This window comes from Chaetodon trifascialis, chromosome 21, assembly GCF_039877785.1.
Source record: "Chaetodon trifascialis isolate fChaTrf1 chromosome 21, fChaTrf1.hap1, whole genome shotgun sequence".
Classification (NCBI taxonomy): domain Eukaryota; kingdom Metazoa; phylum Chordata; class Actinopteri; order Chaetodontiformes; family Chaetodontidae; genus Chaetodon; species Chaetodon trifascialis.
In genome coordinates, this window is record NC_092076.1 from 18040811 (window position 1) to 18157300 (window position 116490).

Genomic DNA, 116490 nt, shown 5'->3' on the forward strand with positions numbered 1-116490 from the left:
AACTCGAAATATGTTTTTACACGGTTGAGAGTGCGTGAGAGAAAAGAGGGAACGGCGTGTGGTATCGTCTCACGCTAACATGTCTGTGTAAATCCTTCAATCACAGCGCTATTCTGTCTCACAAGCAACTCTCTCCACGTGCACCTGTGTTCACCACTGACACACGTCAGCCTAGTCGACACCCTGCCCCCATCTCTCTTTTCTCGAGTGCAAAACAAAGAAACATTTGTAGTAATCGCTCAACATGGAGCAGGAGATTCTGCGTCATCAGAGATGACGAGCTCTCCTGCATGATGACCTCTTGAATGAGCCGGCCTGCAGAGACACATAAGCACAGTGGATTCTGAGAAATATATAGAAAATGATGCTCCCTTGCAGAGAAAACAGTGCTTCAAGACAATGTGCTGCTTATCACTTTCTGACTGAAGCAGTTTGATAATACAACCCAGTGCAATGCATTCTGTGTTCCACTCAGGTGTCCACTGTTTAGCACTGTGGACGTGGCCGGGGTGCTGCGGCAGTGTTGCTGCTGGAGGCGTGTTATGAATATCCCAAAGACAGTGGCATGGTTTGTGAAGTGCCGCACCACGTGCAACAGACAACTGGCAAACAAATCCCCTCCCTTTTATTTGAACAGGATGCTCGGACGAGGATATGACAGAAAAACAAAATCCAAATCCTTTTGGCTTTAGAATTGCATTGCTAAAAAAAAAACAAAAAAAAAAAACATCCCGAGCTTACTGTGGAGTTGTGCAGAGAGTGTGATACTATAAAGGACATGATGAAGAAGGAAAGCAGATGAAATTGTAGAAACGTAAGAAAAGTGATTTTTGAAATCAAATCCTGTGGAATTTTCCTATAAACTATCAAGTTTTGTGTATTTTCAGTGTTTCTCACAAAACACATTATGTACATCCTTGTGGGCGCAAATGCTAGCAGAATGTTTTTCTGATTCTGTGTTCACGTGTGCTAGCTTTCCATCTCCTCCCTCATTGCTTCTGTGTGCATAGTGCTATCCGTCCCGCTGCTTTAAAACCACCAACTGTCAATCAGTGGAATGGCATGAAACAGGCAGCGGTACTGTTTTTCCATCACCGGCACGCTCCTCATGTGGGTGCATGATACAAACAAAACAGGTACTGACTCATAAAAACAGCGCTCCATAGTGCTACTCAGTCAAAAACTCCACAGGGTACCTTTAATGTCCTCAAGCAACAATATGAGAGTGAACAGCGTGGCAGGACAGAGAGTTTCTAAAAGGTGTATTTGGCATTTCTGCATTAAAAATGTCTAAAAATGACTAGATCTATATTCTATATTTTGCTCAGTTGTATTTCGACAGTGTCCCAAATGTTTCCAACAGTGTTCAAGCCCAGAGAAATCCCTAATTTTATGCAAGCTGACAGTGCTGTTCACTTTGTCACGTCAGCGGTGACACAGGAACCACCAGAGGCTATTTCAGAGGATGAGGAAGGAAGTCGACAAAGGTGATTAACATGAATAAAACTTGAATTCATTTCCCCGTCCATGAATAAAAACCAATTAAGCCAACAACTCCCATGATCCCACGTTACTTCAGTCATTAAACTACGTCTTTTGTTTTGATTGAGAGACCCTCAGCAGCAAATATTACACACTGTGCTTGTAATTGTAAGCTACGTTTCCATGTTTAACTTTCTTACGTTTCTTACGTCTGTCCTAACACCCACACAGGTCACACTGCAGAGTGTGGATGTTATCAAAGCTTACTCAGACATGCTTGATCAATCAGGTCATCCCGTGGCTCTCAAATACAAATACATGGCTCATCTGAGCTCAGGTGCTGTTTTCTTTATTCAATCTCCACCTGATGAATACATAAATTGCATCAATCACACAGTTATACACGTACATACATATATTACATTCAACTGGTAATCCAGAAACATGTAGCTGTACATAAACTGTACATAAGAGACTATTAATATTATTTTGAATAGCTTTTTATCAGATAAGATTAATGAGGACAAAGTATTTCTCAAAATTATTGCTAAATGCATATATTTCATATGTATGTTGACAACGTCAGATATGCTGTATTATTCTTAAACCTCCTTAAGAAGAATAGTTTGTTTATATTAAGCTGTAACAGTGGAGGCTCTGCCATAACGTTGCAGCATGTGGACATAAATAATAATATTCATGCTGAAACATAAACTTCAACATCTTCGTGCTTACAGGCGCACCACCGTCAGCAACTTCACTGTGGTACAGTAGACTGTGGTGAATTGAACTGTGGGATATGTATTCTGCTTTGGAGCAGTGCTGGGAGAAGTGTGGATAAAGTAGTGTATGTTGTGCTCCTCTACATATTTGGTAAAACCCACTCAATCTGTTTGTTTTTTTTGTCCTGACTGAATCTCTTCTTTGGTATTTATTTGACCTTGTTTGGTTCCCCATGTGGTGATGACGTGGTTGTTTTCACTGATAAAAACCGCTAAACTATGTTGTGCTGTCTTTAGATGAATCTCATCTTTTGCTTTGGAATGAAACTCCCCAGAGACATCATCGCTGTGATGAGCTGTTGGAAAACAGCCGACTACCATGCATTGAGGAGCTGTCGGGGTATGCATGCCGTGTGTTTGTTCACAGCAGCGCTCACCATCTATTGGCTTTGGCATTAACATAACAAACATGTGACACGTGGTGGATGATTTTATGAAGCATATCCTAGTCTGTGACGCCAGCACCCACTGCTGCTTGCACAGTTCCCAATGACCATCTTAAACTGCAAAATCATTTCAATGGATCTTTTCAGGAAGGGATGTCTGCAAACCCCAAAGAGATTTGTATTTTTAAAGAACTGCTTTAGTTACCCAAGTGGAAAAGACACACTTCAGCTTCAAGATTAATCGACCAATGATGGCAGTCCTGCATTGTGAAGAGGGTTTTTATTGTTGGTTCCTCTGAATTTCTGTGTGATGAACCCTGAGCTGAACCTTTCTCTGGTCTGATGGTCATAGTTGTCCTTTGTATCTGCTCAAAGAGATCATCACAAATTCTGTGGAAGGCTTTCATGAATGTGCATCAAAGCCAGTGAGTTCCTGGCTGGTGTCCTTCTGAGCGCAGGCACCAAGTGTTCAGCTTTTGGCTGTGATGTCGACACATCTGGACTGACAGCACAGTTAAAGGACAGAGCGTCTCGTGAGGACACACGGCTTTTTCTTAATCAGTGTCTCAATTTCAAATGTAATCTGGCATTTACACCTATTTCAGTTTCAGTTTAAAAGGGACTGTTTTGGACACAGCTGTAATCAAGGAAACCAGACCTGTTGTTTAAATCACATTTAAGAAATCAGACACACAAAGTCCTTCCATATGTGGAGATGAGCCATAAACTATAACTATACTATAATGAATATGAGATCAGAAGAATAAAAGTCAAAAAATAATGCAACCAATAATCAGAACTATAGTAAAATATTATGGCTCTGTCAGAGGATCTCTTGCACCAGATTCAACTATAAAAAAAAAAAAAAAGGAAACACCACAGGAGTGCACAACAGTGCATTTGATATGGATTAATATTTTTCTGGGGACATCTGCAGTTGCCACTGTCATGTATTTATCAGAGAAAATCACGTCATTTGTTTAAGGAGCTGAAATAATGAATACGGTGTCAGTGTGAACGTGATGTGTCATTTCATCCTTCTGGAAGACATGCCTCATTTCTCATGTTCTACCCAAGACAAGAAGAAAATAGTCATTTGAGTATGTGTATAATGAAGATTTACTGGCACTTAAATTTCTTAAATTGTAAATCTCTAATTGAGACATCTTGTAAGGGACTGTATGATAATTCAGTGTATTGGGCCTTGTTTTACACTTCCCAGTAAACTGGCTTGTAGAACCATAAAGTCAGTTTGTAGAGACAGTAGGTATGGCTCCTAAGTAGAAACTGAGCTCTTTAAGGAGCCTGCCATTTTTAGACTAGCCGACAGTCACCTTCATCACCCTGCATCATAATAGAACTATGGTTAAGTTAAATGTATCATAAGAAGTTAACCGCTAATACAAAGCAAGATCAGCTCAGCCCAACCCTTCCCAGTGGGTGAAGTAAAAATCTTAAAGCTTCATCGCTGTAGGATTGTGGGCGGTACTTACGTCTCACACGCAGGAGGCCAGGGTTCGCCTCCCCGTAGCCCATGAAGTCCCCAGGGACTGGCGACTAAAATAAAAACTTGTTTGGTGGCACGGTGAAACAGTGGTAACACTGTCGCCTCACAGCTAGAAGGACCTGGGTTTGATTCCCGCCTGGGGCGCTGCGGGCGCTGTGGGCGTGTCCTCCACCATGCTGCTGGCCTTTATTTCGAGGAAAGGGGCCTTTCTGTGTGGAGTTTGCATGTTCTCCCTGTGCTCACTTGGAGTATCCTCCATAAAAAACAAACAAACAAAAAAACACTAAAAACATGCAAGAAGATCACCACCTGACCGAACGTGACAAGAAGGAACTGGGTCCCTGGGCGCTGCTGTCACCTGGCAGCCCACCACTCCTGGTCTCCCGCGAGGGAAGGACTTACCAGGATGGGTCAAATGTGGAAGAACAATTTCACCAAAGCATGGCATGTGCATGTAGTGTTGTGTGATTAATAAATTATGTCTTAATAAAGTGCCCCTCTTACTTATTCACTGTAAGTGTTACTTTAGTGGCTTTATGCTTAGTAAACAGGATGCAGCATTTCTTGTGTTTTCCATAATTTTGCCAATTGCTAATTCCACCTCTGATGTGCAATTTGGGTTATCAACAATAATTTTTCCATTAACATTAATCCTGAAATCAGGGATGAGTTGAGATATGAGGGTGGATGTTGCAAGTCAAGGGGAGGGTTCAAAGTCTATCTTAATACCCTGTTTTCAGTTTCAGCCCCCTCCCCACCCCAATAATTTTCACACAGTCCCTAACTGATGGGTTCATATGTATGATTTTAAGATAAAGCAAGGCAAGATAATGCTTTATTAATCCTATAGCAGAGAAATTTGTAGTGTTATAGCAGCAAGGGGATTGTGTAATAGCAAGAAGCATCAGGATAGCATACATAAATAAGCAATGTGATAAGTAAAACATGGCAATAAGTGACATGAATGAAAGGTCATGAAATCTTGAAAATCTGTTTTAATAAATGTTGAAATTAAGAGCTGTAGACGGTGGAATGTGTTCCTACATACAGGATATGTGTGCGTGTGGATGCCTTTACATTGGTGATTAAAGGTCATAGTCTTTATCTGCGTAACCCAGCTCATCCAGGCACAGAACACTCCCTCCCAACATCCTCCATCTCAGCCGTGACCTTCCCACAGTGTTCAACTTTTCACAGCTGCACTACTCACACACTCACTCACACAATCACACTGGCAAGCATTTTTTTTTAATACCATATGGTAATAATCGATTATATTACCGCTCATATCACATTAACCACACATGCAGTATTTGTATTCACAGCCACTACTGTATGTAAACTCGTGACCAGAGATGAAAGTTAATGAGTCATCTTGTACGCTCCCAGCTTATAAATCTTTCCTATTGCTGGAGAAAGAGACGTAGTGTCACTTCTTTGTAGAACAAGCAATCTCGATGCAGACACTGAACAAACTAATCATGAAATTGCATTGACAGCTTTGTATGTTCCTTCTCTTGCTGGCTGTCATTTTTTTCTGTACACCTTGCAGCAGGTGAGTGGGTGGCAACAAAAGCAAACATGACAGGTGTTATTGTACAGCCTGGAGCAAGGTTGGTGTCAAAAGGATTCATTTGCAGGATCATAATCCTGCCCACGAGGAAAATGGCTGAATAGATCCCAGGCCTACATAAGACCAGCAGCACAGAGCAGCATTCACTGCTCAGAGGCAACATGGTCCATGCAGAGAGCAGCTGAGATGCTCTACTGGAAGCATCGGACTAGAGCAAGGACTTGTGTCTCGTGCAAAGCTTGTCATGTGTTTCAAAAAAAACAATGCCATGTGAAAGGAACAGGAGGCGTTGAACAATGAGATAAGAAAGCATGCAGAGCAAAGTAATAAACATACTTTATTACACACACTTTATTCACTCAGTTGAATCTGTGTAATTTGTCCTCAACAGCAGCCATACAACTGAATTTCCCTTTATTTTGCAGTATGGAAAGAAGTCAGCTTCTTATTTTACTTTTAAAACAATTGCGATGATCATTTGTAGCATGCTAAAATGTAGTGCAACTTAAGCACAGGCAGAGAACGGTTAAGCATTTTCATAAACTAATTTGTAAATTTGTAAAATTTACACAGTGATAGTATGCAGTGAAAATTTACTCACATTAGCCAGCTTTATGGCTAGCTAATTTTGACTTATTTTTGTCAAAATTAGCTAACATGGTGGCGATAGTCAGCTAACGTTGCCTCTTGTTTGTCAAAGTTAGCTAACATTATGGTGGTAACTGAAAGCTAATGTTGCCTTATGTTTTTAGTTCACAATAGCCACCATGACACTGTAATAACAGTAATGACACTGGAAATTTGCCAAATGTAATAGTCGCACAAGTGGCTTTGTTACTCGACACTGACTTAATAATGTCAGTTACACAGCAAATAAATCCCTAAATTGCCTGCTTATGTATGCTAACATTAGCCACTGATTCCAAATAAAGCTGCAGCAAAATCCCTGAGTGTACTGAAATGCTGAACTGAACTAGCTCCTGCATGCCAACCTGCCTACTAGAGTCTGATGGCTCAAGTGGCTCAGTTAAGACTGTATTAACTCATTTTTTTTGCAGACAAACCATTATCAAAGCCAGAGCTGGTTGAAGGTTGCATGCCAATGAGACATAAAAAGCATTATATCTGAGAGTTCCCTTAAATGTCGACAATTTGGCAGGAAGAGGCTGGAGCAGAGTAGACAAGGAAGTTTCTATCAGGCTGATCTATAGTGGCTATAAAAAGTTTTCATTCCCTGAGGACATGTTTTACAGCATGGAATCACACTCGTTTTGGATACTGATAAACACAAGGGACTTTGTGATGTCAAAGAAGCAACACATTTCTACAAATGTCTATTTCTAAGTGGAGTACAAATAAAAAAAGCTGAGGTGATTTATTGCATAATTGTCACACACTTCAGTATTTACAGTTATAGCCTTCAGATGCGTGAATAGTTTTCTGTGTCTGCACTGTACATCAGAGCGTTATGACTTGCCCTCATTCTTTTTGGTAAGTAGACCAAGCTCGTTAAATTTTCATAGTTGGGTGGCAGACTCTTGGCAGATGTAAACCTGTCCCAATGACCCTTTCATTTATTTATTTAGAATATTTAATGGACCTGTGTTTAAACCTTGTGTTTGGCTGGCATTGGCTTTAAATTGTTTGGTGTCCCATAGACCCCAACCCTGTACAGTATGTGTACAAATGAGCACTGATTACATATTCATTTATTTCCTAAAAATATTATTCAACCCAATATGTAAAAAATATTGAACAGATAATTCTTCTCATTGTCACACAGAGGGCTTGTGGATTTGACGAAGGTGACAGAGTTTCCACACATTTCACTGTGAACTCAGCATCATGGTGGCGCTAGAGGAGAAGCCAGAGGTACCAAATGTGTGCTAAGATGTTGACATCATGCAGATGTTGACATATTTCACTGTACAGTACAAGTGACCTGCTTTTGGTGCCAGAAACAAACTCAATGAAGTCTTTAGGAGTCATCCTCTGAGCATCAAAGCTATCTGTACCAAATATGGGAACAGTCTGTAAGACATCAACGGATCGTCGGAGAGTCCAACATCACAGTTGCAATGAGAAGAAGAGAGAGAGAGAAGAGACATACTTTATTTATCACAACACAATGCACACAACATGCACACGCCATGCTTAAGTGAAATTGTTCCTCTGCATTTGACCCATCCTTGGTCAGTCCCCCCTCTGTGGCAGACCAGGAGTGGTGGGCTGCCAGCCAACAGCGGCGCCCAGTTCTTTTTGTCACCGTTGGTCAGGTGGTGATCTTCTTGCATGTTTTTAGTGGGGTTTTTTAAGGAGGATACCCCAGGTGAGCACAGGGAAAACACGCAAACTCCACACAGAAAGGCCCCTTTCATCGCGATACGGGGCTGCAGGGGCAGAAGGCATGGTGGAGGACACGCTCCCAGCGCCCACAGCATCCCAGGAATCGAACCCGGGACCTTCTAGCTGTGAGGCGACAGTGTACCACCATTCCACCCAACCACCCATGATGATCCTGGAGCCACATTAATTATGATGTATACGGCAAGCACAGCGACATCAGATAAACCCTTGATTATGGTAATATGTGCAGTCTGTAGATGAGTCAAATCCATTACACCAGCTCATGGGCCACGAACCACACAACAACTTGGACCCACACACACACGCAACATCAGCAGACCATCATTTCTGCCCAAACACAGCCCCAGACAGTGCTGTACCAGAACAAAACCACTATCAACATGCCGCAGAGGTAGGCAGATGTGTTAGTACAGCACAGCATCGACAGCTGAGTAACATTAAAGGCACAGATCACCAAATTATTTAAATCTGTCAGTTGTTCTCTTACTTTGAAAATAGTTTAATGGAAAAAAATAAGTCAGCATTCCTCTATGTAGATCCTTTACCAGTTATTCAGAAGTGAGACACACATGGTTTCTATGGCAAAAATCCTGGACAGAAAAAAATCTTGTGACATTGTAGAAGCTTATCGAAACAATGCCATAGCGAATGCGTGCCGTGATCAAGGCCGTCCAATGAGTGTGTGACCTTTTTCTTTGGTGGCGACTTTTTTTTTTTGGGCCAGGCAGTGTGTGTATTTTGGAGCAGCTTGTAATTCAAAGGTATGATACAATTAAAGTTTATTATGTGAGATGGTGTTATTTCAAGTACACTACATCTACCAAACTGATACAACTGTCACACAGGAGGCCACTGATATAGTTTTTAAATGACGTAGGTAATTGAGCTATCCACCGACAGGAGATGGGAAAAACAGACGGCGTAAAATATCCTCACCACGCTTGAGAAAATTCCTGTTAGCAAAGTGTTGAGGTGAGAGATTGAGATGTCAGACTGAACGACACTACAGCTTCCTCAACCCAGCCATCCATTTAACTGGAGCTCCTGTTGACTTAGCTTTGCTTGAAAAGAGGGACTTAACGTCAGCACAGACTGCAGCATGAGACTACATAATCACACATCTCACTGACATCACGGCGACCTTCATGCTTCATCCCAGCAGCTGGAGAGACAAACATTGGTTTTATAACACCACTGCTGTTTAAGATGAGGCTGGTGGGTCCTTCAGTGACCGCAGCCTGTTTGATAAACACAGATTTAGTGCCATGGAAAATCCTAAGTATCATATTTTTACTCTTTGGAGTCAAAATCCCCTTGATTTAATTGTCCTGGTTGGATGATGATCTCTGTTAGATGCTGAGTCACAGTTCATCAGACGCAAACACAGACAATCTTCTGGTCAGTGTGATTACATAAAGTTGAATTACCTAACTCATAGCATTTTATTTTTGCCTGCTTGCGCTATCAAAAACAGAATCATTGTTTCTTTATGTTGTGCTCAGTTCAACCCAGTGGGTAAGATAAGGCCGTTTGGTAAAGCCCCATGGTTTGTTTCCTTTGGGTTTGAAATATAGATATATTTGCTGATCTGATTTCTTTTGCATGACTTGATCTTAAGCTCCTTTTTCCGGCCTTTTTCTCTTGTTCAGTGCTGCTTTTTGGAAATCTGATATTGATAAGCGCTGCACAATAAGTTATTTTTCATGTTATGATAATATACAAGAGCCACATGCTGTATCTCTTTCCTAATTTTAGACTTCCTGTTGCTTCCTCAGTCTAGTTTATTTTTTGGGCCATTGGTGGCAAGCATAACAACCTTAAGATTAAGATATTATCATATTATATATCCAGAGAAACAGGTACATTGTTGATGTGGGTTTCATCAAATATTATTTCTCAGTGTTATGAGTTCACACAAACAAAACTGAGCAAATGAATCTTTCTGTATCTCTATACATGAGTGTTAAGTGAAATAACAAGTATATATGTAATTTGGAAGAAGCATTTAACAGTTGCTATACCTCTGGAGTTATGGATAATAACTTTCCATAAGTGTAAGTCAACTATAATGGCCAATCTATGAACTGAGACGCAGCACCAAGAGGAGGCATTATTTCCGGGAATATGAAACTCTCACTGTGAGAGATGCTCGTAGACTTATCTCCATCAACAATAACAATGAGTCAAGTTGAATCTTCAGATCAGGGACCTGTGTTCTTGCGTGTGTGCACGTTTCAACAGTCATTAGGTAGGAGTCGAGTAAATGGACTGACGCAAGCTCGGCACACAAGCGTGGGTCGACATCTGAGAGATGAGAGAGTGCAGAGTGTGTGGTTTTAGCCCACAAGCCCCGTGGATCACTTAAAGGCCTCTCTCTCATCTGTTTCCAGACAACCTTGTATGAAAGTGCCATGCGCTTCATTCAAACACGTCCTCATACCTGAATGAGAAAACAGGATGTTTGGCAGTGCCATGATAGAAACAGTCGGGTTAGCAGTTTCAGGTTAGCACGGCAGTGATCAGATGAAAACAGGGTCGTGATGGAGTCTTTTTAGCTGAGGAGGGTTTTTAAACCATTCACACCATGCACCAAGAACGTTTTAGCTGGATGATGTTTTTAAATCAACATGGCTGAATGAAGAGTGATGATATGTACAGCAGCAGATTTGTAGGCCTGTTTGCTCAGCTTGCATAGATTTAACAAGTTTCATGCAATCATTCTAATTAGAGAGCGCTTTACCTTACAGCAGACTGCTAACTTGAACACCAAACATACCCTGCGGGCTGTGACCCACGACCGGTTTATCTTAGTTTGTAACAATGCAGCAATGCACGGCGAGGATGCACACATTTCATGCAGGAAAGAAGCAAAGCCTCAGCGTGGATCTGTCTGTCTGTTCGTCAGTGTAAACAGAGACTCCAGTCTGCAGCGGAGTTCGTGCACTGCACTGATAAGACTTGTAGGTAACAGGAGGCTTCGTGATCAAACAAAGTTTTTATATTCACACTTCTGCTCATATTCTCACGCTCCCTGTCTCTCTCTTTCTCTCTGTCTCTCTGCTGTGAGTCACACCTTTTTTTTTTATATCAGTTGTTGCTTCATCAGTGCCTGCTTTTGGGGGATGCTGCAGCTCCCTCAGCATCCGACGTCCCACATCCACACCTGTGTTCCTTTTGCTTGAGGAGTGGAATTTTAAAGATGTGGGCATTTGCCAGACAGGGAGAACCTAATAAAAGATGATGTCGGTTGCATGATGGGAAACATAGGATCTGGAGGATTTGGAGCAAGGCCCATTCTGGGGACTAAATGTCAGGATATCTCAGCCTCTGCTGCTTCACTTTGGACAATTCAGAGACAGAGCCACATCCAGTAGACATGAGGTCACAGAAATGGGGTGTGTGTAGAGAAGAGCTGCACAAATCAAATATTGTGGCAGAAAATGCTTTCAAAATGTAGTGTGAATATAACATACAGTAATTTTACTCTGTTTTTTTATTCACACTGTGTTTTTTATTACTTTGATTGAGGCACAAATGAGGTTTCACCAGCTAACAGCACACATGGGATCCATAAAATAACTGTCAACACCTTGTGGGGCATGTTTCACTGTGGAGTAAGTGGCTGCAGTGAGGCTCTAGCTCAGTAACAAACATGACGGGGGGTCGATCGTTCAGATTAAATAGAATTGCATTAGGGTTCAAAACAGGCAGTATTTGCTCACAGCCTAGCATGTCATCCATACATACACACACACACAGTATGTGTTGTGGGACAAGCCAGGCACCCCAGTGCCTGATGACGACACACAGCGTCAGTCTGGGTCTAAAAACAACAAAACACCAGGGGAGAGGAGGGAATGCCATGTAAGGATTAACATACTGACTGAGGGGTGGCGCGTGGATACACACACACATATACACACAAGCGCATTGTGAGTGACAGCTTGGCATGAATGCACGGCATCACACTGTGAGCATTCCTCTGTGTGGCAGCCTCAGTCTGTTGAGCAAAGACGTCAATGTGTGAAGTTTCCTGGCACAGCAGATGTAGTCAGAGAGGAGGATGCTCGTCACTCTCTCTCTCTCTCTCTCTCACACACACACACACACACACACACACACACACACACACACACACACACACACACTTACAGTAAGCAAATATACACATGAAATACAGGCAGATACATAGGAGAGTCGAAATGGGTCAGCTGTAAAGCTCTGAAGGTCAGATGAAACGAGGATAAAGAGTGAGATATTCACCACTTTGAATAATTCCACAGCAGATTTTGGACCATCAACACAAACCTTCAGAGCCACCATTAGAACATTAGAAGTTATTTTGGTCTGGCATCAGCTCTCCTGAGCTTTCAAACCCACAGGACGTCCCTGTGAAATACATCGCTTTAGCTCCAGCTTGGATGAGACGCTCACACCAAACGTGATTCATCTCTTAGAGAGAAAAAAAAAAGCCATTGTTGTCTTTTTATTTTATTCCTTTTTTTTCACTTCTTCTAATTTTAGCACTTTTACCTCACTTCAGAGGTGGATGATTCAAGATTTGTGGTGGCGGCTCTCCCTCTCTCACTTTCATGTCCATACACACACAAACTGCACACTCACCACACACCGGGGACTTGGTGAGTCAGTGTGTTCAGTGCGCTGGCACAGAGCCCTCTTTCTTCACCCTCTTTCTTCTCCGGCCACTCGCACATATGGACACAAAGACACAAACATGTACCGTGTCATTTGCGTCATCCTCCACTTCCCAGCTCCTGCGCTGATATTATCTGAATCTCCTTTGCCTCCAAGCTCGCCGCGTCATTTATCATCTTTTATTCAGTGAAAAACTTCCCTGCTTTGAACTCTTGGGCCACATGACCACATGATGGAAATCCAAATCTCCTTTTATTAAAAAATCACAACAAACTATTTAGTCACACATTATGAAACTTATCAGCACCTCAATAATCACATCATATATCCAGAATAGTGAAATATTCATAGCATCACGTAGTGTAACCTCGATGTGAGGATCCCAAAGGTTGAAACAAATAGGAAATACATGGATCATACATGGATGTCAGCTGCTACTCGGCATCTTAACATTGTATACCAGGTGGGACTTTTACTGTTTTATGGTACCAAACAGGAACCCCTATTTGTCTTGACTGTCCCCATTCTTCACAAGTAATGCTTCTTTAAATTGCAGTTTCAAAGACACCCACTGACTTGTTTTGCTTATCATATTCTTGTGATATCTTGCTTTTTAACTGATTCTATTTGCTGCTGTAACACTGTAAATTTCCCCACTGTGGGATTACCAAAGGCTTATTTTATTTTACCTGCGCAGTACTGTAGTTTTTAACAGCTGACTGTTTTTAAGATCCTTTAAAGCTGCACTAATCAATATTTATATTGCTAATAGATATGTGTAATACTCACAACTCACAGAGAATTATCACCGCGCTCTGCAGTTTAATGCTAATATTCTCCTGTTTTCTGTCCATCATTACCAGTAGGAGGCTGCAAAATATTTATTTTTCCCAGTCAGCAGCTTGTGTGCTATTTTGAGAAACTCATATCTTTCCTTTTACATTTGAAAGAGACACCATGGAGGAGTACTGGTGATTGGGTGATCTGTAGGGAAAAGTTGAGGGGTTTCATGGAAAACATGGGCTTTATTTTAGGCAACAGGAGACAGACGGTGCTCAATAAGTGAGCGCATGTGATTATGTGTCAGTTTTAAATAGGTTAACATGTTCCCCAACAGAGGACCTTCAGAGAGCAAAACCTAATTAACAATAGGATGGGTTGAAATGAACACAGGCCAGTGTGTGTGTGTGTGTGTGTGTGTGTGTGTGTGTGTGTGTGTGTGTGTGACGTGAGCAGCCTAATGTGAAAATTTTCCAGTCTTGTACCTGGAAATGAAGCAGTTCTATAAAGAGATGTTACCTCTACAGCCATCAACGCGTCAACAGCCATATCTGTTCCTCTGTAAAGATAAATGGCGAAGTGATGTGGTGGTCTGGAAATTTACCAGTTTTTCTTTCCATTTTCCACACACACAAACACACACACACACACACACACACACACACACACACACACACACACACACACACACACACACACACACACAAACACATACAGTACATAAAGGCAGCCATAAACAGACACACACACAGCCTTGCTGTTCCTCCCAGAGTCACCGAACACACAGGAAATTAATGGTGATCAACTTTACGCTGCACACAGCCTTTTTCTTTTTTAATCGTCGGTGTGCACAAAGCAAAATAACAACCGAACTATGCTCCATTCCCTCTGTTACCGTGCATTCAACTCAATCTCTCGCTCACACACCCGTCTCTTTATTCCCTGCCATCTTCATTTTTATCCTTTCTGCAGAAATCATCAAGCCTTACTCGGAAGTGAATTACATTTCCACGGACGTTCAGCATGACAGGATTCACAATTAGTGATTATGTGAGGTTAGCGTGTGGCGGTGGGCACTGTTCCTTCCTTTAAAAAAGACTCTGTACTTTACACCTTGTTCCACTCAGAGATGAATGCCAATTTCATTGTCTTTGCCTGAAAAGAAAATGAACTTCCACCCTTTCTAAACCGGGCATGTGTTAATGGATTCTTGACAGCAGCTTTTCATAGAAACACTGCAAACTCTTTGCCTCCCTTATGAACCAGCACAGCGAGAGAGACAGAGAGGAGAAATATATTCATTATCCTTTGTTTCATCCCAGCCTCATTAAGTGAAAAGTCCACCTACTGATAATCAGCATTGTTAGAGGAGGGAGGAACTTCTCTTTCTTGCCTGCCCCACTTTCCTTTAACGTGCCTCATCTATTTCTACCGTGGTGTTTGCCAGCATTTCTCAGGATGTCAGCGCCCAACACTGAGAGATCAAAAGTAGTGATTTCCCACTAAGAAACAGCAAATCATGCATCAACACACAGCATGGCTGGCTGCTACATGGCATTCTGGGCTACTAAGGCTGCTGTCAGTGCAAAAAGTCTCTTCTCTGAGCGCTGAATACTGATGCAAAGTGGTATGTATGGAAATTGTACATATGACCATTCAGTAATTATGCTTTGCACTGTTTGTGAATAGCTTCACAAATAAAAGACAACCTGATTTCCAAACAGCGTAGAGTTAAAGATGATACATCTCTTGAACATTTCAAGTGAAATCATTTTTCACAGTAACACCCCCTCTGGCCACTATCACAGCTTATGAAGGTCTTCTGGAGCCAGCCAATAGTCTTTCAGTTCTTGTTTTGGGGATTTTTTTTTTTCTTTTTTCTTTGCATTCAGCAGGTTGCCTGAAACATGACTCCAAATGAATGCTAATGTTGCTCCATATCAGCTGTGTGTGTACAATAGCAAGTGTTAGCTAACAAGTTAGCCATAAAAGGTGATAATACATCAATGTTGTGTTTACAGCTTGTTTTTGCTGCCTCATATGGCAAACTAAAAATCGGTTTATGTAATGAGAATGAACGGTAAACAATATTAGATTCATAGAAAAGAGAGCTAAAAGGGCCCAAAAATGGTAATGCTGACTGTCTGGTTTATAATATGATTTGGTACCAAGCTGCCATATACTGGGTGCATCCCATGTGTTATGCAAAGCTTTCGTAATGCAGCATTCTCACCTCATAGAACAAAAAACTGAGCTGCCATGTGTATGTCTGCAGGCTACATGAAAGTGACATTATGAAGTCTACAGACCTTCAGCTGTTTTCCTGATGACAGTTCAAACATTCATCCCTCAGATCTTGCCCTCTCCCTGTCCGGCAGCCACCATGCATGGCTGGCTCGACCTTAATGAGTGTTTATTACTGAGCAGACCTGATTTTAGGTTTAGTTTCAAAGTGCAGGTTCAAAAAGGAAAAAAAAAAGAAAAGACAAAGAAGGATTACTCAGCTTAAACAGGTAAAATTAAAGTACATTCAGTAAGTACAACAGACTGAGGCCGATATCACCAGACACCATAAAATAAGCTTATCAGTGTTGCTGTACTGTAATCAGGTGCAGGTGTGTCTTTTCAGTGTTTGACTTCCACACCGCACCAGCTCAGCAAAACACAGCGTCCTGTTCCTTCAGCCACACAGACGGATGGATAGATGACTGATGCATGGTGGCAGAAATACAGATGACAATAAGCCAGAGCAACAGACTGACAGAATGCTGTCTGTGGATGAATCACTCACCATGACACGGGCAAAAACACGCAGTCTACTGACTCACATATTTCATGGCAGCATCTGCGATGTTTCTCATGTACAAACACAAGAGGACCAACGTGCACATGCACACTCAGTCACGCTTACATATGTAACAGAGAGGCAAGCACAAACACAGTAGCCGCCTTTAACAGCAAACTGCCACAATTTTTACTTCCAAATACCACTGGAGAGGCATCGAACAATACCAGTTTATCTGTGATGAGCTAAAATCTGCCTATTTATCGGTCATGCATTCAAACCCCTGGGAATGCTGTATGTTGAATCATTGCAACAAGTGTGATAATCTGTTGTCACCTTCAGTGGCATCTGGTGGTGAGGTTGCAGATTGCAACCAACCTCATGCATTTTGTTTCATAGCTTCATAAAGCCAAGGGGAGGGACACGTTCAGCGAATAATTCTTTAATTCCCTAAATATTACCCATAGTTTCCTGATTTTTCCTTAAGATTTATTGTACTACTGCTAAAACTACATAATTTTAGTCAACAAAAGTATAAATTATCAAGAGGGAGCTTTGATGTACGTGAACGCCTCTAAACCAAAGCATCCGGCAGGCTGTAAAAACAGACTTCTCATGTTGTGATTTGCAGATGATCCCTTCTGGAAATGGTTTCGCAATCCACTCAAAGCATGTCTCCTTCCTACTCAGTTGTAAAGCAATTAGACAAACGGAAGGACGGCAGTCCAAACAGACGGAGAGGATAAGAGAGTGTGAGACACAGGGGGACGTGGTCGAGGGCTGTGATGGAAAGAACAAAAACAACTCAGCAAACAGGAAGAGCTCAACCTGACCTGTTCTCTCTATTGTACGTGGTTGATCGCACTCTCCGCGCTTCCGTGTTTTTCCCTTCATACATTTGTACTGTTCTACTCCATGAAATGTGCTTTCTATAGAAATCATTGGCGCATGCACAAACACATTGGTATATGTGCCATGGACCACCGTGGAGGACCTCCATGGAATCTGCCAGCCCCTAATTATTAACCTTCAACATCAGCAGCGTGGGCTTAACCGTAAACCTTAACTCTAATCTAAACATGACGCCAATTCTCACCATAAGCGCTGACTCTGAGCGCCCTCTGTCCCAGTCAGGACACAATATCTCCTCTGCACAAACAACACAAACTGTGCTGTACAGAGTATTTCCTGAGTATGCTCAATATGAGTGCATTCCCATAAGGCCTCCGTATTTATCTTAAAGAGAAAGTCTTGCTTCTGGTTTAACTGCTCTGTTGGGATTTCCTCAGGACTCTGACGCATGTGCTCAGTAAGGACAGATGTTCACAGTGCAGTCCACTCAAGGCTGCACTCTTTATTCCAAGGCTGTTTGCAGATCTGATTAGAGCGACTCCTCAGAAGCAACCGCATTAATGTGTTTTTATTCTGCTCTAGATTAAATGGAACTTTGTATTTTGGTTTCAAGGATTTCGCGTGAAACTCTTATCCAAAGGGACTCACAGCAAGGGCAACAAGAGGACAAACGTCATGTCTGCATCACTGTTATACGCAACCAAGACTTGACAATGCTTGTCGATTATTGATGAACAATAGCATCAGTGGTATCGACCTTCATAGTGGGGTTTCCAGAAATGAACATGCATTCATTCATTAATGTTTAAAGGTGCGACGTTAGATGTGGCCAGAATTTTAGTTTAAAACATTCAAGCTTGCTATGTTTGACAAGTTTGACCTTTTTTAGGCGAATACATAAACAAAATAAACTTGCAAAATGTCAAGAAAAGAAATATTCTCACTGTATTTTTCTTATTAAACAGAAAATTACAACTGTACACCTTCTGAATTCAAGTTTCTCTCGCTGAACTAAGAGCTTAATCGGCAAGTCAACTCATTGTGGAACAAACTTTATTTCAACAGAACCAAACGAAAACTTGCAAAAACATCTTGCTTTGTCTTTCCACTGTTCCAACAATCACCAACTCTGTTTTGATCGAAATGAACCCTTAATTCAGGTTAGGTGCTGAAATATTTTGGCTCTACACGCTGCCTTTCCATGCTTTCACTCCTCTCCAGTCTCTGGCTGCCTATGTGGAGTCCTGGTCCGAGCTGCTGCAAATCACCTCCGTGCTGTATTCGTCAGCCTGGCCGTGAGTCTCGGAGGATGTGTTCAGTCTGGACATGTTGAACCTGAGCCTGGTTATGTCGCCTGTGGTGTAAACACAGACAATCCCCCAGAACTCAGAGCTCTCACAGTTAGAGCAAACAGTATTTTGAGCAGCAGTCAGCGTTTGGTGACATTCTGCCCTTTATTTGTTTGGAATAACCTTGGATGGGTGGCTAATTCTTACACATTGTACCTTTAAAGCTCCACCGGTCTAAATCATTGAACAATGGCTCAAACAGCTGTGTCTTATGAAAGAGGTCGTTCATAGTGATGAACCAGCAGTTCCCCTCAGCTTTATGTGAGTGTTTTAGCATCTTTCGGCTCATTGTTTTGTTTTATGGACCGCGACTTTTTGGTTCAGTGTCACTGCTTTCAGTCTCAGAACTGATAACACAATTAAGAATTTCATTAGTCTGGTCAGTATAGACGCAAACAGCGTTGCATGATGCTCTTAAATTAGATTCAGAGGCATGTTGGAATTTAAGAACATTGGATATAAAGAACTGAAGTCAGTCAAATCGTCAGCATTTCTGGAACTGTGAAGGAAATAAAGGTCAAGGGGAGTGACAGGTGGATGTTTTTTTGTTTTTTTTTGGGGGGGGGGGGGGGGGGGGGGGGGTGATGCAGAGAAGCCAAGCACCACCATTCCGAATCCAGCAGCACGACACACTGTTTTGCCTGCAGGTAAAATGACTCGTACAGAAGAAATAAGGCTGTCAGGAGGTCTGACTGCAGAGCCAGAGAGCAAGGGCCCAAACACAAATCATTGTTTTATACTGAGCTGGTGTTATGGGTGGAAGTGAGTCACCGTGTGGGTGTCCGGGTGATGACTGACAACTTTTTAATTTACATACAAACACAGAGAGACACGTGACCGTACACACACTCTCATTTAATTTTACAGGGCCACAGTTTGTTTAAGAGGGGAGCGTGAGGTAATGTCATCTCGGTTATTTTGGCCCCTTTCAAATCTACAGTGCCGCCTGGAGAATGTAAGACCTGAGGAAAATCTAATCCTGGTTTATGTCCATGTTGTCCTTCCTATTTCAGTTTCATGCTTTGTTGCCTTTGATGGCCCACCGTCTTGTTATTGACCATCAGGTTATATAATCTGAAGCAACTTTCCGACCTCAGCATCAATATTTGCAGGGCATATCATACCAACCAGACTGAGATCACAGCAAACAAAATGCAGTCTGGTGTTGTTTGGGCATTTGAACATTTGAAAACAACGCTCACAGCCCATATGTGCAATCAAACGGCTGTATAATTTGTCACTGTAAGCATTCCTGCTATTCATACTGGCCATTCGTACACAGTCTTCATTCTGAGCAAGTAATATATTCTGATATTGATCTGAAGCAGCTGTCAGCAGGATCATCAGTTTTTCTTAAGGACAGAATTCTCTCTTTGTGTTTCTTTGGACAGTGTTCACTTGTTGAGTTGCGGGGGGGCTGTAATACAAAGAGAGCATTTCAGACCAAAAAGACTGACTTTGGAAGATAAATGCCTGTGAACACAGCATCGACAGCAGAACAGAAAACACGTCTTCATATTTTGCATGGCAGTTCAGTGTCCAACACCGTCAGCAAGAGGTTCCCAGTTTGAGCGGCGCTGGCATGCATCCACAGCCGGACTGGAAACTCTTCCAGACAGTCATCGGAAGTTTGTTTATTGGCTCTATATCTGAGCCAAAGGGATAAGTTAGTAAGATGAGAAAGCAGATTTATGCCAAACAGATTTTTAACTTCATCGCTGTGTCAGTCTGTTTCACAGACATTCATTTTGGCAAGTGCAACATATTAAATTACAGCCATTAGTCCAAAGTACGAGAGGGAACACTCAGATGTTTTTTCAGGATTCTATTGAACTCAGCAGAGTATAGCCTTTGCTTCATAATGGCACATAATGTTGCCCACGGTGTGAAAATACAAAAATAAACTACCTGTGCTCATACTTGTCCTGCATCGGACTGTCAGCCTGCTCAGGAATCATTCAGAGGGTCTTCTGCTCTTTGCCAGTGCATGCTGGGACAGGCTCCAGCCCCTCAACACCCTGCAAAGGCTTACATTACAATTTATGAATACCATGCTGTTCAGGTTTCGTTCCATTCTATACAGCTCTACAAGTACAGCCAAGGGACGGAACTCAGCTGAGCAGCAAAACAGACCTCAGGTTCATGCTGAGGTGGAGATCTGAGTGCTAGTTTAAGGGCCAAAGGAGCAGATAGAAGACCTGAAAAGACCCAAGATCCACTGATGTGTGTTTAACTTGCTGCCCTGTTGACAAAGCATGATGGAGAATAACAGCACACGATTGGCTACGCAGCTGCACCATCTGCTGTGCAACACTGACACACACAGGTGGAAGGTTATGTTATGGTTCATGTGAGGACTTTGAGGTGATGCAAAATCTAAATGGATGGAGGACCGAACAGACAATGTCACATTAATGAAATTGTATTATTCAATCTGTTGTTTGTGCATCGCTGGTTCACATGTTGCTGCCAGGAATGATTAGCAGCGCCACAAACATGAGACACTCATTGACAAAAAAGAGAGAAGACTGACACACATGCAGTGTTTGTGCAACGGCTGACTGGCTTTTTGCTGTCATGCAGCTTCGTTCTAACAACAGCATGGCTGTCAGTTGGGTGCTCACATGGAACGGGCAGCGCTTCAGTCCAGCTCCTCCACAGATGCTTCCAGCACTTGCGAGAAACAGCTGACCTAGTTGACCAGCTAGCGGTGGTCAGAAGCATGGCCAGTAAGCAACAGTGTGACTCTGAAAGTGGACCAGGTCACATACAGGGCGTGGATTGAGGGGTTCATGCCAAAGATGATGGAGCTGCAGGGATGCATGTGCTTTTTTTTTTTTTTCATGTATCCTGACAGCAACCTTGGCCCTGCGTCTTCCAGCATGCACTTCACACTTTCCTCTTTGGGTTTGCTTCTCCAGTTTTGCTGCCCTTCATCTCAACCCGGCATGATGAGCTGATGCCAGGTTGGCTCCAGCTCCCTGCCTGACCCCGACCCCGAAAAGAGAGAAGCAGTCCTAACATGTATGCTAAGAATGAATGTACCGGAGAGTCTGGCCAGGTGAGAACAAAGCCAGTCAAACTCATCAATAAACCACTTACAAAGGCAGAGCCTGTTTTCATCGCACTGCTTATAGAGATCCTCCACTGATTTTACACGTCCAAGTCTGTTTACTGCTGTTGTCTGGGTGTTGGAGAGTACTACTGCATATGTTAAAAAAAAAGTTGTGTGAAGTCTTGTGTCTCCAGAGGGAGCTGCACAAAGATCAGATCTGCCTTTGTGTTTGAAAATGAAAACAATCTGGGGGTGTGGAGTTAGAAAGAAGCGACCTTACACGGCCTCTGCAGCCTGCTCCTCAGCTCCACTTGAGGCTACATTAGCTGCTACAAGCATAACATCCCAGAATTTCTGACTGAACTACTGGTCGAGTTTCACTGTGGGTAGAATGTGTGGAATAAAATAGGCAGCATCTCTGGTTCTGGAGGCAGATGTTGATATTAGATAACCAGCAGTTTCTCATGTGTAATGTGGGGCTATAATGTAATGGACTGAGGGGAGTCCATTACATTAGTACAGTCTAGACTAATCTTCATATTCGGCTGTTTCTGAGTTACCGACATGATCAGCGGAGAGAGGAAATTACAACACAGAGCACAGGGAGGCAAGTTCATGTTATGTTAGTTTAACAGTCCCACACTGGCAGCGTGTCGTGCCACGAGGGATGACACGTCTCCAAGCTTCTGGAAAAAGCTATTTGTGAGCGCATGTGACTCTTGGCGGCGTGGGCCGAAATGAACAAAGCATAAAAACTAAACAAACAAGAAAATGAAACGCACCTTTAATTTCACAAGAGAACCATTCAAATTTCCTGTCATTTTCTTTGAATGCATTTTCAGCCAGGTGGAATAAAACACATTTAGACAACGCGTAGACAGAAATAAGCATGTCTGAATATGCACATTAGACTGGGCACTCAGCACTCAGTCCATCTGTCCATCTGTCGTAGCACACGTTCAGCAGCCGCCGCTTCCTTTTCTAAAAACACATTAGCAGCAACAGGCAAATTTGGGACTGACCCTACCAGAAATAGCTGGATTCAGTATGACCGTGAAGCAAACAATGCAAATCTAGACAGCGATGAAGAGTTTCACCGCTCTTGGATGAAGCAGCCAAATGCATTTCTGTGACCCAACTGGATATATTGTATTTTATATATTGTATTTTCAAATCACACGACATGCTAAAATAAGCACAAACAGACTGTTCTGTGTTGTTCAGGCACTCAGCCAGTGAGGAGCTTTTTAATCTGATGTGCTCATGTTAACATGCTAAAAGGAGAAAATCAAAACAAAGTCATGATTATTGACCACTATTCACCAGGTGTGCTGACGATTCTGTTTCCAAACACACACAAGTGCTGTGTATTGGTGTTTGACAGAATGAGGCCATGTTACTTTCTCATTTTAGTGCATCTACGATGTGCGAATTGCACAATATTTTACTAACAAATGAATAAAATATGCTGTTCAAACCTCTTCGACTGGCTGCGTGAAAGTAGAGCATGTAATCAACATAAATCATCTTTTCTGAGGTTCAGCTCATTCTTCCACATGGAAATCATTCATCTTTTAAGCAACATCTTTTCTTCCGTTAATATTTTAAACACCTTCCACACACACCGTTATTCTAATATATTCAACAGTGGTGATGGTTTTGGCAACATGCATTAATCTGTGTGCAGTGTTTTTGTCCCATCAGTGTGTGAGCTGAGATGCATAGATCATTGTGAAACACAGGAAATAAGTTTAAAAAAAAAAAAAAAGAAGCACCAATATCACATAGCAATTCTTTAAAAACATGAAGAGACAACTGTGCGTGAATATCTGTCGGTGCTGCTCTGTGACCAAGACGCATCGCAGTCATCTCCCAAATGAGCATCTGCACGCCCAGGCCGCGTTCCCGTGTTCGTGTATTGCACATGCTCGCCAGTACCTTCGCCGTGTGGAAGATGTTCAGTAGATTTTTGTGCGTAGTGGAGTACCTTGTTTTGGTGAGTGACTTCCAGTCCACTAACTCATCAACACGTGGTTCAAAGGTCCACCTTTTAGACTCACTCTGAGTCCATTTTGAATTCTTTTTGTCCTCCTGCTCCACTGTTTTGTTGTCAGAGCTGTCTGAAATTGATGGAGAGGTGGTCATCAACCCCACGTCACCCTCAGTCTTAGAGTGCCCCCTTGTGGTCCAGCAAGTGAATGCCCTCAGCTAAAAGTGTCTGCTTTGTGGAAAACATCCAACCTGTATATTACTGTTAATGTGGCTGATCATTATTTTACCCTCCTTCCTTTCAGAAACGTATTGTCATTGGCTCTGCAAGGCAAACCATCCCTCTGCTCCTCTGCACCCGAGGGCAATTGATGTGGGGCCCTGAGGGTGAGTCCCTCACTGCCTTTTGCTGTCCAGGATGGCCCTCCAGTCGTCTGACCAAGACATGAGTCGTCTCTGGGAGGGGCTGGTGGACAGATGCTTGTTGTGGCAGGCGGTGAACAGGATGTGCTCCCAGGTTGGTTTGGGCTCCACGCCTGATGAGGAGGCACAAATATGATGTAACAACCACACACATTTCAGCTTTAGACTGGCCAGCAGGCCGTGCACACACTGTTATCAGGTGTCTTTAAAGGTGAAAATGAGGCGTTGCAGAAGACGTATACAAGTAATTCCGCCCACACCAACAGGATCCTCTTCCTTTCACCTTTGAACCACACGGCCATGCAGGTCAGTGCTGCTCACATTAAAGCTAATTACAGAAACATTTTGATTATGCTACATAGCTACATGTTTGTCAGTCAGGGATCGTTATAAACAGCATGTTTTTACAGTTTTTATGATCAGAGAACTTGCAATACTGTGCTTCCATTGGCTAAACCCACCCCCTGGAACCGCGACGGTCCAGTCACAGCTTAGCATCTGTGAGTAGGCATGGCAGGGTGTGTCAACTTTTGGATTTCTCCACATGCTGTAGCATTTACAAAACCAAAAACACATGGGGAAAAATTAAGAAGGGCTTTGTCTGTTTAAGATACAACAGTCAGGATTCTGCATTGTCATCAATATCAATACAATGAATACGATTCAACACAGAATGTCAATTTGTTATGTGAATCATTTACTAAATTAAAACATTAACCAGCGGCCACTTTTGTTCTTGTGTCGAGATCAACGCTGCACGTGCGCGCGCGCGCACACACACACACACACACACACACACACACACACACACACACACACACACACACACACACACACACACACACACACACACACACACACACACACACACACACACACACACACACACACACAGGTGGTGTGCAGCCCTCACCTAAAATGTCAGGCTTGTCGTCTATGAGGATGTCTCCGCTGATTAATGTCTTGTCTCTGGTCAGGATGACCTGCTCCAGAAAGTCATGGCCAAAATGCTTCTCCACCCAGGCATACTGGATGAACACGAACACACACACACACACACACACACACACACACACACACACACACACACACACACACACACACACACACACACACACACACACACACACACACACACACACACACACAAGCAGCAGATGAGATCTAATTAGAAAAAGGAAACAGTAATAATTTACAAAGGGGACAGAATAGATGTTGTTGATGGGCAGCGCGCTTACCTTCTCATAAGGGCAGTGTTTGTAATGCTTTATAGGACTGGTGCAAATAAAGACATCTGTGCTGTGGAGAGAGGAGTGGAAAGATCAAAAACACACAAACATTTCTAGATTCCAGCTGCTTAGACCCGGCAGACACATTGGCTCTTTATAACTGGAATGAACAATTATACTGGAGACAGAGGACCTTCCCTGGTAGGACAACAAAGAGGTTAAAAAAAACAAAAGGGACAAATATGAGATCGCACCATACGGCAGATAAGAAGACAGGCTGATTCATGTGCTGGCAGCAAAAGAAAGCCTTTCATTTCCACCAGCAGAGGAAATGTAAACACGCAGTTTGGTAAGTACAGCGGATATTTTTAGACGTAATTCCAGCGCGCTGTATGCTCCTGCCTGAAATGGCAATCACAGCCTCCTTCACGTTGATTCAGATTACACTACAGATGCCAGTTACAGGATGCTGTCCTCAAAGCACATACAGTGGAGTGCGTCAAAAGCACGTGGCTGGTTCTACAAGGCATCTCAGCCATAACTTGTGTGTGACAGATAGACGCTAACGCTGATAGTCAAGCGAGAGCTCTCGACTGTGTGTCTCAACATCAGAGCTCCCAAGTCTAAAAGTGCCTCATTATGTGTGTATAAACAACAAATATGATTACATGTTGGTGTTTTGATGCAGGTGTATTAAGGGAGGAACTTCATCTTAGAGCAGTGGTTCCCAACCTTTTTTCCTTGAAGCCCCCCTTGCCTGTGTCCAAGACAAGCCAGGCCCCCCCAGCCCCAACTCATACCTGCATACACGCACTAAAAGAATAAAGTGATTAATGACAAACTTTTATTTGGAAAAATAAAAGATCAGAGTAGGGCTGGGCGATAAGAACGATAGCGATATGTCTCGCGATAGACACGTCATCAATATCAATAAAAAATGCGCTCGATAAAACATTCGATAATTTTTTTTCTTCGTCGGAAGAAACCTGAAGTTGCGAAGCGAGGTTGGTTGCATGAACAAAGGCACTCGCTCTCAGGTAACTGAGCAACGTAGGGAGTAATTGCTAAACAGTGAGAGAGACACGCTAACACGCCAATCATGTAACGGTATCATGTTCGGTTGCGACATCGTTGTCTCGTGTTTGATGCTCCGTGAGGAGTGAGATGAGAAATAGAAAGTGAGCGCTGCAGCGAGCGAAGAAATCGTCTATAGAACAGGGAAAGTCGGATCGCCAGTATGGAGTTTTTTGGATTTTATAAGTCAGACCGTAGTCAGACCAATGTGGTCTGTGACTTATGCAAGACTGTCGTCCCCACCAAGACTGGTAATACCACAAACTTATTTAACCACCTTAGCCGCGCTCACTCTTTGGAGCGCAGCCGTATTCGCCAACATCCAACAACCGCAGCACCACCGCACAAGCAGCTGACCGCCATGCAGAGGTATCTGCTTCAGTGCCTGATGACAAATCATCTAAAAGGCACGAAGACGTAACAGAGGCAGCGGCATATCATATAGCTAAAGACATGCTTCACTGAGCACCGTGGAGAAGCCAGGTTACAAACATCTCTTACACGTACTTTTTTTTTTTTTCTTAAACACACTTGCAATAAAAAAAATGTATGTTTAGAGTAAGAAGAGTGACTGAAGTTGTTCATATGTCTAGGCTGGTTTTATAGTTCAGTCAAGTCTACCTCAGTTTCTGCTATGTTTCCAAAACACTGCACATATCTGAAACATTTTATTCAGCAGAGGGTGAATCAGCTTGTGAACTTTCTGCACTAAACCTGCAGAAAAAAAGTTCTCAGGTTTCTCTCTGTTTACATTTTTATACTTTTTTTTTTTAACATTTATTATTTGAGTGTTTTCCATGGTTGTGTTGACATTTCCTTTCCTTTCTGCCTTGATAGCTGAGGGGATTATAATCAGAGAAAGGTTCAATTTAAAATAAAAATGTTTAAATTGAATGTATTTTTCTCCTGATCCTTATTTTAAATAGGTCATAAAAAATATCAATAATTATCGATATCGACCGATATAAAACACTTATATCGCAAAAGAGTTTTCAGCCATATTGCCCAGCCCTAGGTCAGAGGTAATAAATAGCTTAATGAATTTAAATGTGGACCAAAAATATGTTCTAATTTGGACCATGCAGAGTTTTGATTATCCAATTGGGTGTGTTATTGGGATTTTATAAATTTAATGTGCACAAATAGAATTTTGGTAACCTCACAACCTCAGCGCAGACAAAATCGTGCGCACCCCAGGTTGGGAACCGCTGTCTTAGAGCATACATGGCACACAGCAGTGACCTGCTAATATCCAGTGTTTCACATATTTGCAATATTCATTAAACATCTGTGAATCTGTGAGCTTGTGTCTGACCTTGAAACAGCATTTGTTCCTCAGCGTTTCTGTGCAAAAACCACCTTATTAAAATCTCACCAGGTTGCTGGATGCACACTGCCTCTTCTTTTCCACCCATTACTTTTGCGATCTGTGCATTTTAAAGCACAGGATCAACTTATGGTGTTCATGTCCTCATGAGCTCTCTGACAGTCTGCTACGTTTTCTGCTCCCTGCCCGCCGATCAGCAGCAGCCCATTCACTTTATATATCTGATGTGTATGGCTGCAACAAATGATTGTCATTATTGAGTCACCTGCTGATTATTTTCTCAATTAAAGTGACTGTTTTGTGTATGAAATGTCAAAAAAATGTGAGATGTGCTGATCACAATTTCGCAGAACTTAATGCGACGTCTTCAAACTGCGTCTTGGTTGAAAAATGAGCAAAATGATTAATCAGCCAGCATTTAATATTCTTTCAATCAACCAATCGATTAATCCACTAATTGCTGCAGCTCTATAAATCAGTGAATTCAATTCAATTCAATTCAATTCAATTCAATTCAATTCAATTCAATTCAATTCAATTCAATACTGCATCTTCGAGACCTACTTATCCATCTCGGCCATCTCTTTAACAGCCTCCACTCCTCCGGGCAGCGGTTCCAGCTCCATGAAGAAATCCTTGGACTCCCAGATACTGATGGCTTTTTCCTGGAGAAAATAAAACAAAATCCGAACACACACACACACACACACACACACACACACACACACACACACACACACACACACACACACACACACACACACACACAGAGCTTGCTATCAGTGGACATTGATAAGATGTATGCATGTGTGTGTATGTGTACCCATGTGAAGGGTCCAAAAGGCAACTTTTTCAAGGTCAGCTAGACACTAGGTTGTCCTAAGGCATAAAAAAACTGCACTGTACTGATTTTTGCATTGTCATAAAAACAGATGGCTTGGCTTGAACATGCCATTGCAGTGTGAGGGATCAGAATATAGGCTAGATCTATGCCTCAGCTGCTTGTGTAATATCAGCAGACATGCACACATCAGTAACATACCAGTCTACAATGCGCTCTATTAAAATAAAAGCCTTCAATCGTCTGTTTTAATGGAGTATTCTGCCTTATCGCCACTCCAAAGACTCTGAGGAAATAAGTTCTTCCACAGAAAATAAACTGTAAATATTAGCGTGACATTTACACACTTGACTATGAAAGTAAACTTTGTGGGTCTTAACATGCTGTAAATAAAAGAGCCTCTGTAGGGCTATCTTTAACTGCAGGCCTGTGACTAACTGAAGAACACATGATGACAAATCATCATCAGGATGAAGCTGCAAAAACCAGTCAGTCCAGAACAGACCTGACAAGATGCTGAAAAAGGACAAAGGAAGGGGGTGGTCACAATATGCCTTCCATAGAAATCAATTGAACTGTAATGTTAGTCAACTGGAGCTTTTGTCCTTCAATCTGTCCTTTAGAAATGGACTGATATTTGTCAGGAGTGCTACCAGAGCTGAAGTCTGACTACCCATAACCTTAACACAAGATTGTAACAATGAGAAATGTGCTTTTATCAGTACAAAAGACACTTCTTGTGAAGGGGTGCCAATACTTTTGACCATGCAGTTTTCATTTCCTGCAGCATTTTGTGTTGAATTTGGGGAAACTGATTGTTGTTTTAGTCGTGTTTAGTTGTTGAAATGATCCTGGTTTGATTACTTTATCAAAAAACCTCCAAAAGTGTGCAACTTTTGCTAGAAAACCAACACTTTCAGACGGGGGCCAATACTTTTGTCCATGACTGTACATATACATACTGTATGTGTATATATATACATATATATATATATATATATATATATATATACCAATGAAAAAATAAACATGCTTACTTGTTTACTGGTTTGGTTTGGCAGTAGTTTATTTACTGTATCTGTTTAGAAGATGTGGTCATTATGATCGGTCTCCTCTGCACTTCAATTGTTTCATACATTGAATGAGATTCATGCACAAAACATGAGACTGTAGTTGAACTGGACAGCACTGTGCCAGTGCATGCACGGGACATTTTGAGGGGTGCACATAGGCATTGCTTTACTTCAGTGAGCCACAGGCAAAACAAGGCTGTCACCTGTTGATTAACATGCAGCCCATTTCATGATATTTCTGTCTGAGGGAGCAGCAGCACTTCCTGTTCGGTCATATCAAACTTCCTACTTCTCATTCTGACAGTCTCTAAATTATATAACTGCATTCTACACAATTAAATTCTGCTAAAATTTAAAATATTTTGCTGCAAATTTAAACATTTTTGTACAGAATCATGTCACTTACACACAGGTCACTCCTCAGCCGCCCGTACTGCGACGACACCCAAAAGCCCCTCCTGTCATCCAGGGTGATGTAGGGCTCGTCCGAGTACCTGCTCCGGTACTTCTTCAGGAACCCGCCCTCGAAGTCCGCCAGGACCCCGTCCATGTCAACCAGAACCCGCAGTCTCTTACCCGAGGCAGAAGAGGACGACGACATGTTTACAGAAATCCTCTTAAACGGATCACGGAGCAAAGTTGTCCCTCTTCCGAGTAGGCGTGTTGTGCCGGACAGCAGCCTCATAGTTGACTCTTGACTGGTTGACTGATGCAGGGGCTGTCACCGCCGCTAACCCTCTTCAAACGACGACTGGAAACAGTGGATAAAGTCCACATGGGAGTGGGAAGTTTCTAAAATACTGTGGCCCTTAAACCGTGTCGTTTCAGCACTTAGCGCTGAATGTGTTATTAGTCTTTTCGTGAAGTTCTGTTTCACTGTTAGCCGAACTTTATCATTCGGGACATCCCTCTGCTCCGACAGCTGCAGCTGAGCTAACGGTCGGTAGCCAACTTTAGCTGACAGGCTAGCCGCACAGCAGCGCACAGGTCAAATGTGACGTGCCTTTGACCACAGTGTACTGGCGGCTGTTTTGTCTGTGTGTTTGACCAACAGCCTTTCTCAGACCCCCAGAATCTGTAACAGTGGCTGCTGGAGCAACCTGAACTACCAAGTAGTCCAAATTTGACACCGCAGCAGTGAGGGGAGAAACGCTGGACAGCGAGAACAAACTGTGCTACAACCCTGCTCCCAGGAAAGATGTGTAAGGTTAGCGAGATGGCTCACTCCTTCGTTGTTGTCAACGTATGAGAGCGATGCACAGACATAATTAGCAGTTTTACAACATTGTCCATTGGAAAAACATTGTAGTACCATTTTTATTTATATTACAAATGTATTATAATTGTTATTGTTATTATTATATGGCAAATGTGGATGATTATGCATTTGAGGCATAATACTTTTTAAAATGATTCTGAATGGATAAAGTAATATTTCTGCATTTCAACTGAAATGTAACATTCTGCTTTTAACAGTGAATCTTTCAGGGATCTATCAGCTGTACATAAATTGTGTTATTTGAAAATGGTCCAAAATAAATATTATCTGTATTTGAGTGTGTGTGTGTGTGTGTGTGTGTGTGTGTGTGTACAATTTTGTCATCTTCAATGATTGCAAATCATATTTAGACATTTCCATTTACCACAAATCAAAACTACAATATAGTACACTACAATGTTGGGAGCAAGATGAAGCGGTACAGTAATGAATTAAAAATATAAAGTATTATCAGAGATAACAGAATTTAAATCAAGTGTATGAGGGTGATAAACCAATGCATAATAGACGTGTATATTGAAGGAAAAGGCATTGAGTGACACCATTAAACAGTATCATTTTGTTAAAGTTGTCTCAAAAATACACAGTCTTATCAGCCACTATTGAATTACGAGAAAATAAAGTAACTCTGAAACTATAAGGACAGCACAGTGGCTTGGAATTGACATTGTTGAATAAGGTGTGTGCTCCTCCGAAGAGCAAGTTCCCTATGACACGATAAGAGGTTTTGAGAATGAATGGGTGGATGCCAAAAGTGAAATTTACACAGTTCCTCAGTTTGCCAACATAGAAATTGAATGCTAGGTGTGTTTTGTCTTAAAAAACAAAACAAAAAACTCATAGATAAGATCATTTTCAACAGCTGTATTTCTTTTCCGAGGACAAGACACGTTGGTGAGCAGTAGATGCTTCAAACTCAGTTAGACATGAGCTCTTACATCTTTTAACATCTTTGTTGAATGCCCGGTAAATTTACGTCACTTCCTGTATTTTTTTCCCTTAAAGGGAGAACTGGCACTGCAGTCTGAAATAGACATTTGTGGTCCCTTTACACACAACACACGCACAATAAGTTACAATTTCCTAATAAAAATACTAATGAGGAAATTATGACAATTATATTACAAATTCTTTCAGCTAATCGTGTGTCTGGCCCTTTAACAATCCAATGGTCGAATCGTAAACTCGTTGCAGTCTGTTCTGTTCTTATAATCTCGCGATATCTTCACCCCAGTGGCGGCTGTGTGGCCCCCTGTCTCAGTCCGGACGGAGTTGTTTCTGACGTTTGAATGAAAAACAGTGCAAATTACCTCCACTCTGGACCCAGGAAATAATGGCTTCAGCCTTGGAGCAGTTTGTGAACAATGTGCGGCAGCTCTCCGCTCAAGGTAGGGTTGCTAAACTCATTCGAGTGGGAAGTATTAGCTAGTTAGCTAGCATATGCTATCCAGTGCCTTGCCGATAGCTAAGCAGCCAAACTGGTCAGAGCCCTCTTTTTGCTTTATCATGTAAACACACCGCAAAAATGACTTTCTTTGGCTGCGAGAGTTCTGTAAAGTATCACCACAAGATGCGTTAGTACACAGGGCCGCCAAGGATAACCGCGAACAAGTTGGCTTACCAAAGAAAATGTCTAAATCATACTTTTTGTTTTTGATCTAGAAAATTATATCTGGGGATTGCCTGCCGGTAGTCCCGCCCTAGCCCCACATGATTGGTTGGCGGTCTGAATTCACGAATATTATTGGTTCAAAGTCGTCTGTCAATCCCACTTGCATTACCTCTGTTACAAGGCCTTGACAGGACACTTGACCGGCCGCTTTACGTGGAAATTCTCAGCCATTGCTCGATGATTATAAACAGTTTTTGAAGTAATTTCGCTTTCGGCATTTATAAAGAATAGCCTCTTGGCAGTCATAGCCGATTCAATGAAATGTAATTATAAATTTGACCACTTAAACAATGAAGAAAATGCCTCAACATACTTGGAAAAAAGTACTGTCCTTTTCTCCTCTGTAGATTTTACTGATTTAACCTCACCATTTCCAATGATTGTGACAGGGGGAATGCTACAATAACATTTTCAGTTTGATAACCAGTGCATTTAACATCTTTGCGTGTGCATGTGTCCCTCTTGTGTGCCACAGCATGTAACAAGAAATTTGAAAGTTGAAATTTGATGACATTAAATGCTTGTGTAAAATTCTGATTTAATTATGAAGCAATGGGCCCGCCTGAAAGCAGGGAGTTCCAAAGATCCAAAGGGCATGCGCGAAGGTTCAAAGTGGTTTACTTTTTCCCTGTTGTCTTGCCCTCCAACCCCTCCAGGCCAGATGACTCAGCTGTGTGAGTTGATCAACAAGAGTGGGGAGCTGCTGGCCAAAAATCTGTCCCACCTGGACACGGTGCTGGGGGCCTTGGACATCCAGGAGCACTCCCTGGGCGTGCTGGCTGTGCTGTAAGTAGCCTGCATCCTAATTCTTTCCAGGTTTGCCGCCTTCAGTGTAGTTAGCAACAGCCAAGAACTCTCCCTCAGTCTCATTGACGTCAGCTGCTGTTTTTTGACTTGTTTGTGAGCAGTTCTGTCCACTCTTGTGTTCCTCTACACTCCTGCTTTTGTTGTGCTACCACCTTCCTGTCTGTCTCTTCTGAACTGGGCCAGGAGATTCTGCTACTGTTGAGTCTGCTGAATGTCACATTGTACTTTTTGTGATGAATAGGGTAAAGGTGGTGGTGCCTTTTGAGAAAGGAGAGAATGGTGCACTGCACGCAGCTTTGCTGCCAGCTCAGTTTTAGGCGAAAGATGTGAGCTGCCAAGTTGGAAATAATAATAATAAGTTGGAAATAATAATAATAATATATTCTGCTTCTCTGTCAAGTATTTTTTTATTTATTATAGGCTGCCTGTTGCATGTAGCATAGCAAATGTGATGTAGTCACAAAACAGCCAGAAGCTACCTGTTTTGTGTACAGGTAATAATGCAGACATGAACTAATCGAACTACTGTCTCACAACTAGGACACTGTGTAAAACATATACAAAACAGAGTGTGATAATTTGCTAATCCTTTTTGACATATAATCCATTGAAAAGAGTACAAAGACAATATATTAAATGTATGACCTCATCATCTTCATTGATTTTTATAAATATGTGTTTATTCTGAATTTGATGTTTCAAAGTTGGGACAGGAGCATCTAAAGACTGGGAAAGTTGTGGAATGTTTCAAAAACACCTGTTTGGAATATTTCACAGGTAAACAGGTTCACTGGTAACAGGTGATAGTATCATCATTGGGTATGAAAGGATGTAAGGATGAAGCGAAGTTCACCACTTTGGGAACACGATTGTATGTATGAAGGATATTGCTACATGGGCTCAGGGACACTTAGTTGAGCCGTTTTCACAGTTTGTTTGCAAATGATTACATCCTGTTTTTATTTACATTTTACACAGCGTCCCTAGGGGTTGGGGTTGTAGCAAAGAAAGGTTTTTTTTTGTTTTTTTTTTATTCTTGTAATGTAGTGAATCAAGAAATACCCATACTGCACTGAATATTCAAGAGTTATGAAAATGAGGTTGAGTTTGATTGCACATTATTATAAAACTCACAAGTGGGAAAACACAAAACTAAAGTAGTTTTTGTACTATAAGAAAACACTAAATGTGGTGAATTCACTTCTGCCTCATAAGTCAGACAGTGTTATTTGGATGTCATTTGGCTTGTGCAGTTTTTCATGTGGGAACACGACACATTCCTCTGCATGGAAATGACCTAAAATCTTTTTGCTAATCTCCTCTTTTGTTCCAGATTTGTGAAGTTCTCCATGCCAAACATCCCTGACTTTGAGACGCTCTTTTCCCAAGTCCAGCTCTTCATCAGTACCTGCAATGGGGAGCACATTAGATATGCAACAGACACTTGTAAGTCCACACTAACCAAACCTCTCACTCCTAGATGTTTACGAAGCATATTTGTGTCCTGCTGGTTGTTCACAGGTTTCCTTATTGAAAAAGAGCAGATTTGTACACTGCTCAGTGTCCTGTTGCTCATTGTGTTGAGGGCATGTACTCTGCTAAAATATGCACTGTTGTAAGCTATGCTAACCTACAACAGCTAAACTATGCTGCATATTATCTAACTTACACCCAGTCTTTCTTACTAAGTTTTGGCCATGTCAGATACCTGATTTTTAGTGTCTATTTACAAGCTCTGAAATTTTTTTTTTTTTAGTGTCAAAGCAAAGCAAGAGCAAGAAAAAGCACACAAAGTGTTACCATAGTATGGCATCTGTAAAATAGATTGTGTTGGTCAGCTATATTGATGTAGTTTAGCCTATTAGTAAGGTTTAGCAGTATCTGTGATTGTAAATTGCCTTCCGTTTCTGCAAATAACGTTGGAACATGAAGCAAAATGGCAACTTTGTATGTTTTGTATACGTATTCCTGGTCAATGATGTCTAAGATATATCCTGCACAAGCATGTAAGCAGTGCTTCACGCTTAACTGACCACTGAAAGAGTCAATCATCAATTTTCAAACACATTCCTTCCCTTCTGTTTCCTCTCACAGTTGCTGGTCTCTGCCACCAGTTGACAAATGCCCTTGTAGAGCGGAAACAGGTAAGACTCTTGGTTCAGACCTTAGGTGGGAGTGAAATGGCACACTATACATCATCACTGAGCTTTAAGTCAAAATTGAATCTTTTTTTAAACTCTTAATGAATCAGTGGCCTTTATAGATGTTTGATGTTCAAGTCTTTTTTTAAAAACACTGATGTAGTGTATAAAGCATAAAAACATAATGATGGATGATAATCCCAAACAAAAAACTGTGGCCTTCCCTTTATTGATTGTACAATTTATAATGCTTATTATACTTGTTTGTTTTCATTCATGGCTCACAGCAGCAGTAGTCTGGTTGCTAGTGAAGACTGAATAGTTTAAATATCAGATGAGAATACATAATGGAAATGAGCTTTATTGCTGTTTGTTTCGCTCTTTGCCCTTCATTCAGTCTTTGCTTTGCAAGACATACACCTCCAGCTTCCATCAAACATTACCTGTACAGTTGATTATTGCGTGAATAGTGTGCAGTCATTTACAGAGTGCTGTTTTACTGATGTCAGCTACCAGCTTCAAAAGCAATAAGGCCATAATCTTTATAACCCATAAGACTGATTTCATTTATAGTATGTATGTGCTGACATATGCATGTGTTGACATACACAAGTATCCTTGCAGTCACATTCAAATTCTGCAGCATTTGACAAAGTGCAAGCTACCATGCTACATCAGCTCCTCTAAACTTTAGCAGTAGGGTCACATGACTCTTGTCTATGTTGTCTGATAGAGATAACAGACAAAACATAAGCGCTTAAGTATCTTGTGAGTTGGTCAAACTGTTTTTAATGTCGTAAGAATGAGTCATCCTATCGCTTGTACTTCACTGAGTTTCAGCATCGAAGAGTAGCATGTTTTCCTTCTTCCTTCTTGATCTAAATATTTTAAAGCATTTTTAAGTGATGTACGGGCCTGGACCGTTTCCACTGTGTTTGGATGTCTCAGCAAAGCTGCAGCTGAGTAACAGAACATTTTTTTCCCTTCCCTGACAGCCATTGAGGGGTGTTGTCGTCCTAAAACAGGCAATAGACAAAATGCAGATGAACACAAACCAACTTACCTCAGTTCATGCAGACCTGTGTCAGGTGAGTCACTGGCCCTGGTGCATCATCACCACAGCTGTAATCCTAAATAATCTCATGATTTCACTTGCATGTCTAATTTTGCTCGATTTAGCTGTATTATTTGTAATCATCCTCAAAGTTAGCCCAGGATATTAGTTGCGTTCTCCTCCTTCACCTAAATGCATACTTGTTGAATATGCCGTTTAAAGGGTTGTGTTAAATAATTCAGACGTGGGCTTAGTCCCAGCACAGCTTCGTTCCAGTGTGACTGTCCAGTGAAACCCTCCTGTTCATACTCACTGCATAGTGTACCTGTCTTCTTGCAGCTGTGCTTGTTAGCAAAGTGCTTCAAGCCCGCCCTGCCCTTCTTGGAGTTGGACATGATGGACATCTGTAAGGAGAACGGAGCTTACGACGCAAAGCACTTTTTATGTTACTACTACTATGGTGGCATGATCTACACGGGCCTCAAAAACTTCGAAAGAGCACTGTATTTTTATGAACAGGTATGTTCCTGAGCTTCATGGGCACTCAAATAAGTGTACTGATATGTATACATGTAATGGGATAGCATACTGTCTTTGAAAGGTACAATAAATGTCACTTCACCTCTGTTATATATGCAGATGACCATGTATTTGTCATGTTCTCTTGTCAGGCAATAACCACTCCAGCCATGGCAGTGAGCCACATCATGTTGGAAGCCTATAAGAAATACATCCTGGTGTCACTCATTCTCCACGGCAAAGTGCAGCCGCTGCCCAAATACACCTCACAGATAGTAGGGAGGTTCATCAAGGTAAGGACAAGTAACATGGACAAAATGAATCGTATTACGGCTGTGCTCCTTTGGTACAGCCATTTCATTTACATGTACAGACATTTAAGCATTTAAGTCACCCGATTTTCAGCTGATGCAAGTAAGCTCATTAGAACTCTGTTAGACCTGTCATGTTCAGTTTTTGCATCAGACATATGTTGATTCAATTCTATGGTGATTTTAGAGGATCTATTTTGTGGTGCTGTTGAATTGTTTGAATGTGTGTACTGACAGGTGTTTCTCTGTGTTATTTTGTCCACCCACGATTTTGTCTATCAATGAGGGTACATTCCCTGTGTAATGCAGTTATGGTTCACAGCACCATAACTGCAGCATCCAAAAATGATCATACAGTTGAATCACCACCTCTGTAAAACTGGTTGAACATAAACTGAACATATTAACCTTCATGAGGGGAGGATTAGGAGCATTCAGTCCTATATAATGGGTCCACCTCCAAGGCCATATATTAGAAGTCAGTTCCTGCTCCGTTGCAGCAAGCTGTGCTATTTTTCACACTGAAGTCTTTATTTATACAGGAAAAATTCACTGAAGGTTTCCATAAGTACCTTGTTTCCACGGTTAAATAATGCAGAATGAAATGTACCAGGATTGCAACAGTATGTAGCAGTACAGTAATGCAGATGTTGATAGAGTTTTTGACTGTTAAGCCATTTGAAAAAAATAATCTAATTAACAACACGATTTGCTATTAATTAATCTAAATGACTTGCTTCTATAATCTGCCACAGGTAGTCTTACTCTGTCTGCCTCTGACCTCCGAGCTTGCTGCTAAATTGTTTAGCATTGAGATGCTATTTCAGAAGTACTCCAGTGTTAAGAGTTGTGTGTGTGTGTGTGTGTGTGTGTGTGTGTGTGTGTGTGTGTGTGTGTGTGTGTGTGTGTGTGTGTGTGTGTGTGTGTGTGTGTGTGTGTGTGTGTGTGTGTTATTACTACTTGTACTGAACATAATTCAGTGACATATGGGTTCAAGGGGCATCATGCAGTGCGATTAATCTGTGTTATTTTTTTCTAATTAATCGAAATAGACGATACAATATTTTGCCCTAGTTAATATATTAACATACAAAACTCCATCTATGAGGATGTATACAAGGATTAGTGCTACTGTCCTGCCAGATAGTGTAACTTTATAACATAATGTTGACATGACAATCTAGACCCAGTCAACAACAAGGTCGTGCCATCATGCTGTTTATCTGGCTTTCATGTAATGAAATAGGGCAGGAGTTATGTTTGTTTCCGGAATCCATTAATGTAGTTATGTAGTTAATCAGTCATTGTTGTCGCAGAGTCCAAAGTACTTCGTTAACTAGCTGGAAACAATCCTGAATGGCAGTTCCTAACTTCTCCAGTTTGCACTTAGCAGCAGAGCTATAGCTCATCAAATGAAATCACAAGAGAAATGAATAACTGCAGAAAATGAGGAAACCTCATCGCTTAGCCATTGCTTGCAGTGTGAACACATTGTAAAAACCAGTGAAGATCTACTCATCCAATTGATATTAATCTCTGTTGCTTCTCTTCTTTTTTTTCTCTTGCTGCGGCCCACAGCCCCTGAGCAACGCATACCACGAGTTAGCTCAGGTTTACACCACCAACAACCCGGCCGAGCTGCGCAGCGTGGTCAACAAACACAGTGAAACCTTCACACGAGACAACAACACAGGCCTGGTCAAACAGTGCCTCTCCTCCCTCTACAAGAAGAACATCCAGAGGTTAACAAAGGTGGGGTTCTGTATTAATGTCAAACACAGTGAAAATATGAGTGATATTTCTCCAACCGTGTACTGTCTAACTAGTGTTTAGACTTGGGTTAAAGATAAGTTCAGCTTATGGAATTCATACAGTTCATGGAAAGACCTTGGCTATGTATAATTAAGCAAAACAGTGTCTTAGCTGCAATGTGTCTCTGTCCTCCTCCACGACAGCTGTGCTGCATGTCATTAGAAGTGACAATAATCAATATGACAGGAAACATCCAGAAACATGGCTGAGTGGAGACCAATACAGGCGACTGATAGCCAGCTGTTACTCGTGCTTGGAAAACTGAGCAAAGCCGAAATGAAACAAGAGCCTGCTGTCTTCAGCTGCAGCTGGGCGACATGTCACTTTAATGTCTACATTGTGAAATTAGAGGAGATGTATTGTAGTGCTTTGGCGATCGTAACATGATTTAGCTTTGATTTGTTCTTGTTTTTTTCTGGCTCGTAGAGGCTTTGCAGCATTTAGCTGTAATATTATGAGCCATTTTGACTGCTCTGACTGAATAATAATGCCTCAACATGTTTGGTCATCATATTCACATTAAATGTTAAAATATTCCTTCCTAAAATAGATAGATATAGCCATATATCAGTATACACTGACTCTATACTGCTTACACTCATGGATTGAGCAAATCTTTTGGTCACATGAGATTCTGTTTTATCTGCCTTCCGCAGACCTTCCTGACGCTGTCTTTGCAAGACATGGCAAGTCGAGTGCAATTGTCAGGCCCGCAAGAAGCAGAGAAATACGTCTTACACATGGTGAGTCGTTCCTGAAAGGCTAAAGCATTGACAAGCTAGTCCAACACACACACAACACGAGTAGCTGTACGATATATAGGACTGTATCTGCTTTCCTTGAGACTTGTTACATTGGCCATTTATAGCCTCGCCTACAGCCTTAAGTTGAGATTGTTTTGGCCAGATCCACTCTGAATTATCTGTTTCATTTTCATCATACTCCTCCTGGTGCTTCTGTGCAGATTGAAGATGGTGAGATCTACGCTAGCATTAACCAAAAGGATGGCATGGTCTGCTTCCACGACAACCCCGAGAAATACAACAACCCAGCAATGCTCCACAAAATTGATCAAGAGGTGAGGATGCCCAGCTCTTGCTTTACAGAGTCATAATGTCATGTATGAATCCTGAGTGCAGGGTTGGTGGTTCACAATGTTTAAGGTGGAGCTGTATTGTTTTTCTCCTTTTCAGATGTTGAAATGTATAGAGCTGGATGAGAAACTAAAGTCTATGGATCAAGAAATCACAGTAAACCCACAATTTGTGCAGAAGGTGAGACATTTAACAGGATTTATTTCTGTTATTTGGATGATTTTGCATGTGCATGGGTGTGCTTCCAGATGTTTACATGTGAATGTACCTTGCTTCTCAGTGCCCGATGAACTTTATTTTATTAATTCAGATGCTTTATATATGGTAGAATGAAATGTAAAAAAAAAAAAAAAGAATAAATGATCTAAAGAATATTAACAGTACAGTACAACAGAAGTATGGGTAGCTAGTGTTGGAATTGCTAAAAAAAACCAAAAAAAACAGCCACAGTTGTACAAACGTGCTTATTGGTGTGTAGGTGTTATAAAAGCATTGCCACTGCACATAGATAATAATCAAAGCTGGAAGAAGTCAATTGTTGTGTCTTTTGGGGGGTTTGTTCCAATAGAAAGTTTATTGAGTGGGTCATTTCTCTGAGTAAACCTGAAAATGGCCCTTGGTTAGCTTCAAGAGATAGCAAAATTATAAACCATCGTCAATGGAATTGCAGTCTGAACCGGTTTTTCAACAATTTTTTTTAGGTCTATTATCTAACAGGTAACTTTCTCAACATGTGACACTTTTTTCAGAGTATGGGATCGCAGGAGGACGATGTTGGTAGCAAAACGTCAAGTTACTCCTGAGGGGCCTTGGACGGGGAGAGAACGCTGCAGCCGCCCAACACGTTCTTCCCAGGATGAGTTGGATTTTTTTAAAAGAGGAAAACAAACAAACATTCTATTGCATAAGGACATTGGTCAAGGAAAATCTAATTGTGTGGAATGATGATAAATTTGGTTATTCTTTCTTCACAGTGTCTTAAGGATAACAAAAGATCCTTACAGAAAAGGAAAAAAGATTACAGTTTTGTCAGTGTTTTATTTATCAATGTTCAGGTTGGAGCGCCACTGCTACATTAACAGAAACCACAATAATAAAAACTGGACTTATTTGTTCCAAACATATGTGTGAATAATCTCACTGTTTGTTTTGGTTCTGCTGCATGATGGCCGTTTCAAGAGGGCATTACATATGAGAAACATCTATGGCTGACGAGGAATAAATCTGATATATTCTACATTTGTAAAGACTGCAATGATCGTTTACCCTCTCACTCCCTTTGGTTAGAATGTAGATATCATCAATAGGAAACCTGTATAAATCTGTATCTGGACATGCCCTTGACCAAACTCGGCACAATGGAGAATCTGGTGCACTGTTTTGTTTTTTTGTTTTTGTCCCCCCCTTTTTTTTTGTTGTTTTTTTTTAGGCCGGATCCACTAGAGGTCGCTAGAGCACTGTACAGAAAAACCGTTCTGACAGCTTGTTATTACAGGAGGTGAAGTCAACAGATGAAACCAAACTGTCATGTCATTTGGGAGCCTGAGCTTTGCGATTGTGGATCTGTTAATAATAAATTGTTTAAGAATATAGTTCTGGGTTTCATGCCTTTGTGAAAGGAAGAGCAGTCCGTGTGCTGTGAGGTGAATTTGAATCTCCATCCACTCCTGATTGTCACTTTGTAACATTCTTGCCTGAAAACAATGAAGCTGATTTATGTCTTAGCCAATGAACGTCCTTACACAGGCGGATGTGGGTTGCAGGAAAATTACACCAATCACGACGCAGGAACCACTTCATAGAGGCGGGAGCTTACCGGGAAAAGAAAGCAGGCGCACGCCAATCATGCACAGCACTGGCTCTTCATTGGTCCACTGTTATGAATGAGGTGGGTCTTCACGATACTCACCGTGAAAGCTGCTGTTGAAATTCCAGTGCTAACCAACTTTAGCCAGCTTGCTAACATGTAATTTAGCGAATGTTAAGAAGTGCATATACAGCGCTGTTCAGGATTTAAATGCATACATAGTATTTCATGTCCAATAGAGGAATATTGGAAAAATCGTCTTGATGTTTGCTACTGCGCGTGTCTCTGTTACTGCAACCAGGACATGTCCAGTTAGCCAGAGCGCAGCAATCGGTGGTTAACGAACCTGGCAAGCTAACCAAGCCAGCCCGTTTGGACGGGGTCTGTGTTGAGGGATTTGAACAGGTTTCACCGCCCAGAGGACAGTAAAGCCGGATGCTGTGACTACCATGAGTCCCGCAGGCTGCCCCCATGTCAACAGCTTCAAAGTGGACAACTGGAAGCAGAACCTGAGGGTTATTTATCAGTGTTTCGTGTGGAGTGGCTCAGCCGAAACCAGAAAACGCAAGGTAACAAGTGACAGAGAGGAACGGGTGTTTTGGAGGGACCCTAACGTCCGACTAAGTGTGTATGTGTGTGTGAGAGAGTGAGCTGCGGTCGCGTGCGTGGACAGTTCCCCGCCCTTCTTAAACAGCACAAACATCCGACACATACACACGCACTGTCTGAATGCCAAAGTACTGTTTGCGCTTCGGCAAATACTATAAGTGCTAGCATTTCCTCGGTACCGGACTCGAACTAGCCCGCCGACCAACCTCAACACCTGACAGAGTCGCCACAGCTTCAAAACTGGCCAAACTGAAGCAAACTGGCCGCGGATCAGCCGAACATTAGCTCGCTTCAAAGCTCGAGACCGCATAAGAGATTAGAAAGCTGATGTGCATCTGTTTGCATTGGCACTGCGCCTGCAGTGGCTTCACTTCCTTCCACCAGCAGACCGCAGGACAGCGTGACACGGTGGTATTTCCTCGCTTTGGGGGGCATTAAATCGTTTAAAATCAACAAAGCAGTGATGAATCTTTTCCCCCACAGCCAGTTATCCAGCAAAACCCCAAGCCATAATAACAGAGGTTCATCACTGCCATCTTTGTACTGCATGTCAGCGGTGTCTTTCATTGAGCCATGTTGATTGGAAAGATTCACATGACGTGAGTACAGAGCAGATGTGCACAATGGAAGCATGTAGTGTTTGCATCTGCAGTGTGTTTGGCTGCATGCATCCTGCACTTGAATGTGCTCTGGGACACCCCTGTCATCTGCCTGGGATCAGTGAGAGCTAGTGGTCCAGGACGCGTGTTTACTGAAATGTATTTGCAGGGTCTTTTCCTGCTGTAGCTGCCCCTGCCCCCACCCTACACCCAAAGAGCAGACAAGGCTGGCAGGAGGGCTCACATCCCCGCTGCGTATTCCCTCCCTGTGGCACCCAGTTTTTATTGATCGTGGCATCAGTTGCACCCATCAGACAACTCTTGTGTTATCCACTCCACGCTGACCGTGTCAGCCTCAGATGGTCGCAATCAACATTCAGTCTGCATCAAACAGTCCACTGACCTTCTGACGCGGATTGAATTTTAAATCGTTCGTTCACCTTGAGGATCCAAAGGCTCCACACTTTGATTTGCTACGGTGTCAGTCACAAAGGTGTCTTAATCACGTCTGAGTGACAGGTGCATTGGGTTTTATCAGTCCACCACCACAAAACAAACTTATTTTTACCAAGACACTGCAGTGGAGAACAGTGACTGGAGCCTTGCAGCCTCGTGTATTTTCTTTTCCTCATCTTAGAACATTAAATCCACACCTTAGTCAAACAAAGATGTGAGGCGATGTCACAGTTCCACCAGTTCAGCTGCTCTCGCACTCCATCGTGACTACTTTCCATATGAAGTTTGAGCAACTGCACATGTAGGCTGCTCCAAAGAGGAACCCATGAATGTGGAGTCATTGTTCAATTGGCTGTTTTGTCACTATTTAACTTCATTCGTATCTACAGGATTTAAGATGTATGGCATTTATTCCACCATGGCTAAGAGCCCTATCTCGCAGTGAAAGTGATTGTAATTAGTGTATCTGTGCCGTGATTCGGATCCGCTCCAGAATGTAATGGGTTCCTCCACGGCCCGTCCTACACCCTCCCACCATTTTCCATGAAAACCAGCCAGCAGGTTTTCTGTTATCCTGCTGACAAACCGAACCCAACCAAAGCGTAACCTCTTTGGCGGAGGCAACGATCACACTTAATCAGCCTGGATGAGCTTCACGTGTGTGTGCTGTTGTTAGCTCCTCCATTCAGTTCAGCAGCACAGAACGCAGCCATCGTGTAAGAGGTCCAGTGGCTTATGCAGATATTAAGAAATGTGCACAGATGCTGATTTTATCGTTGCTCCTCTTGTCTTTTTGAAGTGACTTCATACCCCTTTCCCTTCAGTTGTCTTATTTTCACAAGGAATATACAGTATTCAATGTAACACCTTTGTTTTGGAGGGAATAGTCCTTTAAATCACCTCCCTAGACGTCTCCGCTCGACGCAGGGCTTTCCCTTCAGTGGATGAGACAGATGTCGCATTTGGCTGACGGTGTGATAATGTCCTCGCTTACACTTCTAACCAGCATCTTTCCAGCCCATTGCCTTCCCCCGGCTCATCACTAACATGGCAGCGCTCGGAGGAATATGACATGAACAGAGCTCGGGGTGTTCTCTGGGCGTTGGGAGGACAACGAGGCCTCTCTGAGCGTGGGGGGGCCTCTCAGTACAAGGCCAGTGTGCTATAGCAGAATTGCTGTATATCCTTAGCTTCCCCATACGTGTGCTCACACTCTTGCAGCAGAGGATGTGAGCATGCGTTAAAAGACGGGCCGACACACATTCCTACATGAACGCAAGAAAAGTCCGCATGCATACTGTACAGCTGACAGGTGGAGGAATGAGTGAGGGGAGATTGTTGCATATTGATGCCTTTTCATAATTCATGTGCTGTCTAAGCACTTATGCATGGAGCGGTGTGTGTGTGTGTGTGTGTGTGTGTGTGTGTGTGTGTGTGTGTGTGTGTGTGTGTGTGTGTGTGACTGGAATAAGAACCAGTGTTTTTGGCTTTCTTATTTTTCAGTTTTGTAACTGCTGCGTTTAAGCTGGTGTGCCAAGTATGTGCTAGAATAATAAGGTTTCACCCAAAGGCTTTTCAAGGTGGGTTAGGCCTGGGCGATATATCGATTTTTTTTTTTTTTTTTTTTTCGATTAATTCTAATTTTTTGCTGTGGACGGTTTAAAAAATAATAAATTCGAGTTTTTTCTCCTCTTGCTACGATTTGGGTTTGCAGCAACAGACGTGGAACAGGTGACTGCACGCTGCAAAGTTTGTCTGAAACCCATAGCAACAAAAGGCAGGAGCACAACGAACTTATTCCAGCATCTAAAACAGAGGCATCCCGCTGAGTGGGAGAAATGCCACTCTTTATGAGGGGAACAAGACCGCTACAACCGACCAACCTTTTTGATAACAAAACAACAGCTTGCACTTAAATTCCCAGAGGGAAATAGGGGTTACCTTAAGTTTTTGATAAAATAAAAGCAAAACTTGTTTTGAATTATCTCTGTCATTTGTACTTATTGTCTTCTTTAAAAAGTAGGCAAAAAATCGGAAAAAATCGTAATTCGAGTTTTTTGTGAAAAAATCAGAGATTTTATTTTAGGCCATATCGCTCAGCCCTAAGGTGAGTCTTCGGCAGGTGGAGACAGTCTTCAGAGTCATTACCTGAGTCTGGTTAGAGGACTTGACAATTTGAAGCCAGGTTTTCCTCCCATTTCCCGCCTTATCCTAAGCTAAGCTAAGCTAACCAGCGTCCGACTGTAGCTTCATATTTAACCGACAGACATTAAAGTGATGTTAAACTTCTCAGATACATCAGATGCCACTGTTGCACCATCTGCACCAGAACACTGAAAAGCTTTGCTCAGTCTCTTAAAATGTTCCCTCCGCTCTGTGTGTACCTCACTGAGACTTTGATGTCATTTGTTTGGGTGGTTGTCATTTACTATTGGCAGGAGTTTGACAGCTGGTACAAGTGGACTGGGATTCAGTTCAAGAGACACTACGCCCCAGTTTTGACCAGTGCAGTCCACTCTCAGACGGACCAGTAGTGTTTTTCAGTCTCTGTTAAGTAGTCTGAAATGCTCTGAAGTGAAATTTAAAGGTCCACTGCAGGATTTAGGGGGATCTACTGGCAGAAATGGAATATAATATTCACAGTGCAGGCCACCGTAGGCTCTCCGCGCTGCTTCAGTGGGGAGGGGTGGGGTATTTAGTTGGTTGCAGTTTGCAACCTCACCACTAGATGCCACAAAATCCGACACAGTGGCCCTTTAAGTCAGCAGAATATATTTGATAACCAGATCAAACATAGATTCGACATTGAAATCAGTCTTTTACAGCGGCATCAAATTAGCCTCTAAATTTGAAAAATCCATTTTCTGCTTTTGTCTTTGCTCACATCCCCTCTTCCATCTCTTTTCTTCCCTCTCCTGTCTCGTCTTATTTTCCCTCCTCTCTTCTTCCAGGCATTGCTCATTTCTTCTCACCTCCTCATATTCATACTGGCTCATTGGCACGCCAGCTCCTCATCTGCATGCTTTTGAACTGTAGCTATCGAGCCTCCATCCACAGGCGTGTCCCATTCCCTCATCTTTCCAACATGACTATCAAACAGAATATGTAGGACCGTATTAATCATTAACCAACATACATGATGTGTGTGTGTAGAAACATGTAAGAGGCCTCAGGTTTTTCTGCTTATGTTCATTAACTTAAAGTCAAAGTCTCATGTAGTGTGCAGCCACACATCTCTGACTTTTGCAGACATTTCATAGACTTACACTCATTTCCTGGAGACTTACCCTCACCATAACCATAACCATAACCATAACCATAACCATAACCACTACTTGCCTGACCCTTACACTAACCATAACCACATGAGTCTTCGCCCTGAAATTTAATGATTTGTATTCCGAGAAGTTGTGTCTTGGCCGCATAAGACAGGCGAGTCCCTACAGTGTGACCGTAAACACAGCCCATTCTCATCCCCACAGCATCAAACACTGCTGCTTTGCCACGCTCCTCGACATCTCATACAGAGATGCACAAGGTATCCTTTAAAGTCTGGATGAGCCGCGCTGGGCTGTCAGCTGTCTCCAATGCAGACCCATCCTTGCAGCCGTCCGCCACGTTCACACCTTCCTGCCACAAAGCCTTTCTAATATCTAGTTGAGGCTGTGAAACGGTTGCAGTTCGGTTGGTTTTAGGCACCAGGTCTTCTTGGATAGGCTTACATTAAATTTTTTCATTTTCGGTTTCACTATTTACTCACTGGACACACGTCTTGCTGGTTGAAATTCGTGCCTGAGTTTGGCCTTGTTGCAACAAATGCCACACATCTTAAAAGCCAGTAGATGGTAGTGAGGTTCAGCAGTGCTGACTGGTACAATTTTAACATCGCTACAGTTGTAACAAGGCTTTTTTTTTTTTTCTTTCTTTTTTTTTTTTGTCAAACTAAGGTGTGGCTGTGGAAATGGAATTTCTGGTTTTCACAATGAGTATGTGAAATATTTGTATGTATAAGTCAGTGATACATGCACAGCTGAGGTGATACCAACCATATTTCGACATAATTGTAATAGTCTGTAATATATCCAGATTTATAGCGACCATGCTTGAGATTTGCTTATCACAGAGGAGTGGACTGTTGGCCTTGGCAGAGGTCTGCGCTCTCCAAGTGCCCCTACATCAGTGGAAGTTGATGTGGACATGTCAGGTGTGGCCAGAACACCTGCTGCTGTGCTTGTACGGCCATCGCCACATCGTGCATTGGAGTACTTTAAAGAGCAATTTCTTTCTTATCACGTTTTGTGTTTGACCAACTGAGGGTGACCCTGAAAGAATGAACAAACGAAAGATTCTAAAATGTCTGAAGCTGCATTAATTGATTTTGTCGGGTCACTTTTGGGCAGCAGAACAAGCTGAAAGCGACTCATTATCCCCGTACAAGGCTGTTAGGGCGCTGTAGCAAACATTTGCCTGTTTACGTATCCAGTGGATGTGGATGCAAAATCAGCAGCAGAGTCTTATCGCTGTTCACCTGATGAATGCAAGCCCAATATTCACTTTTTTTTTCTTTTTTAGCTTTTTTTTCTCCACCAACCTCTGTGGGAAATCTCTGGCTCTTAAGCTGCTTAATGTTCCAGCTAGTAGCCTACTTTGTCTGTCCATCACACAATGGGGTTGTCAGAGCTTTTTGGCTGAACACACCTGCTGGAAAGGATGGTGAGAGCAGTGAGACACTGTGTCCTTGTGTCAGGTGTTCAGTTATGTCTTGTTCTATGCATGACAATGTTTCTCTCTGAATTTAAGGGGCTTATAAATAAATTCACCCTCGTAAATGTAACGTGGGCCGACGAGCTAACCTCACCCAAACTGACGAGCGCATGTGAGCATTTTCCATTTTATGTCTTCTGAATTTGAACTTTTAAGCAGATGTATTTCCTAAAGTTACCTTGTTGGATCCACGTCTACTGATGTTGCGAATGCGTGTCTGTTGGTGCAGCCGTTGTGCTAATCATGTCCTCTCTCATCTCTGTGTCCTCCAGGCCAAGTCATGTATCTGCCACATGTGCGGCGCCCACCTCAACAGACTGCACTCCTGCCTCTACTGCGTCTTCTTCGCCTGCTTTGCCAAAAAACACATCCACGAACATGCCAAGAGCAAAAGGCATAACCTAGGTATGGCCTACACACACACACACACACACATACACACACACATACACACACACACACACACACACACACACACACTCTCCCTCTCTCTCACACAGGCATTCAGTGTCCGCAGGTGCAGTTGGAGCAGGTTTGTTTCCAGGCGTCTGCTCTGCACAGGGTGTCACACCAGGCATCCAGACCTGTAATTAGCCCCTTTTGCTTAAATGAGTTGGTCCCTGCCTCCTAAACAGACTATATACATCATGCACACAAACACACACACACCCACACACGCACACAAGACTGTCAGTAATGCTTCTTGTCTAAAAACAAAGGCTGCTAAAAGGGCTAATTATACAGCTGAGTGGATAATGAAGACGTAGCCTGGTGTGATTGCATAAAGCGCTGACAGTTCATAAACACGTGTGTGTGTGTGTGTGTGTGTGTGTGTGTGTGTGTGTGTGTGTGTGTGTGTGTGTGTGTGTGTGTGTGTGTGTGTGTGTGTGTGTGTGTGTGTGTGTGTGTGTGTGTGTGTGTGTGTGTGTGTGTGTGTGTGTGTGCGTTCATATTCAAGGTCGGCTGTGAGTTACTTATATATTGACCTGTGACGCGTTTCTGGTTTTATTATGCATTTAATCAAGCAAAATAATTAGGAGCAACACGGAAAGGTATTACGCAACTCGGTGCAACATGATCGCAATACAATCTGAAACGCTTGGCCTCATGGGGGATTTGAGTGTCACCTGTGTATTTGGCCTCATGCAGCCCATTAGAGAGAACGTATGCATTAGTGAACTTGCTAATGAACAGGGACTGAGGTCTGTCTTGGTGGCTAATTAAAAATAAGCACCTAAGCATCTACTTTATGCTTCCTCCAGTAGCCTTCAAAACATTCAGTGGCGTGCGTTCATGGGGGAGAACGTGAACAAGAGATTTGCCTCTGCCTTGTTTTGACAGGATTATTATTCCAGGTCAGCAAAGGTAACTGAAAACATTGCACATCAGTGATTTCAGCGATAATCTGTATTGGATTTGTTTAAATATCCTTCCTTAGAAAACGACTGACATTTCTTCTATTTTCAGAATTGCAACCACGTTTTTCACCGCGACTCACGTGGAGGCGGGTTTTTCTTGGCGAGCGCTCGTAGTGACAAATGGGAAAGTTGTATTTCACTTCGCTGAATTAAATATTTGCATCAAACAGACACAATCTGGACGGCTCCAGATCTGAACAGAGACGTGGGTGTTCGCTGAACACCAAGAACAGTTGGCTGTTTTTCCCCGTCCATGCGACTCCCACAGGGACACACGGCCTGTAATCAGCCAAACATTGCACACAAATCTCTGAATTATTGCAGAGAAAAGTGCCGTGTGTTACCTGATCCCACCCAGTCGAACAAATGCTGAACGTGTGCAGTCACGAGCCACCAGAACAGCTTTGAGGCGGAGAGTTTTCGACGGTGATGAGGAAGAGCGTCATGTCAAATGTTGCTCCACAGTCTCCCATAGGTGTTCAGCTGGGCTGAGAAGGCCACAGCACATTATTTCTACCATTTAAATGCTGAGTGATCTGCAGTTGTAATGTTTTACTTTTTTTTTTTTCTTTAATTTGTCACCTTTCTTTGTCACGACTTTGCACGTGTGTGCAAAATAACGATGCTTCACTGGTAGAGGCGGGCTAGAGAACTTTATTTTCTTCATTTTTAATTTACTGAGAATCATTCATTTCAGCAGAATTTTGTAATACGATTATGTCATCACAGTATGACTCCATCCAAAGTCAGCGTACAGTTATCTCTCATCTCTGTTTTGTGACTTTTATTGATCAAGTACGCTGTTTCCATGCACAGTGGCTTAGTGTGCTACTCGGATACATATTAACTGGGAGTGGGATTAGGCTTGCAGCAAATAATGCTGTGCAGTGTAGTTATCTCACTGGATGCCAGCACTGGTTGGTGTTCACCTCTTTAGTGTTCTCTTCCCATGCTGTTGCGGGACTGAACAGTCAAGAATACAGAGGAGATGCAACTGTAACCTCGAACCTTGAAGCAGAGCTAGACCAGTAAATCAGCTGATATTAGCTCACAGCAGCTGCTGTCAGCGCGCATGTCAGCCTGTACATAACAAGAAGCTGCAGTCCAAAAATGCCAAGTATGTCAACAGTGCACTGACAAGTTTATTTTTCATCTGGAAAATGTCTGGCCCAGTACAAAATAGAAGGGATTTCTATTAAAAAAATATAAGAAAAGAAAAAAGAACAGCATTATCGCCTCAAAAATCCACCACCTGTTTGGCTGAACATTAAATGTCCGTCTTTAGGAACAGCACCATCACAAAGTCTAGTTTGCTGCAGGTTGAATTCCTCCAGTGAAGTTGTCGGAGGAGACACACAATGTGCTGTACACACAGTGCGAACACACACTCAAGTCATTTTACACAGCAACACCGATTCTGCACCATACAGGACCTCATGAGTTTGAATTGAATTGAGAGATTCCCAAAGATTAAAGTCCAGAGTGGTAACACTGTGCGTCCATGAAGCAAAGCCTGCCGCAGGTGGCAGCCATGTGCCCTGCTACAAAGCAACATGCCACGACACGTAGCACCGGGCAGGCTGAAAATGCACAGCGCAATTCACAGCTGCGGAGCACCGGCATTGTATTGGAGGCACAACCTTTTATTACTTCCAATGACTCTGAATGGAAAAAAAACAGCAGACAAAACATCCTGTTAGACTTACTTAAAGCTGCGATACCGGCTCCACACCCTTCCTCTGTTTTTCTCCACATAATGCAGTTAGGCTGTTTGAACTGCAAGTGACGTACGCGACACCGCAGCGTTTGGAGGAGGGCAGCACAGACGCTCAGGGTGTCCGTGACAAAGCCTGGCTTTGGCAGATGTTGAGCATCTGCCAGTTTGTTTATATGAAGCCTCCTTTGCTCTGCACTATCGCTCAGCCCAGGAAGACCCCCCTCTGGTGTGTGTGTGTGTGTGTGTGTGTGTGTGTGTGTGTGTGTGTGTGTGTGTGTGTGTGTGTGTGTGTGTGTGTGTGTGTGTGTGTGTGTGCGCGTGCGTGCGTGCGTGCGTGCGTGTGTGAATAATTAGGTTAGCTGCTGAATCAAACGCTGCAAAAAAATAGTGAGAAGCAGTCTAATACAGAGGGAGAGGAAAGATCTCAGCAGACTGCTGAGGAGGTAATTAAGTCATCTTTAACAAACCCTGTGGAATTGGCCTCCATTAAAACCCCTGGCCTCTCCTCCTCCTCCTCCTCCTCCTCCTCCTCCTCCTCCTTCCTGCTGCTCCTCCTCCTCTCTTTTTTTGCCATCCCATCTCTTTCATCCAACAGTTTTCTGCATTTGCATCACAGCTTTTCGGTCAATGCTGTTTGCAGCCTTGCATTGGGCTCATCTCGCTCTCTATCTTCATCTCCTTTGCCCTCCTCTTGTTCCCATGGTTACCTGATGACCCTGTGGGTATTTAGAATTGGAAAAGCATTTTGTCTAATTGCACGTGTGCCACCAGCCTTGTCTTCCTCACTGCCTTCATTCCCCATCTCATATCAATTCAACCAAGTTCTATACCTCCCTCCCTCCCTCCCTCCCTCCCTTCCTCCATCCTGTCCTCCTCTTGCTTTTTTTTCCCCTCCATAGCTGCAGAGGATGACAGCCTGGGAGAAGCCGACAGGCAGGTTGTCATGGCAACAGCAAACAGGTAGCTGCAGGGTACAGAGCAGGTGAGGAGAGAAGGTAGAGAGGGAGAGGAAGGATGGTCTGGGGCATTAAAGTGAGCGCGTGGCGCCTCCCTCCATCCTCCTCACCTTTTGACTCGTCGCTGCTCTCTCAGGGAGTCTCTCCGTCGTTCTGGGATGGTGTGAACAGATAGCTGATATGTCAGCAGATAAGCCCAGCTGCCTGGCATCACAGCGCCATGGCAACGGGGCTTGATGAGACAAAGACTGAGAGATGGAGCAGTTAGTGGTTCACACCGCTTGCAGCGAAGCACGGGCCCTTTTTCACCCTCTGCCAAAGCGATAAACTGTCTGTCCCTGCGTTTCAACAGCTTCCTCATGCATTGTGTTTTTTTTTTTCCTTTCCAGCTATTGACCTGCTGTACGGAGGGATTTACTGTTTTATGTGCCAAGACTACATTTATGACAAAGACATGGAACAGATTGCCAAAGAGGAACAGAGGAAAGCCTGGAAAATGCAAGGTATTAGAGCATGAAACACACATGGCCGAACCACAGCGTTCTGTTTTTATTTACGTTTGACACAGCGTCCCAGCTCTTTTGGAATCAGGGTTGTAGATCTTGGCAAGAACACATCTTTCCTAAAGCTAGAAAGGGAAGCATGAAATCCTGTGTGTGTGTGTGTGTGTGTGTGTGTGTGTGTGTGTGTGTGTGTGTGTGTGTGTGTGTGTGTGTGTGTGTGTGTGTGTGTGTGTGTGTGTGTGTGTGTGTGTGTGTGTGCGCGTGTGTGTGTGCGTGCGCTGTGCGCTGTGCACTGTGTGTGTTCCAGGCATAGGGGAGAAATACTCGACATGGGAGCCCACCAAGAGGGAGCTGGAGTTGCTCCGCCACAACCCCAAGAGGAGGAGAATCACCTCCAACTGTACCATTGGTCAGTGTTTCTTATGTGCACACACACACACACACACACACACACACACACACACACACACACACACACACACACACACTCTCACACCAGATGTCAGTCTGGGCCTCACTCAGGTTCACAGAGAGGGCAGTGTAATGTTAGCTGCTGCAGAGGTGATCGAGTGGGGCTGTTTTTTTTTCTAACTGGTTTTTCAATAACAGTCATTTATGATTGTCACATGACAGGTGGCATCATGGTGAAGTCGGGTTAGATCCCAAAATATTCTGAGAGTGGAGTTAACTTTATTGTTATTGTTGTAATAAAACTTCATTTTCAGTAGAACAGTTGTTAGTGCAGGATAGACAACATTTAACACAACGTACTAATAAAACATCATATAAATGAAACATATTAAGACACATTCTAGATATAAAAAACCTCTGGATTTGACATTAAAACATTAACATTAAATTATGCAGAAGTCCCAAAAACAATAATTTGAAACCAAAATGTACCTGCGCATGAAGTTTAACTATCAGGAGGCAAACTGCCTACATGAAAGCCCACAGCTGACTTTAAAACACCATTAATGCTTCATGAAGGGCTGAATGGTTTATTTCTGATCTGCCTTTCCGTTATGAAACATCCAGGCCTCTCAGGTAGTCTGGGTCAGCACTGCTCACTGTTCCCACTGTCAAAACCAAACATGGAGAGGCAGCATTCAGGTTTTCTGCAGCACATACTGGGAATGAACTACCAGAGGTCAGAAGATCTCAAGAAAATTACGTTTGGGACAGCATATCTTGCACTGCACTGTAGTTTTTGTCCTACTTTTTAATCTGATTTTAATGCCTTTGTCTTCGTAAAGCACTTTGAATTGTGTTATTGTTGAAAGATGCCGTACAAACACACGTGCCTTGCCTTGCCTGTTGTAGCAATAGTTGAAAAAAAACCTGAACTTCACTGTAAAAGAAGCAATGGCATTTTCTCAAGCGATAATGGGAAGATGTGGGAAAACAGCATCTTCAAACTAGTGTGCACACTATTAATCTTGACAAAAATTTAGCTGTAAGCAATTCTGATTTGTAGAAAAGTAGCTTATGTCACTTGTTAAGCTTCAAAGTGGAGGATTTGCTGGTCTTCTCTGCTTGACGTCATTGTCCATGAAACATTTCTTTAGGTTTTTGGATTAGTTGCAGTCCTGTTTCAAACTGAGATAACGGTCAGCATTGACATCCTTTGTGATGGGGGGTCAGGGTTAGGGTTGCGCTCGCCGGTCAGTCTTGCAGGTATGAGCGGGCAGACCTTTTGTCTGGAGAGAAGAGCAGCAGAATTTCTTTGAAGCAGCAGGGAGCGTTAGAATGAAGCAGTGTCGGGCTTTGGCAGCGTGTGGGCCCGAGGAGAGCTGCCATACGTTTAACACCTTGTAGCAGCCTGCGGGAATCTGCTCGAGCGCCGTTAACATCTCTGGCACTGTCGTAGGTGAGGGAAATTACAGGCCTGGCTGCTCATCTGTGAGAATACTACCTTCCTCCTCCCTCCTCCTCCTCCTCCTCTGTCCTCTTCACTTTTCCTGCTGTCCCTCCACCTTCTCTCCTGCGCTTCCCTTCCTCCCTCTCCCTCTCCCTCTGTGTGTGTGTGTGTGTGTGTGTGTGTGTGTGTGTGTGTGTGTGTGTGTCTGTGTCTGTGTCTGTGTCTGTGTCTGTTTGTGTGTGTGTGTCTGTGTGTGGGGTTTGGACTGCTGTAATCCGACAAGGGTTTCCCTGCATGCAGTCCAGCGCTGCCTCAGGGACATCCACGTATGACTCTGTGTGTGTGTGTGTGTGTGTGTGTGTGTGTGTGTGTGTGTGTGTGTGTGTGTGTGTGTGTGTGTGTGTGTGTGTGTGTGTGTGTGTGTGTGTGTGTGTGTGTGTAGCATCAGCTGCACTGCAGTTTCATTGCCCCACTGCAGCAGCCAAGAAAAATGATCTGGCTCTCTTCAGCTCTTTCCCTCCGTCCTCCCTCCACCCCTTCTGTCTCTTTGTCTCTCCTCTGTTGCCTGCCTCTCATGCGTCTCCCCTCTCCGCCCTCAGGCCTGCGAGGTCTGATAAACCTCGGCAACACGTGCTTCATGAACTGCATCGTCCAGGCGCTGACGCACACCCCGCTGCTGCGTGACTTCTTCCTGTCCGACCGACACAAGTGCGAGATGCAGAGCAACTCCTGTTTGGTGTGTGAGATGTCGCAGCTCTTCCAGGAGGTAGTCGGCTATTTGTTTTCTTCAAGAAATAAAGCTCAATAAGTGGAACCACAGAAGGGCTTTCTCTCTCACATGCACACCTTCCTTCTCCAGTTCTACTCAGGTCATCGGTCGCCACACATCCCCTTCCGTCTTCTCCATCTGGTGTGGACTCACGCCCGCCACCTGGCCGGCTACGAGCAGCAGGACGCCCACGAGTTCCTCATCGCAGCCCTGGACGTCCTGCACAGACACTGCAAAGGTTAGACACGGACAGCGTAACGAGAAGAGAACAGAAGACCAAAAAGTGGGAGAGACAGATGTTATGGAGGCGAGGAGAAAGCAGTGACAGAGAGAGGAGGTTTTTCAGCTGAGTGTAGGAGTGACAGGAGGAGAGCTGGGTGGGATGAGTGGAGATGAGAGGATGAAAAGAGGAGAGAGAGAGATGCACCGGCTGAGACGCAGCACTGATCTGTGTTGGATCTCTGCGGTTCATAAGCAGAGGGGGTGGCTGTGAAGTTACACAGCATTGCTTTTAGTGATTGTGTGTGTGTGTTTATATCCACACAGACGACAACGGGAAGAAAGCCAACAACCCCAACCACTGTAACTGCATCATCGACCAAATCTTCACAGGGGGCCTGCAGTCTGACGTCACCTGTCAAGTCTGCCAGTAAGTGTGATCGTGGGTGAGGTTTTTCCCGGAGAAAAACACAACACACAATCCCTTTTTTAGGCCAAACCGCAGGCGCCATCGAGCCTGATAGAGCGAAGCCATGAAGTGCACCACAGCGTCGTCGTCCAGTGCAGGTCCATTGTGTTCCTGTCTTGACCGAACAGCCGCCCAAATATGACACGCTGCATTTGTCTTTCAACGTGCTGGATTAGAGCCGTGTAACTCCCTGGCCTGAGGTGACCCTCCTGTCTCTATCATTCACACAGTGCACCATCAGTCTCACACACACACACACACACACACACACACACACACACACACACACACACACACACACACACACACACACACACACACACACACACTCTGAAGCCTCACACTGCAGCAACAGGAAAACCCTTTCATGGCACACAGTGGATCTCTAGCTCCACATGGTGGCGGTCAAAGAAAGTGTGGGATCTAGATGCATTTTTCATTTAAGGCGTTTAATGAGTCACTTTAAAAAGCATGAATTCTCTGAACAGTTTGAAGGACTGAGATCATTTTCAAGCTCATTCAAAGGTAATGAAAACATTTTATTTTGGGGATTATACGCTAATGAAAACGTACTTATGAATATCAGATTCTATTTCTGCCAGTAGATCCACCAAAATCCTGCACATCTTTAATATGATACATTATTGGATTATTATTATCAATGCAGTCACCTGTAGGCACTATTTCAGTGTAGTAGGTCAATTTGGAGCCCATTTGAACTACTTTATATGATGCTCACATATGTTGCACTGCAGAAACGTTCCTATAAAAGTCAACTTGTAACAAGAGTTTTTGAGGAATGAAAGAATACAGAATAAGGGACTGCTGCTACAGAATGAAAATAAAGAAATTCATGAAACGAGGTGATTTCTGTTAAAAAAGCCATAAAGTTCTCTTACCATAGAGGTGGACTGTTTCACTTGTTTTCTGAAAATCTGACTTTCAGGACTCTAAGAGAGTAAATGGAGACTGAAAAGTGCAGTATTTCCCTCTGAAATGTCATGGAGCATCAGTGTATTGGAGACTAGCTGAAACATATACTCACATCCAGTGTTTCTTTTTCCACATTCAGTCTAAAAAGGGGATGATTGCTGAGAGAAATAAGTGGAAAACGATGAAACAATTAGCAAAGTGAAATAATTCTTCATTATTACAGCTGAGGAGCACAAACTGGGACTCTGATGCTTTGTGTTTGTTCATATCAGAAGAAAGGTTGTTCCCAGACCAGATTTCGAAAGGAAATCCAGCTGGTTTACGATTAATTCAGTTTACTTTCCCCATTTAAAATGTAAGCCTGACACGGTGTCGGCTCATTGCTTTTGACCACAGAAAATGTATGCAGCTGAAACCACACTTACTCACCATTTATGGACACAATGATTTAGATCATATGGTCAGTTTTCACAGGTTCAGTCCAACTGAAGTGACTTAGTAATCATGGAGCAGAGTTTTGAATTAATTAGAATTGTGCTACAGCTTCTTGGCTTTGCAAGAACACAGCGGGTTAGAACAGATACTGGAAACAGCTCATCAATATGTCTTAACTGAACAATTGTGATCTGTTCTGCTGACTGGGGGGACAAGGCACAAGTGACAATGAGGTGCGTTTGAGCCCCCTGCAGGAAGAGGAGTCTGTGATACTTTCCTCCCCCATGCAGGAGAGGTGGTTTGGAGACTTTTGCCTGTATGTGTGAATGTGGGCGTTAATGTGGTCGTGTGTGACAGACTGGCACCCTGCCTGGCGTGTGCCACACCCCTCGCACCCAACTGGGGCTGGAACGGGCTGCAACCGCCGGCGAGCCCGGCGCGAGATAAGCGCTTAAAAGAAATGCTTGATGGTAGCTAAGGTAGTTCTTCAGAAGAACTCTCCAAATGCTCTCAGGTCGCGAATGCTATCAGCCGATGTAATTTGTTTTATACCCTTAACTGCCAGCACTAAGCTGCAGCGCGTACGTCTGAATGACGCTCAACAGTAGAATTATCTTCACCGCCCAGACGAAGAGGCTTAGCCACCAACATTAAGGAGTGCAAGGGTCTAAGCCACCGTGCCAAGATGGAGTCGATGCCAGAATTTGTGCTATCTCCCTCCTTTGTCTCCCTCTCACTTCTGTGTGTGCCTGAATGAAGGGAAACTACAAAGGGCAGTGTCTCACTGTGCCTCCTGCGATGTGGGGAACAGGCTGGGAGATGCCAAATTAAACACAACTCCTCCGATCTGCATTAGATACAGCATCTTCATCTCCTCGCACAGACTCAGCATCTCGCATGTGTCTCCCTGTCTTCCTCCTAGCGGTGTTTCGACAACCATAGACCCGTTCTGGGATATCAGCCTGGACCTGCCGGGCTCCTCCACTCCGTTCTGGCCCCTCAGCCCCGGGGGAGACGGATCAGCACTTAACGGAGAGAGTCACACCACTGGAGCGACGACACTCACGGACTGTCTGCGCAGGTAGCCACCGTTCTAACATCTTATGTCACTTTTCATCAAGTCCCCCTTCTGCGATCAAATCTCTCTGCCACACGGTTCCAAAACGAAATCAAATAAATTCAGAAATAAATGCATGCATGCAGCAGCTCCCAGAATCATCATATCAAAGCCCTTTAGAGAGCAGTGAGCCACACACACACACACACACACACACACATCCATGACACCCTGAAAACTAATTCCCGTTCTATCCAAGTCCACAGAGCAGAGATGTCAGGGATAAAGGCACACACACACACACATGCACACTGGCACTAAACCTCATCTTCTCCTGTCTAGGTTCACCAGGCCGGAGCACCTCGGCAGCAGCGCTAAGATCAAGTGCAGCGGTTGCCATAGTTACCAGGAGTCCACCAAGCAGCTGACCATGAAGAAGCTCCCCATCGTGGCCTGCTTTCACCTCAAAGTAAGACTTCGTGGGTGTGCTTCGACTGCTCATTTCAGCCATGCGGGTTTATCGGAGCGGCGCTCTGACACTCGTTTCTTTGTTTTCAGAGGTTTGAACATTCAGCCAAACTGCGGCGGAAGATCACAACATACGTTTCCTTCCCATTGGAGCTGGACATGACCCCCTTCATGGCCTCCAGGTGAGAACAATCCAAACGGAGACTGGAAGCAATCAGCTCAGAACAGAAAAATAAAGAAGTAAGTTGTCCAAAGACTCGAAAGGAAATGGAAAGGTGGAAGGAAGGCCGGTTTTCTGGCCACATGCTACATGGCCTCAGCATGTTCGTAGCACTGTTGTCCCGGTGTGTGAGACTGACTCAACACCTGGGTTTACACACTAGTGTACTAATAAAAATACAGGGATTAAAACTAAGATGAGCACAAAACAGAGAGTCACATCTCAGTAAATGCTCCTTTTCCTCCCTGTTTTTGTTGGATTTGTAGATTGAACTGTTTTTTTGTTTGTTTGTTTTTTGTTTTTAGTTGGTGTTGTTGTGACAAAGTTTGTTGTGTGTTTCAGTAAAGAGAGCAGGATGAACGGGCAGTACCAGCAGACCGTGGACCCCTTCAACAATGACAATAAGTAAGGCAAACTCCTGTTATAAATGAAGATCTGAAGCAGCACAGGACCCAAACATTCCAAAAGCAGCCCGTTTATCACAATGCATTGTGGGTTTGCAGCAAATGCACATAGAAATATGCATTCAGTGCACTGCTCTCTGACCAGTTTTCAGTGTGTCAGTTGTTTGTAGTTGCAGCATTCATGCAGTCTGCGTGTTCAGCCCTGTTGCAGCATTAAGCCTCTTTCCCCTCTTCCTGTTTCAGATACAGTCTTTTTGCAGTGGTGAACCACCAGGGGACACTAGAGAGCGGCCATTACACCACCTTCATCCGCCAGCACAAGGACCAGTGGTTCAAATGCGACGACGCCATCATCACCAAGGCCAGCATCAAGGATGTCCTGGATAGCGAAGGGTGAGCAAGACAGCGCATTGAGCTTAGCACGCTTAGCACCTCATGCTCAAACTGAATGTTTTTTTTCTTATGTTTGCCTTTGTGTTTCTAATAGCTGTTTGACAGCAGCTGCTCGCTCATTATTAATGCTGCAGTTTCACCTCCTGGTACCTTTATCTCCCCAGGTACCTTCTGTTTTACCACAAACAGTTCCTGGAGTACGAGTAGTTCCCTCCGTCAGCACGGCCTGCAGGAGGAGACGAGGGATGATGCAAGGATTACAGTAGTTGCATGGGAAAAAGGTAACAGAGTGATGAGAGAGGCCTGGAAACAGAAAACACAAGCCTACCTGAATCACTCTTAAGTCGCTACTTTACTCCAACACGGAACCACCCTTACTACATACTAATCTGTCTCCACTGTAACGACATTCGAGGGAGAGCTGCGCAGGATAGTGCGAGATCCAAACAAAAAGAAAGGAGTTTGGAGATTTGTATGTGCCCTGAAGGAATATTGCAGACTTGCAAATGTTTTTTCACTTGAATTTAAAGAAAAGTAGAAGGAATCAGCTGTGATAATCTTCTATAAGAAAGAAAGTACCGCAGAATCGGTCTGTACTCCCGACTACTACTTTTTCTCTTTCGGAAGGGCAGGAGGTTCTTTAAACCTTAGTTTTCCCCGGGGGAAGGTTTACGTGATCACAAATGCTGTTCCTCACCAAAGTCCTGTTTCATGCTCGCGCAGCTGCATTTAGCATCACCTGAATGCACTAAGCAGTGGAGTCGCAGCCTTCCACAGGGGTTCGGGGCTCTGCTTTAGCCAAGAACGTGCTTTTATTTTTTATTTTTTTTCTCTCTCACTAAACTGGCAACTTTCTGGACACAAGCACACCTGTCTGACGCAACCACACTCCTCCAAATGACCAAATATTTCAAGGATGGAAGTTGTCTTATTATGCATTTTTGCTCAGAATGCAAAGAGTGAAGAAGAAGAAAAAAAAGGTCACCTGGTATCAAATGGTATTATGAACATTGTACAGAGAGAGACAGTTAATTCCATTCATTACTCGTGACTTTGTCGTTGTCGGATACCTTTAGGAAACCCTTTCTTTAACAAGGACGAGTACGCAAAGGATGTGTTGTTCTCTGCCTCTCATGCTGCTTCCAACAGTCACGGGTGGGGGGAATGAATTACACAGTGAATATATTTTTATACATACTGTAATTAAAATGTTTGTTTACAGTTTTGCATTCTCCCTAAACTCTCGCATTGTTCGTCCGTGTTACGTTGTGCCGTCAGTCACGTTTTTTTTGTACACACAGAAGCAAAACAGTGCTGACGACGGTCATGAAACGGCTGCTATGGCGGCTAAATTTTACTTTTTTTTTCTCGTAATTTAACATCGATTTGGCTCCTTTTTGCCACATTTCTTTGGCGTTACAGAGGCATATTCTCCACGTGCAAGATACGTTGTCGTGATGCTGTTTCAGGTAAACGGCACAAAAGAAATGAAACAAAAGAGGAGAGCGTTATTCTCAGTGCAGTGTGTATAATGGGTCCGAAGCTCGGTCCTGCAGTGTTAACCGTCGGCCGCATGTTGCTCTAATTCGGTGTGTTTGTGCTGTATGTGTGTGTGTATGTGCCCATGAAAGGGGATGGGGGGGGCTCAGTGTAGGTGTGTTTGTGTAAACCGTGTTATTGCGTGTAAAGATAAAAGAAAAGCGTGTATGTGCTCCTGTTTGTATGCACGTGTGTCGTGCGCGTGCGTGCGTATGTACCGTATGTTCGTGTACTGAATCAGTACTTGCATTCAGCATGCCGTCTGAGCTGGGTATCACAGTTTGATAGGATTTTTTTCCACATGTTGACGATGTATGTAAAAGTATATATGTACAGTTTGTATGTAAGAGACAAATGGTGAAACCTCAAAGTTGATTTGTTCCTCGATATTGCTGGATCCGGACACGGGGTCGTAATCAGAAGAAGCTTGTCTTGACCCGGTCAGTCATTCCTCGCACACGCACATGTAACTGCTGCAAGAACTGGACACAGTGATTGAAAAGACACTCGAATAAAGAAAAATCTATATCTGTAAACACCTTGTGCCTGTCTTTATGTCCTTGGTAACATGAGATTGATCTTTGTTGAATTGTTTGCAATTACTGTTGAATCGCTGAGTGAAGAATGGCAATATCTATCTATTAGTTTGAGGGTTATCCGACTGCAGGTAACCATAACAACAGCACTTCCAGGTACAGTGGCACGCAGAAGATTGGGTACTAAACTATTAAAATAAACATTTCTTTGATGTTCTAAACAAGATCACGCTTTTACTTCCATCTTTTACCATTTCAAAACAACAAAAAAAGGAAAAGGGCCTGAAGGTTTGGGCACCCTGCATGGTCAGGAATTAGTAACACCCATTTTGGCAAGTCTGCCACTTCTTGTTTGGGGGATTTTCACTCATTCTTCTTTGCAAAAGGCTTCTTGACATCTTTTATTCACTGCTTTTTTGAACTCTGTCTCCTGACTTTGATGAGTTCAGGGGACTGTGAGGACCACTGCAAAACCTTCAGCGTGTGCCTCTTGAGGTCATCCATTGTGGATTCTGAGGTGTGTTTCAGATCATTATCCTGCTGTAGAAGCCACCCTCTTTTCATTTTCTACTTTCTACTTTTTTTTTTTTCTTTAACAGACACTGTGATGCTTGGTTGCAGAATTTGCTCTTATTTCATTGAATCCATTCTTCCCTCTACCACTGAAATGTTCCCCATGCCACTGGCTGCGACACAAGCCCAGAGCATGATGATCCACCCCCGTGCTTGACAGTTGGAGAGAATTGTGCACCCTTTTTCCTCCAAACATACTTCTGCTCACTGCAGCCAAAAAGTTTATTTAAACTCCATCAGTCCTCAGGACTTGTTTCCAAAATGCATCCGACTTGTTTAGATTCTCTGGCAAATGTCTGATGCTTAATTTTGGTGAGGATGCATTAAAGGTTTTCTTCTGATGAGTCTGAAGGTAATGTTGTTTGTGCAGGTGTGGCTGCACAGTAGAACAGTGCACCGTCACTCCACAGTCTGCTAAATCTTCATGAAGGTCTTGGTCAGTCAAACAGAGGCTCTGATGTGATTCTCTGGCAGTCCAACCTGCAGTCCTCTCAGAAAGTTTCCTTGCTCTTCCATACCTCATCTTGACCTCCACTATTCATATTAACTGCCATTTCTTAAGTACTTTACGAACTGAGGAAGCCCCTTCATGAAAACACATGATTACATCCTTCTGCTTTGTGGAAAGTGCTAGACTGCTTCTGAGAGGAGCACATGGCTGCTGATTGTTGGTTTGAGGAGTCACAGTATGTATAAATCTTTGAAATTCGTGCCACTTGACCTTTCCTAACAATGACTGTGAACAAGCCACAGCACTATCAAGCTAATGGAGGTCAGAGACTTTGGTAGAAGTTATCTGAGCTCTCAAATCTCTTGATGTGCCCAAACCTTTGTATGGCGCTACTTCACTTTTTCTCCCTATGAAACTGTCCAAATCAAACTTTTATCATGACAGTCTACATATCACAGAGCTCAACAATGATTAAAGTGATGACAGACACACTTTCAAACAGCTTCTCCATATGTTTTTTATTGTTGGAGGCCAAAGCAAGTGCAAGGAGATTCTGAATCATTATATAAACTATCACCCCACAAATATATACAGAAGACTGTGCACAAATACATACGCTGTACATATACATTTCTGCAGATAGTCACTGCCCAGAATGAGCCCATGCCTCCACTCTGTTTAGATTTGGTGATGAGAAACAAGACACACCAATAGAGGAATCAGTAGAACACATCATAAAGAATGACCAATTCATGCCTTCAGAGTAAATCATTAGGCTTTATTTACTGTCTGCTCCTTAGATTTGGACTCTAGCATTGCCTACTACCTATAATATTCTCCTACAGTATTACTCAAATAGTTGTCATTGAAATATGTTTTCACTTGTTTTGGCGGGAAAGCGATAAACGTGTAGAGAGCAGCAGTCATAAACTTACACTCAGACGTCTTCCTGTGACTATAACTTTACGAAATGATGTTTTATGTGATCTGACAAGCCGAGATGACGCCAGTTAGCAGTGGAAGGCTGTCGGGCATCGCTGAGCTCGCGTGGGCGACCATAACCTGTGCTTTTCCAATGTGCCACCATTGGCACGAGTCAGCACTCGTCACAGCTGTTTGGTGTGTTGAATCACAGAGAGCTGTGTGACTGGCTGTTCAGCCCAGGGAAGCGCTGACCCACTTTCTCCTTCCACCTCCACCCTGTCTTTGTTCTTCCAAAATAAAAGGGCCGTGGGCTGACAAGCAAAGCGTAACAGTGCCAGTAGAAAGTTTTTATTTTTTACCCATATTCCCAACTTGTATTCTCAGTTTGCGTTTCAAGAGATCCACAGTAACAAATCAATAGTTGCCTAACTTGTTGTCCCTTGATGCTTAAATTTGTTTCGTGGTGTTGTTTAGATTGGATTCGATTAGATGTCAGTGGTCAGCTAGAAGTCAGCTGTAGTCTTATCATGTCATGATATCATCAGTCAGTCTACCAGTTCTTTGCTGGTGTGTCAGGATCCTAACATTGCCGCCGTCCAAGCCCAGAAAACCTTGCAAGAAGGCCCTTGGACACACATGCTCTCTAACAATCAAGGATAGGACATTAACTTAATACAGCAACATTTAATATGAATCAACTTTTGGCATTTATTCTATGAAAATATGCCCTTCACTTGTTTGTTTTTTTTTTTGTCTCATTTACCAAAGACATGTTTTCTATGTACTATTCTTGATGATGCATTGCCAATGAGGAGAGGTTGATAGGGGTCATAGATGGACATGCTCCCCTTTAAACACCTTTTTTTTTTCTTTACAAACCAAACACTTAAAAACCTTTGCTGTGCCAGCATCCAGCAAATGAGCCTCATCCCACTGCAGCCTCCTCCTGCACCTCCTGTCCAGAGGTGTCTAAATTGCCCTTGGTCCAGGCAGGCCCTCCGTTTTGGATCTGGTCTCTGTGGAGGGCGGCCTGCGGGTAGAGCGGGAAAGGTGCTCTCAGCGGCCTGTCATTGCCGTGGCCTAGTGCTTTCAGATCGGGGAAACAGTGGACACACACGCAGGTCTCAGTCGGGCTGGAGTCATCCGATGCCTCACGGTCGGTGGGATGGCTCACAGTAGTTGCAAAGTCTGTAGAAAGACAGACACACATTGGAGCAAAATATGTGAAATAGATGCAAGGGTATTTCCCATGTGCAATCAAGAGATACAAGAGTTCTGAAACACAAAGGGATTATTAGTTATTATTAGTTTGCTTAGTTGCTGAACAGTAATTTGTTCATATTTTACTACCTGACTAAGAGGTTTTATTTCAGCTAAACAGCTCGTTGACTGCACTAATCAGGGCCTTTGATTTGTATCCATACCACACTAACCTGTGGAGCTATGCCCAGGCTGACAGCCCGACTGACCGACCTCCTGGCCCATCTGGACCACACAGTCCCGGTTTTGGTTGGCCTCCTTGGGCCCTGGCTTGGACAGTTTGGCCCTGGATCCCCTCAGAAAGACGACCAAGGCTAGAGACAAGCTCAAAAGCAGCAGCAGCATGCACACGGCCAGCAGGGGGTACAGCAGAATAGTGGAGTCTTCGATGGCCGTCGACATTTTGGAGTATGACAAGTGTGAGGAAACACCAACCAGGAGCTTTTTAGTTGTCACAGGGGGCGGCGAAGCAGCTGGGGGGGGTAGATGGGAAGAATTATCTCTGTGATGTCTCTTTGTCATCCGAGTCAATGGACTGGCTAATGGGCAGTGCCCTGACCCCTGCAGGAGGCCTTCAGGGCCCCAAAGAACTTCTCCACCCAAGTACAACCACCAAGCATTGATCTCTGCACAGAAGTAAATACTAGACAGCATTCGACTGTACAGGAGCTGATGTGTTAAGGTAAGTCACCTCCAAAAAAAGTCACTGCTATTGGGATTTATATTTAGTTTAACAGTTCCTTCTTTACTATTAAACTTTTCTAGTTATCCAGCTTGTTCTCTGAAAACTTCGTCCTCTGAGGTCTAACTCAACGAAACATTTATGCCTCCAAGAAACAGAACAGAAAAAATGAAAGTCACTGAATAATTAAAGGTCTGATTCAGGCCAGCGTGGTCAGTACTCACTCTTGCAGTGTTGGGAGCATTCTGCTGGATGTCTGCCACACACCTCATCGCACCTCACACACTTCTTCAGCAGCCCGTCATAGTAGTGGCCAGGCTCGGCCTTACAACCTGCAGACACTAATGCAAGAGGACACACGGAGAGAACAGTGAGGAGAATTAAAGTGTTTTATGTTAGACTGTCAGTAAAACATATTTTTGCAAGATCAGGCACTTTTTTTTTTTAACACATTCCACCCCTGAGGTAATATTACCACAATTCTCTCTGTGGTCAAAGTTAAGCACACTAGCATGCAGCTAAGTAAAATAAAAATAAATAAATCATGCTTTGTACAAATACATTTTGAAAACGACATTAAAATCGTTTTTTTTTTGTGATGGATGGATGTGTTTGCTTGACAGAGAAGCTTTTGAAAGACAAAAGGACCAAAAAAAAAAGTTCCATAAGAAACTCAAAGTCACCAGCGCTTTAATTTGACTTCTTCACACTCTTAGATGATGTCATATCCTCTTGGTGATGTCATTTAAAGGAAGAGTACAGTGCTTTGGTGCATAAGTAAATTGGTGTGATGGGGTGGAACGTGAAACTTACAGGCACATAAATCCTGCTATTTTAAGGCAAATTTTTTGTTTTTTTATGCAATGTTGAGTGTTACCTCACATAAATGTGAGAAATGGTCAGAACAGACATGAGAAAATGAATGTAGTTCAACAGACAAGTCAAAAATATCAACATTTTACTTGCTTAATTTTAATTCATGCTAATAAGTACACTTGACTTAGTGTCTTCAGCCACTGAAAACAGTACTGACAGTTTTATACTGCCTTGTTTTTCCCTTTAAATACTGAGGAGCCAAACTTAGCAGTTTTCATGGAATAACTTTTTTGCAGAAAAAACAAAAGTCACTGAATAATTAGAGGTCTAATTCAGGCCAGCATGGTCAGTACTCACTCTTGCAGTGCTGGGAGCATTCTGCTGGATGTCTGCCACACACCTCATCGCACCCCACACATTTCTTCAGCAGCCCATCGTAGTAGTGGCCAGGCTGAGCCCTACAACTTGCTGACACTAATGCAGCAGGACACACAGTGAGAGAACAACCAGGAAAAGCTGAAGATGTGATTTAATGATTCACTTCTGCATTGTATTCAGTAGTTTTTATCCCGCGCTGGGGAAATTCCAGTTTTACACTCTATTGTTATTATTCATTACACACATAGGCCGGAAATACATGTAAACCTTGACTTGAAGGTATGTTGATCTCCTCCTGGAAATAATCCCTTGAAATTAGGTGAAAAACTATGAAAAAAATGTCACCCTTGCAACTATCGTGCCTGCCTTCAGGGCAGTTAGAAACTGTTCGGGCACTGTTTCAGGCATAATTTACCAGCTTTCATCTCAGTTCAGGTCGCATAATCAGAAGCAGCTTGAAAAGGATGGACAGACATACAGTGCATCAGTAGATTAGGATATAAAAATTAAGATATACACTGGCTTGGTAACAGCTTTCAATGGTCCAATCCACCAAATCCCATAAATACATGCGAGAAAATGTTCCTGTCAACTTTGAATTCCACAGGCTGTCCCATGGATTTCCTTGTATTCCTATACGTCTGACCTAATGTATGCTCGTATGTGTGCACTCACCACAGTAACGGGTGCATCTGGGGATGACATACGGCCGCTTGCACTCCACATCACAGGACAGACATTTTTTGATCAAGGCGTCACGGTACTCATCCTCACGGCAGCTTACACCCATCAGCCCTGATAACCCTCACACTGACAAACACACACACAAACACAGACATGTGTAGAGAGATAAGTGCAGGGGAAATAGTGATAGAATGTGAGCAACTACATATATATGTAACCCCGATCAGTATTGTTCCTCTGAAGTCGGAAATGATCTCTTTCGTCTTTACAACGTTAGGAAACAGATTCTTGTTGAGTGGTGTGGTGATGGTGCTGGACTGCCTTGCTCAGGGAGGTGATAAAGATGTCAGTGTAGGCCTCTGCTACACACTTAAAAATGTGCAAGGTTACATGACGGTGTAGTTTCAGTTTGTTTATACAAATACCAGGTCGAGAGATATGACAGCAAACTGAGCAAACGTTGCAGAACATGCAGAGACTCAAAAACCCCTTCCCACTGCCACTGCTTGCAGAGACAGTGTGGGGTACATACCGTGCCACTTGTTGGGAACAGGCACCAAACTTCAAGCATGTTGGTGGGCCACATGCACCGTTCTACGCCAAGCGTTTTCGACATTTAACCTGCACTCGCTGTCTCTACTCTTGCAAAACATGGATTTTCTCAAAGTTCACACACCGTGGGTGCCTTAAAAAGTTATGCAAGATAGCAATCATGTTGTAGATGAGAAGAAACAGAGTCAACTGATACATTAGTATCAGCTGACTAAGTAATAAACTAAGTCAGGCATCTCCTCCATTCACTTGCATTCATATAATTCCCCATGTGCTCTCTGTCTGTGTTACCTAGCTGCCTCATGAAGTGTGGTACAAGGTGATTTTTTATGTAGAGCGATGTAGTAGGAATGATTCAGTCTGCATCACTTTCTTCATACCTGCAGTGATGGTGTGAAGACCCTTCCACAGAGTGTTTGTATCTTAATGATATGGTTAAACTATAATATACTGTATAAAATTGAGCTTGAAGGAATATTGTGTTTTAGGAGTATAGCATGCTGTAGTATAATACACTGCACTATACTAAACTACATGATACTATGGGGTCCCACACTAAGTCCCATGTCTTTATAGCTTTATAGTTGTAGGAAGCAAGTGTGAACTTTACTAACGCATGATAGTGAGAGACTGCCAAGTCTGCACTGGCACCAGTTAAACACTATTATCATATCTACTACACAGGGTGTACTGGAGGAGTTAGACAGAAGCTTTTCTGCTGTAAAAGTTCTTTTTGCCCCTGCTTCAAAAGTAAAGCATGCCAATTTCCTTTTGTGCTTTCAAGAACCTGAAACACGTCCAAATCTGAGGAAATCAAAGATAAAAGGCGGCCAGCAACAGCCTTGCTGTAGCTGCAACACGTAAACGTCTCCCCTCTGAGTAATCGTGGCTTTGTTCTTGAACACAGACCTCCTCGCTCTGCCGAGCGTGGAGTCAACCAAGTGTGAAAGGCACACAAGTCTACGCCTCCTCTGCCCTCCCCTGCCCTCGCACACACAACTGCGTGATTTATTCTTGAGTATATTTGTCACACCCTGATGATCCGCACTCACTGTCCTGCTCACACGCCCTTTCAGATTTCATGTAAAGGCAGTATGGTGAGTGATTGTCAGAAACACGTATGATATGTTAGATTAAATCCAAAACAAAAGTTTTCCATCCAAACCAAAATCAGAACTTGGAGTCCTTTGTTTTCTTTTTCACGTATGAGCTATTTTTGTGCCTCCTTATTGATTTCTGTTATTGTTCTTTTTACTATTTAGCATTTTTCCATTGCGAGAGACTTTGTGTGCGTGTATGTGTGTAAATGTGACGACATAGACCTGCACTCACAGCAAAGTTAAGACTTTCCCGGTCATCAAAGAGCTCACTATGAGCCGCTGAGCCACCGCAAACCCACACTAGTTAGAAACTGTGACGACCCTGGCTGGAGTTGAGGGTTCCACTCCCCCCTGGACCATCAGCAGCGACCACAAACACTGAAAACACAACACCCGCTTTGTTGATGTGGCGCGCTGCAGGCTGAAAGCGATGGTTAGAAGCATCACTTACCTGGTGAGATGAAGACGCGGTGGGACAATCCTTGGTTTGAAGATGAGAGTGAGAGAGGCCTGCATTTCAACATGGAAGCTGATTTGAGTATGAACTCACTGCCTGAGCTGGGACTTCCCCCTGTGCATGAGGAGGATCCCCCACCCGAACACTGGTTAGACCAACACACAGTGTCTGTTAAGAAGTTGGACTTTTTTTTGTTTAAGCATGTATTTCTGACAATGAATCACAAGAGATGAACAGGAATAAAGATGTTTTGATAATGTTCAACAGAAAATATACTTTAAAAACAAGAATGGTGCATTTCAGACTCATATGTATTATTTTACTGGATTCTAATGCTGATGCGTTATTGTGTTCAGCACTTTAATGTTGCAGTTGGGGCAAATTTCAGCTACTAGTTAGATTAACCTATGATAATATAATTCATTCTGAGATTTAGGTTTTGTATTCACGGTCTGAATCTGGAGTGTAAAATTCTGTAGCTTTGGCTTTATGTTTGGGGTTGTTGCCTCTCTGCAATGCACATGTTCTCAGATGTTAAGTGAATATTTCCAGAAGAAATGTATAGAAATCATCTCCTGAGTGGCAGCTCTCTGACACACTGTGGCAGGTTTTCCTCCAGGATTTCTCTGCATTGTGCTGCACTCTCACCCCCCTCATAAGGCTTCCAGGTACTGCTGCAGAGGACGTGACGCGGCCGAGCTTCACGCTAGAACATGCAGCTTTTGTCTTGTGCCAAATAAATGCATGTACGATGGGCACAAAGCTCCATTTCTGACAGATCAGACCTCTGAGCCACTTTGTTGACTATGACTGATGAAGAACCCAGGCAACAGTCGTTATACACAGTGTCCCTCCTGTCAGACATGAAAGCCTGTAGCTCCCTCAGGTCTCCTTGTGGCTTACCTCACCGGTGCCCCATCACACACAGACACCATTTACTGTTCACTAAATGTTTGGGAAACCGTCGTAGCCTCTGATTGACACATTTTCTATCAAGGTACACATTTTCTCCATTAGCTAGTTGCTAATTAGCATGCATATAAGTAGCATATTGTCTTTTTATTAGTCATTATAAAGCATTTATTAGCAGGGACAGGGTTAGGTTACTAAGATGATAATTCATGTATAACAACATCTGTACTATCAATAAGCAGTAATTAGGATTGTAAAGGGAAATCATCCAGAATAATGCATTAATAGTGATCAGTAAACTTCAACTTCAACTTTATTTATATAGCACTTTAAAAACAACCAGAGTTGAAACAAAGTGCTGTACAATTTATAGACAAAACAATAAAAGTGGAATAAGATAAATAAAATAAAACAGGAATAAACACTAAAATAACTGTTTGATTGTTTTTAAAAACTATTAAAAGCAATAAAACAATAAGTAAGAACAAACCATAAGACACTAAAACAAGAGTAGAGTCTCATGTGGAGTTGAAAGCCAAGGAATAAAAGTGGGTTTTAAGACGAGTTTTAAAAATGGACAGTGAAGAGGCTTGCCTAATGACTGGTGGTAGCTCATTCCATAATTTTGGAGCCACCACAGAGAAAGCTCTGTCCCTTCTGAGCTTCCGTTTTGACCTCGGTACCTCCAGGTAACTGCCAATATGCTACTGATATCCATGCTACTGTAATAAGCGACAAGGAAATGGTGAGTATTTGTACCTTGATATAAAGTGTTACTGCTACTTTTTTACCCTTGTCCTCATGATTCACTTTGCTTTTTCAGGATTTTGACACGTCTTGACAGGAAAGAGCACAGCTTTGACAATGACTGCGTTCTGTTTAGCTTTGCCAGTTCCAAGATCATGTCATTGTCCTCACTGGCTCACATGAAAGGGGAGACGTTGTTAATTCTTTTCACATGTGCTTTCCCTGCTGTGACAAATGTTCACTGTGAAGTGCATTTTGAACTCAAATCATCGTCACAAGTTGATTCCCATTCACCTTATCATGTCACTCCTAAGAGTTTCTTTTATGAAAAGGGGAGAATGCTTATGCATGCAGTCCTTTTGTTCTTAGATTTTTTTGATTTATTGCAGTTTATTTTCAGAAATTGGTCTAAACATTAGAATAAAGTTCTGCTGGGAGTGCCCGAACTTACACGCACAGAGACCACAGTGACTCACTGCTGACAGGTATTAATGTGCTGCTGTATGTGTCAAACAGAAGATGTGAGTGAACAATTTCTCAACATCTGTGTGAAACTATCGGGCAATTCCACACCATGTGTTTCACTCTCCACTGAGCACAAATCGAGACTTCAGCGTTTCAGCTCTACTTCAGTTCTCATAGGAACTGGGATCTTTCTGGCCATGTGCAGCTTAGTTTTAGACTGAAAGTGAGTATTTTTAAACAGCGTGAACACGCGAAGATAGTAATCATGTGAGCCAGGGGTTTATTTTGGTCCAATTTTAATGACAGAAAGTCATTAAAGAGGTCTCACACAGTGCGAGTATTCTCGACTCATACCAACAGTTATTATGCATGTATTCATATAGATAAATCAACATATGTAAAGAGAGGAAATTAGAAAATAATAATATAATAATGGTTGATCATGGCAAATCAAGAGGAAATGAAGAATAAAAAGCTTCAGGTTTCAAACAATGCATGGATCTTACCACTGAGATTTTCAGGGAGGCTTTGCTGTGCAGCTGCACGAAGAAACCGGAAATGCTGGGGTGACAAGTCACTAAAAGGTGTTAGTTTTGTTTTACAACAGGCTAATTTGGTTGTCCTTCGTGACATTTAAAACAATTACCTGGAGGCTGCTGCAAACAGAAAGTCAAATTCAAGAAGAGCTAACAAAAGGAGCGGATGAGGGTGTGCGGTTCAAGAATAAGAAGGCAGATGCAGTTGTCCTGGTAAACACTAGTGTTGGAGTTAAATGGTCACAGAGCTGTGGACGTTAATGACGGATGCCCTGAAATTCATTGTTCAGTACTTTAATAGTTGTTACTAGATGGTAGTTGGTAGTTGGTCTGTGGTTACAAAATGTAGAGTTATGCTGCAGGATTGGTGCATATATCAAGCAATGACCCACTGATCTCCCTCAAGCATGTTAACGATGAAACATCCTCTTCACTTGAAATAAATTTGTGTTATTATTTTTGTTTTGTACAATTTTGGAGGGAGAGATTTGAGCGCTCAGATAACATTTGCTAACATCTCTTACCTTAATTAGCTTAATAGTGTTAAGGCTTGTTCACAGTCATTGCCAGGAAAGGTCAGGTGATGCAATTTTATGAGCTTTATTATACTACTCTGACTCTTCAAACCTTGTCCCAACAATCAGCTGCCATAGGCTCGTCTCAGCAGCTGCCTGACATTTGATGCCGATGAAGCAGGAGAAGGGTGTAAGAAGACAGCAAAGTGTTTTCATGAAGCTGTTTCCTCAGCTTGTCATGTACTTAAGAAACGGCAGTGAACAGGAGCTGTGTGGTTCAAGCTGAGGTCTGGAAGTCCAAGAAAACTTTCTGAGAGAACTGCTCGGAGGATTACTTGACTGGGATTACTTGACTGTAGAGGACCTTCACGAAGATTTAGCAGACTCTGTGGTGATGAGGTCAGTGATGGAAGAATCATCAGAAGAAAACCTTTCCTGCATCCTCACCACACAAGTCTGACGCATTTTGGAAACAAGTCCTGTGGATTGATTAAGTTAACATAGAACTTTTTAGCCTTTCGTGGAAAGGAGACCTCTCCAACTGTCAAGCACAGGCGTGCTTTGGACTTGTGTTGCAGCCAGTGGCATTGGCAACATTTCACTGGAAGAAGGAAGAATGGATTAAACAGCAGCAAATTCTGCAATCAAGCGTCACAGTGTCTGTAAAAAAGTAGATTATGAAAAGAAGATGGTTTCTACAACAGGATAATGACCTGAAGCACACCTCAAAATCCACAGTCGAAGACCTCAAGAGGCACACACTGAAGGTTTTGCCATGGTCCTCACAGTCCCCTGACAAATGTGTCATTAGAAATCTCTGGATAGACCTCAAAAGAGCAGTGCAGCCAAGAATCGCACAGACGTAGAAGCCTTTTGCAAGGAAAAATGGCCAAAATCCCATAAAAACGAAATGAAGGACTTGTTGGCGACAAAAAGCCTTTCCAAGCTGTGATAGTTGTCAGAGGGGGTGTTACTGAGTACTGACCATGAGAGGGCCCAAACTTTTATTCCTTTTTTGTTATTTTAAACAGTAAAAGATGGAATAAAAAAGTAATCTCACTTGAAATATTAAAGAAACGTGTTACCTTTAACTTGCTGTTTGGAAAACAGGTCACCTTTTACCCCCTTAGCTTTTCACAGAAACAGACATTTTGACCAGGGCTGCCCAAACATTTGCATACCATTGTATGTGCACAGCAATCACCCATTTTTGACTTTTATGACCAACCAGTAGATGTCACTAATAGACTGACAAGGACATGATACCCACTGGCCTCCCACCCTCTAACTGGTTGAGGTGCAGCTCTTGAGAACTGACCCTGGGTCTCTGCAGAACACTAGTCAAGCAGCAGATTTTCTGATTGGTCAGTGAAGTTGTAGAAGGCTTCTCCAATGGATTGAAAGCCAAGAATTAGAACAAGAAACAATGCTATTTTAAAAACAAAAAACACCTTGCTCTGAGGCTGAGCGAGGCAAACAAATAACTCATGTTAGGCATTCAAATTGCAGAACTACACCTGAGCAAGTTTGCAGTAAATGAGTGAGACTTCCACTTTGAGTGCATCTGTATGTAAATCATCTGAATGCAACCTTGTGTGAAACACAAAAATCCAGGAAAACCAAGAAGTTGAATTTGAGGAAGCACAGATAAGACTGTGACGTGGCTCCATGTTGAGTCACAGTGAAACCAGCTTTCTTCATTTTACATTTACTGTAATCTGGGCTGAAGCAAAGCAAAGACAAGAATCAGTATATACACATAATAATGCATCGGTATTGTGAGTTTATGGTTTTTCTTCATACATGTGCAAGGAGAGAATATGAAGTGATTGGAATGATGGTTAGGTATACATACACAACTAACTTCTTTGTGTAGTATTATCATTTTCATTATAAGGTGTATTTTCATCATTTCAGTGCACTAATGAATTCTGTATATTTAATATGTTTATCACAACATGTTAGGTAGGGATGGATGGGTGGACAATATGGCAGCAGCGAAAGGTCCAAACAACAAAATATAGAAATCTAAATATGTAATAGCTCTTTCACTGCACATTTGGGAAAATGTAAGATAGACTATATTAATTTCAGAAAACAAAGAACATTTGAGACAACTTACTGCATACATGTGCAAAAATGAAAGTTAATACTTATGAAAAAGGCCCACAGAGTGCCATGCATAGCAACACAGTTTTGTCCAACTGCAGGCGCACATATACATGTGACATATAACAACATGTATATGCTTAACTCATCAAAACTCCATACACAGAAACACTACATGATGTGAGAAATTACAAAATGAAGGTTTGTTTATGTGTGTTCTGGTAGCGGTAGGATACAGAACAACCATTGTCCAGTCTATAGACATGCATTTATGGAAATAATACTAAAAAGAAAATACCAGAAAGGCCCCTGCCTGCTTGTACATTGTTATGTACTGAGTAAAATAAACAGTAAGTGAGTGGTGTGAGAAAGTAAAGAAGCCGTCTGTGTAGCCGCGATCACACCTCCAACCAAACAACCACCTTCAGAAACCTGAGCACCCAGAATAGACTCACTGCAGATGGGTAGTCAAATTCAGAAAAGGAAAAAAGGAAGCCAGTACACATGAGTAAAAAACAGAACAACACAAAATGCCCAAATCACGACTGAATCAGTCATTTGGCAGCTTATGCAAAATGATCGGTGAGTTAATGACACATTTTTCAAAGGTCTTGTTTGACTGAAATATTTGCATCTATCAGCAAGGAGCATTCATGCTTTTTACACCAAACTTTGGGAAGGGTTTTTGGAAACTCAAGAGGTCAGAGAACTCTGTGTGCAACACAAAATTAGGCTTGTTCATCATTTTTTATAACCAAATCATAATCAGGCTGTCACAGTAAATTCTGTGCTGCAGCACATTCACGCCAACAATACCACAGTCAGACCAGTAGATGGAGACAGCCTGCAATGTTTGAAAAGACAATCATTCACTGTCGATCAACAATTATTTCCAGTCTAATCTCTATGTAGTTGTCATAGAAGCTTACATGCACCATTTTCACTGCTGAATACTGTCTTTATCTTGTGGAAACACTCCTAATCTCACTCTTAATTATGCAGAGAGGCAGAGCAGTGGCAAGAATAATAAATTCCACTTGTCTAACTCGAGAAGGTGAATGGGGAATGATAAGGATGCTGTGGCTGTAACTAATCACAGATAAAGGATTTGAAAGGAATGAAAGCAGCCTAACTGTGAGATATAGAGAGTATTGGCAGGTGTATGAACATGTACAGTGTGATCAAAGGATGAGAGCTTGCATGCTGTGCAGCGCTCCCCTGAATTTTCTACAAGACCACTGAACAAAGTTTCCACCTTTGTCAGATCAAACAGACTGTGCAGCACTTCTACATTTGCTTTCTTTGCCATTAGCATTACAATACAGACAGACTATCTGGTTTCGCCCACTCTGAGGAAAACTTGGTTCATTACTGAACGGTGAAAAACCCAAACACATGATCTAACTGCTGTCATGTCAGACAGCTGGTCAAGATGCATTTGTCATTCATGGCATTCTTCCCGTGTCGGAGAGATTCTGTTCTCATGAATAGGTTGAAGCAGATCAGCAGATGACAACACAAAACTCCATCCCTACCTGGAGGATTCAGTCTGATCCGGCAACAATCTCACCTGATGAGACTGTTAGAATTGGAGTAGATCAATCACCCTCATTAGGATTTGAAAATTAGAGTCAACGGATTTATCTTGACAGTTTAAAAAAAATAGTACTTAACGCAGCTATTATCAAGTTGTTTTTAGTTAACAATGGATCAAATGACTATTCATACGTGAAAGTGCCCGCTCAGTGACGAATCGACCAAGAATTATCACCCGATTCTGCACTTCCACTCAGCTCTGCAGTGTTTTCGCATCTTTCGACCTCTTGTTTGGGTTTTGAGGCCCACACCTTGACTCTCACAGCTGTCGTCGTGTCATTTTCGTCCACGGTTGGCAGCTGCTCCCAGTGCAAAAAACTGATTGCAGCAGACAGGCAAAGGTAGCATGAGCTGGTTTGCGTAGCGAAGCATTTAGCCCCATCTCTCTCTCTAGAGATATGGATGCCAAAAACAGCGCTAAAATGAGAGTTAATGTTGGGTTTGAGCCCATATTATGCAACAGAGCAGAGCTTTTAAAAAGATTTTTTGGGAATAGGTTGAAAAGTCGATTTTCTTTCTAGTTATCAGAAAAGTCACACAGAGGCTTGATCAACCACTGTCAAAGCTTTGTTACAGTGCTGACTCGTTATAATGACTATATTGTTGACCACTCTGAGGAAACAAGGGCTGCGTTCGCTGACATTTTTTACACTGACATTCAAACTTGACTCTCCCAATGCTGGTATTTAGCTGGTAAGAGGTGGGTTTGAAAATTCACTTTCTACTTTTTGCATTTAATCTTCATTTCCATCCTCTCACCTGCCACCACACAATAAAACACCCCCAAGCACGCACGACATTGATTGCAGAATACATTACAAACTGAATCCTCAGCAGTGCAGACTGGCGTGTTCATTGTCGTGAGTCATATGGAGGCGACTCAGACAGAAAATGAGAGGTGATGTGAGGGAATGCTCGTGTGTGGAAGGCATTAAACTGAGCTTTAGGCCTACCTATTTCACATGTTAGGGGATGTCTAAATGAATACACGTTAAACAGAAGAAAATATGCATTTAATATGATTTTGCCTCAAGGGAGCTCATATGAAATTATTTAGATTGTCCACTACGACAAAATAATGCAACTGCACAACTCTGCAGATGCCTTGTAAGCATTCATATTGTGATTTGGAGATTAAAATACATCAAGACATTTGAGTTAAAGGAAAACTTAGATTTGCATGTTGCATGCGTGAGACTGTTTGTTGATTAGGATGCGTTTAAAGCGTAAAATTATGATGACCCACAGCCAGGACTACCCACAGTTATGAGAACTAGTGTAGTGCCTGATCATATCTTATCAATTCAGTACAGGCCGATCGTTTGGCCTCCAGTATTGCTGCTTGCAGCTTTCGCGAGAACCACGAGAGTCTAAGCCACACCAGTGGTTCTTTCGAGGATGCCCCTTTCATACCCAATCATGATACTGTTACCAGTGAACCTGTTTACCTGAATGCTCCAAAAACACCTATTTGGAACATTCCCAACTTTCCCAGTCTTTGTTGCTCCTGTCCAAACTTGTTTGAAACATGTTGCTGGCATCAAATTTAGGATATAAAATTCATTATATTGTCTTTGTACTGTTTTCAGTTGAGTACTATCAAAAAGGATGAGCTAATTGTCACATCCTGTTTTATTTCTGTGTTTTACAGTGTTCCAACTTTTTTTTTTTCCTTCTTTTTTTTAACCAGGATTGTCGTTTAGTGTGTTCGCATCCTAACATTAGCTTATCAGAGCTAATTATGAAGTACAGCTGAAGCTGGGCATAAACTGGTTTGAACCACAGGACTCATTTTAGAGTCAGACTGCATTTCAGCTTCATCAACGTCTTTTTCCATGCAGTCTACAGAGGAAAACGAGGACCAATCACCGTCTGATCAATGCTCTCAACCAGCCATCAGACAGGATGCGTTATGTGGACAGAAAATATGGAGGCCAAGTCGGTTGTGCTGTAGCGAGAGTGTGCCTCTTTAATGTTCCCTCCTCCTCCAATCACAACCTGTATGAATGAGAGAAACACTGGTCGTAAGTAATCACTGATCATCAGCTGTCTAGTAGTATTTTTTGTTCTGATTTGAGCTTTCAAGCTTTACAGTGTGAGCTTTCAGGTCGAGGCTTGATGGCGGGATCATGCAGTGTGAGCTTTGGCAGACGATGTACTGGTACAGTAGCATCTGGACATGTCGTATAACATGTCGTATAATGTATACACAGCTTAAGGTTGATGATGGATTGAAAAATAAGGGGATCACCAATGATAATATAACCATGAATGCCAGGACAAAATTTCATGGCAAGGCATCTATCGACATTCTTCAGTCTGGGCCAAAGGGGTGGACCAACTGACTGAGGCATTTTGTAATGGTAACAACTTTTAGGTTATGAAATGAGACGACCATTGTGAGCAGAACTCCTTCAGCTGTCCCTGCATAAGTCAGGGGGGCTTAGCTCACCTGGACTGACTGCCTAATTATCCGACACACATCTCTCTCCCCCCCGGCTTTCCCCCTTTCCATTCGTTTATTTCAGACAACCCACAGCAATCAATGCCTCTGTAAATGTGCCAGTGCTAACGAGGTGGCTAATTTTCTACTGCAGTCATTTGGCGAGAACCAAGGAGGTAATGGTTAAAATTTACAGGCCAATGACAAGACGCCATAAAGACAGCAGAGGCAGAAACAACATAAGCTTTCTCAAGACCATGCATGAGACATGAAGAGCAACAGGAAGCAGCAAAACATTAGTGCAACGATATCCACTCTTCAATCCATGCAGCCATGCAAGCAAGCCACACAAAGCAGCAAAGCAGATGATTTTTTGACAAATGCAGAGCAGCAATAAGAAAGAAGACAAATAAAAAATGAACATCTTAATGTTGATCTTGATAAAATGTTAAATGGTGTAGTTGCAAGTTAGTAAAATGGTAATATCGTACACCTATGGAACTATGGAAGATCAGACCACAGTGTTAATAAAGTACTTGAAAATTTGACATACATTCCCAAACCATGCACAGATGACCACCTGGCAATGGGAAGACCCTTCATCTAGGTTGTTTGATATATCTTAGTTTAATTTTTCTATTGGTTAATATTAAATAAGCTCATGTGTGGACTCCCTTTTTTGTCAAAACTTGAGCCATGTTGTGACAGAGGAAATGATGAACCTGAATTCTTCTGCATTTGGGAGTTCCTTCACAGCCTCTTGAAAGATCCTGGACCTCACTGAGTGCCACACAGGGTACCATGTGTACACAACAAAATGTAATCTGTATGATGTGTTCAGGGATCAAGGAAAAACCTCAAATTCCTCCAAGTATTGTATTCCTGGAGAAAAAAAACAGTGGAATGGCCCCTCAAGTTACAATTTCAGGAACCTTCTAAGATACACAGCAGTCATCATAAACAGGGCATTTAGCCACACAGGCTACATTATGCACATCCAATGACAAAGAAATACACAGGTTTGACTTTAAGAGCAGAATCTGGCCTGCATTTAAATTGCAGAGACAAGGACATTTGCTTCTCTATTACAATCAATGATCACTTCATATTCTATGCAACAATAGTCACAAATAAACATCTGCTTCTGACATGATATCACACAAACATAAGCTATGTAAGCAGGGGAAATTGTACTAAAAATGATATACAACAGGTCTCTGTCATGTATTGGTTACCAACATGTCTGTACAGTACAAAGGCCTTTGGTTGTTTGGCTTTTGGAGAAACAGATTACAATGTCATTTTGCTGTACACTGACGTCATCACACAATTTTATATTCAGTTCAAGGCACATAGATAAAAGTAACTGCACAGAAAAGTACATATCCATGGCTGTACACTGTCAGTAACACGCATGTATGGTCCAACCAGCTTGGTCAGAATCCTAATCTGAAATGCGTAGTGTTGAAAACCCACATCTAACTTTATTTCTTCAACCAGAAGAATGACTTGTGTTTGCTGCTGATCATAAAGGCTACAAAGTTGAACCCCAACTCAAGCCGATCTCTTTTTTCTGAGGGTGTCTTGCAAAAGGAGGTGGCACCCTGTAAACTGGTTTTAACTCGTGAGGTGACGCGGACAGTGCCCATGCAAGAACAAGCAGAGGATACCACAAATACACAGTTAATATTGAACGGTGCATCCTCAGGAGTGCACGTTCTAGCCCTTCGCAAATCAACTTGTGTTGCGGAAAAAAGAAACAGAGCGAGCAGAGGTTTCCCACTCCTCCGCTTCTGCCTCTCATCTGTACACTATACAGTGGCAGGGGCTAGCCGAGCCCCACGTCAACCCAAATGAGCACAACGTTTTCAGAACATGACCTCATTTCAGAGAGATATTTAGGTCTTGATTTCACAAGATGGCAAAGGTTGTACACTGGGCACCGTCTCATTGCCTCAGCTGTCCTTTGAGAGCTACATTTACACTGGTTTTGGCACAAACCATCTTATCAACATCTATTAAACATCAGAATGATCCATTTAGTACATTAAGTCCATTAAGTATGTCCAAATAGCCAGCGGCAGTGACAGGCATAGTGTGTTCCCTTCAGTATGGTTCAGTGGGTTTCAGTTCAGTTGAGTTTGGGTGGGTGTAAAGTGCGTGTCAGCTCATATTCTTCTCAGCTATGCACCCGAAAGTAAGCAAGAGAGACAGAGAAAGAGGGAATAGACAGTATGACAGAGAGGGAGCAAAAGGAAATAGTTGTGGGTGATGAGAGAACAGTTGTTGCACTTCAGGCTTGAAGGCGCTAATACCTAAATAATGGCTGAGACTGTGAAAGCAGTTCCTCGCTGCGACACAACCAGACACTTCTGGCACAGAAAGCAGAAAAATAAAGATATACAAGAAGATATTGCATGTTTCAGGATGGTTCACAGGTTTTCTCATATGATAATCAAATTACACTCCAAACACTGATAACTCTGGTTGGTGGTATCGCTCACGTAAAGCCTTTGGTCTTGTGCTGTGTCACATTATTACACACATACAGTACACTCACACATACACTGGGCCAGGATCATGCAGAACTGGTTACCTACTTCACAACTCCCATCAGTGACAGCACAGATAGAATGCCGTGACAAATTATGACTGTGTGGTCCACGACCAACTGGGAGACTGCTATCTGTGTGGCAGGTGAGTGTGTGTGTGTGTGCCGGCATGTGTGTGGGCTACACTTAATTATTTCCTGCAGTAACCTCCCAGGACAAGCCCTGTCTGGCTCCTCATCTCTTGTGATTGCACTGATTGATGGCTTCTGACTTGACTGATGCACCGAGACAAAGTGAGCCTGACACTGCAGCATATGGCGGCTGACCTTATTACTATAGAGGTTTTGCAGTTCTTTGACAAATGTCCCAACAACCAGGTGTGGGTCCATCATCGAGGGGCACTGGAAGAGTAACTGTGCACAAACAGCCTGGAAATAGATGTCTGCCATGGATGTGGGCTCACTCAGTCAGCGCTGATGGAGTGATAAGGTTTCCCAATGCAGGTTACTGTGACAAGGTCTTTTGTTGTAGCTCCTTTAGAGATTTCTTGACTACAAGTTGTAGCTTATTAGAATCACCCCAGTAAACTCAGCAAACTGGTATTCTTTTCGCTATCTAATTTACCAGCAAGCTAATTTCTAAAATATGACAGTGATGTTCAGTGGGGTAAATTTAGGTTAGTTTCCAAATCATATTAATGAAAAATAGCTACTGGCGGTTCTCTGACTCAATGCTAACATCAGCATACTAACATGCTCACAATGACAATGCTACCATGGCCATAATTAGGTATAATGTTTACCATGTGCACCATCTTTGTTTAGTTTGTTAGCACGCTAACATTTCTTCATTCGTACTATCCACTAAGTACAGCTCAGGCTCATTGCAAAAAGAAAAAGAAAAAAAAGGTAATGGTAAAAAAAACAAGTATTGGATAAATCCAAAATTTCAACTGATGATGGTGGAGAGCTAAGGGATCACCGACGTCATTACAGTTCATCCCGTGGCATGGCTAAAAGAAAAAAAACCTCCATGATGTTCCACTGAGAGACTGATTGATGATTTCATTAATCGATGTTGCATGTGGAAATTCTTGTGTGTCTCAAGAATACACTGGAGTTGTATGTACACTTAACTATAGCTGCCTGCTGCTGCCACAAGGACACATTCATAGTATATATATGTGTGTGTGTGTGTGTGTGTGTGTGTGTGTGTGTGTGTGTGTGTGTGTGTGTGTGTGTGTGTGTGTGTGTGTGTGTGTGTGTGTGTGTGAAAAAGCTGTGATGTGCAGCACAATGTGAAGTTTACAATGATGTTGGCAATTTAAATGAATTTTTGAGTAAGTAAAGGGTGACTTCAAGTTCGGTTGGGGTGTTCAGTTGCTCTTTATGCCCTTTAAAGGGCCAGTGATTTTACACGTCGAGTTTAGTTTGGTTGTCAACCTGTGAAATCAGTTGAATGATATCATCTGTGGCCTTGGAGGGAGGGCTCAAAAGATAAAATATCCCCTGATGGTGCCATCTTAAGCTTAGACGTAGAGACTGCAATTGAGGGCATTTAACAGACCAGGTGGCTCGGAGGAAAGATGTCATCAGTTGTTTGGAAAATGAAGGATCCGTTGTTGTTGAAGTTTAGCCCACAGGCTACCAGGGACTGAAATTGCTGATATCTTGGCTGCTGCTGCTTCATTTTTCACCGCCTGTCTGTTGTGAGTCCCCCAACTTTGTGTAAGTGCAGAGCAGAATTCCTGGAGTACATCTTTATGCTTAATTTCCATGTAGTAGGGTATGATTGCATTGCTAAGCCCTGCATCTATTCAGCTGACTACAATCTCTTAAGCTTTGTCTCAATGTGTTGTACTCTTATATAAAATACAAACACAAGCTTCAGCTCATTATATCTCCTACTCTCTGTATCTTTGCACCCCCCTCTCTCCCTCCCTCTTTGACAACATGACACATCTTCCTGCCTTCTGTGAAATTTAGGCAAGCAAATGCTGGCTGAACCAAATATGAACATGAACTCAGGAGGAAATCTCACATTGTCAAAACACTGCACTTTACAATGGCACAGCTGGCACAGGGAGCAACTACATAAGTACATACAATGGGTTTCACATACAGAGTTTCAGAGCTGTCCTTGATGCATCACAACAATACAGAATCTAGGGATTGCCTTTGAAATTCACCCAGTTCTTTTGGTTAGTCCACGGAGTCGTCCATGGGCGGAACTTTCCTCCAGAGGTTGACAGGAAAAGATTTTGTATGTACAAAGTCAAGCTGTTTTAAAGGGAGAGGTCAGAGCAGCCACCGAGGTGTTTTCCCATCCTTCCACTTAATCAGTAAACCAGGATGTTAAATTCAGAGTTCATGGATCAATGCAGCTCCTCTTGCTGAGGAGCCAGCCAGAGAGGGAAAGAGCATCCATCATTTGCCAGAAAATAAGCTGTCATGTGAGGAGGCCATTGCCATTTTGTTGCCCTGTTGATTATGTAAGACCAGACTAAGCTGGTGTGAATAAAACATGATCATGACACTATTCAGGGTTGTGGTCTCTGACTTTTCTCTCTATAGAGTCACAGTGCAGGCTGTTTTCCACTGACACGTGTCTTGAACATGATTTCCACATTCAGAGAAATCAGTGCTGACCCTTAAAAAAAGAAAAAAAAAACTCCATCAAGGGGGGCATGGGTGGTGCTCAATCCCCTCTGATCTCTGTACTGTGAGTGAACAAGCCCTGATAATTTTGGGTCCACAGCAATCCACTTTCCAATCCTGAGTCTTGTTTCAATTTTGGTTTGTAGGACTTCTGACAGCCCAGCACAAACCTCAAGCTGGCAAGTGTTCACTTCTCCATGTTTTTTGTCTCTACAGTGTTGAAAATCACTTCGGTTAAAATGCACTTTTGCTCCGCCTCAGGGTGAACCATCTCAAGTTGTCTCATTAACCCAAATATCATGAGTTTTGAGCTGGTCAGTGTACTTTCCCTGACCTCTGAAAACCCTTAGGAAATTGTTTATTTTTCACTTGGACTTTGTTCATGTGTCAGTGTCCACGAGCAGCAGCATACATCATCCTCCTGCCCCCGCATCTTTGAAAAGGGGTCATGAGCAGTGTGCTGGCGGCCTATTAGTCTGCAAGCCCAAAGCACCACTGCTCAGATATGACTGCTGCTCCTTTACCCTCAGATGCTGGTCTGCAGCTCACCATTCAACAGGGCAGCATTGTGAGTCTCCAAGTTGGCATTGATGATTGCAGCATCGTTAGCCATCCTGCTCCTGTCTGCCCTGCTGTCACTGCGCTCGATCTCGTCCAGGCCTGCCACCTTTTTCAGGCACAGAACATTCTGAAAGCTCTTCTTGAAGTTGTCCGACAGGAAGGCGTACAAGATGGGGTTGGCGCAGCTGTTGGCGTAGCCGAGCACCACAACGAAGTCAAAGGTGCTCTTCACAGCAGAGGTGGGGTTGATGGAGCCGGTGACGGAGGTGACATTGAAAATGTAGAAAGGCAGCCAACAGAGGACGAACACAGCCACCACGATGGACACCATCCGTGTCACCTTACGCTCAGAGCGCTTGCGCTTGGTGGAACCCACTCTTATGCCAGATGACTTAACCTGGTAAAGGAACGGACTGTCAGTGGCTAAAAATCTCCCACATGCAAAAGCACAATGTTCACAGTGAGGCATGGAAACATCTTACAGTAATGGTTTGACATTCTGGAATACACTGAGGCACACGTAATGCAGTCTGCACGAATTCTCTTCCACCACAGTCTAATCATATGAAGCTACAACTTGGAGCCGGTTATCTTAGCTCAGCATAAAGACTGGGCACAGTGACTTTAACAAACAAGATATAATGTTAGTTAGTGAGCTTTAGAGATGCTGATGCTAAGCTACCCAGCAGCTTCAAATCTAGGGATAGAGGAGTGGTGGCAAGAAAGCCATTAAGCATATTTCCCAAAATGTCAAACAATTCTTTTGAGTTTCAGAAAAAAAAAAGGTCTTTCTTAATCGCACATTAAGAGCTTGAGTTGTAACCAATCATTAAAAGCTAGTGAGCTGTTCCAGGGCCATCCAAAGCCAAATGCTATCAGTGGGAATCAAAACAATTCAGTCACTCAGGTATTCATGAAATTCACAATGAATGTTGAAAATATGAATTCACCTGATGGTTTAAACCCATCTGCCACACTCCCCCCCCCCCCCCCCCCCATGTTTGAAGTCCTTATTGTAGATGATTCCCTAGCAACTGCTTTTACTCACATAACAAATTTATTGAAGGCACATGAAACTAAGTTCCAGGGTAGCTGGCTCATGGTCAAATACAAAATCCTGATGTCCTAAATATTATATTCTATATTTCTTTGGCTTCTTTTATGAGACCTTTAACTGTGCCGTGGTGTGCTGAAATCAGTGACCACAAAAGAGGTCAAAAGGGAGGCAAGAGTGTGTTTGAAGCCCTGGATCTCCACTGACCCTAGAACCTCCCCAGCTGAACATCTAAACATTCATGCAAATGAGAGCATTGTTGCAACAAATCATTTAGGCTAGAGCCCAGACAGGCTCGACAGGCCATCGTCTAATGAAGGCATTATGCTGCAATGGTGCATCGCGCGTTTATCCTGGCTGCTATTTATCAAGCAGCACCATTCGTTAATACATCATTTCACCACCACAGTTTCAGAAGACAAATTGCCTTTGTAGTCTTGTCAGTGAGTATGTGTGGAAGTACTTTTGACATGATCAATAAGAAATACATGAAAAACCAATTAATTCAGTGTAGAACTCTTTCTCACTCCTCTTTCTAGTTTAATAAAAGTGGCTTTGTTTGTTTTCTGGACAAAATGATCCTGTTGGATCCAGTGTCTTTGAACAGTATGTCTTTCTCCTGCATTTGCTTTTCATACAATGTTGCTGTTTGTTTGTTTTTTTAGGTACTTGTCAACCCTCCAAACTCTCCTAAGAGTCCCATTTTCAGTGCTTCCTTCCCTTCTGTGCACCCAACTCCATAAATTCAGAATGCAGGAAGACAGTGTGAAATGAACTTTTCAGGGTAAAGATCCCCTGATCCCCTCGTTCGGTTCACTGTCCTGTTGCTATAATGTAGTTGGAGGTTTGCTGATCAACAATACTTATTGATCATTGACCGTGATTAATGAGTGAGCTTTTCATCTTTGCTTTAAAGTTGCTGAACTTTTTAAATTTTAAAAGCAGTGATGCCCCCGACCCCTGTGATGGGTAATGTCACAGAGGGCCTACTCGTAAAATTGTCCAACTTGACTGATGCTGAATGTCAAACTAGATTGAAGAGTTGGTAGAGGCAGGCTCACCTTCACTATAATGAGCAGATAGCAGAGGCATATGACTGCAAGTGGCAGGAAGAATCCAATGAAGAAGGTGTAGAATATGAAGGCTTTGTAATAGACATCCTGGGGCTCCGGCCACACGATCCCACATACTGGCACCTTGTCAAGGCCACTGAAGATCATAGTAGGCAGGATGACTAACAGTGACACACCCCACACTGTCAGGTTAATTAGCTTGGCTACACGGGGCTTCCGCCATTTTGTGGACTTAATAGGATGGACCACAGCCAAATATCGATCGATGCTCATCACCATCAGACAGAAGATGCTGGTGAACTGATTGAGAGAGTCTGGGAGGGAGTAGAGGAGAAAGAGCGCAGGAATGGAGAGAGAAGGGTGAGATGAGGATCTGTACTTAAAGCAGTAGTTCAACATATAATATGCTTATTTGCCTTTTTTACTTTAAAGATGATGATACAGCCACAATGCGGATAACTTATCTTGGCATAAAGACTGGAAACACTGTAATTTGCAACTGAAGTCCCAACATTTCAAAAAATATGATGTTTATCTAGATTTTCAGAAATTGCAATTGGCAGATTTCAGGATAATTTCCCTCTTTAGGAACCCAAAAAGTGCTTCTGCTGCTGCTGCTTTCTAAAGTGCACCATTAGCTTTCTTGTTTACACCTACCTACAGTCATGATCACCCTGCAAAGCACCTCTCCAAAGGGCCAGTGTACCAGTGCCAGCTGCAGGGCGATGAACGGCAGGCTCATCATGCACAGAACATCAGCCACCGCCAGGTTCAGGATGTAGATGTTGGTCACCGTCTTCATTTTGGCGTAGCGCAGGATTACATATATAACCAAGGTGTTGCCGCACAGCCCCACGGCGCATACCATGAAGTAGATGAAGGTAATGACCACCGAGCTGGTCTTGTCCTGGTGAGGCTCCCTGGTCTCGGAGATGTTCAGGTCGGACTCGTTCCCCTGGATGTAGCTGTCATACAGCAGGGGCTCCGGGATGGAGATGTTTGGGGGAAAGGGCCACTGATCCAAGGCCATGATGGCTGACAGGGATTTAGGGTATCAAAGGGCCTTAAGTGCCTAACAATAGTGAGAGGTAAGAGGTAGGGTGTAATCATAAAGGGGTTTGGAGAAGGTAGATATTACTGGGTTTCAGGTTAGGCTTTTACATGCTTAAAATCACTGATTGCACTCCACAGGGCTGGAAATAAGGGCAAAGGTAAAGTTCTACAATAAGCCTGGGGTACTGGGAATTTGAGACTTTGAGGTGTTGGGGTTTGGGGTTCTGGGGATTGGGATGACTGGGGATTTTCATTAACGAGGAACCAAAAATATCACATCCCAGCTGTAGAGAAACTGTAGAAGAACAAGACAGATCTATGGAGAGAAACAATAGAGTAAAAGAACACTAAGTATAGCTGAAAAAGAATAGTTACTTTCACAAATAATAATAGCTCATCAAGATCCATGGCAACAGTTGCAAGGTTACTTTCTCCTCAGAGAATGCTTTACATGTTTAGTTCTCTCCTTGATTATTCTCAATGTTACTTATTCCCCTCACAGCAAGCATTTGGCAGAGATATGGAGGACATGGCCAAATCCAGCCAAAAAGTCCAAATGTTTCATGGAGCGCAGCTTCAAAAAGACATTTAGACATTTTCTCCTTTACACCTCACATTACTCAACCCAAACACACACAACTTTTATGCCATGACATTGGTTTGCACTCTTTCGCATTAGCACAATACCACGACTTCCACTCTACATGCATACTTGTATATGATGTCAAAAATTTAGCTGGATCTCATCTGGTCATTTGCTCTTTTCTCCTTTTCTTAAATCAGTCCAGACCATAAACCCCCCTGTGCTAGTAGTCCAGTTGTCCAGGTCAGGTGTGTGTGTGTGTGTGTGTGTGTGTGTGTGTGTGTGTGTGTGTGTGTGTGTGTGTGTGTGTGTGTGTGAGCGTCTGTGAGTGTGCCTCCCCCATGGATACATACATACATGCAAAAAGGTACGCCTGAGCGAGAGAACGATGAGGGCACCGTGCTGCCAAAGACAAATGTTTATTCAATTGATCTTGGGGACAAACAGCTCTGACACCGTGGCGGGATCACTCACTCTTCCCCTACAGCGACAACAGCTGGCTCAACAGGGACATTAGTCCAGTTCTTGCTTTCATAATTTACCTGGATTACATGTGATTGACATACGTGGGTCCACTCTGGACAGTCCACTTTGTGCTAATGAGGGGTCTTGAGGAAAAAAAAAAATGGTTGGGTACAATTACGTTATCACAGATGACAAGGAACAACATACTCGTATCTCTGTGTAGTGAATGCGCATGATGCAAGGGTTAGACTGCTGAGAATCATTGTCATTTTTATTCATCTCCAAACTAACCAAATAACCACAAATGCCCATCCGTAATTAACAGAGGACGTCTTTAAACTTTGTATTTAATCTGCCTGTCAGACAAAAAAAAAAAGCTTTTTGAGTTTTAAAGATGAAAACAGTCATTCCATTATCCTAATTGTCACTGATGTTAATCAATTTCAGCATTGTCAAAGGTAAGTCTGGCAAATCCTCTATTGGCCATTCACCTCTGAAACAATGGAGGCTCGTACATTCTCGTGGATGGACACAGTAACCATGAGTTTGTTGCGCAGCTGCAGCGGTGGCAATCTGCAAGATCGACAGTGATTTTATGAGCTACTAACCAACCTAAATCTTATGAGTCTAAGATTCAGTGCAGGCCAAAATGATCTACTCGCTCTTCTAACTTCTCACCCTCGTGAGAGAACCCTACATAGCAAACACACTGTATTCTTTCCATTTTAAGGAACTTTACTGGGTGAAAATATAGTCATATTTTGAAATGATAATTCTTAAGATTTAACTGTTGGTTCACTCGGCGACACCTGTGGTAACAGGGAGTGCAGGAATAGCGGACATCGCCACTAACAATGAAAACTACTGTATAAACTGATTGTTATTCCACTGAATGGTTACGGCTGAGAAAAACATAACATAAATGTTGAACATAAATAGAAGAAATAAGGCCGTTTTTTTTATGAAAATCTTGATTATTACTTTAAGTGCAAAAACCTAATCCCAAGAAGACAATCTTTATCAGCCTTAAAGACTGATATTGAGTATTGGTATATGTGCTTGTGTGTGCCTGGCTCAGTAGTGAGAGAGCTACAGGAAAAAGTGTGCAGAAAAGCTCCAATAATACATCCACTAATGAAAGGATTTCCAGTGCTGTTTGCTAGCAGGAGGTGTCGTCTAATTGCTGTATAACTGTCAGTATTTTTTGGTAACATCTTGCAGTTTAATTATAAGGCAGTGTAATTGTATTATTAAATGTAAAGGGGGGTTAATGCTCTAGTAAATCTCTTGCAAAGGAAAAGCCCACCAGGCCACTCAAGACTTGCAGAAAACCCTAAATTGCCGGATGGATGTCAGGAGCTTTATGTCAGCGCTGCACCGCCTGTGTGAACAGATAAAGTGATCATGCCAGGGAGGCAGCTTGGCTTGATGCAGCCTCACACTATCCTGCAGGCTGTATGTGATAAATGTCAAGCTCAACAGGAGCTTTTTTTTTTTCCAATCACAGTTCAGTGGAAACTCTCATTCAATAGTGAGCAGATTGGTTTATCTCTCTTCTCAAGGACACTTTGACATAAAATGGCTGCGGCAGGCTCAAACCTTTGACCTCTTAATTGAAAGGAAGACCCCTCACTCTGCCTGACATGTTTTCTAGACAGCTCTTTCCTGTGCCCTCGCGTAATTATGTGCTTCTCCATTGGACTCGCACCTGTTTCAGTTATTTCAGCTGTGAAAAAATAATGAAGGAGCACTCATCACTGTCTTAAGAAGCCAAGAGGCAGAAACAGATCTTAGAATGGAGAGAAAGTGTGACATCGATACTGCTGATAATTGTTCAATTTAATTTGGGTAGCCACAGTTTGGCAGTTGGTCTATGTGATACATTTGATAAAAATGGAAGTTTTAACAGAGCTGAGAACTAGAGCTGACTGTGTAACGACTGCGTAACAGCGCGCAAAAACAAGCCAAAGTCCACTCACAAATGCTTTCGATGAAGCCAAATTTAATAAGCGCCACTAAAGGCTCAGCACAAAATCATCTTCCCCAAAAGAATCACTTACTTTTACACAGAAAACTTCATCTTCATATCAAGTCCATCGTAGTGAGGTGTCTTTCAGCAAAGACTACGGACTCCAGCCGCTTCGACGCGCCGCTGACCTGCTGGAAAGCTGCATCCTGCCAGCCTCTCCATCCACCTGCTCTCCCACTGTTACGCACGGCGCTGGCGTTCAACCGCCCACTCGCCACCTTCACCACAGCTGGTGGTTACACTACAGCTCTCAGGTCATTTTACCTCCATCAAATATTCCGCGTTCGTTGACCGAAACTTTGACACAGAGCGCGTCTAAGAACGCCGTAGTGCGCTCACGGTGAGCTGCGTCCAGCCAGACGGCACCGAATCACCGCGACAAGTCAGACAGAGCGGCAGGACGCACGACTACACCGGAGAGAGAGAGGGAAAGAACGAGAGATTGAAGAAGAGAGAGAGAGAGAGAGAGAGAGAGAGAGAGAGAGAGAGAGAGAGAGAGAGAGAGAGAGAGAACCTATGCGCGTCACTGTGTGTGCGTCGGTGTCCTGCAGATCGCTGATTTTGAGTCACGTACAGGCTCATGAGGCTCATTTTGTGCTGCCTTATATCATTGATTACAGCATTTATTTCGCAGGAAATTGTATAGGCCTACATATGTCTCAAACATATCACGATAAACCTAATTTGAGGTGAATATTCCATGTATAGCACATACCTGAACTTGCAGCTCTCTATCAATGTGGAATGAGAAGCAGGGTTTTTCATTGGCCCTCCAGATGCATCAAAACATGTCTTGTAGTTGATTCTTATAGACTATATGCTGGGGGGAAAAAAGCAAATACCAACCTCTAGCTGCAACACAGGATGATGCTGCAAACATATCGCTTCTTCCCAAATCCATCAGCTTCCACTGCAGTTATTTCAAGTGTTATCCAGGCCTTCCATGTGCAGCTCTCCATCAATGGCGCACATGCTCCTCAGCTGTCAGGGATGACACTCGGATCTGGAAGGCGAAGCCAATCCAACAGACCCTCTTCCGTCTTTATAAATGGAGGAGTTATCAAGCCAGTGCAGATGGCGGGTATCCTCCACGACCTCTCTCAGCGCACGGTTCCATGAGAAAATGTTCCGTCATCTCTGTCCACATAGCAACACAAAAGTGCTGCTATTATTACAACCAGCTGTTATCATATCGAAGTTCTATTTATGTCCACATTGGAGGGACCGACCGCTCAGAGGGGGAAGCCCAGTCAAGAAGGGTCTGTGAAAGGCTTCATGTCCTCAGTTCTTCTGCAGATATCCCATCCATTTAAATCAGCGGGCAGTCAGGAGGATTATTGGCTCAGGCCTGTTTGCTGCGCTGTGGTTTGAGGTCAATAAGTCCGCTGGGGACTGAGGACTGCATTCAACCTTTTCATTTGTAAATGATCAGCAAGGCCACAGCGACTAAAGAAGTACCGTTAGCACTGTAGCGTTTTAGCATCATTAAAGGATTTGTTTGACATTTTGAGAAAAAAAAAATATTTACCTTTTTGCTGAAAGTTAGACAAGAAGATGAATTCCACTCTCATGTACCTATGCTAAATATGTAGCGAACTGTACAGCCATCAGCCGGTAGCCAAGAAATAGTCCTGCTCATGACCTTGTGTAACACAGTAAAATTGATATTTTTACACTTTTGCATTTCCTGGGGGTTAATCAATCAAGATAAAGCTGTTTAATTTGTGGTTAAAGGTAGGTTTTGCTGTATTTGACCAAAGTCAAGTGAACTGTTTATGCTAAGCTAAGCTAACCTTCTACAGACTGTAGATTTTCTTTTAAATCAGTCTTATTTAAAGTCTTATTTTTACTGCTCAATACCACCACACGCCGAGTATCCTGCTGAGAGAAAATGAACAAAGTGAATGAAAATAGTGATGCAGGCACTTTGTTGGGCAATGATCTCATCTGCACACACGGATGTTTATATAGCAGATAGACACTATAATGAATCTCAAATTCTCTCTTTGCCCTCCACTCAACAAAAACACACACGTTAGCCTTGAATGTCATTGGTCAATATCTCTCCACTTGGCCTTCAACTCTGACACACGTCTAAGTCAATATGAAGCCTAGTTTGAAGGGTGAAGGTCCATTCAAGATAAGGCTTGAAGATCAGAAACTGTGATCAGACCGTTTCTCACATTCTGTGCTTTCTTTCTTCTTGCCTATGCAGGAAAAGCAGCATGTCAGCAGCACAAAACTGCTTTGAAGCTGACTCCAGGTTTCATTTTTTTATTTAGGTGCTTAAGCCTACGAGGGTGCACATGGCTGCGAGGTCAATCAAATGTGTTTGAACAGATTTAGGACAGACACTGACAGAAGGCTGCAGCTGCTGATGTTGTGCTGCTGACGTATTGTTTCCACTGTGCCGACAAAGTGTTACTGGAAGGACTTAAGCAGCTAGCGAAAAGTGTCAACCCAAATATGCCACTTTCTCCCGCTGCAGCCCAGTGCCTCTTGATGTTATTCTGTCATGAGTAATCTTTTGCCCTCTCTCTCGGCGTCACGTACATTTCATGACCTCTGGCCCAGTAATGGCAAAAACACATCTCCAGAGTGTGACTTGATGACTGACTTGATGCTGCTACAAAACACAGGACCTCCACGCTGTGCTCATCGTGAAACTCCTCCTGGAAGTAAGTGAGCATTTGTTGAGACATGATTTATTTACTGTTGATCACCTTGGCTTGTGGTGACAGAGCAGTGCTGCAGCACAGAGTATCACACATCATGTAATGCCCTATAGTGCTGAGAGAACATGTGAAGGTGCTGCACATCAACTGGATCACACAGCGTGGACAAACTAACACATAATGTGTCATTTCTAGTTGCTTTGTGTCTCCTTTCAGTCATTTTGTGTCTTTTTGTGCTTTTAGCTGGTGTGAATCAGAAAACACTTGACAGTAATCAAATTTAACACAGCAGCTAGACTCTTAACCAACACTTGGGAAAAAGAACATGGCAGCCTCCTTCTAAGGTCCTCAGAATTAATTTTAAAATCCCACTCATTACCTTTCAAGCACTTCATGGCCTGGCCCCAGATTACATCTCAGTCTTCATCAACTCTCTCCTTATCAACCTGCATGCAGTCTGAGGTCTTCAGCCAGGATCATGTTGGCTGGTCTCAGCTAGTTTTAAGACTCAAAGGGCAAAGCTTTTGTTTTTAAGACACCCCATCACTTTGATCCAAGGACACAATTTAATTTTAACTTTCCAAACAGTGTTGGCTTCATCAGCGAAATCTATGGCAAAAAAAAAAAAAAAAAAAAAAAATGTTGCCAACCTGTTTTTCACAACGCAAACGGGACTGAAACTAAATGAAACATAACCTTTCAAAGCGAGAACAATGACAAACCGTACAACATGAAAGTCTTACTCAACAACTTCCATGTACCTGCAGAGTCGCACACTGTATTTCATCTCCCAGTTAGTAAAACAACATCATCCACAAACCACTGAGAAGAGGAAAAAGGGAAGCTAATGGAACATTATGAAGTGCTGTGAATATAACCTTAACGTTGCATCCAGTCACCATTGTTTCATGTTACTATTGGAAGAAATTCCACAGTGAATGTCAGCGGTCAACCATCTAAATCTTCCTGGAGATGTTCTCTTGGAATATCTCTGTGTTAGACGACCCCTCTCAAGCAGAGAGTACAAGCAACTGTGGTTAGGTGAGCAGGAGCAGCAGAGGGCGGCTCTGTTCAAATAGCAGAGTTTGGAAATGACAATTGGCTTTGATGAGGAGAGTCAGTCTGCTGTATCACCTCAGAGCAGCTCGATATGGACACTGTGCAAAGATAACAGGGCCTTTTCCACTGGTCTCAATAGACAAGAGCAGCAGCTGAAAAACACACTAAAATGTGTGTGAAATGAAAACTTAAAGGTGACCAAAAATAAATCTTTGCAGTAGTATAGATGCAGTGCACTCCTGGATGCTACTTTGAGTGCGTGCTGTTGGCTTTTTCGTGATGTAAGAAAGTCTTCCTTTTCTCTGCCGGTGGTGGATGATGGGCAGTGGTTCTGCTCTCTGGTTTTGAGTGGGGAGTTCAGTTCAGTTCAGTTTTTTCCTCATTTGAATCAAAGGTCTAAGGATAGAGGGTGTCATATTCAGTGCCGATGGTGAAGCCCCTGGAGGCAAAATTGATAAAACTGAATTGATTTGAACACAATCAAACAACAGGAACATGCTAGAAGAAGATGATGAAGAAGAAGAAGAAGAAGACATACTTTATTAATTACAACACAACATGCACACGCCATGCTTCAGTGAAATTGTTCCTCCGCATTTGACCCATCCTTGTAAGTCCTTCCTCCGTGGCAGACCAGGAGTGGTGGGCTGCCAGCCGACAGCCGCGCCCGGGGACCAGTTCCTTCTTGTCACCATTGGTCAGGTGGTGATCTTCTTGCATGTTTTTAGTGGGGTCTTTTATGGAGGATACTCCAGGTGAACACGGGGAGAACATGCAAACTCCACACAGAAAGCCTCTTTCCTCAAGATGAAGGGCAGCAGGCACCAAAGGCATGGTGGAGGACACGCCACCCAGTGTCCCAGGTGGGAATCAAACAAAGGACCTTCTAGATGTGAGGCAACAGTGTTACCACTTGTACACCGTGTGCTCAAAAGTTTTGATAACCCTATGAATCCCCCTGACATTTGGTTCTCATGATTGCACATCATATAATAATTGAAGTGAAAAGGAGAAAAAGTTATGACGGCTTCCTCCATTGTGGACTCACAAGATGTACTCAACATGGAAACTGTATACGGGTTTACTTCACCCCCGTGAGCAAACGCATAAATCAAAGCTATTCAACTGTAATCAGTTTATTTTGCCCTGAAGTTTCACATTTCAAATGCTTGGGTGACTGAGTAATTTAATCTTTAATCTCATTTAATCTTTCTGAGAAAGATTAAATTTTAAGATTAAATGATGCAAGGAGCACAAAGATCAGTTCTCTCATATAAGGTGCACTGAGCTGCAGTAGTATTTATCTGATCCCTGATCAGCTTAATTACTGAATGATCTGTTTGGGTGAGAGAGCATTGATCGTTTGGGTGAGGGAGCGATATTAGAGCCTGTGAAGACGGTAAAAACTTTGCCTTGCTCATAGTTGATAAATATGGATGGGAGGGGGCAATGGGGGGAAAGATGTACATATAACCCACATATAAGGAGAAAGCCTCACTCCTCTGGACCTAAGGTCTGCTACTGAGCCTCTGACAAGGCACACACACACACACATAGTGTACAGCAATACCTTCCATGTGACAGTTAAATTATTCCCAAACCAAAAAGTCTCGATGAGCAGAGAAGTGAGGGCCCCAAAAAAGCTGCCTTTAGGCCAAGTGACAAGGAAGCATACAACACCACCACAGCAAAACTGAGGGCATCGAGCAGGCAAAGTGGAGACAGATGTTCGAAATCATAACAATGTTGAAATTGATAAGTTTGGACTCATTTCTTACAACTGAAATGACATTTTTCTAATTAAAGAGAAACTAAAGTCATAGTATCGGCTGTGAACGGTACCGACCGTCGTTTTGTGTTTAACGTGGAGGGACGACAGCCTGGATTCAGTTGTACAACCCTGTGATGCAGAATATAAATAAATGAACCTTGAACCTTGAAAACTGAGTTAGAATAGCTAGTATAGTTAGCAAAGTATGAGGATTTTAATTGTGAATAGACTGCCTGCCTCAATAGATATAGATACATGCATTTTGTACAGCAGCAGTCAATGTGACATCTTTTTGTAACTTAGACTGCTAATGTGTAGAAGCTTCAACTGCAATACCACCTCTCTCTGGACTGGATGGCGCTGACCCTGATCTGCATATAGCCAGGGAAAACCAAGGCGGATTGTAATCAGACTTTTTATCTGGCCAACAGTGATGGACAAATGCGACTAGAAATAAATGAAAATGTCTTGAATATCATCAGGATTTTATTCAGATACAAGACACTTGAAATGACAAGTTTAAATGGGGCATAAGACAGATAAGAAAGCAGTTAGATGCTTGACATTCAGAGGATCAAGTTGAATATACAACTGAGTGTATAGTGTAAAATAAAAATTCTCATCGTGTTTAATAGTGGCAGCATATGGGAATAAAACAGTTGATGCAGTTGATGAAGCTGTAATAATTCATCTGCTCCATGCAGATATCAGCAAATCAAAGTTTCATTCAGAATGAATTCAACTTCAAATGTTCTTGTCTCCACACTCTATACGCGACTTGTGAGCTTACGTAAGAAATCTCCACTCACCCGCACAACATATGATGATATCATGACCATTTGAATATGTTTCAGGGACAAACCTTCGAGGCTCTGCGGAGACATTGCTCAGAATGTGAATCATCCTGAGATGACAAGTGTATTACATGCTACTATGCTGTTGCTGTGGTGGGACTGTGGGCTGAATGTGTCAGCAGACACATGATTTGAGGGCCTGCATGGTCACATGCCCAGTGCATTGATGTGAAATACACAACATCGCCGAATAATAAGCATTTTCTTATTGCATTGCTTTAATGGAGCACGTGCATGATCCAAAACTGGAAGACTGTCAAGAGCGCTCAAACATAATAATTTAGGATAGTAGATTGAAGTAGATTTTAAAGCCCTTTAAGCTTCATTTTGATACCTGTGACAGTGGTAAAATATTCAAATCTCACACTGATGTTGGGAAAGTGTTTTATCTTCTGTGTGAACCCAAACACAATTTTCATTGAATGACATGGTAGAAAATAGAAATAAAAAGCAAAATAAAGCTTTTAAACTGGAATCAGTGTTTACTGTTGACCACTAAACTCCATTTTTGAATTTGGAAACAGTAGTTTTCTAAAAATGGAGGTGGCTCAGTGGTCACAGCTGAATATTTATAGGTTGACAGGTGTCGCTGTAAATAGCTTATCACTTTTAATCAATGCTGCGATGGATCACCTTTTCAAAATCATCCCAAATCTGGCTCTGTTTCTCACCTGACTGCCATGAATGACTTAAGACTTGACAAAACCACAGAAGACTTGTGACTTCCAGTAACCTGGGACTTGAGACTTACTGGTTTTGACTTGAAACTTGTTGGTCCACACTTGAGATTTTACTTGGGGCTTGACTTGAATGACAAAATTGAAATAAGGCTTGAGACATTGCTGCTGACCAGTCAAACATCTCTTTGTAGCTGCAGCTGACCTTTTTCAGAAGGATCCACATAAATAATACATGCAGCATCTCAGGATCGTTTCAGGGACATGGCAGTGTCTTGAGTTAAGCCTCTAGGTCCCAGAGATCTTTTGGATGAGAGGAAACAGAACATTTCTGCAGTGTCAAGACAGCTCTCCAGAATTATAGTCAAATCCTGGACTCATGTATCTATGTTGAGAGGATAAAACAAGAGAAAAGGGAAAATGACAAGACAGAAAGCTGTCCAAGGGACAATAAAAGGCAGGCACAAAATTAGTTTTTTGCCAAAATTCTGTTAATCTTTTTTCTACATAAGATGGTTTGTCAGACAAAGCTTGGGCATTCATAGGTGGTCTTATTGGAAAAACTAATGAGAGCAAATTTGAACAATCAGACAAAAATGTCACCTCTTTAAAACCAATTCCAAATAAATTCACACATGATCGTAAAGTAATTGAGTTCACCTATAAACATATAGCAACTGAAAGCGATTATCACCCATATTTTGTCAGAGCTGCAAAGGAAGTGAGGAAAAGATTGACTGGTGCAATAAGCAAAAGTCCAGTTTATTATAAAAAAAAAAATCAAAATCTGCTTAAATGATTGTTGACAACATGATGAACCAGATAGATTTTTTCTTTTTTTTTTTAGAATTCCAAATCACCTGCTACAAGGATGGCATACAGAGCGCTGCAAAATGATTCTCCGAGGCCAACAAAGCAGCCGGTATTTCGCTCAATCTTCACTTTCTCAAAGCTCAGAGATGAGTCATCAAAGTTTATAAAGCTCTCCAGTCCACTGGACCCAAGTATGATCAGTACAAACAAGTGAAGAGACATACAAGATGTACTGGCTGGATCTAAAAGCCCTCCTTAAACTGAGACAGAAAGTAAATCAAACAAACATAAATTTCAGCCACATATTGGAAAGAAACTTTGGTAAAAACAAAAAGCGAATGGAAAAGAAGATCGGAAATGAAGTCCAAACAGACAAACTGAAAAACCCATCCTCTAAAAGAAACAAACATAGATCAGCGAGTTCAGTCTCTTCTGTTGACCCAAGAGTCCGACAGACAGCAGTGACAGTGACAAATCATTGACAGCGTATTGATCGCAGACACAGGAGGCCAAGCTGCGTTCATTTTGCAAAGTACTACCTCTGGCTGCACTGTTACGAATCCAAAGAAATACAAGCAAATTCAAAATCATTTCCCCTGTCTTCCAAATCAAGTACAGTAAGTATTTGAGCTCTATCCCCCCGTGAATGACAACTCTCCAAATAACTTGCCAAGCTTTAAGTGATTTCTCTCTGTCGTGAATGGAAATGTTGTCACTCTGCTGTGATTACGTAGTTGTAACTCTGAGGTCAGCCGAGTTGGACTGAGATGACAGAGAGCCTAATCCACGTCTAATCCAAACATGGCATGTCTTGTTCTTGCTATAATTTCTAAAAATGCAATCCGATTTATTTTAATTTGTTTAACACATAAAAAAATACATGTACACTGCAAAAAGTGAAATCTAGGGAGGCTTGTTTTTTGTCAGACAATTCATCTCCTTATGTTTCAAACTTTTTTCTCCTTGATTATCTTAAGATATTTTAACATCTTACTGAGATTTTAACCGTGACTGTGATTAAGTTAATGCTTGAAAGTAGAATTCCCAGAAAAAAATAACGTTGTTTGATCAACGCTGCCAATATGAAACTGCTTTTTCAAAGTCAGAGTTTCTTTGTATCCAGACAAATGAATTAGACATTGGACTACTTGTTTTAAAAAACTTGGTAAATAACATTTTCTTTATCTGCTGGCTGATCATTTTGGCAGATAATTCGATGTTCCCCATTTTATTACATACTTAGATACAAAAACTAGAAACCAAACCAAAGAGGACAGCAGGTATACAGTATATGTATACATCAACACATTTACTCCTTACATACACATATTCATATGCCACACCAAATGCAAAGCAGATATTATCTTCAACCTGTAGCTCAAAGCTCTCTCTGTTTCTCTGTCTCTCTTTCAGGTTGTCTAAATTTTGTCCTTGTTTTGGTTGAAAATTTATATCTCCACATCTGAAAAGAGTCTATCAGAGAAGATCTACAAGCTCTGAAAGTGTTTTGTTACATTTTCATAATGTCTACAGCGAGGCAGACACAGTGAGACTTCATCGATCTTGTAAGTTGTGTTGACTCTCAGTCCAGGTTTTGATCTGCCTTTCTACATCGCCGGAATCTGCAGCTTTCATGGCCACACTGTAAGGATCAGTGGACCAGTCGTGATGTGGAGCTCAATCTGAATGAAAGAAAAAAAGCAAAATATGGAGCAAAATAAGCATCAAATATATAAATAAGGTCAGTGTAGTTTAGAATCTTTCCACAATGGCAGTGTGTTAAATTAGACCACAGAAATGCTCAAAGTGCAAAATGGCCGACAGGAATTTTCTGACATGTCAGAAAACTATCCGATTGTCACGCAGCCATATTTTTGATGATTCAGGTCATTATACAGGCATCGCAGACTCCCTCTAAACTGTACGTGAAAATTTGTCAGAAGCCATGACATTCCATCATCTTTCAGATCACTCAGTTTGTAGGAAAACAAGACAATCACGTGAAACCTGGCGGAGGCTTTTCTTTGTGATACCACCACAAGTATTTGCAAGGGCAAAGGGCTTGTCATATGTTATTTAGTAGGGTAACAGGTTATGTCAGAAAAATATCTGTTCAGACCTGGATCATCATCCCTGTGGCAGCTGAGATACTAGGATTCCAAAGTTTAGTATAGCTTGCTTGTAGCTTGGTAATGACAGCACTGTTGGCCAAACTCATCAGTTCCTCTTGTGAACATTAGCCAACAGCATAAAGCTAACCACTGTGTTCCCTGTCCAGGTTTGTTTTCTATCCATCCAATGGCCATGTTAGAAAATGTTCAAAAAAACATTTTTAATCACATTTGTATTTATAATACTGTATCTAATGCAACTAGTCCGACACTGCAATACGCAAACAATGGTGTTTCATATTGACATGTCCAGGGATCAGCCTGTGAAGATGTTGACTTTCGGCCTGTGATATGTAGCTGTAGCCTCATTCTATTAGTGTATTTCATAATGTAAGAAGACAGCATATTTAAGACCCTTTCAAAGGACAAAAGAGAGAGAAAAAACCAGGATCTCACAGATTGTCACTATATTTACCATCTTATCTGGACCTTCTGACAGCCGAGAAAAATAGAAAACGTTCTCAGGATGCAGCAGCAAGTCATCTGAAGCAAAATAGATGTGTTTTCTGCAGCTGTTTCTCTATTTAACGTAGACTGAAGAACCTTACGGGGCCAAGTCAGACAAAACTCAGCACCTTATCACTGTGAGAGTCAGCCCATTATTGGATCCCCATAGCACCTAAAAACAGCTCATTGATGAACCTCATTTGGTCCGATGTACTGCCCTTTGCATGATCCTGGATGATTTCCAGTGGGAATGTAGAGTATGTTGTTTCCTTCCTGAGAGGCACATTAATTGAGATTAATGTTTTAAGTTTCAGAATGAAGTGGAAAGATATGCTTTTAGGTTACGTAAAAAGAAAACATCCATGTTTACGCTCCGACAAAGACACACACCCGAAGGTCTCACTGTTCTACTCTGCTGAAACATTGATTTTGTCTTTGTGATGAACATTTCTATGCTGCAGCAGTAGCATTTTCTCTGCACGTTGTTGAATGCAGCGCCGTTATTTCTCCAGCTGAAAGGAATGCTCACTTACTCACTTTGCAACCCAGTCTGAAAGTAACCAATGAGGCTTTTTTGCTCTGATGTGGCTAAAAAATTGTACGATAAACATGTAAGAGCACATAAGAGTCCAAAAATCACCTTGTTTTCGCCATTAGAGGTGAAAAGAATCAGATGAGTGCCAATGCAGCTTTCATCTGAATGAGTAGATCAATCACCTGGACCTTGAAATTTGCCTGCAAAGAGGGAAAAGTGCTACACGTAAATCACGGCAAGCTACAGGACCTTGTTCCCCATCCAAGACCATACATCAGAGCTGCCTACAGTATAGCTCCATGCTGAATCATTATGTCCGTCTTGGCTATGCTTACTTCAGAAGTGTATTAATGTACACATGAGAGCTGTTTTGAATTTAAACAATGCGACTGAAATTCAAGACCTAGGTTGTTTTGAGATGGCAATGAATTTCTTAGGGGACATTCATCTTGTATATTGAAAATCTCATCATTATTCACACAATGTGCATTTTCAAAGCACAACATGGCTTTGAAAACATATATGAATTTAAAATGTATGTGAATATGAATAATCAAATATCCCCTTCATTGCTTACTTCAAATGACATTCAGCTCTAAGGTCAATCCACCACCTCAGCTTTCACATTCCTCTCATCCATTGTCTCCCTGTGATCTACAACTCTCTTTGTTCTCTTTGATGCTCATCTAAGGTCCAAAATAAACACATTGTTATTTACTTGACATGATGTAGCAACAATGACCTTCGCCATAAATTACTAATGTGCAAAAAAAATGAAATGTACATACCGTGATATGGACGTATGTAACATCTGAATAAAATGAGATAAGATGAGACAAGAAGGAGGAACTGGTTTGAATGAGTGAGACAGGTCACAGCAGACATGAAAGACATGCTGCCACAACAGTAGTAAAATGAAGCTCTTGTCTAGCGTGGACATGTAAAATCTCAATTTGCACATGCCCATTGTTGCTTTGTGTAACAAGCATGCACCTGAAACAGCAATAACAATGACACATTACTGGTTACTTTACATTTGTTTAGTCCTGCCAGCACATGGGCCAGAGAGATGTTAAATAACGGCAAACAAACAAATAATTGACTGTAATTGTTTGTGTTGTTACTACCTTTAGTATGCAAAAAAATACTTGGATGTCGTACTGATTTCAGTATATATATTTGTTTTAGATTTGTTTTATTGCTGTACATTTTATTGTGTTGTATATTTCTTATTTACATTTATCCTTAGTATTAATATTCTGGGGTTTTTTTTATTTGCCTTTATATATATATTTCTTTCTTGTTCTTTCTTTCTAATTTTATTCTAATCTATAATTCTATCTTGTATGGAGCACTGCTACAAAAAACAATTTCCCCTCAGGGATCAATAAAGGAACTCTGAATCTGAACTCTGAATCTCTGATTCTGCAAAAATCTCTATCTTGCATACTGTATCCCACAATTTAAATACTGGCAGTTTTCTGAAAACCGAAAAATGCTCCACCGTGGGAGATGAGAAGCTCCTTAAGGGTCTGCAGGGGTAGCTTGCTAGCCAACCGGCCACAGACCCTTCTTAGCTGTGATCATCAGCTGCCACACCGCTGGTCCCCAGAGGGATGTGTGGTTGACATCCTGAATGACTCTGCCCATCTGTCCAGTCTCCCGGTGGTCTGGTCCACCGCCTACCTGTCCTCCATGGTGGCCCCACCCTGCCCCCTGGTCATCTTCCTCACCTGCTCTGCTCTTTGACTCTGCCCCATGGTCATCTACCTGAGGTCTCTGGCTCTGCCGCTGTCCAACCCTCCATTCTTTGGCTCCTCGGGGGCCCCTTGTGGTTAACATTGTGAAATGGTTACTGTGAAAAGTTTAGTTAGGTCTAGACACCAGAAATGGTTAGGTTTAAAAAAAAGGATCATGATTTGGATTAAAATAAGTGCATTTAGATACTTGATGTAAGTTATGTATGTCACATGATGTAACAGGAAGAGAGTTCAGTCCGTTACACAAGTTCACCTATGTACATAAGTTCAAATGAGCCTATATTGATTTTTTTGTGTGTCAAACGTGACCCAAACCCTGGTCTCCTGGGCCAAAGTCCTGTGTTTAACCATCCATCCACCAAAACCTCCTCCTCACTTTGACTTTTTGTCTCTTTTACTACATCACCTTGCTCTGAGTGTCTAAAACACCCAGTGTGTCTCATACAGATGCTGATGGGTACCCTGAGCATCTGTATGAAATGCCGAGGCGCATGACAAACCATCAGTGTTTGACGCCTCGGGAATGAGAAAGGTCTGTAACCCCAGCTGTGGCCAATTTAACAAGCAACTTTTAAAAACAACATTTTGATGCCCCAAACTAAGCAACAAATATGAATGTCTCCCTTAAAATTAAGATATATATCATGTATGCTTTTCTATTCACTGACTGTGTTTGAGCCTCACACAAAGCCTGCGCAGATATCATGCACCGAGTCGCCTTCTGTTGCATCAGAGCTGCAGACAATACAATTATTATGGAATATTCCACATTAGTGAATCATGAATAAGTGCATCATGAGGCAAGATTTTGGTATGACTCCGAATACTATTTACCAGATTCACAAAAGTTCATTTTCCCTGTTTCTCCAAAAGTGACATTCGAGACAGGTGAAATTGCACAGTGAAAGGAAGCTGTATGTGTTATGCAAAACTTTCACCCTCCCTTTCCACTGGGCAGATGTCAAAGTAATTTCCATATTTGCAAAACAGTTTTTGGGCAGAAACCATCACATTTTTGTGCTTTCCAAGAGCAAACAGCAAAGTGACAATAATTCCTGTTGCTGTCTGTTCTGCTGCCATACTGCAGCCCTGCCTCACCGGTGTTTTTGGTCATAAACATATAAATTCTGGCTTGTTGTCAGTCCTGTTGCACAATCAGAATGAAATAGGAAGCAGAGATTTAAAAATATAATGCCATTGTTGGGAAATGAGGTGAGGGAATGACAGGAATGAGGGAAAAGGAGGAGGAGGAGGAGGAAGAGGAGGAAATTGAAAGAGAGTCACGAGAAAGAAATGAAGAAATGCCTGACAGTGAGCAGACTATGTAAATTGCCTAATTGACCTTTATTGATCTGTTCTTCTAATCATGTCATGGACAGATACACACATTCATATGCACAAATGCACACACACACTAACTCTCAGGGGTCCCATCAATATTCTTTACTGAGAAACCTCTCAGGCAGTTTGCATCTGGTCTTAATTACACGAAGAGGGTGAAGGTTGGATCAGTCAGACCAAAGAGCACCAATGAAAATTACTGCTGTCTGCTGGCGCTTTAATTAGGACCAACACACACACAAACGCACTCGTGACCTTTTGGACTGTGGTGTAGTACGTTGCAAACTTGGTATCATTCAGCATGTTTGATTGAATGGTGCTTAATTCACCACAGATTTTGTGAATGGCTTCATCAGTGCACTCACTCACTGTGGTTTCTGGCTGGTATTTCCTGTTGACCACAGCTGGTTGTTTTCAGAATATTAAAAAGCTGATTTTGTTTCGTCACACTTAGCGAGCCAAGAAAAACCCCATCGTTTCATTTTTAGCTCTCAGATGAGTCAGCCTATGACTTTAGTTTCACGCAGTAGAGTTAGATTGATAGCGCTCTCATATTTGTCTTTATGTAGAATTCTATTGCCACTTAGCTTAGTTTAGCATAGAGACTGGAAAGAGGGGGAAACAACAAATCAGATGAATCCTGGGTGATACTGCTGACCCTTCAAATAATGATTTAACAAAGCCATATTTAAGCACTGGCAGTGGTGGACATTGATCTCTTTACTTCAGTCACTGTGTCCAGATTAAAGTGTAAAGAAAAAAAACTCAGTTTTCATGTTTGAGTAAAAGTGACAATTTATGAATTACAGGAAAAAAACAAAAAACTCACCAGAACACATGTGAGCAAGTCTAATCTAGTTCAACAAAGACTGAAAGACATAGTATATTACTCTTTGTTGCTTGTATTTGACTATTGGTATTGACAGCTTCATGACTGAAAATAATAATAACTAAGACTCACATTAGACAAAAAGCCAGCATCCAGTGCGATCAAAAGAACTGCATCCCAAGGCTGTTTGGGTTCACAACTGAGCTTTGGTGCAGCCAACGGGCTTATTACACATCATAGAGCACATACGCCAGCCTGAACTCAACCACCTCATCCAGCCCCCACCTCGAGGTTCATAGCCAGACAACATGACCAAGGACTCAGTGACACCCTCAGGCAAACCTGAACGCCCTTTTTACTTTTTTTTCTTTCTTTCAGCAGTGTCCCTTTTGAGACATACAAAACCACACAAACCAGGTAGCTGTGATTTATTTTAGGGCCATTTGTTTAACAGTGAAGACAGAGAAGCCCAGACCCATGGCAGCTGTCAGGCAAAGGCAGAGAATGTACCTTATTATACTGATTTCATAGACTTAAAAAAAAAAGTAGAGTAAGAGTAAGAATTAAGTGCAAAGTCTTCTGAGGTGTAATTATCACTTAAAACCTGACAAGAGACCAATACAAGCCAACATTTAGATGCTGGGTGCATGTTGGAAACTCATGTAAATATATTAAAACCTGAGATGACACCGCAAGTCCTCCATGGCTGCAAATGAGCTAATTTAGCTGCATGATGTAATGTCAAAACTGTCTTCATATGACAAATATTTTAGCCGTGCCATAAAATCTATTTGTGAGTGTCTGTGCTTTGGGGCAGACTCTGAACTTGGCCTCCTCGTACTGTCTATCAAATGATTCTTTGCTGTTGACACTTGAGCATCTTTAAAAGCTGATGTGGCAGGGGTTTATTAGCCCCTTGAAAAACAAGCCAGCAGACTCCAGTGGGTCTCAGCTAGCAGGTTTGGCATTTACTGAGTCTTTCCACTTCACAGAATGCCTTCTGGGGAAAGTATTGAAGCAGACGGTTGTGGAAGACGCTCTGCTTGTTCATCTTCCAGAGGAATACCATAGTGTCTCAGAAAGCTCCAAATTCTCCAGAGAATTTCAGTATGTGCCAAAGGGTCCCAGGTTAAATCTGGAGGCTCGTGAGATGATTAATTGGCTTGGAAAGAAGAAGCTGTGCCTTAATTTTTTGATTTTCGTCTAATCTTCACTTCATCGTGAATAATTTTACCTCTTTGAACCTAAATATGTTATTTTAATTAACCTTTCTTAGGGCAAATCACTCTTTGCAGGAACAGCTAACAGCTCATAGACATCTCAAAAGTGACAAGTAGACACATTTAGGGTAAGGGTTGGAAAATATATTGCATATGTAAAATTAGCAGTAACCAACTCTAAAAATACTACTAAACTTCCTCAAAATTGTATTCAAGTACAGTACTTGAGTAAATGTAGTTACATTGCACTGCTGTGTTTTTTTTATGTAAAAAATATTAATCTAAAAGAAACCTGTAAGTATATAATACAGTGGAGTAAAAAGCACAATATCCCCCTCTACAATGTCACAGAATTAAAGTATGAAATACCATATATTAGAGATACTTAAATAAAGTACAAATACCTTACAATTGTACTTAGAGTAATTACTTGGATAAATATACTTAGTCACTCTGCACTTGTGCCATGACCACAAGACTGCAAACATTTCCAAGCGCCGATTCCAGAAAACAGAATATTTGACATGGTTGTGGTTCATTCCTTTGCTCTGAAAAATGACAAGAAATCGAACAAATCAAACAGCATCTGTGTTTATTTACAGGCAATATAACAGTAGCATGTGAGAAATGCTCATATATAGAGTGACTAAATGATGGATATAAGTGAAGTCCCTGTCCCATGTCATGATCAGTGGCCTCAGTAATGATTATGACACAACAGGCTTTACAAACATATGTTTTTTTGTGTTTAGATGTGGTGTAAATGGATTACATTGACAGCAAGCTCCAAAATGCGGCCCTCAAATCTCTGTTACACATTCTGACATCAGACTCATGTCTCTCTCGACAAAATACGGATCATCACACACATCATTTTGTCTTTTATACATATTTACATCACTGATGATTGTACTCTGTACTCCTCCTTTGCATCTGTGTGCAAAAATGTATTTCTGTTAGCGTGTCTCCTGTTTCGTGTCATGCCAAATGCTGTGGATCTATCTTGGGTGTGTTTATACATGTTTTGTATGTGATTTTTTCCCCACTGCTTTAAATCCAATAACCCAGGATGCACGTTAATTCCAGGGAGACAGGGGTCTTAAAACTGAGAGGCATGTACCGTCACTGCTGTTACATGAAAATCATTACTAACATGCAGCTGATTTTCAAGTTATTGTTTAAAAATTGATGGATTACATGCCTCTGTGTGACTTTATGAGAACCTTTCCGTCACAATGTCAAAATGCATTTTCATCAAGCTAACCCCAAGACTGCTTTTTGCATTTCTCAATTATTGACATTTCAGAGACACAAGGTTTCCTGCCAAGAGAGAGAGAGGGGAAAAAAGCAAGCTGGAGTGCCAGAATGCATTTTAGATCAATTTAGGAAGCGACTGAGAAACTCAACACAAGACAAGTGCTGGTAGGTTTTTCACTCACTTCAATGGAATAACCTCAGTAAATAAAGTGAATAATTGTGTTCACCTTTTATCCTGTTCATTTCCTTAAAAGAAGCTTTTGGAAATCCTCTTAAGTAACTCAAGATCAAGCAGAATACCACAGTAAGCCTGCGGCACAGAAGGTTCCCAGCATGCATGTGTACAGGTGCATGCACATGGCCACCCAGGTACAAACACACACATCTGACACATCTGCACTTAAAGCCACCAGGACATCATCCAGCTGTGGGAGAGGAGGAGCTGTCTGTGTTTGTGTCTTTGTGCTGGTTTTTGGCCACAGGCGAGTGACCCATGTTATTCTGTTTACACTCCACCTGTCCGCACTTCATCCTTCTTGTGCCTCATTTCATTACTTCTGGTTAAATGCAGTATAACAAGAGCTGCAGCAGAGCAGATCGGCTCAGTGGTCACAGTTATTAGACGACAAATTATACAGTGGGTTTTAGTCCAAGCAGGAGGAGGGACTGTACACTATCAAGACAGGGGATTTGTCAGAGTGAGTGTTATGGAAAGTCTTATTGAATTATGCTGTTCGAGGAGCATTTTTCTTCTTTTTTGGGTTTTCTTTTTCTGTTAAAGAAACTCTTCTTGAGAGATTGAGAAGAGCCTATTTCATTTCCACAAGTATAAAAGGGGAAACTTTTCAGCCGCGCAGACAGATTCACAGTATGTACTGTGACTGTGAGATGTGTGATCAGCACAAGTGTGTTGAAATCCCCAATCTCTGTGAAGGGTTGATCAAATGGACACAATTCACGTTTTATAAACGCACAACTCAATGCACAGTCAAAATGACAGCAAAGCTTTAACAAGAAATCAAGAAAAATGTGTTCAACTTCATTCTTGGAGGCAAATAATGCACCTTCAATATATATCGAGTTAAGAAATTAAAAACAACAAAAATGGAATTTATCACATCTACAAGCCATCAAAAAAGTGAATAATATGAAATCATGCAGTGCATCTTGACAGAACATGGAGTAAAATGGTGAGTCAGTTTTTCGTCTTCTCTCTAGGCCAGAATGGTCACATCCCACACAGCTGTGTCATTTAAGTCATACCGTTCAGTGTTGCACTGCATGCTGGGAGATGACTTGGCAGCAGGGCAGAGGAGGGTGCGGAAGTGTCTCCTGAAGGTGTCGGAGAGGCAGGCGTAGAGGATGGGGTTAGCACAGCTCCATGAGTATGACAGCAGGACCACAAACTCAAAAGCTCTGGCGAAGGTCAGGGCCAGGCCATTTTGATACAGGGAGCAGAAGTTGAAGGTGTAAAATGGCAACCAACACATCCCGAACACGACCACCACTGCAATCACCATTTTGGTGACCTGGCGCTCTAGCCGGTGGCTCTCTGGGTTCGGTGTTGTCGCTCTGAGCCGCTGGGACCTCAAGGTGAGCAGCAGCGCCACGTAGGAGGCCGTCATGACCGTGAACGGCAAAGCAAACCCCATGACGAAGGTGTAAGACAAGATGCCAAGCCACCAGGCATCCGAACCAAGATCTGGTATACACAAGCCTCGATCAGCGGAGAAGTGAAGTGCCATGGGGAGGATGGTGAGGATCGAGAACAGCCACAAGAACGCCGAAACAATCTTGGCACAGCGTGGCGTCCTCCAACGGGCGAACCGAAGTGGGTCAACCAGCGCCATGTAACGGTCGATGCTCATCACTGTCAGACAGAAGACACTAGTGAACTGGTTGATGCCGTCCAGCACCATGACCACTTTGCACGCCGTGTTGCCAAACATCCAATGATTTTGGAAGTTCTGGGTTGCTATGAAGGGAAGACCAACCATGAAGAGGCCATCGGCCACTGCCAGGTTGAAAATGTACACCGTTGTGGAAGATGACATTTTGTCCAATTTCAAAATGACAACAATGACGAGGGAGTTCCCAACAAGTCCCAGGATACAAACCACCAAGTAGAGTATAGCCCTGGTGATGCCAAAGCCATCGATATTGTCCTCAAAGTAAAAATGTTCATCCACATCGGTCTGATTGTAGTCTGTATCTGATAAAAGTGAGGTGTCCATTCTGCCTCAGCACACCAATGACCGGTCAAAAAGGAAAACAAAAAAAATATCAAATCACAATGAAAATCCCTGCTTCTGTTCAAAGCCCTCTGCAAGCAGTTCAAGTTTCAACTCTTGACTCCCCGGTGGAGGTAAAAAGTACTCAGAGGGAGAGGAGTAAACAACTCAACCGAAAAACCTGAAAATCAAACATCGTTTTCAGGTTCAAGAACAGCCAGACTTCAGCAACTGTGCAGCTTCCCCATCCAGTCAATCGTTGCTTCCTTTTATCTTTTGGGGGGAAAAAAAAAAAAAGACCTGTCAGACTTTATTCCTTTGTGGTAGAGACAGCACGCTTCTCTCAGATTGCCATGTGCACTTTGTCATACACACACACTCACTTGCCTAAACACACTCCGTGTCGCAGTGGAAATGAGCAGGACGGCCACTCAGACGCTTGCCTAACCGCTCTTTCTCCCTGGGAGCCCTTTTATATCTCTTCCCCCCACAGTGTGTGAAGAGTGTGTCTGCTGCCCCCCCCCCCCGTTGTTCATCAGTCTCCAGAGATTGTGATAGACTCCAGCTTGGCTCACGCCCCTCCTCAGCTCTCCCCCAGTTCCTCTGCTGTAGTGCTGTTTCCAAGGTAAATCCTGGCCCCATCTGCTACAATACTTTTGTTTTCATAATTTTTTCTCTCCACTTTTTCTTCTCTCTCTTCTCTTTGCTTCTGTTTACTTCACCCCCCCACCCCCAGTCCATTTTGTCTCCCCACACTTCACAGTTCAGTGTGGGGTCATACCTCGAAACCTAAACACACACACAGATAATAACACAATCTTGTCGCTTGGGCCACCCACCTTTACAACCCAGACAGAGTAAATCTGCCTCCAGGAAAGTGAAATCCGCTGTCTGTTTTTTCAGGGCTTTTGTTTTTTGACATTTGACATAGGATGCTGTTTTTGCTTCTCGGACTCCTTCCACCCTCCTCCAACCCTTCCACCCTGTTTTTCTTACTCCATCCATCACGAAAGGAGGAGGTGAAAGAGGAAAAGCAAAAGGTGAAAGGGAGATCAGAGAGCAGAGGGGAGGGGAGGGAAAAGAGGAAAAGAGAGAAATGGATAGATTGGAAGAGGGGGCGGGGGGTTGGTGAAGATTAAAGACCCTGGATGAGCGATGACCTCCGTCCTGTAGCCACTCTGACACGCATAGCTGGAATACCCCGGGAGCATCCCCCAGAAAGGCTCTGGTGTGTTCTGCCACCCACCACCAATGGCGCAAGCAAAGCTAGTCCATCCTTTCCATCAATTCAGCCTTCATCCAGTGATTTTATCTAATTTCAAAGATCCTCAACACCTTTTTGGCAAGCTCATTCATCAGATGCCACAGATTTCCACAGAGATTTCTCAAGACATACGCTGATTTTAACTGCTTCCAATTACCAAGAAAAAATGTCTTTGTAGTTCAAACTCCTGATTAGTTAGTGGCTTAACTTCCCCCTGGAGACTAGCACTTCATACGATGAAGACAACCTCTCCACCCCAACTCCAGCCCCCCGTAAAAACCTCACTGGAAACACTTTGTTTCATGGTGCTAAATTTGGAGAAGTTTGACAGCTTCGTATTTCACAGGCACTATTTCACTGCAGTGTTCAAACAGACATGCTGGCATCCATATCCGCCTGCTGCAGAGCTGTCTACAGCAAGAGGGCGAGCCATGTGCAATCAAACACATGACTTCTTTGACACAGCCAAAGTCAAGGCTAAGGGCTACTTCACTATTTATCAAAAAAGAAGCTTCAAGTACTTAGTTTTCAGGTCTTATTTTTCCCCAGTACGTGGGGTCACCAGAGAAGATTTTTACTTCCACCGTCAAGCAGCTGTGGCTTTGAACTCCGCAGTCCTTTCTAGGATTGACTTGTTGTGTTGATATTTCAGAAATAGAAGCTTATTTTTTCTTGTAGAGATCATACGAGCATGAAAAGATGACCCCCCTGAAACTCAAAGTGTAAACGTAAGGGATTTAAGAATCTACAGACATGGTAGTAGCTCTGTGAGGCTGTGTTTGACAGTGGTGCTTTGAGCTTAATGCTGTCATCAGCATGCTAACATGCTCACAGTGACAATGCTAACATGATACATGTGTGCTGCTTACCACGTTCACCATCTTAGTTTTGTGTGTTAGCATGCTAACATTTGCTAATCGGCACTTGACACAAACTAAGGCTGGAGTGTCATTGTTTTGATGATGGCACTCAGCAAGTCACCTAAGCTGAGTATCTCGAGCCTCATGGTGGAGTTAGATGAAAAGCCAGGGGGTCACCAAAGTCGTTAGCTGTGGACCATGATATCAGTACAAAATTAAGTACCAGTCCATCAGGTATCAGTAATGCTTTTTCACTGAATAAGTAAAAATTTTGATCTTCTGATGGCTGTACGGAAAAAGTCAGAAGATTACCAAAGACATTAGAATTCATCCTCAAAGGACCTTGAATATCTGTAACAAATTTCATGGCAATCCATCAAATAGTTGAGTAGAGATGTTTTCACTCAGAACCACTAATGTCAAACTAATGCTGGCACTAGCGGATATGTCAGGGTATCAATTCCCAAAGAATTCATCCTCTGGCAATCATGAATGTCTGTTACAAATTTCATGGCAATCCATCCAGTGGTTTTTGAGATATTTCAGTCAGAGCCAAAGTGGTGGAGCAACTGACCGACCAACACCGTCATCCATAGAATCATGCTGCTGGTGGAAATAAAAAAAGCTGCAAATCAAACACAGAGACCATCTGCAACTTGCATACAATAATAGAATTATTCGAGCAAAATGTGAATCAGAGAGTGTTACTGTAGCTTTGACGAAACTGTTACATAAGAGGGCATTTCAGTCAAAGATGTTGCATATGGAATGGCATGCTGCACCAAAGGCTTTCAGCATACTTGGAAGTGAGATAAATCTCGGAACTCTACACGTCTTGTTTTCCATCTTATTTTCATCTTCCTGTTTCCCAGCAGCACTGACTCCGAACCCAGACACTCCTGAGTAAATACAGATCTAAACCCCTGCAATTGCAACACAGATATGTAAAGTATTTAAAGGAATGTTGGTGGAACAATAATCCCAACTGCACTGTGACATCTGTGTTTCATTAACAGTTGTAACACAATCTAAATGCACCAGTAGATGGATTTATTGTATCAAGGGTGGCATATTAACTGTTGTGTACCCTAATGATTGGTCAGGATTTGAGCAATTATTTTAAAGGAAGGTCTCGAAAGAAAAAAAAAAGAAAAAAGAAAAAATACAGAAAACCTTTTGTCCACCGTCAAAAGAAAAAGGCTAAAGGCACTGCATCAATGGGTTCCTGTTGTTATCATGCAAAACTGCCTCAAAATATGCAGGATGATATCTCGTTGGGATTTTTCTAATGCATGTGTTTTGAAGTTGTATTAGCATAAAACAGCAGGAATTTAACAGTTTAACATCAGAGGTAAGGATCAGTATCTAATGTCCTCAGAACCAAAGAGTGAGGGCTTCCTTCTTGAGCTGCTATTGTGCACAGACATTCAGAGAGCCCTGCAGAGACAGAGATTCAATTTCAATTCAATTTTATTTGTATAGCGCCAAATCACAACAGAAGTTGTCTCAGGACACTTTCCATATAGAGCTGGTACAGACCAAGCTCTTTTATCTACAAAGAAACCAACAATTCCCCCATGATCCACTGAAGAAGAAGCAGGCAGTCCAGTTTATCCTCTGAGATAACATATATGTAAATCATATATTAGAATATATAATACATATATATTAGTATTAATAATATTAATATCACAATGCAGCAGACACATGATTGCAGAACATGATTTACACGTAAAAAAATTCACAGTCTTTAGAGCACAAAAACTTTCTTTTTGGCATAATGGGACAAAACTAAAACTTTTTTACCGTCTATTTTGTTTCTACTTGTTCTGTGTTTTTCCTTTTTATTCTGCTGGCGTAACAGCTGAATTTCTGGTGTGGGATAAATAAAGTCTTTTGTTACAAAATAGATGCATGTGCATGTGTGTACAAATAGATAGAGAGAGAGATTCTTTATTATTATTTGTTATTATTATCATTTGTGCAAAATGTGGATCATTTATAGGATGTAGTTGTGGGGTCTGGATGTTGTGTTGGCATTTAATTCTCTAAATCTATAATTTATTAATGTATTTCTGTCTTTCTATTCACAAATTCATTAAGGATTGGATGACAACTGACTGAGGAAAATGACTATATTATTACAATCCGTGTTCATTCTGGTGATGTTAATGAAGATAAGTAATTGTAAATAAGTGGATTTAAGGAACAGCTTCTAATCTGCTAAAAGTGGCCGGTATGTTACAAAATATAGTGTTTGGATGGTGAATTGTGATGATTATACCATCATTAATTAATATAACCATAAGTGTTTCAAAGTTATTTCGATTGTGCTTTACAAGAATCTTTTCAGTTGTCGGTCATGCAAAATCTCTGTGTAGACAGTGTGTGTGTTCCTGAAACAGGAAGATTTACTGCGAGCTGAATCAGTTGATGATCGGTGTATGGTAAAAGGCCAATATGCCTGTGATTTACCACTGGGAGGTAAATGAGAGCAGCAATCCTTAAAACTCCCATTAGGAAGATAAAATTCCCCAGCACCGTCCCTACAATCTGTTCCTTCACAAAACCCAGCAAAAGGTCCACACATGCACACACGTGCGGCCCAAAAAAGTGTATTTTAAATAAAACTGGTACTGCCATGGTATAAAAATACTCCATGATACGCAAAAGTCCAGCAATAAAAATGTTACTTAAGTGAAAGCACTTATGTATTGTTACTAGTAGCATGTACCTAAAGTATAAAAGCAAAGTCCTCAAAGTACTCGATGCAGCAAAATTGGCATTGTTGCACAATTCTATATCATGTCAAGACATTACTGATTGCAATTATTACTGATTCAGTCATGTGTTGTTGGCATTGTAACATAGAAATTGGCCAAGGTGATGCTACTTGTATCTTTTACACAATACTGCAACAAATTTTAGGCTATAAATAGATTGTTTGCTTTATATGTATAATCTTAATCTATACAGTAAATGTAGAGCTGTCAGATAAATGCACTGGAGTAAAAAGTACAATATTTCCCTCTTAATTGTAGCTCTCTGAGGAGAGTGGTGCATGTGCATGTATATGAAACTGCTTGTGGAAATTTGCTGTTTGTATGTATGTTTTTATTAGATCTTCACAGATTTCAGAAATCTAATG

At 42.3% G+C, this 116490-nt stretch overlaps 6 protein-coding genes across 6 annotated transcripts; 2 read left to right on the forward strand and 4 right to left on the reverse strand.

The window, feature by feature from the left end:
* Positions 1-22341: 22341 nt before the first annotated feature.
* Positions 22342-30734, reverse strand: LOC139349645 (5'(3')-deoxyribonucleotidase, mitochondrial-like). Its single transcript, XM_070990586.1, has 5 exons — positions 29937-30734; positions 28181-28281; positions 25225-25285; positions 24900-25014; positions 22342-24099 (listed from the first exon to the last, which is right to left on the reverse strand). Exons 1-5 carry the CDS (start codon positions 30213-30215, stop codon positions 23960-23962), a joined length of 696 nt encoding a protein of 231 aa, XP_070846687.1. The 5' UTR covers positions 30216-30734; the 3' UTR covers positions 22342-23959.
* A 1284-nt stretch (positions 30735-32018) lies between these two features.
* cops3 (COP9 signalosome subunit 3) lies at positions 32019-41810 on the forward strand. The gene is made up of 12 exons (XM_070991030.1): positions 32019-32197; positions 33138-33267; positions 34622-34734; positions 35383-35432; positions 36425-36517; positions 36823-37002; positions 37155-37295; positions 38892-39065; positions 39782-39868; positions 40090-40203; positions 40319-40399; positions 40969-41810. The coding sequence occupies exons 1-12, from the start codon at positions 32143-32145 to the stop codon at positions 41020-41022; spliced, it is 1272 nt and encodes a 423-aa protein (XP_070847131.1). The 5' UTR covers positions 32019-32142; the 3' UTR covers positions 41023-41810.
* A 271-nt stretch (positions 41811-42081) lies between these two features.
* Positions 42082-62348, forward strand: LOC139350237 (ubiquitin carboxyl-terminal hydrolase 22). The gene is made up of 13 exons (XM_070991492.1): positions 42082-42595; positions 48727-48859; positions 52935-53048; positions 53356-53457; positions 55509-55675; positions 55769-55916; positions 56225-56327; positions 58657-58815; positions 59134-59260; positions 59350-59441; positions 59822-59884; positions 60127-60276; positions 60441-62348. Exons 1-13 carry the CDS (start codon positions 42476-42478, stop codon positions 60481-60483), a joined length of 1521 nt encoding a protein of 506 aa, XP_070847593.1. The 5' UTR covers positions 42082-42475; the 3' UTR covers positions 60484-62348.
* A 2822-nt stretch (positions 62349-65170) lies between these two features.
* LOC139350084 (tumor necrosis factor receptor superfamily member 13B) lies at positions 65171-70297 on the reverse strand. Its single transcript, XM_070991181.1, has 6 exons — positions 70223-70297; positions 68111-68245; positions 67415-67531; positions 66466-66582; positions 65733-66032; positions 65171-65487 (listed from the first exon to the last, which is right to left on the reverse strand). The coding sequence occupies exons 2-6, from the start codon at positions 68223-68225 to the stop codon at positions 65225-65227; spliced, it is 912 nt and encodes a 303-aa protein (XP_070847282.1). The 5' UTR covers positions 68226-68245; positions 70223-70297; the 3' UTR covers positions 65171-65224.
* A 10276-nt stretch (positions 70298-80573) lies between these two features.
* Positions 80574-91963, reverse strand: LOC139350238 (somatostatin receptor type 2-like). The gene is made up of 4 exons (XM_070991493.1): positions 91610-91963; positions 88106-88817; positions 87437-87762; positions 80574-85718 (listed from the first exon to the last, which is right to left on the reverse strand). Exons 2-4 carry the CDS (start codon positions 88476-88478, stop codon positions 85287-85289), a joined length of 1131 nt encoding a protein of 376 aa, XP_070847594.1. The 5' UTR covers positions 88479-88817; positions 91610-91963; the 3' UTR covers positions 80574-85286.
* An 18117-nt stretch (positions 91964-110080) lies between these two features.
* On the reverse strand, positions 110081-111221 carry LOC139349773 (somatostatin receptor type 2). The gene has a single exon (XM_070990761.1). The coding sequence runs from the start codon at positions 111219-111221 to the stop codon at positions 110202-110204; it is 1020 nt and encodes a 339-aa protein (XP_070846862.1). The 3' UTR covers positions 110081-110201.
* Between the last annotated feature and the right edge of the window lie 5269 nt (positions 111222-116490).

Coding starts and splice junctions, on each gene's coding strand:
- LOC139349645 (XM_070990586.1), bottom strand. CDS start 30,215: ATGAGGCTGCTGTCCGGCACAACACGCCTACTCGGAAGAGGGACAACT. Junction 25,286..28,180: donor GAGATGGCCGAGATGGATAA/GTAGGTCTCGAA, acceptor CTCTCTCCACAG/CACAGATGTCTTTATTTGCA. Junction 24,100..24,899: donor CGACAAGCCTGACATTTTAG/GTGAGGGCTGCA, acceptor CCTCCTCATCAG/GCGTGGAGCCCAAACCAACC.
- cops3 (XM_070991030.1), top strand. CDS start 32,143: ATGGCTTCAGCCTTGGAGCAGTTTGTGAACAATGTGCGGCAGCTCTCC. Junction 37,003..37,154: donor CACTGTATTTTTATGAACAG/GTATGTTCCTGA, acceptor TTCTCTTGTCAG/GCAATAACCACTCCAGCCAT. Junction 39,066..39,781: donor ACATCCAGAGGTTAACAAAG/GTGGGGTTCTGT, acceptor TGCCTTCCGCAG/ACCTTCCTGACGCTGTCTTT.
- LOC139350237 (XM_070991492.1), top strand. CDS start 42,476: ATGAGTCCCGCAGGCTGCCCCCATGTCAACAGCTTCAAAGTGGACAAC. Junction 48,860..52,934: donor GAGCAAAAGGCATAACCTAG/GTATGGCCTACA, acceptor TTTCCTTTCCAG/CTATTGACCTGCTGTACGGA. Junction 60,277..60,440: donor GATGTCCTGGATAGCGAAGG/GTGAGCAAGACA, acceptor TTATCTCCCCAG/GTACCTTCTGTTTTACCACA.
- LOC139350084 (XM_070991181.1), bottom strand. CDS start 68,225: ATGGGTGTAAGCTGCCGTGAGGATGAGTACCGTGACGCCTTGATCAAA. Junction 67,532..68,110: donor CAGATGCACCCGTTACTGTG/GTGAGTGCACAC, acceptor CTGCTGCATTAG/TGTCAGCAAGTTGTAGGGCT. Junction 66,583..67,414: donor ATGCTCCCAGCACTGCAAGA/GTGAGTACTGAC, acceptor CTCTTGCATTAG/TGTCTGCAGGTTGTAAGGCC.
- LOC139350238 (XM_070991493.1), bottom strand. CDS start 88,478: ATGGCCTTGGATCAGTGGCCCTTTCCCCCAAACATCTCCATCCCGGAG. Junction 87,763..88,105: donor CAGGGTGATCATGACTGTAG/GTAGGTGTAAAC, acceptor ACTCCCTCCCAG/ACTCTCTCAATCAGTTCACC. Junction 85,719..87,436: donor ATCTGCTCATTATAGTGAAG/GTGAGCCTGCCT, acceptor TTCCTTTACCAG/GTTAAGTCATCTGGCATAAG.
- LOC139349773 (XM_070990761.1), bottom strand. CDS start 111,221: ATGGACACCTCACTTTTATCAGATACAGACTACAATCAGACCGATGTG.